The sequence below is a fragment of the Castanea sativa genome, chromosome 11, assembly GCF_040712315.1.
Source record: "Castanea sativa cultivar Marrone di Chiusa Pesio chromosome 11, ASM4071231v1".
NCBI lineage: Eukaryota > Viridiplantae > Streptophyta > Magnoliopsida > Fagales > Fagaceae > Castanea > Castanea sativa.
In genome coordinates, this window is record NC_134023.1 from 3,993,212 (window position 1) to 4,137,390 (window position 144,179).

At 35.5% G+C, this 144,179-nt stretch overlaps 7 protein-coding genes across 9 annotated transcripts; 5 read left to right on the plus strand and 2 right to left on the minus strand.

Annotated features, from left to right (window-relative positions):
* Positions 1 to 14,637: 14,637 nt before the first annotated feature.
* Positions 14,638 to 15,599, plus strand: LOC142615918 (uncharacterized). The gene is made up of 2 exons (XM_075788828.1): positions 14,638 to 15,080; positions 15,209 to 15,599. Exons 1-2 carry the CDS (start codon positions 14,638 to 14,640, stop codon positions 15,597 to 15,599), a joined length of 834 nt encoding a protein of 277 aa, XP_075644943.1.
* Positions 15,600 to 45,692: 30,093 nt separating this feature from the next.
* LOC142615920 (uncharacterized) lies at positions 45,693 to 46,184 on the plus strand. Its single transcript, XM_075788829.1, has one exon. It carries the CDS (start codon positions 45,693 to 45,695, stop codon positions 46,182 to 46,184), a length of 492 nt encoding a protein of 163 aa, XP_075644944.1.
* Positions 46,185 to 46,224: 40 nt separating this feature from the next.
* Positions 46,225 to 46,719, plus strand: LOC142615921 (uncharacterized). The gene is made up of 2 exons (XM_075788830.1): positions 46,225 to 46,290; positions 46,396 to 46,719. The coding sequence occupies exons 1-2, from the start codon at positions 46,225 to 46,227 to the stop codon at positions 46,717 to 46,719; spliced, it is 390 nt and encodes a 129-aa protein (XP_075644945.1).
* Positions 46,720 to 46,937: 218 nt separating this feature from the next.
* Positions 46,938 to 50,683, plus strand: LOC142617822 (uncharacterized). The gene is made up of 2 exons (XM_075790781.1): positions 46,938 to 49,442; positions 50,298 to 50,683. Exons 1-2 carry the CDS (start codon positions 46,958 to 46,960, stop codon positions 50,636 to 50,638), a joined length of 2,826 nt encoding a protein of 941 aa, XP_075646896.1. The 5' UTR covers positions 46,938 to 46,957; the 3' UTR covers positions 50,639 to 50,683.
* Positions 50,684 to 75,086: 24,403 nt separating this feature from the next.
* Positions 75,087 to 75,987, minus strand: LOC142615922 (uncharacterized). The gene is made up of 2 exons (XM_075788832.1): positions 75,475 to 75,987; positions 75,087 to 75,395 (listed from the first exon to the last, which is right to left on the minus strand). Exons 1-2 carry the CDS (start codon positions 75,985 to 75,987, stop codon positions 75,087 to 75,089), a joined length of 822 nt encoding a protein of 273 aa, XP_075644947.1.
* A 3,587-nt stretch (positions 75,988 to 79,574) lies between these two features.
* Positions 79,575 to 89,815, plus strand: LOC142615855 (signal recognition particle subunit SRP54 2-like). Of its 2 annotated transcripts, XR_012840868.1 has the most exons (10): positions 79,579 to 79,936; positions 81,187 to 81,286; positions 81,547 to 81,700; positions 84,880 to 85,030; positions 85,115 to 85,263; positions 88,179 to 88,279; positions 88,377 to 88,534; positions 88,835 to 88,949; positions 89,064 to 89,491; positions 89,591 to 89,815. XR_012840868.1 is itself a non-coding variant. In XM_075788765.1 (9 exons), the coding sequence occupies exons 1-9, from the start codon at positions 79,706 to 79,708 to the stop codon at positions 89,390 to 89,392; spliced, it is 1,488 nt and encodes a 495-aa protein (XP_075644880.1). In that variant the 5' UTR covers positions 79,575 to 79,705; the 3' UTR covers positions 89,393 to 89,815. The 2 variants fall into 2 exon arrangements, 1 of the variants encoding a protein (XP_075644880.1); XM_075788765.1 differs by having other exon boundaries at positions 79,575 to 79,936; positions 89,064 to 89,815.
* Positions 89,816 to 98,730: 8,915 nt separating this feature from the next.
* LOC142615860 (glyceraldehyde-3-phosphate dehydrogenase GAPCP1, chloroplastic-like) lies at positions 98,731 to 104,789 on the minus strand. Of its 2 annotated transcripts, none has more exons than XM_075788771.1 (14): positions 104,253 to 104,789; positions 103,634 to 103,728; positions 103,440 to 103,507; positions 103,292 to 103,330; positions 102,018 to 102,118; positions 100,912 to 101,024; positions 100,698 to 100,797; positions 100,423 to 100,569; positions 100,207 to 100,267; positions 100,030 to 100,127; positions 99,782 to 99,924; positions 99,560 to 99,643; positions 99,125 to 99,214; positions 98,731 to 99,003 (listed from the first exon to the last, which is right to left on the minus strand). In XM_075788771.1, exons 1-14 carry the CDS (start codon positions 104,346 to 104,348, stop codon positions 98,949 to 98,951), a joined length of 1,290 nt encoding a protein of 429 aa, XP_075644886.1. In that variant the 5' UTR covers positions 104,349 to 104,789; the 3' UTR covers positions 98,731 to 98,948. The 2 variants fall into 2 exon arrangements, with proteins under 2 accessions (XP_075644886.1, XP_075644885.1); XM_075788770.1 differs by having other exon boundaries at positions 103,428 to 103,507; positions 104,253 to 104,494.
* Positions 104,790 to 144,179: the final 39,390 nt, after the last annotated feature.

Below are 144,179 nucleotides of genomic sequence, written 5' to 3' on the forward strand. Positions count from 1 at the left end.
TATATGAAATTTTCTTTTTATTAGAATTGGTATAATTTCACATTTTCAAAGATGACCCTAGAAAAAAATTCTTAGAGCCACCACTACATATATGTGTATATATATATATATATATATATATATATATATATACACACACACATTGATAGCTTGTTCACTAGCATGTCATGGCCTTGACAATATGTCCATCGACATGCCATGACCTTGAATAAGATGATTTTGCATACACCTAGGGGCGGAGTTAAAAATTTTTGTTTGGGGGGCCGAGCTGTGACACTAATATATTAGTTAAGAGAAACCTCCACATATATATACACTTTTTTATTTGATAAGCTATATATATATATATACACACACACACACACACATTCAAAAAAAAAAAAAAAGAGTTAAGTATTTTTTTTATCAAAAATATGTTTGTATCAAATTTTATACCAAAGTGTGTAAAAAAATTTGAATTGAATTAATGAGATTTTAAAAAATTAGGAGGCACAAGTTGAAGAAAAAATTCTGGTTTTGTATCTCATACAAAACACATAGCGGAAGCAACAAACAAGTATCTATTTCATTCATGATTGATAACGTGCACTATGTAAATTTCAGAATTTAAGAACAAGATAGCATACCTTGGTGTGGAGAAATTCAAAACAAAGATTAGAAGCACTTGGGAACACTTTTAATCTTCACTCCAATTCCACTTTACGCCCAAGATGTGTAGTCTCTCAATCAGTTTTTCAAAGGGAGAATGAAAGTGTGTCTCACACTCTCTCACACACAGTTTCTTATTTTCTTTTTTCACTAATCAAAATTCTGTTTGTTTCTCCCTTTATAACTAACTGATTATCTAATTGAGTTGGCCTATTGGGCCTTTCCAATTGGGCTTTAGTGTGTGGCTTAGAGTGGGACCAAAAGGGATTAATAAGACACTAGCTCCAATGAGCCTTAGACTTTTCTATCAACTTTTGACAAGTCCAAAGTTACCATTAATTATATTTAATACCACTATATAAATATAATTGCACTCTAGGCCTTATTAATAATTATATCCCAAAACTTTATTATACATGCAACCCTTTCATAAAATATTCGTAGTAACACAAAGTCATAAATGTAGACTGCCACTTTGTAAATTACTACATCTTATCCTTGAGTATCTGGTTTAATCCTTTAAAGTTATTCATTATATATTTATGAAATCCAATTTCATAAATATATACTTTAGTAATTTCTTACTAAAGTGGTTAGGCCTAACTCTCTAGATAATTGAAACCATTAAACTTATCTCAAGGGAATATTTTATATCTCCATCAAGAGACTATGAATTCCATCTTGAGAATATATGTTCCATCAACACTAAATGTGGCTACCCAACATACTGAGGTTTTGACCGTCACTTCAGATCTCACTCATGATATATCAAAGCAACCTACACTTCATGATCAGGTCCATTATTCTCTCAAGATTAAGAGTTCATGCAAATAGAAGTCGTGAGATTTATTATTCAATTGACAGTCGTTAGGAGACTAATAAATCTCACAGCGGTCTTGTTCAATATGTCTTAACTCTTAAAATATATCAACATATCAACTAGAAGTCTCCACTTCCATGATCAAGACAAATCATCTTAGTTGATACGTTATAGTCTTCGCAGATGAAATGCCCAATTTCATCACCGACTACGAACTATAAATTCCGAGTTTACAAAGAACTTGTGATTTACATCTTCTATGACTTTTCACATAAATCACATACAATGCATCTCATGAACTATATGATAATGTCCCATATTCATGTTACCATTATTTTAGATACTAATAAAATAACTTTATCAATCACAATATTAAGTCATACATCATGTCATACATAATATCATACATAGCATCATACAATAGGATTTAAGGGCACTAATCCTAACACAAGTTTGACTCCAAACATGTATGGAGCTATTTGCTCTAACATATTATGTGGCAACTAAAGAACATTTAATGTATAGCTTTAGTCGCAATATTTTTTTGATGAGCCAATGACTTGTTTAGTCACCACATACAAAGTCACATTGTGTCTAGGGTGGTCCATGTTTTATATTATATAGATATAGATGTAAATAGATTATCTAATTTTAATAAGAATTAAAATTATGGTAAAAAAAATCCCATTCCTTCCTCTTTTTATAAGAAGGCTATTTGTCCACAAATTCAATCATTCTAGCCTAACCTTGTATTTACATCATTTTCTTATAAGCTCGATAACTCGAGTCCTTCATTTTATAATGGTTATATTTAGAAGGATTTTATTATTATTATTTGTGTTGAAATAGGCAAAGTTACAAAGATTATTTCATGGTTAGGATATATTTTTGACAATTTTAAAGATATACACCATGATAATGAATGGTAAATAATTTTATATATGTGGAAATATGCATTTTTGAAATTTTAAAAAATTAAAAATTTATTGAAAAATAACTCCTATTATTATTTTTTATCAAAACTTTTCAATTAATTTTAAAGCAATATAGGATTGATTGAATTCAATAAGGAGTCTAGTATATATTAATCCCAAACTCCCAATTAATGATTTTGTTCCATGTATTTTATTCCAAGCCGCGACTAAAAAATTTAGAAAATGATTAGGCGGCTAGGTTAGTAAAAAATTACATGATTGTGAATTTATGAAGTTTTCATTTATCTAATAATTAAGTTTTATCTTATAAGAACTTCATGTGGTAAAAGAAAAAGTTTCCCAATTTTACTATCATGATAATATGGAAAATTCTCTTCCAACTTTGTCAAATATTGCATATCAAAAGAAAGTTGACAAAAATGAGTTTTTAAAATTAGGCATACTATTAAATATCTCCTCCCCAAACTATTGAATTATTATTATTATTATTATTATTATTATTATTATTATTATTATTATTATTATTATTATTATTATTATTATTATTATTATTATTATTATTATTATTATTATTATTATTAAAAAATAACACTATGTAGAGTGGAAAGAACAATAAAAAAACAATAGAATAGAGAGAATTTAAAGAAATTAAAGTTACAAAACTAAATTGAATATTAGGCAAAATTAGAGTATGTAATTTTAATTTAGCCTATAAAAAATGGTAATGTATATGTATAAGAATCTGTACATGTTTATGTTTATATTTATATTTATGTTTAAATTATCTATAAGAGTAGAAGAAGGGTTATATTGTTCAATTCATTACTACACATAATCTTTGAATCATGTTGGCTAGTGATACTATTGCTTGAATCTGGATTGATAGAATTCTCTTGTCACTTTATCTTTTTCATAATGGAATTGAATAAAGCTAAAAAATTTAATATATTTATTATATATAATTGGTCAAATTGGTGTGTGTGTGTGTGTGTGTATGACAGTTAAAATGGGTAATTAAGAACATCAATTACTAATTTTTAGTAAGTATGGACCTTTTTTTGTTTTTGGTTCAAAGTTAATGGCCTTGGATTGATATCATTAACAAGAGAGTCAAGAATAAAAACAAAAAAAGATGCGTAAATATATCTATTATGTATATAGTTTTCCACTACTATTTTATATAGAAAGAGAAAAACAAAAAAAAAATTATTTCTTCTCTTCACTTGAATTTGATCATTTCTATATGGAAAAAAAAAAATTATTAAAGGTACAATGATGGTGGTATTGGCCATCCACAGTGGCATGGCCATTGCCCTGATGACTTTGAAATTAATAGACTCAAAAAAAAGTGTAAAAAATAAATTTGTGATTTTGAATGTCATTGGTTCGATCATGCAGTTGTTATAATCGAGATTTTAGGGATTTGGACCTGCATAAAATCTGCCGACATCCTATGGATAATATTTATTATTCAGGTTTCTCTAGTATTGACAATTGCGGTTGTCATCCTTAGTGGCATGGCCATTGCCCTGATGACTTTGAAACTGACACTCAAAAAAAAAAAAAAGATCTAAAAAATAAATTTGTGATTTTGAATGTCATTGGTTCAATAATTACAAGTCTTATAATCGAGATTTTAGGGATTTGGACTTGCATAATTACTGCCGACGTGCCATGGATCATGTCCATTATTGGGGACATTCTAGTAATGACAGTTATTTCTCATTTGATGTTAACACTGACTACTCCATTGTTTCTTTTTGAAGAACCACCTAAAATTAAAGGAGCACTCATTGTTATAATATTTAAAAGAATAATGCTAGAGATACAAACTTTTTTACAAAAAAATTTACAAACTGCTAATATGTTGAGTGGTTATTAGTAAATAAAAGGATGATGTTAATGGTGGGCATAGTTGAAAACCAATAAAAAGCTATCAACATCAACTGTTTATAAAAATGTTGTAAAATAATTTGTGACTGTAGCATTACTTTATTCTAAATCTCAATTGCATTTGGAGCGGTATTAACATCAAAGTTAGATGGTGTAATTTCAATTTAACATATAAAAAAATTTAATGTAGATGTATATGTATATGTTTATATTAATGTTTATGACGTTTTTATTTAAAAAAAAAAACAAACAATATGTGCTTTATATATATATATATATATATATATATATATATATATATATAGAGAGAGAGAGAGAGAGAGAGAGAGAGAGAGAGAGAGAGGGATTTGGGATTTTAAATTTGGTAAATGAAAACTAAAAATGATATTTTAACATCTTATGAAAAGTAAAATTTGGAAGAGTGTCATTCCATGAAACTGAAATAGTGATTTTTGTAATTTACCCCATTCGTTATCATATTTTGTCATCATTAATTAAGTAAGATAAGGATAGAGATATAATGAGGTAGTGGTATGCGTAAGTCAACTTGGGTTAGTTTGGAGTATTTTTCATTCTGGTCAATATGTATTGAGAAATTTCTAGTCCAACTCAACCATTAAGGTGTTGCGATTTTGTTAGGCCTTATAAAATCAAAAACAAAATGTTATTTATCAAAAAAATAAAAGCAAAAAAAAATGTTAAATTACACTTACTTTCACTGAGGAACCACTTCCAGTTTTCTATAATGACACTTTGCCCCCTAAAATTATTATTATTTTGATCATATAACAAATCTAGTTAGTAAGCATTAATGTATGAGAAGTGCAACATCCACAACATTTTCACAACGAATCGTGGGTGGTTAGGTGTTATTATTTCAAATTTGAACCTAATATTAAAGATTACTTTTTTGCTCCAACAATAATAACCAATAACAACTTGCCACTTAGGATTTATTATGAAAATGTTGTAGACATAGCATTTCTCTTAATGTTATTCCAAATGATAATTTAATTTGAAAAAATTATGGATGTTGACTGAATTGGAATTGATATAAATGGTTATAGAGGGTTATTTGCTATATGAATTAAAACCTTTAGGATGTCATATTGATTATAAAAATAAGATTGTGTTTTGACATTTCCCCAAATCTCGAAGTAGATTGTTTTAATTTGCCCTGAAAAAATAGGCTTTCATTTAATTATTTAAATCCATTGCTCTATAAATAACTAGCTTTTTTTTTTTTTTTGAGAACCCAGACCACGATGCCCAGGGGAGAAAACTTTATCAAGGAACATCAAACAAAAGGAGAGGAGAAATGTCCTCTGGTACATCCTCTAGCCAAACAACTAGTTCCGATAAGTCTTTAGCTTTAAAAGATATATTTAAAAGATGTACATTAAGATGCATAGTATAATTCATATATATATATATATAATTTAAATACTATTGATATATAGTCATTCTTAAATTTTGTTAATTCTTTCGAAAATCAAGTAAGAATATTATTAGGTAGAAAATGTAAATTGTCCATATTTTTTTTATAAAAAATATTTTATGAACTCTTAATTTTTGTTTTGTGAAGCACTTTTTTTACTTATTTTTTTACAATTCATTAATTCTAGACTCTTTGATATTGTACTCCATAACTAACTTGGATGAATATTTATGATGTGGTCTCACAATTGGCTCCAAAATTAAGAAAAAAACTCTCTTAAACACATAGCGCAAAAATACCAAAATAAACCAGACAATAAATATAAACTAAACCTCAAAATCCAAGTTTCTATCGTTAACAATATTAATTTAAAAAAAAAAAATCTAAAATCCAAGTTTCTATCATAACTGGTAAGTTGCATGTGTGTTGCACAGATAATGTTGTAATGTTTTATGTAAGATGACTTTGAAAAATATTGTACATATATTATATAGCATAATTGTTATAGTGTTTTGTTAGTCATGAGTTCATCACAAGAAGCAACAATTATAAATTACACACACATATCCATTATAATTAATGAAAAATAAGAAAACAACTTTTAAGGAATATTGTAGAATAAAAGTTGATAGAATGTGTATTTCTCTTTTTTCTTAATTCTAAAACAAAAATACACATCCCAAACACCTACAGTTAATCATAGTCTTTACATTCATAAGTCAATGATGTCTAACCTTAACATAATAGTTAATCTACGAAACTTGCTAGTAAAACTAAAGTCAAACTAAACCTTAGTCTCTAGCCATGTTTTTTATTCCAAAGTTAGGCCAAAATGACAAAATACCCATTTTTCATAAACTTTCTAGCAAAATATTCTATGTCTGAAATTATTTAGAGATATGCCCCTATTTTGAAACTCGATTTTCTAAAAATTGAGTTTCAAATGTAAAACTCGATTTTTGGACAATCGAGTTATAACGAAATGAAACTTAAAAAAAAAAAAATATTTGTGGAACTCGAGTTTCTAGTGTGGAACTCGAGTTTCTAGTGTGGAACTCGAGTTCGTGGAACTCGAGTTCCTTGAAAATATTCAAGTGGAACTTGAGTTTCACAATTTTTTTTTTTTTAGTTTCATTTTGCTATAACTCGATTATCCAAAAATCGAGTTTCAAAACAGAGACATATCCCTAAATAGTTTCAGACATGGGGTATTTTGCTGGAAAATTTGTGAGACATGGGTAAAACCCCATTTTAACCTGTGAAATACATAACCAAATGTGGGGGTGTTTTTGTGCAATTTGATGCACAAGATATTTTAGAATTTTAGGTGGGTTACAACCCTGGATGGGAATGCTCTAGCCCTTTTTGGCTATTATATATGCTAGTTTTATAACTCCCTTGACCTCCCCGCCCACAAATGTCAAGTAAGAAAAATCATGCATTAGTTATTGCAAGTCCCTTTTTTTTTTTTAATAGCTCACACATGCTATGATTCTTCCTTGAGGAATAAAAGTTTCTGTAAATATTTCAACTCTCAAGGGTGGGATTCATCAGCTCCATTGCTGTCATTGTTTGTACAACAACATCATTAGTTTTAGGCTTGGGTTTAAACCTACTAAAAGATTTTTGTCTTAGTCAAGAGCTTTGTAATTCAACTAGCACCTCCATATGTTTTCAACAAAAACATTCAAAGTCCAAATTTCTTAAGCCCCATTCTAACTATAGAAATATCAAAAAAGAAATTCTTTGTTCTACTTTTTTCTTTTTATTCTACTTTATAATTCATCAATTGAATTATGCGATGACTTTGAGTTTTTTTTTTTTACAAAGAAAAGAAATAAATATATATTTGACAAGTCATGATTCATGAGTATGGAGAACACCTGCAGTGCTTTTTATTTTTGCTTCTTTTGATAAGCTATGCACCCAGGTGCTTTTATATGCGTGTTTGTGGTGGTGCAACTTGATTATTGCAAGTGGATGCCAAAGTTAGGTGGCAAATATTCATTTATTAAATGTTAACCTGCCATAATACTAGAGATGCAGCAAATTTTATATCTTGTTGAGATGAAGTTTATGACTAAAACATTACTTTTATTATACATAGGTCACAATTTATCATCTTAACAGTTGTGATAAACCTATCCAAAAAAAAAACAAAAAACAGTTGTGTTACAAATTATGAAATTTATTTTGTGTTATTAAATTTATGGTAAGCCCAATCCAATTCTAACCTTTTTTTTCTTACTAAAAAAAATCATCCAAGCCCATAACTCACAATAAACACAAATTCGTGGCCCAGTATCTTAAATTATCACCCAAACACAAAATCAGTTTCAAATCATCCCAATTCCAGGTCTGCCCAAAACAAACAAAGCCGAACAATACCCACTCCATTTCAAGCCGAAGCCCAAAATAGCACCGACCCATAGCTCATATTTGGGCTCAATAGTAAATTCCATTCATCTCAACCAGATATGAAATTTGCAATTAACCTAACCCTACTTTAGCTAAAATTCTAATCATTTAAGATTTAATAAATTAAAAATTATACTTTAGCTAAAAATTCTATTTATATTATCTCTTATTAATTTGTTATTAAAATAGTTTAATTTATGTAAATTTTATTGTCTAAATTTCAAGTTCCAACTAAATTTCTCAGTTTATATATATATATATTGAACTAAGACGACAGAAACTTTATTCACCTGAGGAAACCAAATATGCAAGTAAAGTCAATCTAAGGAAACAAACCGGCCTGTACGTGTATTTGCTCACCTTAAACGACAGGTCTGCCCATTAACTTGAGCTGCCGTTAGTCATTGATACTCGTGCAAGAGTCCATTCGCTCAAAGTAAAATCTGTTCCTTGCGTTCCATATAGCCCAAGCCGTTGTTGCCCACCTCTCTAGCTCCAGTTGGTCCAGTTTCATCCTCATTTGCTCAAATAGCAGGAAGACATCTGTGGCGTCGTTTCTGCATTTTTGAGTTCTTCCCTTTGACAAGCTCCAAACATTCCTCGCAAAGGCACACTCCCGAAGCACGTGGCTAACCATTTCCGGTTGTTGTTGGTAGATTTCGCATTTGGCCTCCAACTTTACTCCTTTTTTTGCAGAGATTATCTCTTGTCGGTAAGCAGTTTGAGCAAGCCCTCCATAGAAAGGTTCGTACCTTTGGAGGCACGTTGAGCCGCCAAATCTTCCCCCAGGTTGTGCCATGCGTTGGGCCGAGGAGTGCTCTGCGTAGCAATAAGGTAGGCAGTTCGCACCGAGAATTTATTGACCTTGTTCTCCTTCCACACCAACACGTCATGGGAATTGAGATTATTCAACGGCATCCCCAATATCTTCTCGCATGTCCTCTATGTGAATCTAGCAAACAATTTACCTCTGTTTCAACGTCTAGTGTCCTCCTCAATCAGTTCACAGACCCGCATATTCAGTGATAGTTCATTCAAGAACATGAGGGCGTGAGGCAGCCAGTCGTGCTTCGCCACTTCAATTGTACGTCCATCTCCCATCTCCCATCTACCACCTTGATCCCTCCATTATAATGTCCCTTTCCGCCAATAGTGAGCGCCACAGGAATGAAGGGTTGGAACCAAGTTCTGCTGCCAGGAAGGAACATCGAGGGAAGTACTGTGCCTTATAGACCCTATGGAATAGAGATTGTGTATTATGGATTAGTCTCCAAGCCTGCTTTACTAGCATAGCCATGTTGAATGCATTTAGGTCCTGGAACCCCATCCCTCCTTTCCTTTTGTGGTTGCACAATTTATTCCAGTTTATCTAGTGTATTTTCCTCTTCTCATGATCCTGTCCCCAACAGTATTTGGCCGAAAGGGAGTTGATGTTATCACAAATAGACTTAGGCAGCCTAAACAAACTCATAGAGTATATGGGTATAGCTTGCACTATAGTCTTGATCAGGATTTTCTGCCCCACCTTGAAAATGAACTTTTCCTTCCGCCCCATAATACGCTTGTATATTTTTTCTTGGAGCTCCTTGAGGTATTTGCCGCATGCCATGGGCAAGCTGAGGTATTTTTCATAGTCAGTCATTACCCTTGCCCCTAGCATTTGTTGGATGGCGTTTCTCACTTCCTGTTTGGTGCCCTTGCTGATAAAAAGATATGTTTTTTATCTATTGATGGCTTGACCTGATGCAGCTTCATACTTCTCCAATAGTTTAAGTAAGTTTTCGCACTCCTCCACAGTTGCTCAGCAAAATAAAAGACTATCATTGGCGAACAAAAGCTGGAAGATGCACGCCCCTTGCTGGCTGGTCATAATGCCTTTGATATTGTGGTTTGCCATAACTTTCCTTAATAGGGTGGACAGCCCCTTCGCACAGAGTAAAAACAGGTATGGAGATAATGGCTCCTCCTGTTTTATTCCTCATGATGGCTTGATAAAAACTTTTGGCTCCCTGTTGATCTATACCAAATGCGAAGTTGTGGTAATTGTCACCATGGCCATGCGAACTCCATTCCATCCGGTCATATGCTTTATTAATATCCAGTTTAATAGTCATTTGTCCCTTCTTCCACTTCCTCTGTATTGTTCCATTTAAATGGATGTCCCCGAAATGATTACAAGAATTAGCTTAATTTGCTAGAACTACTAGGAGCTCTCGAATATGAAAAGCATTTGATCCTCCAAATGTGCAGCACTTGCTCCGAATAGATTGCTCCAAAAACTTGTGATGCTTTGAAATTATGTAACGAGGTTGATTTTTCCTTCTTTTTGTTGTCAATTTTAGTTTGATTCAATGACAGCTAGCAATCGAGATTTAACAATAAAAAAAAAAATATTGAAAAAAAAGTTTCCAATTAAAATTCTTTTACTAAAACTTTCAAGAAAATTAAAACGAAATCTAAGGTTTATGCTAATCATTTCAATCATGTCCCATAATTTTATATTTTAACTAGTATTTTTTTTTTTTTTTGATAGAGTCCCATTTGATATTGAGTTTAAACCCTATTAAATTAGAGTCCTATTTGATATTGAATTTAAATCCTATTGAAATTATAAATGATATATATATATTTTGCTAGAATCTCATCTATCTATCTATCTATATATATATATATATATATATATATATAGAGAGAGAGAGAGAGAGAGAGAGAGAGAGAGAGAGGTAAAACTTAAAGAAAATCCAATTAGATTCTACAATTGAAGTCCAAATTTGTGTCATGTGTTCTAAATTATTTATTTTTAGAGAGACTTTTATTTCTTAATTTGGGAGTCAAACGTGAAACCACATCATAATATCCATCCAACTAAGTTATTGCGTAAAAGAACCAAGAAGTCTAGAATTAATGAACACAAAAAATTAAAAAAAAATGGACAATTTACATTTTCTGTCTGATAATACTCTTACAAGACTTTTAAAGAGTTAAAAAAATTATAAAAATGACTATCAATAATAATTAAATTATATATGTAAGAATTATTCTATGCATCTTAACGTATATGTTTTTAGTATATCCATGTATATGCATGGGGTAACAAGCTAATTAATATAATAAATACATTCTCTTATCCTTCCTAAATATTATTTAGGATTGGGGAAATCAAGAGTTTGTACAAAACGTGTGTTCTAATTGTATAGAAGAACTAAAGTGATTTGAATGGATTGAATTGGAGCAAATGGAACAAAATAGACAAAATAGGGATAATAGGACCAAGTAGACCAAATAATTACGAATAGACCAAATGGGACCAAAGTGGATTGAATGGACCGAACGGGATCAAATTGGACTGAAGACCGAAGTAGACTGAATGGACTGAACAGGACCAAATTGGACTGTAGACTAAAGTGAACCGAATAGAAGCAATCTGGACTAAATATGATCGAATGGCTTGAATATTATTGAAGCGGATCAAAGTGGATAGAATGGACCGAATAGGACCATTATGGACCGATTAGGACAAAATAGAACCAAAGTAGATAATGGACCGAATAGGATCAAAGTAGACTGAATAGGACCAATGTTAATCAAATAGGGCCAATGTTGACTGAATGGACCAAATTAGACCAAATGGGCCAAATTGGACCGACATAGACCGAATGTTCCAAATGGATTGGATTTCAGTCCAAATGGACTGGATAGGATTGAATGGACCGAATTGGACTGAAGATGACAAAATGGACTGAATAGAACCAATTTGGACCAAATAAGACTTTTGAATATTTATCATTTTTATTGCATTTTTAGGGCTCATATTTATAATTTTAAATGTCTATTTTAGTATTTTTCTTTGTATTTTTTAATTCAAAACTAAGAGTGTAGCCTAAATATAATAAAATTTCATAATTTTCAATCCAATAATGAAGGGAAAAAACAATTTTAAGCCCAATTAGTCTAAAATTGACTGAAAGGAGACCGAAATTGACTAAATGGACCAAACTGGACCAAAGTAGACCTAATTGGACTGAGTAGAAATTTTTTGTTTTATGGAAAAAATTATCTTTAAAAAAATTTAGAGAAAAAATTATACATTATATTATGATATGTGTACGAGCTTCTCCCTCCTTCAAGCCCACTTAGAGGCCTAGGGAGGTAATAACACGTATGAGAGGCTTACACCGATCACGTTTAAAAACATTCACGGAATGATCGGCAGGTGTGAAGTCGCACCCCCTCTGACAAGTACGTCATCCGAGCAAGTTGAGCTCGGAATGCGTGACATCACTTAGGGTACACACCCTACCAAGCATAAAGCCAACTGGCGAAGCAGGTTCTGACGCCACTGTCACCTTCTCCCACCCATCACCAAATATCCACTTAAATGAGATGGTATTGGACCTCCACTCCATTTCCTAGGGAGTGTCCCTGCCAAGCATTAGGTTCAGCGGTGGAACTAGTTCCAATTCCACTGCCTCCCTCTCCCACTCATAATTAAGACTCCACTTAGGAGATACAATGTTGGACCTCTCCCTCCACCCACCAGGAGAATGATTGTGACCATTCCACTGACTTTGGCTATAAATAGGCAAGAAAGCTTCAGTAGCGGGGGTTGGAAAATATGAAGATGGGAGATTGGAGTAAGAGATCATCCTTGGAGAAAAGGGAGAGTGATTGGGATAACAAGGGAAAAGGGGGCACCGTGTTTGCCGAGCATAGCATCACTTATTGTAGGAAATCCAAAAGCCTACCATACAAATAGATTGTGAGCTCAAATACCTCTCAGGTCCAATAGTCGTATCTGGGTATGCACAATTGGCGCCTTCTGTGGGAAATCTACTACGTAGCTATGGTACTATCTAGGCATGCACGGGAGAATGTCTGGAAGTAGACAGGGGAGCCATGCAGAGAGCGAAACTAGAGGGTCTTTGCGAGGTTCTACTTGGCGAGAGAGGAGGCAAAAGAGGCAGGAGGACCGAAGACATAAGGAGGCAAAGGAATCTAGGCCTGGAGAAGGGTCGTACCAAACCCTTCAAACAATATTTGACACCTCGGGCCGCAACCGCCTCAATAGAAGAAACCAGGAGCTTGAGTAGAAGGACCAAGAGCTCGAGCGCCTGCGTAGGGCGATGAGGGATTTGGAATTGCAAGCGCGGGGAAGACGCAGGGGAATGGACCATGAATAGCGCAGGGAAAGGTCAGCAAGTGTGGGGAATCAACGTGCTAAAGGGTCCCATTGATCAGGATCTTGTCGACACCGCGACCGTTCGCGAGAGTACGCAGACCGTGAATCGACTTCTCCGGATGAGGGAAGTCCTTGAAATATGGCCATGGATGCCATGAGCCGGGCAGTGTGCCAAGCTGCCCGATCTGCATTCTTGAGAGACATTGAGAACACGCCTATGCCGAGCAGGTTCACACGGCCGCCGTTCAATTCTTACTCCGAAAAGACAGACCCGGTAGAACACATAAACCACTATATTCAAATGATTTCTTTACACGCTCATAATGACGCATTGATGTGCAAGATTTTCCCCTCAAGCCTCAACCCCACTACTTTGAGGTGGTTCAATGGGTTGACGAAAGGTTCGGTCCATAGTTTCTCGGAATTGATCTAGGAGTTTGGAGTGCGGTTCATGACGTGCAGTCAGGTTCCGCAGCCCGTGGAGGCACTACTATCAATGAAAATGGGGGCTGGGGAGACCCTTCGCAACTATGCTAATCGATACTGGGAGTTGTACAATGAGATCGGTGGGGGCAATGAAAAGATCGCGGTGAGCACCTTCCGGATGGGGTTACCCGAAAAGTCCGAGCTGAGGGAATCGTTGACCCTGAGGCCTCCCGAGGACATGAGGTAGTTGATGAGCTGGAACGAGGAGTACAAACGCTTAGAAGACGATCGGCTACAGACCAAGGGGAAGGCCCCGATCATCAATTACCCGCAGAATACTGGCTTCAACCCCAGACACAGGAAGGATTTGAGAATTCTAGAGCCCGGTACAGAGGTTGGAGGAGTCAATGTGGTGTTCAAGGACCCCGTGCACAGGATCGTTGAGAAGATAAAAAATGAGCCCTAATTTAAGCCGCCGAACAGGATGGCGGGCGACCCATCAAGAAGAAACCAGAATTTGTATTGCACCTACCACAGTGATAAAGGACACACCATCGAGCAGTGCAGAGTATTAAGGGATCACTTGGGGTAGTTGGTAAAGGCCGGACATTTGAAGGAATTTCGGACGGAGACTAGGCAAGAGGGTCGGCAGCCTCGAAACCCTCTCCCACCCCCTCTAGGAATAATAGAGGTCATCCATGCAGCACCGAGGGGCATTCGAACACCCATGACGAAGGGGTTATTAGCCGTGGTATCAGCAGAAGGTTGAGCAAGTGAGCAATCCCTAGGGAAGAAGCCGAAGTACACCAGACAAACCATAGCGTTTGACAACGACGACTTAGAAGGCACCACTCAACCGCACCACGATGCTTTAGTAGTCATGGCCCGCGTGATGAATTTCCTAGTGAAGAGAGTAATGATAGACCAGGGGAGTGGCGCAGATGTAATGTACCCGGACCTATACAGGGGGCTCGGCCTGAAAAATGAGGATTTGTCCAAATATGATACGCCATTGATGGGGTTCGATGGGCATCTAGTGACACCAGAGGGGCAGCTTTCACTACCGGTCAGCATGGGGGGTAAGGAGGTGATTGTGACATTCATAGTGGTCACTTCTTTCTCACCGTATACGGCAATCCTCGGAAGGTCGTGGATTCATGACATGGGAGCTGTACCGTCCACATTGCACGTCAAAGTCAAGTTTCGAACCGAAGATAGGATTGCAGTGATACGGGGTTATCAACAGGCAGTCAAACAATGCATGGTAGCCGCAGCCTACGACCAAACCAAGCAGGAGGAGTTAACCGAGAAGGCTCCCCTATAGCAATTACAGCAGCCCAAATCCTACCGGGAGGCAAAAGGAGTTTCCTAATAGGGGAAGGCCTTAACGATGGGGATAGGGTGGAGTTATTGCTTCTTCTTATATGAAACGTGGATGTGTTCACTTGGAGCCCATATGAGGTGCCTTGGGTTGACCCCGAGTTTATAGTTCATAAGCTGAATGTGGACCCTTTATGCCCTCCTAAGAAGCAGAGACTGAGGAGGTCCGCAAAGGAGCATGCGAAGGCCGTTAGGCAGGAGGTTGGGAAGCTCAGAGAGGCGGGGGCCATAAAGGAAATGTTCTTTCCAGAGTGGCTCGCAAATACAGTGGTCGTGAAGAAGAAGTCCGGCAAGTGGAGGGTTTGTGTCGATTTCACTAACCTAAACCGAGCTTGCCCAAAGGATCCGTTCTCGATGCCAAAGATTGATCAACTAGTGGACGCTACGTGTGGGCACCCAAGGATGAGCTTCCTCAATGCTTTCAAGGGTTACTACCAGATTGCCTTAGCCGCCGAGGACTAGAAGAAAACGACATTCATAACACCTGATGCTAACTATCACTACACCATAATGCCATTTGGATTGAAGAACGCGGGAGCCACTTCTCAACGAATGATGACGAGGATGTTTCGGGATAAGATTGGACATACGATTGAGGTATACATTGACGACATGGTGATAAAAACCAAGCATGAAGGGCAACACATTGACAACCTTAAAAAGGTGTTAGAGATACTCTGGAGACACCGGCTACGCCTCAACGCCGAGAAGTGCGCTTTCGGAGTAGGGTCCAGCAAGTTTTTGGGTTATTTGATCACTAAACGAGGGATCGAGGTTAACCCCGATTAGATCAAAGCCGTGATGCGTCTCAGACCACCGAGCAATCCGAAGGAGGTTCAGAAACTAACCGGCATGCTGGCTACTCCCAACCAATTTATCTCCAAGTTTTTTGATCGGTGCCAACCATTTTATCAACTTTTGAAGCGGTGGAAGGGGTTTCAATGGAATGAGGAGTGCGATAGAGCCTTCCAAGATCTTAAGGACTACTTTGGGCGGGCATCGACGTTGACAGCCTCTGAACCAGGAGAAGACCTATATATGTACCTTTCGGTGTTCAAACACGCAGCCAGCGCCGTACTATTGAGGGATAGTGGTGTACAACTCCCAGTTTATTACATCAGCAAGACGTTAGTTGACGTCGAGACTAGGTATTTACCACTAGAGAAACTAGTGCTGGCACTGGTGCACTCCACTCAAAAACTGCCCCATTACTTTCAGGCTCACATCGTGCATGTCTTGACCGAGTGTCCATTACAGTCATTATTGAAAAGATCCGACTTTACAAGGAGGATAGCTAAATGGGGGACTCAGCTAGGTTCTTTCGACATTAGATACAAGCCGAGGAACTCGATGAAGGGGCAAGTACTTGCAGATTTTATTACCGAGTTCTCGCTGAGGAGTACAGGTGTAGTCTACCTCGCGGAGGTTAGGCCATGGAAAGTATTTGTGGATGGCGCATCCAATACGGCGAAAGCAGGGGCTGGAATTATGATTATCACCCCGGAGGGGCTAAGGCTAGAACACTCATTCAGGTTAGGCTTCAGGGCTTCTAATAATGAGGCCGAATATGAGGCCCTGCTCGCCGGGCTGAGAGTTACCACAGATTTAAGGGCCAAAGAAGTGGAAGTTTACTCGGATTCTCTCCTAGTAGTTAACTAGGTGCTAGGGAGCTTCGAGGCCAAAGATGCCCGGATGATTGAATATTTGTGGTTGGTAAAGCAGACCATAGGTAAATTTTCAAACATCAAGATTGAGCGGATAGCCCAGGGAATGAATCGACACACCAATTCCTTAGCAACACTCACATCGTCGATAGTAGACATGGTACCCCGGTTGATCAGGGTGGAATTAGTGCTAGAACCAAGCATTACCGCCAGGATGTCAGTCACGCAGATCACCACAATCGAGAGCTGCTGGATGGACCCTATCATCGAGTTTTTTGAGAAGGGCTAAGCCCCGGGGGATGAGAAAGAAGCAGCCAGAATACGACGAGTCACTTCTTGGTACTAGTTGTCTGCCGATAGGAAGTTGTACCGGAGATCATTCGAAGGGCCGTACTTGCAGTGTCTTCATCCCGGTCGGACCGAAGAGCTTTTGACTGAGCTGGACGAGGGTGTATGCGGTAGCCACGTAGGGGGACGGTCATTGGCTCACCGAGCAATCACTCAAGGGTTTTGGTGGCCGCGGATGGGGAAAGATGTGATCGAGCATGCCCGGAGGTGCGAGTAGTGTCAGGTACACGCACCAATGATCTTCCAGCTAGCCGGAAACTTAAATTCAGTTAGTAGCCCGTGGCCATTCACCTGCTGGGGGCTAGACATAGCTGGGCCATTCCCCCAAGCACCAGGCAACCGGAGGTTTGTGCTAGTGGCCGTAGACTACTTCAAAAAGTGGGCAGAAGCAGAGGCGTTTGCGAACATCCGAGATGTTGATGTCAAGAGGTTCGTATGGAGGAACATTGTAACAAGATTTGGCATGCCAGAGACTATTGTCTTAGACAATGGTCTACATTTCGACAGTAGGGCGTTCTGGGAGTTCTACCACAACCTCGGTATCTAGAACTGATATTCCACCCTAGCATATCCACAGAGTAATAGCTAGGCAGAAGCAACCAATAAGGCCATCGTGAGCGGATTGAAGAAAAGGCTGGAGAGCGCCAAAGGAAGATGGGTCGAGGAGTTCCCAAGCGTCCTATGGGCATACCGAACAACGCCTAGGAGGTCCACAAGGGAAACACTATTTTTCCTGATCTATGGGGCAAAGGCTGTCATCTCCGTCGAAGTGAACCTATGCAGCGCCCGAGTCGCGGGATTCGCTCCAAACGAGAACGAGAAGCTAATGGCAAAGCAGTTGAACTTGCTAGAGGAACATCGAGAAGTGACCACCATTAGACTAGCAGAGTATCAACAAAAGCTTGCCCAGAGATACAACAGAAGTGTAAGGAAACGGGAGTTTGTAGCTGGGGATCTGGTACTTTGCAAGGTCGTAGGGAACACACGAGACATTAATGCGGGGAAACTAGCTCCATCCTGGGAAGGGCCCTACCGAGTAATCGCTATCGCCGGTGCGGAGGGGTACTACTTAGAAGACTTGGAGGAAAAACCCCTTCGCCGGCCATGGAATGTTCACAACTTGAAAAAGTTCTATCACTGACCGACTCTTTTCCAAATGTGTAAACTTGATACAGTTTTGTGCTATCACATATTTAATATGATGGAATTTACTCATGCAAGTGCATATGATCCCATCACTTTTAATTTGTTATTACAGGGCAATAGATATAGATAATCCCGAATGTGGAGATATCTCATAAACTTTAAGGATAGAAGCCTATCCTCGGTTCAATCCCTATCACCGAACAGGTGGAAACCTTAAATTACACTCTAAGGACAGAAACCTATCCTCGGTTCGATTACCATCGCCAAGCTCGTTGAAACCTTAAAATTACACTCTAAGGACAGAAGCCTATCCTCGGTTCGATTCCTATCACCGAACAGGTGGAAACCTTAAATTACACTCTAAGGACAGAAACCTATCCTCGGTTCGATTGCCATCATCGAGCTGGTCGAAACCTTAAAATTAAACTCTAAGGACAGAAACCTATCATCGGTTCGATTACCATTGCCGAGCTGGTTGAAACCTTAAAATTATACCCTAAGGACAAAAACCTACCCTCGGTACGATTCCTATCACCGAGTAAGTAGAAACCCTAAATGGTACTCCAAGGACAGAAGCCCATTCTCGGTTCGATCCCTATCACCGAACAGGCGGAAACTCTAGGACATCGTTTCTTACTAAAAACATACACTAATCCTTGGGCAAAACAGCTAATGTCCTAAGCTGGGGTACCTTAAGGGTAGAAAGGCCGCTTCCAGCCCCCGGTAGTAAGAAAGTAAGGTATGATGAGCAGGTTGACCCTAATCTCATAAAATCGAAAGTTGTCAAATAAGCAACAGTAAAAAGCGCAATTTTTATCTGAATAACATTAATTAAAAGCCAAAGGTAAAGAAATTTTCCGCCGCCACAGCCCAGCGATGTGGGCTCATCAAACCAACAAAAAAGAAAGAAATTGTTCCGCCGCCACAGCCCGGCGACGTGAGCTCGTCAAAAAAAAAAAAAAAAAAAAAAAAAGAAGAAAAACCAAACTGTTAAACGGCTGGGTCAGAAAGACGTTGCGAGGGGGGGGAGGTTACCCAAACCCGTCGTTTCCTGGCATAACTATTTGGGGGGTCTGACCTAGAGCTGTCTTGACCCCTGTACGGATGTCACTTGTGACCTTCGCGTCAGCAACTTCCACATAAGCATCAACTTCCTGCGCAAGATCCCTCATGCTCGAAGTATCTTCCTGGTCCGTAGCATCTGCTTGACTCTGAATGGACGGAGGGGCCAAATAGGGGATCTAAGTTGGATTCCACAGTAGGGAGTCCTCGGGCACCCCCATCGCCTTCAAGGCAGCAAACCACCCCTCCCCGAATCTGTGGCATCGAGCCTGGTGAACGATCGGTTCCACAGATTTTTCAACCTCTGAGAAGCCCACGTTATACCACTTGTCCTCGTAAGCCTCTAGAGATTCTTTCAGGTCTGCAATTTGTTCGGCGTTGGTAAGGTTCAGGCTGTCTGCCTTCGCTAGCCTGAGTTCTGTCTCAGCTACTTTCATCTCCAGGAAGGACAGCTTGCCTTCGGTATTTTGTCGGCCTTTCTCGGCGTCAATGGCTTTCCTCTCAAATGCCACAACTGCCTCTTTTTCTCTGCAGTAGTAGCCTCAGTAACGGCCTTTAGCATCTTCTCCTGCTCAATGGCCTCGGTCGCATCCTTCAACCTTCCATCCCTAACGTCGGTCAACTGTGCGGCCAGGAAACAGAACAGTAATGAAATAAGGAAAAAAAGGAGAGAAGCTAACTGTTACAACGTAGGTAATGAATGGGACAAGAGATTACAACAATGGTGTGCCATTGTAGCTGTCTAGCAAGTGTCTTGTCATTGCCCTCCGAGAAATAGTGGACATCCTCGGGCAGCAGGAGGCCTTGCACCAAGCTTTGGGCTATTCGCCCCATTTGCCCTTATCCCATAACCGAATGATGGCAGTAGCTGGCAAAGGCCTATCACCCAACTGAAAGGCGGGTTGTCAGCCAACCTCGGGCTGAGAGGAAGAAGCCACGACGGTGCCAACCTGAGTCGCCGGCGGGGTAACGACTAGTGTCTCCTAGATTCTGGATCCACCCCTTGCACGGGGCGGGGTCTTGGTTAGGGCGTCACCCAGGATGGGAGCATTCTTATTGACAGCCCGCTTCCTTTTTCTTGTTTCGCCAACAGGAAGAGCTGGGACAATCCCTTGGGGAGCTTGAGTTTGAGCCACGGAACTGGCACCAGGTATGAACCAAAAGAGCATCATCCCCCTCTGCTTCACCATCCTTTCCGCGTGGCTGGAGTCAACGCCCGAGGTATTGGTTGGATCAGCGTCTCCTTCCTCGACTGTTAAGGCAACGTTCTCGGGCTGTTTGATGGCTTCGTGTCTTCTTTGGCTTTGGGATACTCGCTCGGCAGACCCGTCCTTTACTGGAACAATGTCGTCTACGATGGTATAGCGGGGGCCGGGGTGTAGCACTTCGCCAGTATTAAGCATGGGCGAAAGGAATTCGTTGTATCAAACGTTTATGTACGATAGGAGCGGCCTGTCTACCAAAAGTGCCTGGCTGAAGTTTTGTAGGGTGGTGTACACAGGGTTAACTCCGAGGATCAGGTTAGATGCCCGAAGTTACCCGTCCTCGTGCATGAAAATCTTCGACTTGAGGACAAAATTGAGATCTCGCGCGTGTATCACTCAAGAATCCGGCAGGAACCTTTTTGATTCTGCAACAAATTCGAGGGTAAACTGGTCAGTTAGACTCACAAATAAAAAATGCAAAATCGGAAAGGGCAAGGCTCTTGGTACCGACCAACTGCATGCGATGAAAGCGGGCAAAGTAGCTCGCTGGCAAGCCAATTGCCACGTACCCGAACAAATTCTCCAACTGAGTTTCTGTTGGAGTCAGGTAGACAAGAGATAAGTCGGACTTGCGTATCTCTAGTCTTTAAATAGTAGTCGGTGGTAAAATTACCACACACTTTGTACATGAAATTGATGTCATGGTGGTTCAATTGCAGTCCAAACATCTGGTTTAGCCGGCTGACTTAGCTAACAACTCTATAAAAATTAGGGGGAAATTGGTCGGGGCAAAGCCCTTAGAATCCTAGGGTGCCTATGATGAGGGGGTCTACAGGAAATCTAACCCCACCCTCAAGGATGGACATCAATGGAAAGAAAGTGGTGCTTGGGTTGGCCGCCCTCTCAAGCTCGATGCTACCCTCATTGCAGTACGCAAGGTCGACATCCCTTAGGATACCAAAGGTCTCTCTAAAACTAGCCAAGGTAGCCCCAGGGGTGAGGAGGTGAGAAAATCTCATTCCTAAAGTATGAAATAGAAAAGAACTGAAAAGGATAAAGAAGCAGAGAAAACTTACGTTAGGCTCTAGGGAGTGAAGAACTGAGGAAGAGTTTTTTTGCACAGAAGAGGAATGCTCGGCAGAAGATAAATCAAGTGTTTGAGGAGTGTGAAAAATGAAACAAGTGCCCAGAATGGGCTATTTATAGGACTTTGGTGCATTTAATGAGGCGAGGAGCGGGAAACCCCCCCCCCCCCCAAATTCCTTTTGGGTAACCTCCCCACACGTGTGGGCATGATTTACTAATGTGACGATCTGATACGGCACCATTTTTGAGAAATCTACTCTGACGATTACCCTGGCCACATATAGGGAGAGTACATTCACGAGAAGCCATCATGACCTGACTGGGCTCCTTGATTCATGACCTGAAGTGGCACATGAATCAAGGGGGGGCTATTGTACGGGCGTCTCCCTCCTTCAAGCCCACTTAGAGGCCCAGGGAGGTAATAACACGTATGAGAGGCTTGCACCGATCACGTTTAAAAACATTTACAGAATGACTGGCAGGCGTGAAGTCACGCCCCCTCCGACAAATACGTCATCTGAGCAAGTTGAGCTCGTAATGCGCGACATCACTTAGGGTACGCACCCTGCCGAGCGTAAAGCCTACTGGCGAAGCAGGTTCTGACGCCACTGTCACCTTCTCCCACCCATCACCAAATATCCACTTAAATGAAATGGTATTGGACCTCCACTCTGTTGCCTGGGGAGTGCCCCTGCCAAGCATCAAGTTCAGCGATGGAACTAGTTCCAATGCCACTACCTCCCTCTCCTACTCATAATTAAGACTCCACATAGGAGATGGAATATTGGACCTCTCCCTCCACCCACCAGGAGAATGATCGTGACCATTCCACTGACTTTGGCTATAAATAGGCAGGGAAGCTTCAGTAGCGGGGGTTGGAAAATCTGTAGAGGGGAGATTGCAGTAAGAGATCATCTTGGGAGAAGAGGGAGAGTGATTGGGATAACAAGGGAAATGGGGGCACCGTGTTTGCCGAGCATAGCATCACTCATTGTAGTAAATCCAAAAGCCCACTATACAAATAGATTTGAGCCCAAATACCTCTCAGGTCCAATAGTCATATCTGGGTACGCACAATATGAAATAATTTTTTTTAGTAAAAAATAATTATTTATTTACATGCATCACGTGGATCTACGACTGGTGTGTTTAAAAGAAAAAGGATAGTCATGTCTTAATATGAAAAAATTGTAAGACTTAAATTTTAATTAAATAAAATTTCAAATCAAAATGCAGCATGCACAGATGAGCTAATTCATTAATACTATTTTTAAAAAAACTACTGGATTACACACTCTTATCTCTTATCTACGCATATAAAAATGTACACATAACTGTAAAGTAATTATGCATCTATGTCCCATCCATTATCAAAATGTAATTTGACATTATGGAAATGATCATGAGATTACAATCTAGTTATATTTGGAAACCAAATAAAGGAGTATCCAGACCCTCAAAAAAAAATTAATAATAAAGGAGTATCCATGCTGTTTCGGATACAAAGCGAACTAATTTAATCCTTCCAAGTTTGCAAATCTCCATTTAGTGAGTTACTAAATTTGCATTTGCGAGTGTGATACTTCATACACCAATCCCAAGGAATCTGTGCTTAAATACCCACTACAGATTAACCCTCTTCTCCAGTATCCACGACATTACCTAATCTATCTCAATGTTGCCTTGGCATATCACTCCCCTAATTTCCCCTTTCCTTTATAAGCCAATTTTCAGAACAATTCCTAAAAGAATTGTGTGGGATATTGAGATCGGATCAGTGATTTAACAGCCAATAATTCAACCATATGCAAATATAATAAAAAACTTAATGGCAAGTTTATTTTATATTTTTATTGTCACTCATCTCTCTCTCTCTCTCTCTCAAAGAATTTTTCATTTTTATTTTTTTGTATTTTTTAACTTGCTAGATATGGTCCAAATTTAATTTCAGATATTTTACCTGCTACTGCTTTTGCTCTTGCAAAATAATATTAGTGATGTATTTTTATACTTCATTCATGAACCATGCTCTTACAAAAGTTATGAAATTTGTTTGATAATCAAAGAAATCAAAGTATTCAAAAGTTCATAGGTAATCACAACTCAAAATAAAAAGATGTTATAGAAAAGATTGTTTGAAAAAGTTTTTTTTGATTTGGATTAGAAAGTAGTTTCTGCCTTAAGACCACTAGAGAAGGGTTTTGAAGAACCAAAAAACGTTCATAATGTTGTGAGTGCAGAAAGTTCAAAGTTAGAAATGAGTTTTGGAAGAGTTTAGGTGAAAAATCAACTCTCTCTGGCTAGGGTTTGAGTTTGGAGGCATAAGGTTGTATTTATATGTTAAAACTAGGGTTTTGGTGGCCTTTTAGATGTCTTTGGACGTTCCCAATGGTCTAGGGGTTGGCCCACATCAAAGAATAGTATTTTGGACCCCAAAACTGAGGTTCTGGAACCTAGAAAATTGGCTTGCATATGCATGGTCGGGGAATGCATACGCATGCATGATTCATGTGTATGCATGCTCCCTAAAAACCATAATTTCGACTACTTTGGTGGCCCAACTTCAAATGGTCATACCTTACTCAGTATAAGTCCAAATTAGGTAAAATTTGTATTCAAATTGGAGCCCAAGATATTAAATTTCCAATCAAATAAACCTCATTCAAAAATTTGTTGTGAATCAAAAGTTATGGTCAAAACTGTGAGTAATGGTCATTTTTAGCACTGTTTTCAAAGCGATTTGAGCACTTTTGAGTTGTAATTACTTTCAAACTATCAAAATAACGTCAATTACCTTTTGTAGACATGTAAAGCTTATCATTGGGACTGAGAAATAAAGTTTATTAACTAGGTACAAAATGAGGTGTCTACAATTAACACGTTTTTCATCATTGGTACCTTTTTATTTTCTCCTTTACCACCCTTATTTGGCTGCCATCTTGAAAGTTTACAAACTGGACATTGAGTCATTTTTGAATACTTCTTATTATAAATTGCACAATCTTTATTGCAGTGGGCACAAGCACCCTCGACCGTAGTTAGGTGAGTATGCCTTGGCCTAGGGTGGACCATGGCAGAGGATGTAAATGGAGTCGCCACCTAGTTTAGGTCTAAGAATCATAAATATAACACCCATTTGTGGAAGGACTGATCTTTACTAGAGCATGTGTCCCGAGTTTAGGTATGGGGATGGGAAGGTGTTAGACACCCAACCCCACCCAACCCTTGGGTTGGCCTCCACTTATTGTGTTTCAAATCTTAATTTCATTAAAGGAATATTTAACATGTTATTCTAATTCTCACACACTCTAACATCCATCTAAAGGAAAACATGGCATAATCATCCCTAAGCTTAGCATTTATCTATCATGGCATTAAGCATACATTACAAAGGGAAGAAACATCACAAGGTAGATCTAGATAAACACATCTAAACATCTGAGTCATCAAAACTCATGGTATTCAACCAAGCATATTAAACAACTTATATATTCAAAGCTAGAATGCATGTTCATGTGATCTATGCATGACTTGCCTCACTTTATCACTGCATTAATGCATGTTCATCTTCATATGCATTTTCATGGTATTTGAACAATTTAAAACCCTAATAAGCCTCAAAGAGATAAAACAAAACAAAACAAAGCTGAGATACAGATACTTAAGGATAGGAAAACTAGGTTAAACAGAAGCTATACATGTAAAAGAAAACAAGAAAAGAACAAATGGAATCGATTTAGGGCTTCTGGGCAGATGTGTAAATGCGCATCCCAATTGTGTGCATACACATGCATGAAGCATGCACACACATACACGCCCAAAACCCTAACCCAGAAACCCAAAACAAAAAAATAAAGAAAAAAAAAATCTAACAACCTAGCATGCTTCTAACATAAACACTATGTAAACCTAAACTAAACTTATATGTTAAAACATTAAAACATATATACAAACAACTAAAAACAAAAGAAAAGTGAAGAGCCAAGGTTAGAACTTTTACCTCAACACTAGAACTCATTAGAGCTTGATTTTGACTGTTCCCCTCAGTCAATTTGTTCACAACCAAATGAAAATACGTTAGCAAACTTTAGAACTGAAAGATCAAGACCAGAATAGTTCCCAATCAAGTAAGATTTGACTTGAGGGTGTTTTGTGAAAATCCCTTTTTGGTTCATTATTTTCCAGTGAATCTTGTGCATTTTGCCACCATTTTTTTTCCTCCTTTGAAAAAGTGCCTTTTATGGCTTTATATAATCAAAAAATGAGGGTGTAGGGCAGCTCCTAAACGATGTGAGATCCATTCCAAACCAAAATTAAGTACAAAAAGCTTTCATTACATAGCTTTTGGAACCTTAGTTGTGTGTGTATGCCATTAGCATGCGCACACATTAGGTTTCTAGCAGCCTTTCTGTTCAAAAAAATAGTTTTACTCTTCTAAAAATAAGTTATATTTTCCATAAATACTTTCCTCAAGTCAACTTTCATCTGATCGGCCCCTAAACTAACCTTGGGCTTTAAAGTACTATCATCATTAAGGAACGAGGGCCCGAGTCATAATGGGTACAAAATGCAGTGTCTACAATTGCATACATATATCTTCTCGTAATGGAGGCCTAGATCGTTGAAAATCTTTTTTTCCTCATAGTTCAAGCTAGGTAGTCTCTCACACATAAGAAATGCATCCTGCAATAGCTCCATCAACATACTAAAGAAGTTGTTGCTCCATGATGATATCACTTTATATGCAATAACTTGACTATGTTGGACAAGCTTGAATGTTTTTCACAATCTGGATACAAAGGTTGTTTAACCTCTTCTGACAATCTATAAAATTTCTTTGCATCTCCATTTGGCTCTTGCAATTCATTTCCACTTGATTCCTTGTCAATCACCGCGTGTGGATAAGCATCCTTGATCATATCAAACATATCACCATATTGCATACCATCCTCATCATCGCCTTCCACTTCACTATCACCTTCCCTATGAAGGTACCAAGTAGTATAATATATCCTTATACCCCTAAATAAAAGATGATACTAGACCTCATCCCAAGTCCTACGATACCTATTGCTACAATCAATACACAAACAATAGATTTTCTTATCTTCATCTATTGAATGTTTAAATGCATACTCAAGAAAATTTTCAACTCCATTGCTTGACCTAGTAGAAAGATGCATCCAAGATTTATTAACTGTTATTTTATCTACATCATTTAAAGCATTCTATTAATCATAACTAATATTGATGTTGCAAACAATAAATCTTCAAAAGATAGTTATAAACAAACATGAGCTAAGTTTCATACCATATTGTAACAAAAACCACAATCTACTTCTACAATAGAGCTTCTGTAAACAATATCAAGGCCTGCAAAGTGCAAAGAGAATCAATGCCTATATTTTAACCATCATGTAAGAAGCAACACCAAACCTTTTACATTAAAAAAAAAAAGTAAAAGTACAAGTTTGAAGATTGGAACACAGTACAAGTTTGAAGTTTCCTTTAATGAGGAAAAAAAATATGATCCCAAATTAATATGGATTTTTAAAAGAGTACTTGACTTTAGGCATGAAGGAATTGACAAAGGCAAAAGAATTCAAAGTAAATCGATTGATGAAACTTTCAAATATATTCGGCCAAGAAAGAGATTATATGATAATTTTAGTAATTACTAATTTACAATAATCTTGAAAGATGCATCTATTAAGTTGCAAAATTTGACTTGATGGAACTGGCTTTATTGTAATTAAAAAAACAATGAACACTTTAATAAGAAGATGAGGTTATAAAAAAGGTATCTCACAAATATCAAAATGGCTTTTAGCAAAGCATGTCTTGCAATTTAAAGATTTAATTTTTCCCATTAGCTATTGTTGCACACTCAGGTATACACTGTCATACACATAAAAACTAAACTTATACACTACCATACACATAACAGCTAAAATTGTGTTGAGTTATTATTGAAAAACATGATTTTATATTTTTAACTGAAATCGTATTTTTAAAACATGATTTTGGCTGTTCTGTTTGTGCTTACTATCACCACTTTTTTTCTTAACATATATTCTCTCCATGGGGGTAGAGACTATACTTAAAAAGAGGCTGATGTAACACTTCAACCAAGAGGGTATGTATGAACAATAGTTTGACAGGTTACAAAACCCCCGTTAAAAGAATAATAATTCCAAATATTAGCTCTCTAATTTGCATCACCATGTGCCAAATCATTCTTTGAAACTTGAAGATTCTCAAAGTCTACAATGTATTAAAACCAGGCCCCAAAAAAAAAAAAAAAAGATTGCATCAAACAAGTTCTTTGGCTCTCGTCAATTACACTGGGTTAAACATTTTGTAATTATAAGGTAGTCAAGATAATTACAACCAATATTTATTAGAGAAGGTTTGGAGGTGTCCTGTTATACTTGGAATTTGGAATTGACAGATGAACTAAATAGAAGGCAGGAAAGGGGAAGAAGGAGAGACTTGTGAGGTTCCAATTTCAAGGGTGGTGCTAATTTATTTTCTGCTTTTTCTGTTGCTTTATTGTGGCTGTGGCTATGCTTGTTGTACTATCGTTGCCTAGCCCTTCACACTCTCAGGTCTCAGATCTCACGTATAAAGTTAGGTTTTCTCAATGAATTTAGATAATCTAATTGTATTTCATTTATATATAAAAATTTGACATATTTAATGTTATGTTTATTGTTTTTGTTATTGATATTGATATAATAAAAATCAAAGTAATAATAATAATTTTAAAAACCACAACAACAATTATATTGAAGATGATCATATGCATAATAATAATGTCATACGTGATAGCTATTTTGGTCCAGAAACTTGATATCAACGACTTCACAACATGATCATAACAATGGTCATAAATGATTCCTTGGCTTTGCATTACAGAATTAACAGAAAACATAACAATATGTTTTGTTTATATTCAAAGCAATTGGGTAGGATGTTAAGTGGCAAGGGTCTGGTCAAGTTCTCAAATTGGAAAGGGATTTGGTCATGGATGCCAAATGTGATAGAAAATAATTCCCAAAAAAGCAAAAAGACCCAACGCTCCAAAAAATATTTAAAAAATACAAGCCCGACCCGGGTTTGGTTTCTTATCAAGTCTCATTATGGGTAACTCCATACCCAACTAGACCAATTCTTTGATGATGGTTGTTGTATAGGATGTTTGTTAATTATCTAACCACTATTGAAGGGGTTTCTCTTATTTGAACTGGATTTTTTGGTTGTTTAAAAATACCTCTACATCTTAAGTATAAGCTGAGACAAAACAAAAGGATAATCCGGTAAAAACACATCTCTAACTCTCACCTACAATATTGCCCACAAATTAGAACCATTTTCTTGTTGGTTTTCAAACTCAACTTGTAATGTATTTTGTCAACAATTTTAAATTTTGACAAAAATAATATCCAAACCATAGGCAAAGAAGCTGCATAAGGCAAGCATGAACTCATTAAGGGCGACGCACCTCTAGTCTTTGTGGAAATAGTTTCAAATAATAGAACGGAAGTCTCTGGAGGGTATCTTTTACTGCTCCCAAATTAGAACAGGAAATTGAAGTATTTAGAGAGCTCTCTTTACTATGAATTTTCGAAGTGAGATAAAATTTGAATAATTGACGCATCAAATGAACCTTTTTCTAACACCACAATAAGACCAGAAACCCCAAGTATCAAAGTCATGACAACACTTCCCTTTTGCTCTGCCCTATCCCCCATCATTAATAATAATTGTAATCTAAAAGTGACAATATGATTCTTCTACAAATTTTTTCAAGACTAGCCTTTAAGCACGAGCTCAAACATGTGCTTAGAGGCTAGTATGAATTGAAATGTTGTTGTAGGCATTTGAATCAACTGGACATTTTTAAGTGTTTCTTTTGTCTAGAATGTAAATGTTTTTTAATTACTGATATTGCCCACTAGGCAGTAAAAATTCTTATTATAGATGCAAAAAATGCACCAAGATTCTACTATAGAGAATAAGTTCCACATGCTCAATGTTTAGTAAAACATTGAGGTTGTATGAAAAGTAAGAAAAAAAAATCCATTGAGGTGGGATATCAATAATATTCACACAAAAAAACATTTTAATAAAAAAAAAAAGGTAAAATTATTACTAAACCAAAAATAATAATAATAATAATATGGAAAATTTGCATGATGAGTTTTTTTTTTTTTGTTGAAAAACAATTACATCAAATTTTTTAATGAGGATATGTAATCTAATTGTATTATATATATATATATATATATATATAATTTTATCTAGTTATTGTTATTGCTATTGTGATTGTTATTGTTATTGTTGTTGTTATTGTTATAATAACAATAACAATATTAACAAATACAGCGTAGATGGGCAACCTATATGGACCATAAATTATTAGGTCGTGGGACTTTTTATAACAGTTAATGAGTCTACTGAATGGGATTAACTTTACTTTCTTCGCATTATTTTAGGGGTAACAACACCATTATACACATCTCATCCTATTACACACAAGTTTACACACTCCCATAAAGTAATGCACTGAAATTGTGACTTCAAAAATCATGATTTCAGTATATTTTGTAGGCGGATTTAAAATGGTGTGCAACAGAATATGTATAATAAACACCACCCTTTATTAGGTCGTGAACTCAACATATATGTCGCTTGGTTGTGAACTAACCTAGCCCTGCACTCTGAGTCTATCTTGGCTGCGCTCAATATAGACTTGAGTAAAGCCTATGATCCTATTCAATTCTTGGGGCATATATGTGCTAATCAACTTGGGGTTTAGTCTGTTTTAGATTTTATAAATAATGCAATATGACTAAGATTGTATTCTTTAATTTACTTATTGATGCAACTTAGTCTTCAAAATATTTTTCCCAACAGCTCGTGCAGGTTTCGATACCTTGTCTCCATATTTAATCATTTCATGTGCAAACGTGCTACCTTTTGCCCACTTAAATTTGTAAGCAAAAAGCTCAATCATGGTATCGAGCTAAAAAGAGGATTACATTTGCAGACGATATCTTGTTTTTCTTCCACTAAGATCAAAGGGTTGCTTTGAAGTTTGATGCTTCAAGAAGACACTGGATTAACAATTTAACAAAAAAGAAAAGAGAGGAAGAGCAATGAATAACCCCGAAGACATACGAAACAAAGAAACTAAGGAGAATCAACTTCTGATGGATAAGTAGGAAAAAAACGTATGCGGAAGCTGTTTCAGGTGAACTTCTAGTTCTAGAGACTACAAATGATATGCTAGACCTAGAAAGCATAATGCGGAAGCAGAACATCAAGTTCAAGCACAGGATATCTCCCCTCCATCCAAACCAAAATCCATTGATAACATGCCAGCAGATCTAGGAGATAATGGAAGAAGCTCCATGGGAGATTCGTCTCTCTCCTGAACTAATAGACATTGGTTATTGTTTTTTTATTGTTTAATTTGGTGTGAGTTTGGATTACCATCATGCTTTAGAAGATGGTCCTTGGTTTGTGGGGATCAATATCTTATTTTTCTACTATTTATGGTTCTATGGTACTTTTTGGTATAATTTATGGGTTCTACTATATTATTTCAGTTAATCTTTACTTTTATTTATAGTATTTTCAGTAAAAAAAAAATTCAATTTCAACAAAATAAGCGAATCTTAAACATGTGTCAGCCTAGGAAATTGATTTTTATCCAGACATTGCCAAAATCATTATTCACATCCATAGCAGTTTGGGTGAGACTTGAGCATCTTTCCATAGATTTTTTTTTTTTTTTTTTTTTTGAGAATAAACGGCAGAAATCTGTCCATCGAATATTATTATCATGAATTCCTGAAAAAAATAAAAAATAAAAAGGTTGGGAACAAACTAGGAAAACTTCTTATAATTGATGCTATTACAAGAAATCTTCCCGTGGTAAATTTGCTCCTCTTTGTATCCAATTAAGCATCAACCATCCGAAAAATAGAAAATCCTTTTCCCAAACGTATCAAAATAGAAATTTTTTGGCAAGCTGTAGTTTATGAAATTATTCCCATATTTTGCTATAATTGTGGAAGATTGGGTCATCTAGAAAATCTATGTTCTGAATTATCTACTTCCAAATCAAATAATGATGATAATCCAGAAACTTCTCCATCTATGGAGAAAGAGCAAACTTCTACATTGACCCCTTGGAAAATTGTATATATCCACTAAAAGACCAAAGCCACGTGTCTTCTTGAAAGAATCTCAATCTCAATCTAAAACCGGGTCTCAAGAGATAACTACATTTTCACTATAAAAAAAATTGTACCACTTTATGTTTTGCCAATCACAACATATTATATATGAATTTTACTTTCTTTGTAAAATAACTAGAATTAAAACAGGAAAAAAAAAGCATATACATAATAAGATGTAATTGGTAAAATATAATATGATATAAAAGAAATAGTTTTTTTTTTTTTTAATTTAAAATATTTTAATACACAGAGAAGGGAGGGGAGAAAGCTTAATAAAATAAAAAAAAGGTTTGAATTGTTACACCTCTTGCTAATTTTTTTATAAAAGCTATGCATTTGTATCCTAATGGATTCCGAGCTCTTAAAGCGGTTAACACCGAAGCTCATGACACGTACAATTCTACTGAACCTAGGCAATTAACTAAACTTCAAACTAGACCCTATGAGGTGTATAAGCTAAAGACTTCGGAGAACTTACCACGTCAAAACAACCTACAGCCGGCATCCATGCAAAGTTAAGGAGATGTCAGCTCTACAAAATCTACTGTTACATGCACTGAGGGACATGGTTCTAATAAATTGAATTCAAACGACACCTTTCAAGCACGCCTCAACTTGGACTCTAATACCTCACCTAATCATGGCTCCCTCATCCGATCAGACTCCAACTCCCCACTGTCCCCTCCATCTGTCCCAAGATCATCAACACCCTCGCCTCCATACTCAAACACCTATCCTGCATGCGATGACCCAACTTCTGGCCCAGATGACCATCGAAAGGACACCCAATCAGAGGAACTTGGTCACCTATGTTTGGATTCCCGTTCATCCGAAGCTGACTCTATCATGGAATTCTCAGACGAGGACAACCAGTATTCCTCTGATGACAACCAACTCTCCGAGAACTCATCGGAATCAAAGGAGACCAATAGGAAATGCAAATTGTGGCTTGGAACTGTCAAGGTGCCGGCAGTGAAGAATTTTGTACAAATGCAATGGAATTATATCCTATGCATCGTTCTCATATTTTAATCCTTGTGGAACCTAGGTTTCAGGTGATACAGCCTACCAAGTGATCCAACAGTTGCCCTATGTTCATTCTCATAGAGTAGACCCGAACGGTTTTTGTAGTGGGATTTGGTTGCTTTGGAATGAAGTGTGTTTTTCTATAGAATTTTTGACTAACTATGACCAAAGTATTCACGCTCTTGTTAAGGTACAATCTACAACCACGTTTATTTTAACAGTCCTTTATGCCTCTCCTCAGTTTATTAAAAGAAAAATTTTGTGGCAACATTTAACGGACTTTTCTTCTAACCTGGAGTTATACCTTGGGTCTTAATAGGAGATTTTAATATGACATGCTTAATATTGTTGATGATAAACTAGAAGGTCTTACCATTAATCTCACTCGTATTCGAGCTTTTAGAGAATGTATAGATGTTTGTAAACTTATGGATCTTGGTTTTCAAGGACCTAAATTCACCTGGACGAACAAACACCCAAATTGGCAAAATAATATAAAGGAACGTCTTGGTAGAAGTTTAATCGCAATGCTGAAGGGAACTTTTACACTTCTCGCAAACCTTTTAAATTTGAACAAATGTGGATATCGGATCCTTCTTTCCCTTATCTTCTTAGTCAATCTTGGCATGAATCAGCTGCCAGGATAACGTCCAAAATTATTGACTGGAATCAACATCATTTTGGATAAAAATTTCTACGTAAAAAATACACATATGCTCGGCTTAAAGGTCTTCAATTTGCTTTGGCTTCTAGGCCTAATGCATTTCTTCTTCAACCCAAGGTAACTCTAGGTTAGAAGAAAAGTCCATTACATGTTGCCACAAAATTTTCCTTTTAATAAACTGAGAAGAAGCATAAATGGCTGTTAAAATAAAAGTGGACGTAGATTGTACCTTAACAAGAGCGTGAATATTTTGCTCATAGGTAGTTAAAATTTCTATAGAAAAAACGCGCTTCATACCAAAGCAACCAAATCCCACCAGAAAAACTGTTCGGGTCCATCCTATGAAAAAAAAATGAACATAGGGAAACTGTTGGATCACTTGGTAGGCTGAATCACCTGAAATTCTAGGTTCCACGAGGATTAGAATACGAGGACGATGCATACAGTACAATTCTATCGCATTTGTACAAAATTCTTCATTGTCGGCCTCTTGACAGTTCCAAGCCGCAATTTTCATTGAACTAGTATAAGGATTAAGGTAATCATTCGGAATCCTCGATGGATCCCATGGAGTCCTCTGCTCTTTCCTTTGGTTGCGAAGATGGGATGCAGTTATCAGGCTGAACCTGTACAAGGGCTCCCAATTTCCTCGCACTATCCAAAATGTAGCGACAGCGATGAATGGCAAGCTTAGGTGCGAGAACATTATAATATAAAGGCCTGCTACTTCCGCTTGATAAGTGAACTCAATTTCGCTGAGCTCGAGGAAACGGAAAATGGCTTCAGGCAGTTGGTTCATCTCCGACGATGTCTCGCTGTCGTTGGTTGGTTTGGAGATGGTTGTCGACACCTTCACGGATTGCGCAAATTGTGCGGAGAGTTGTGGGCTCGTACATGCATGTCGCATGGGTCTCCTTTGATTCCGATGAGTTCTCGGAGAGTTGGTTGTCATCAGAGGAATACTGGTTGTCCTCGTCTGAGGATTCCATGATAGAGTCCGCTTTGGATAAATGGGGATCCTAACATAGGTGACTGATTTTAGATTTAGATTGAGATTCTTTCATGAAGACACGTGGCTTTGGTCTTTTAGTGGATACGATTTTCATTTGGAAAGCCCATCATGACTATCTTTCTATTCGAAAATTTCTATCTCAACATCAGAATGGGATTAGCCCCATTTGCCCTTGATGTAATCAAGTTGAGTCCACAATTCACATACTATGAGACTGCCCTTGGGTTATTCAATATTGGAATTCATCTCCTGGGGTTAAGACCCTTAAAATTTTTCCAAGAACCCTTGCAAATTTGGCTTAAGAAAAATTCTACCCTTCACCTTCCTAGTTATGAAAATCAGCCCCCTTAGAAACTCTTGTTTGTTTTACCTGTTTGGCAATTATGGTGGTCGAGAAATGAGAGGGTTTTTAAAGCTTCTTCTAGCTCTATTCCATTACTAATTCACAAAATCACTCATTTAGCCATTGAATTCTTCTTCACTACCTATCCTTTGAAACATCAAAAAAAAATATTTTACAAAAAAAATCTTTTACAAAAAAAATCTTTTGGCCTTTTATCACTCTAAATACATATGGGAGTTCTTTTGGTAATCCAAGTAGAGTTGGTGGTGGGGGAGTCTTTCGAGATTTTAATGGATTTTGGTTAAAAGGCTTCTCTGTTCATCTAGGACAACTACCAATAACATAGAACAATTAGAAGTTGTTCATTATCGTTTAAATTTGACTTGGAATCAGTGGTTTGAATATATTAATTTACAAATAGATTCTATCATGGTTATGCAATGGCTAACACATGATGGTGCTTATGCACCACAAATTTGTGTTTTAATTAATGAATGCAGGTCCCTTATTACTCACGAGTGGATCATCCCTCCTACTCACATATACTGAGAAGCTAATGGAGTGGCTGATAGACTAGCTAAAAGGAGAAGCTTTCAAATGGATAGAATTTTTGTATATGAGTCTTGCCTAAGTTTTGTGTATGAAAAGTATCTTAGTGATGTTTGTCAAATGGACACTTTTAAAAAGTGTTCTTTAACAAACTATGTACTCTCCTAAACTGACTGATTGAATAAATAAAACTTCCCCTTTGTACCAAAAAAAAAAAACAATTTGACATATTTTTTCTTCCATTAAGATCAAAGGATTGCTTTGATGCTTCAAGAAGACACTAGATTAAGAGCATTAGCATCAGTATGTGTAAAATTTCTCTTCTATTTTAGCATAAGAACCTACTTTTTCTATTTTATATAGTCACTTTTACAAAACACCAACATTAGACTATCTATTATACATTCCTTTTTATTTAAATAATCATTTTTATTTATTTATTATTATTATTTTGACATTTATTTCTTCTCACACGTTATCTCTCATCTCTCAAATCTCTTCTCTTTTGACCACCACAAAACTTCCATGGTTGGACCTCCATGGTCATGGCCGAAGCTCACATGACCACCACAAAGGCGAAACTCCATGGCTAGATCTCCATTTTCTTCATTTGTTGTTGTTGTTGCTTCTTCTTTTGCTATTGTTGCCGCTACTTATTCTTTTGTTGTTGCTGTCATTTTTTTTTCTGCTATAGCTGCTACTTCTTCTTTGTCTTGGCCGCTTCTTCTTCTTCGTCTTTGATGATTCACATAGATTTGTGTATGGGTTTGATGATATAGTTTTGTAAATGGGTTTGATGAGTTTGAGATTTAGATTTAAGAAAACCAAATGGGTTTGATGAGTTAAGATCTAGATCTACGATTTGTTTTATGATTTTGATGATTTGTTTGGATTTGAAGATTTGTATGGAGGAGATAGAGATGGAAGAGAGTCAGGTGGAGAAGAAAGAGAATTGATGGAGAAGAGAGAAAGTGTGACTTGAGAAGTGAGAGAAAAAAATATTAAAAAATAAAATACAAAGCTATAGTAACCGTGCATATATGCACGGTTACTGTAGCAAGTTTGTATATTTACAAACCTTTACAAGCTCTAATGCATGTCAATTGCAGAAATTGTAATTTTGTCCACCCAATACATATTATCAAATAAACAATTAGTAGCAAAATCTAAGAATTAAAATTTCTATATATGCATTGTTATAAAATAATAATAATAATAATAATAATAATAATAATAATAATAATAATAATAATAATAATTGCAAAATTTAAATTTGTCACCCGTTTGATTATTTTCATTTGGCTACCTTTTGCTTTTCTTTAAATAAATGGCATTATAGAGTACTTCTAATACAACTATTAAGAGTACTTTGTCCACCACAAAGGATTAAAAAATAAACGAAAATTAGTAAAGTCTCATAGTTTAACATCTAAATTGAACACTATAAAAAATCATGCTATGTAATAGAATAAATACCAAATTACAATAAATACCAAATTATCCAAATCATGCTATTTAATATAATAATATTATATTTTTATATGCTATATTTAATTTTTTATAATGCAATAGGATAACATTTAATAATCAAAAAAAAAAACAACAACAACAACAATTTAAAAAACTAAACTAAATTGCATTAACCCAAAGTAGAGTTTTAAAGAATATAAAAAATTATCAACCTAAAGCAGAGATGCAAGAAAAAAAAAATCCAACAAAAAATTGAGAGAGAGAGAGAGAGAGAGGACCTTTTTATTGTGAGGAAAAATTATGCATAAAATGAAAGAGATAGTGACAAATTTATAGTAGAGGGTGTGAATAAGAAGAGACAAAAATAGAGGAAGATGAAAAGAAATAGGAAAAATGATATTAATGCAGAGGGTAGTGGGGAGATGAAAATGTAAGGGAGGGAGAAAGGTTGGAGAAGTAGTGGGAAGATGAAAAGGTAAGGAAAGAAGAAAGGTTAGAAAGGTATAAATATTAAAAAAATAATTGTTAAAAACAATTATAGAAAAATTAGAAAGAAAAAAAATAATGATGTGAACACTGATGTGGCTCAACTGAAGCGCAGTAATAATAAATGCTACGCTTCAGCTTTTAGATATACATATATATATATATATATATATATATATATATTGAAATGCTGACATGGCAGAATCTAAACCATTAAATCATTAAAGAGTGGTTAGGATTTAATGAACTCTACTTGGTAGAGTACCTAGGAACTCTAGAGGATCTGAATCCAATATATATATAAATGTGATTGTTCAACTAACACAAACGTTAGTTGAAGTTGAACCATAGAAGTGAAAATATTGAACGTGTATAAGAATAATATATGAAAATTAACAGATTTATAAGAAAATTGAAGAATTACAAAGAGAAGATTAATGTGTTAATACAGTTTTTATGTGTTGGGATTTCACTATTGGTTTCTGGCTTCATAGGGGTGGTATTCAATGACTCAGACCTTTGTTATTGATTTCTATTCCACAAAGTTTAAACCAACCAAACAAATAATCGATTGCGAGTCAAGAATTGAGTTGAAACCAGGCTGGCTGTGTGGTAATACAGCGTGCTATAACAAGAATAAGTTTTGAATGTCTCTATTTTAAGTTCAAGAATTAGGGACTGTTTGTTAGTGTTATTTAAACAACAGTTTTCGTTATTTAGATAACACAATACGTATTTTCATAACACTTTTTTACCTACACGTATTTTCATAACAAATGTAACATTGTTTGGAATTAGTGTGTTTTTTACTCAAAATCCCATTGTGGGTCTGAATTTATCAATCCCCATATATGTGTAATCGGCCTTTTAAAAAAACAATTTCATTTTTCTTGTAACTTCATTTAGTAAACCTTCAAGAAGTTCAAGTTTCTCTCACTATCCCAGCAAAACATTTAATTATAAAAACAAGGGAAGTTTAGGTTTTATCTAGAGATATAAACTTTATTTTTTCCTTTTAGAAGAAAGGATAAATGTTGATTTCATAGTTAGGAATTAGGAGTTGAAAATCCTTTAGTTTTTATTTTTATTAATGTTATATATATACTTCTTTTTAGAAGAAGGTTTTATATATATATATATATATATATATAGTCCGGCTCCGCACTCAATCTACGATCCACCGAGAATGATACAATGTTTCATATCTCCACTAGCTTTGTGCGGCTACTTAAATTAGTCAAGCACTGAAATTCCATGTATACTTCCACAATGTTACGTGCAAAGCACTGTGTGGGTCCAGCCGGAATGCCTTGTCAAAGCTCTTTTATGAGCTTGCCTCATAAAGTCTTCAAGTCAGTCATGTCTCTTAGGCTGCGTTTGTTTTAATGTAAAATATTTTCGGGTGTAAAATATATTTTTAGGAAAGGATAATAATTTCTAGCGTTTTGTGGCATTTTAGAAAATATTTTGAAAAATATTTTTTAATGTTTGGTTGTGTTCTTGAAAATACTATAGAAAACACATTTTCTGCTTGTTGCTCACATTTTCTCACATATTCTTAGCTTCCAAACATATATATAATTTCATTTCTCAATACAGAAACACAAAAGAAACAAAACCCAAAAAAAAAAAACCATCAAATCCGGTTAGAGAAGAACGAAGAGAGAGAGAGAGAAAGGCGACTGAGTTCGATCTAGAGGCGAGCTCACGCGGTGGAGGCAAAGGCGAGCACGATCAGACCGAGTTAATCGGAGATGGGTTTGAGCACAACAGAGGAGTTGAGGCGACGCGAATCAAATCGGCGATGGGTTTGAGCAGCTCGATTAGACCGGCGAGGCCGTGGGTCGGAGACTGGATCTGGGCTTTACCTACGATAGCTCTCTCCGGCAATAGCTCTTGGGCTTTGGGTGAGTGATGAGAGTGAGTGAGGAGAGAAATTTTTTGAGAGAATGGCAATGGTTTGAAGGTAAAATGAAAGTGGAAAATGATTTACAAGTGAGGGGGGCTATTTTACAGTCAACAAGGAAAAGGAAATTCGTTTGACCCAATTTTCTATAGGTACCAAACACACAAGCTGGTGTAAAATAATTTCTAGAAATCCTTTTTAGTAAAAAAAAAACGCAGCCTTAATAAGACTTGACTTAGGCATGTCAAAGCCCGAATGCCTTGTCAAAGCTCATTTATGAGCTTGCCTCAAAAAGTCTTCAAGTCAGCCATGTCTCTTAATGAGACTTGACTTAGGCATGTCTCACATGCTTGAAAAAAAAAAAAAAAGCTATTAGGGATGGCAATTTTTCCCATCATGTTTCTTTTCAATGAAAACAAACGCAGCCTTAATAAGACTTAACTTAGGCATGTTCAAAGCCCAAATGCCTTGTCAAAGCTCATTTATGAGCTTGCCTCAAAAAGTCTTCAAGTCAGCCATGTCTCTTAATGAGACTTGACTTAGGCATGTCTCACATGCTTGAAAAAAAAAAAAAGGCTATTAGGGATGGCAATTTTTCTCACCATGTTTCTTTTCAGTCAAAACAAATGCAGCCTTAATGAGACTTGACTTAGGCATGTCTCACATGCTTGAAAAAAAAAAAAAAAGGCTATTAGGGATGGCAATTTTTCTCACCATGTTTCTTTTCAGTCAAAACAAATGCAGCCTTAATGAGACTTGCCTTAGGCATGTCAAAGCCCGAATGCCTTGTCAAAGAGCTTGCCTCAAAAAGTCTTCAAGTCAGCCATGTCTCTTAATGAGACTTGACTTAGGCATGTCTCACATGCTTGAAAAAAAATAATAAAAAAAAAGGCTATTAAGGATGGCAATTTTTCCCACCCTGTTTGACTCATTCCTCCCCGCTTCGTCTTATACGAGTTTTTTTCGCCCCACAAAGGTGGTGGGGCGGGAATAAAGTGAGATTTTAGTCTCGTACCACGGGGCAAGGCGGGAATGAGTTTAAACTTTTAGATCTAACCTACCCCGCCTCATCTTTGCCCCGCTCAGTATTGATAAGGGTTAAATTATAAATTTTTCATACCCTAAAACTCTACTATTTAAACAAACATATCATTAACTTATTTTATTTTACCCAACAAAGTTTTCTGTCTTTTTTTTTCTCTAGCAAGGTTAAAAATAAGGTACCAATTTTAACATTTTCTTTTGTCTTATAAACAAATTTATATACTATTGAATCATTGATTTTGTATTATGAGATTTTTGTTTTTGTTGTGATATTGTGTTGTTAAACACTTTAATAATATTATTCAATTTTTGCTAAAAATTAGTTTGATTTAATGGGATAAATTTATTTGTCATTTCATGTATATTTTTATTAATGAAATAGATTTTATTATATGCAATTGTAATAGTTGTGGGCAAATTAAGGGCGTATTTAGATATCGCTTATTTTACTAAAATTAAAAAATTATTGCTGTAAGTACTATAAATAAAGGTAAAAGTTAGTTGAAATAGTACAGTAAGCCCATAAATAATGCCAAAAAGTGCAGTGGGGCCCATAAATAGTAGCAAAAATAAGCTGAATAGTTAAATAATTTTCATTTTTCATCTTAACCCAAATGCACACTAACAAAAAGTAGGGTTTTATAAGGTGGGGTGGAGCTTCACGGGGCCCTAAGGAGCAGGGACGGGGTAAGAAAGTTTTCTCTATCATGTGGGGCGGAGATGGGGTAAAACAAAACAATGCGGGGCGGGGGTGAAGACCTCATCCTTTGGACCCGCCCTGCCCCATTGCCATCCCTAAAGGCTATTCAACCTTGTGAGAAGAGTTGAAGCAGAGAGGCCATTTTCGGCCATTTGTGTGAGTTCTAGAGAAAGCAAGAAACACAGAGAAAGAGAGCTTCAGTAAAGGTGTTGTCCAAAGAGATAAAGAGATACACGGTGAGAGTGTGAGAGAGTGGGGGAAAAAAAAAAGACATTTTTTTTTGCTCAAGCTACACAAGAAGATAAATTAGTGCTCTCTTGGAGTTTTTGAGTGCTACAACCATGGAGAGTTGTGGTGAGATTGTATTTATTTGTTGTATATCTAATTTATTGTGGACTCAAGTTTGATATATACTTGAGAGTTGTAATCTCTATTTTACAGTAAATATTTTTTGAAGCTGCCCGTGGTTTTTCCCTTATTAAAGGGTGTTCTTATTTCCATAGTATTGTTATTGCCTGATAATTATATATTTTAATTCACACATAGACAAAAGATTTAGGATTGTTCCCCAAGACCATTTTTCTCTGTCATCACTTCCACAATTATTTCAGGAGTAGACTTTGAATCAACTGTATGGTTCAAAGGGCACTTACTAATTAGTTGCGTGTGTAGAAAAATGGAAAATCATTGAATTCCAAGTGAGATGGCCATCTATGTCTTGCGTGACCTTCGTCTACTTTGACTGGACTAGAATTTTGGGACATGCCGAGTCTAGTCAAAGTGGAGGTTGGCTCATTCCAATTTGAGACTTCTTATTTTCACACATATGGTCGAATATTTTCACACATATTTGTTGTATATCCAATTTATTGTGGACTCAAGTTTGGTATAAACTTGAGAGTTGTAATCTCTATTTCACAGTGGATATGTTTTTAAGCTGCCTGTGGTTTTCCCTTATTAAAGGGTGTTCTTATTTCCATAGTATTGTTATTGCCTGATAATTATATATTTTAATTCACACATAGACAAAAGATTTAGGATTGTTCCCCAAGACCATTTTTCTCTGTCATCACTTCCACAATTATTTCAGGAGTAGACTTTGAATCAACTGTATGGTTCAAAGGGCACTTACTAATTAGTTGCGTGTGTAGAAAAATGGAAAATCATTGAATTCCAAGTGATGGCCATCTATGTCTTGCGTGACCTTCGTCTACTTTGACTGGACTAGAATTTTGGGACATGCCGAGTTTAGTCAAAGTGGAGGTTGGCTCATTCCAATTTGAGACTTCTTATTTTCACACATATGGTCGAATATAAAAACACCACCCTCGTAGCAACAAGAATCATAACCTATAAATTACACTTGCTCTCTCTTGCACACTGTCAAGATGCTAATAGAAATGCCATCTATTCTACTGCTCCTTCTCTTGGGTTTTCTCTTAGTGCAGCCATGCATACCTCACTTGTCCCAATCTTCCAACAACTTTACCGATCAATCAGCCCTTATTGCCTTCAAATCTAAATTCACTTTTGCTCCAAACGATACTGTCTTCACTGCAGCTGGTAACTGGTCCACAACAACAAACTACTGTGAGTGGTTTGGGGTCTCTTGCAGTCGACGCAGACAAAGAGTTACGGCTTTGAACCTTTCCAACGTGGGTCTCCACGGCACCATTTCACCTCACATTGGCAACCTCTCCTTCCTAGTCTCACTTGATCTTTTTAACAACAGCTTCTATGGTTTTCTGCCCCATGAGATAAGTCGTCTACACCGCTTGAGGCAACTTCAGTTGAAAAACAACTTATTGGAAGGTAGTATCCAGTGACGGAGCTATTCTTGGACTTGGGGGGGCAGTGGCCCCCCCCAGATTTTCAAAAAAAAATTTTAGTATATATATAACATATTATTTTTAGCAATTTTCTTCAATAAAAATTATATTTTGCCCCCCTCTCATAATATTATTGATATTTTCAAATGCTTAAAAAAAAAATAGCCCAGTAACAAAAATTAAGCCCAAACAACTCCTCAAAACAAACGTAAGCAAAAAAAAAAATCAAAAATCAAAAATCAAAAATCAAAAATCAAAGCCGGTTCTAATTAGATATCTACCTAGGCTAGGAGTGGGAAACACCCCCACTTACCTCACACATATAATAAAAGGAAAAAAAGAGAAGGGGATTTCTAACTCTAAGCCATTTAAAAAAAAGAAAAAAAAAGAAAACCTAACTAACTTACGGCTGAACACAAAGGAGAGGAATTTGGCAGCCAGCAGCAGAAGCAAAAGTATCCTCTCATGTCTCATCTCATATTGAATCCTTGTTTGAGATGATTTACTTTTTGTAATGTGTTGATTGTTGACACTTGATATTGTTGTGGCTTGTAAGTTGTAAAGAAAACTTAAAAGAGAACACAAAGCAACTAAGCGCAGGGACTAGAGAGGGAAGTTAGTAGTCAGGAAAGCTGGCCTGGAGGCTGGAGCCTGGGAGTTGGGACGGAGACGGAAAAACTCTAAACAGAGAGTAAAGAGAGAGTTAAAAGAGAGGTAGAATTATTACTCACCTATCTTTCATATTTGTCTTTTGCCATACTTTATATTCTTTTATACATGAAAAGCTCTATCTGACCATTGACAAACACAATTACACAATCCCACACGCCACATCAACTCCCATCATTAATGTTTTGTAATTTTTTTTTTTAAGTTTTGTTTTTAGCAATAGCATGTGGCTGTGATGCTTTGTCATTTGTGATTTTTTTCTTCATCTGACAATTGACAAACACACTTAGGCAACCCCACACGCAACATCAACTCTCACCATTAATGTTTTGTAATTTTTTTTTTTTTTTAAAGTTTTGTTTTTAGCAATTGGATGTGGCTGTCATGTTTTGTTATTTGTAATTTTTTTTTTTAGTTTTGTCTTTAGTGTTTTTGTCTATTAGTTAGTGTCTTTTAAAACATTAAAGTTAAGTAAATAATTAAAAAGATTATTTGTAATTTTAAAATTTATTGGGCCATTGTTGAATGTTTGTGTGCATAGTATTTATCTATTGTGTGTAATGATTATAGATTATTGACCATATAATAACATAATAATTTCAAATTATATTTTATTTGTAGATTATGAAAAAGTCAACTACCATATTTGATTTTTTCAAAAGAAAAGCTTCAAATAGTTTAGAAGCTAATACTAGCGATGCAACATTGCCAACCACTAATGTTGAGGAAAATCCTGATGCCCCAATTGAGGAAAATCTCGACATCCCAATTGAGGAAAATCCTGATGAACCTGTTGAGGAAAATCTTGATGTCCCTTTTGAGGAAAATTCTCAAACAAAATTTCAAAAGGTTGATATGAGTTCGTTGCAATTAGAACGTGATCCTGGATTGCGTAGACAAATATATACTTATCATGTTGATCAACGAGATGAGATCCGGCGACGTTACATTACGTTGGGTCCATACCAAATTTCGTTTTAAAAAATTTTTAAAATCTAAGAAGGGTCGAAGCTTTCAAGGTTCTTGGTATGAAGATGATCGCTTTAAGCCATGGCTTGAATATTCTCCTAAAAAAGATGCCGCTTTTTGTCTACTCGCTTTCTCTTTCATAAGCCAATCTGGGCATGATGGACAAAATGCATTCACAGCTTAACGGATTTAAGAATTGGAAGAAAGTGAGAAATGGTGAAAGTCGTTCTTTTAGTCTTCATATGGGGAAAGATCTTAACTCCACTCATAGATTTGCCCATAAAGCGTGCCAGGATTTGATGAACCAAATGGCCTCAACACATAGACAGGTAGTGGGCAATTTCACTTCGTAACAAATTGTAAATAATCGAGTACGATTGAAGGCTTCAATTGATGTTGTTCGACATCTTGCCTTGCAAGCTATTGCTTTTAGAGGTCGAGATGAAAGCTCTACTTCAACCAATCGGGGAAACTTTCTTACGACATTGGATTTGATGGTGGGCTATAATAATAATGTTGTTGAAATAATGGCAAAAGCTCCAAAAAATGCCACCTACACATCACCTGAAATTCAAAAAGAAATTCTACATGTTATTTCAACCAGAGTGAAGAAGGCAATTAGGGAAGAAATTGGTGATGCAAAGTTTTGCATATTGGTTGATGAAGCTCGTGATGAGTCCATGAAAGAGCAAATGGCTGTGGTTTTAAGATATGTTGATACAGCTGGCTTTGTGCGAGAACGATTTTATGGGATTGTTCATGTTGTTGACACTGCAGCAGTGACCCTTAAAAAGGAGATATATTATTTGCTCTCTAATCAGTGCTTAGATATCCAAAACATTCGGGGGCAAGGATATGATGGTGCAAGCAACATGCGGGGTGAGTGGAATGGATTACAAGCTTTGATTTTGAATGATTGTCCATATGCTTACTACATTCATTGTTTTGCACATCGTTTACAATTGGCATTAGTAGGAGCATCGAAAGCACTTGTCCCTCTTAATAGATTTTTCAATAAATTGATTTTGGTTATCAATAATATTCGTGCTTCATGCAAACGTATTGAGCAATTAAAAATTGCTTGAGCTTCTGACATTGCATATTTGATTGGGAAAGGACTTAATCAGATGGTCACTTTACAGCGACTTGGAGATACTCGTTGGGGTTCGCATTATAAATCGGTTTCTAACTTGATAAAGTTGTTTAGTCCAACATGTGAAGTTCTACTGAAAATCATGGATGAAGGAAATTCTTCACAAAAAGTAGAAGCAGAGTCTGCTTATGAGGTATTAATTTCATTTGAATTTGTCTTCATCTTGCATTTTGTTAATGAAACTATGGGAATCACTGATAAACTTTGTCAAGCTTTGCAAAACCAATCACAAGACATTTTAAATGCTATGCATTTAGTTTCATCCACTAAAAAGCTTATTCAACAATTTAGAGATGAGAAATGGGATGACTTACTAGCTACTGTGATATCATTTTGTAAGAAACGTGGTATAGATATCCTCGATATGAATGCTCGTTATGTTGCAAGATTTGGTCGATCTCGTCATCAACAAGAGGACTTTAAAAATGAGCATTATTATAAAGTAGATATTTTTAATGCAGAATAGATTCTCAATTACAGTGAACTAAATCATCGGTTTAGCGAGCATGCCATGGAGTTACTTACGCTTAGCTCGCCCTCTAGACCCTCGAGAGGCATATGAATCTTTTCGAGTTAGTGATATTTGTTCATTGGTAGATAAATTTTATCCAATAGACTTCACGATGATGAAAAGAATGATTTGAAAAAGGAACTTGATCTTTATAAGTATGATGTAGTTCAAAGATTCGGGGTTCAAGAATTTGAAAAATATTTCTGAATTGTGCCAATGGATGGTGAGAACTAGAAAATCAGAAATCTATCCGCTTATTTGTAGAGTGGTCAAGCTTGTGCTTACTCTTCCCGTTTCTACTGCAACTACAGAGCGAGCATTTTCAGCTATGAATGTCATCAAAACTGACCTTCGCAACAAAATGGAAGATGAGTTTTTGTTAGACGCTATGATGTTATTCATTGAAAGGGACATTGCTGCGACAATTAGTACGGATTCAATCATAGATGATTTCGAAGATTTAAAAAGACGGCGAGTTCCATTTTCATAAATAATTGCATTGTAATATCTTTAAAAAAAAAAAATTCTGTATTTTTCTTTGTTGATGGTTTATTAAATGAATGTTTATTTGGAGTTTCATTTTTTTTTTTATACTTCTACCCCCCCTAACTCCAAGTCCTGGCTCCGTCCCTGGTAGTATCCCTCCAACTATACATAATTGCCAGAAACTTGAATATTTATCTCTTTCACGAAACAAGTTAAGTGGTGGCATACCTAAAGAGTTAGGCATGTTACCTATGCTTCGCAAATTATACCTCGGTTTTAACAGTCTTAAGGGCGCAATTCCAAGGTCCCTCGGCAATGTGTCGTCATTAGAGATATTGAATTTGGAACTCAATAACCTCACTGGTACATTCCCTGTTGTCATCTTTAACCTGTCTTTTATAACGAATATTGCTGTTACAGAAAATCACATCTCAGGAACTCTTCCGATGGATCTTTGCATGCATTGTCCTAATCTTCAAGGTCTGTATATTTCCAAGAACGAATTCACCGGTAATCTTCCCTCACATTTTAATCACTGTAGAGAGCTTTCACTCTTATCTTTGGCATCCAATAAGTTTCATGGAAGTATTCCAAAAGGTTTTGGGAGTTTAGAAAAGCTTGAAATTCTTAATCTTGCAGATAACAACTTAACTGAAAATATACCTCCTATCATCAGCAACCTGTCCATGTTACAAAAGTTTGCCATCAGCAACAACAACATTAGAGGTAGCATTCCAAGTGATTTATGGCATCTCCAAAATCTGAATATTTTGCAATTTTCCCTGAATTATCTCACCGGAACAATACCCCAAAATATTTTCAACATTACATCTCTAAAATTGCTCGACTTGGTGGGAAATTTTTTGTCTGGAGATCTTCCATTAGATACTAAGATCTCTTGCCCCAATCTTGAAATTCTGAATCTTGATTATAACAAATTCAGTGGTCATATCCCATCATATCTTTCAAATTGTTCCAACCTCATCCTAGTAGATTTTACTCAAAATTTACTCTCTGGGCCAATACCCAAAAGTCTTGGAAACTTGAAATTTCTCAAAATACTTCGTCTGGGTGATAATCAGCTAACTGGAGAGCCTGGAGATCAAGAGCATAGTTTCCTTACATCTTTAGCTAGTTGCAGATTTTTGGAGGAGATAACCACATCCTTCAATCCCTTGAATATTTCAATTCCGGATGCCATTGGAAACCTTTCAGTTTCACTTATATACATTTTTGCAGATCGATGCCAAATAAAGGGTCAAATTCCAATGGGAATGGGTTCCTTGAAAAACTTGAGCGTGCTTGAATTGACGGGTAATAGTTTGACAGGAAAAATACCATCATCATTTGGGGGATTGGAGAGCTTGCAAAGATTGCATCTTGGGGACAACAAGATTGAAGGATTCCTTCCAAAACAACTTTGTAAATTAAAGAATTTGGGAGAATTGGTTCTCTCAAATAATAGTCTCTTCGGATCCATCCCAAATTGCATTGGAAACCTCAGTCTCTTGCAAACATTAAACTTGAGTTATAATGGGTTAACATCATCAATCCCATCGATTTTGTGGAGTCTTAAAAATCTAATATTCTTAGATTTATCATCAAATTCCCTTGTCAAATCATTGTCTCAAAACATGACAAAATTGGTTGCTATTGTACACTTGGACTTATCTCGTAATTTAATTACTGGAAATATTCCAAGTATCATTGGTGCTTTTGAAAGCCTAAGTTATCTAAACTTGTCAAAGAACTCTTTCCAAGGAGACATTCCACAATCTTTTGGACAATTGAAAGGATTGGAAAAACTAGATCTCTCGTACAATAATCTCTCTGGTTCAATTCCCAAGTCTCTTACGGCACTTCCATTTCTCAATTATTTGAATTTGTCCTTCAATAACTTATCAGGAGAAATCCCATCCAGCGGATCTTTTGGAAACTTTACAAGGAAATCATTTTTAGGTAATGAAGCACTTTGTGGGAATCCAATTTTTGAAGTTCCATCTTGCACAAAACCGAGTTCTGGAGGATTAAAGGTGAAACAACTTTTGCTCAAATATATTGTACATGTCATTGCATCCTTTATAATCTTTGCATCACTGGTCATTATGCTGAGAAGACATCCAAGATGTAACATACATATTCTAGGTTTACCTATCACTTTGCCGTCTGTCGATTATAGAATGATATCATATCATGAGCTTTGTTGTGGGACAAACAACTTCTGCGAAAGCAACTTGCTTGGAACTGGAGGTTTTAGTTCTGTGTACAAAGGGACACTGTCTGATGGGACTATTGTTGCTGTCAAAGTTTTAAATCTGCAATTAGAGGGTGCTTTCAAAAGTTTTGATGTTGAATGCATGGTGTTAAGGGCAATCCGACATAGGAATCTAGTTAAAGTTATAAGTACATGCTCCAACCCGGAGTTTAGAGCTTTGGTACTACAGTACATGTCAAATGGTAGTCTTGAAAAGTGGTTATACTCTCACAACTATTGTTTGAATCTTGTTCAAAGAGTAAGCATTATGGTTGATGTTGCATTAGCATTGGATTATCTCCATAATGGTCAATCAGAACCTGTAGTTCATTGTGATTTGAAGCCAAATAATATCCTCCTAGATGAAGACATGGTTGCACATGTGGGTGACTTTGGCATTGCAAAGATTTTAGCCGAAAATAAAGACGTAACACAAACCAAAACCCTGGGTACTATTGGCTACATCGCACCAGGTATATTAATTCACCTCTACTTATTTAATTACTAGGCTAATTTCATGAATAACCTTAACAGTGGCTATTTGCAGGAAAAACAATGTGTTATGTGTGCCAGTTTTCATTAGCTCAAATTTGTAGTTGCTTTAAATTCATAGGATTATACACTATACTCAAAAGTATTTGTTTATGAGCCATGCTGACTAGTGAAATACGAATTAATTATATAGGATCAAGATAGTGTGAGTTTTAGTGTTGGACTAGTTAATAATACAATCATAATACTTGTTTGGCTTGCCTTATGCCCACTTATAACTCATTTTATAGCTGTTGACTATATACTAATGCACTTTTGGTATAGTTTATTTATTAAAAAAAAATCTTTCTTTACAAATCTGTTTATTTGAAAATGCTTTAAATAGAGAAAATGGAAGTTTTTAAAAAATAAAAAATATATATATTTTGAAAATGTGTGGTTTTAGACCACTTTACCAAAAAGACACTCAGTTGTCCTAAAATTGATTGAAAAAAACTTCCACTATGGTGACAAACCTCCAAGTTAATATAAATCATTCAAAGTCTAACTTAAACGGAGACACAAAGTAAGCCTAATAATTACTCCAAAATCCAAATAACAAAGATAAACCATTAGGACATAATAGGATCCCCAATAATAATAATGAACTATAAAACATAGGAATTAAATAAATAGAAGGAATCTAGTATATATGAATACGGTAAACACATTTCAAAAAAACAAACATGTATAAATGTGTGTAATATTGGTGTATTAAAAGGACATAATTGTAAAGTGCTTTTTTCAAGCATGTGGATCACTAACTTAAAACTTCTTGACAAATGTGAGCATGACAGAGTATGGTTTCGAAGGGAGAGTGTCCACCAAAAGTGACATTTATAGCTATGGGATAATATTATTGGAGATGATCACGAGAAAGAAACCCATCGATGATATGTTTGTTGGAGAACTTGCTATGAGGCAATGGATTTTATCACTACCTTACAAAATGGAAGTCGTGGACGAGGGTTTACTTAGGATAGAAGATGGAAGGGATGTAACTTTCATGCAAACTATTCTTTCATCTATCTTTGAATTAGGCTTAAGGTGCTCTGAAGAATTACCAGATCAAAGACTTGACATCAAAGAAGTGGTGACCAAGGTTAACAAAATCAAATTGGCACTTCTTGAAAACTGAAATAGGGGTATCTGATATCTAAGTTATTGCTTAAGTTCCTTGTGTGTGCTCACATAGATATGTTGTAAAGCAAGCTTTCATGTTTGTCTTCTTTATTTTTTATTTTTTTTTTTTTTGTCTTTTGCATAATTTTGATATGAACGAGGTTTATTCTCCATCCAACCCATCATTATGTGGTGATTAATAAATCCATCCAGTTGCATTAAATCATATGGCTCATTAAATTATTTAAACAAGTTACACAACTCATTAAATAGGTCATGTAAATAAATGTACACGTGGATGATCATTCGAATCTCCATGTAATGAGTTCAAGAAATTTTTCTATTTTTCTCCAAATTGTTTTGAAAATAAACACTATCCTTCGTTTGTTTCCTTTTTATCCACGTATTGATAGCCAACACGCATTTCATTCTTATAATCTAAACTAGTGGATAAGTAGTTTTAGTTTGTAAAGAGAAGAATCAAAACCCACATTGTGTGTCAAGCCACGTGTACACTTGGATGGTCATTCAAATAGCCATATAATGAGTTGGAGAAATTTTCCTATTGTTTTAGAAATAAACTCCATCCGACATGCAATTAATTCTTATAATCTAATCTAGTGAATAAGAGGCTGTTTGGTATTTTGAAAACAAACACTCATCACTCCTCACTCAATTTTCGTCATTCATCACTTATCACTCATCACTTAAAATACCTCAATTTCCTAAACCCACCCGTTTGGCACACTATTTTCAGCTTCTTATCACTCAATTTTTTCTACTTTTTGTGGGACCCATACCTGAGCACTATGTCATAAGTTCTATTAGCCTACCCACCTCACCCTCAATCTTTTCATTTCATTTTCTTCCCCTGCAGTCACCATTGCCCTATTACTCTCCCAACACAAACCCGAACCCAGCTAACATAGAAGACGGTGCCGATCTCCTCCAACGTGTAGCGGCGACGTCGATCTCCCACCTTCTCAACCCACCGTCACCAAGGCTTGATTTTTCATTGATCCCTTAAGTTTTATCGGTGAAATTTGTAAAGATTTTATATGGATATTGTTCTGTTTGAAAAGTTTGGTTCTTAATTTTTTTTTTTTTGGGTCCAAGACTGACATAGCAGTGCCGACGATGGAAATGGAGAAGAAAAACAGCAAATTCTTAATAACCCATGACTTTGTTTGGTGCCGATTTGTGGGTATATGGGTTTGGTGCTTGTAATCTTTGAATGGGTTTGGTGCCTGTAATCTGTGGGTATATGGGTTTCCTTTGAATGGGTTTGGTGCTTGTAATCTGTGGGTATATGGGTTTCCTTTGTATGGGGTTGGTGCTTGTAATTTCCTCTTTGGTTCATTGATTTTCCAATCCGGTGAAAAGAAAAAAGAAAAAAATTGCAACCAAACCCAAAAACCAACGTGAAAAGAAAAGAAAAGGAAAAAAAATTGCAACCAAACCCAGAAACCAATATGAAAAAAAAAACAAAAACAAAAAAAAAAAGAACCCAAGCCCAAAAACCCAGTGAAAAGGAATGGGGGAAAAAAAAGAAAAAAGAAAAAAATTGCGAGCAAACCCAAAAACCAACGTGAAAAAGAAAGAAAAGAAGAAAAAAAAAGAAGAAGAAGAGAATAGAGACAGGTGTGTCCTAGACCCAGCATGAAAGACAACCAAAAAAAAAAAAAAGATAACGTGTGTTGGAGAGAGCAAAAGGTTTGACCATGGGTCCCTCAATGAGTGTGTATTTACAAAAATGTCATCATAACTCTGTTTCCATAACTTGAAAATACCTAAAATATGTTTTCAATTTCCATAACTCATCACTCAAAAATAAGAGAATTGAGTGATGGAAACAAAAAACTGGAAACAATGCCAAACACACTTCTCAGCCGTGGGACCCACATATTTTGAGTTATGAGTGATGGAAACAGAGTTATGGATGATGGAAACATAAAAACCAAACGGAGCCTAAGTAGTTTTAGGTTGTAAAGAGATGAATCAAAACCCACATCTTGTATCAAGCCACATGGTACTACAAGATTTAGTCCGATACCATTTGTAATACTACAGGAAAGTGCTAACCACATCTGTGCTTACATTCCCAAAGGATAATGTCTTGTTAGAATTGGAAATTTGGCTCATCACTTCACATTAGGACTTTGACATGACTGTCAACTTGATCATTGGATTTTTTATTTGAACAATTCTGCAAATTAGATTTGTAAGAAATTAAATCTTATATTAGTATTGCCATTAAAAATCAACGAATTTAATTATATAATTTACATGGTAAAAAGGGCATTTCAAAAGTATTGATCATGCGATTAAATAGCTTTTAGGGAAAAATACTAGTAGAATATTCAATTCTTCACAAATCTAATATGTATAGAGTTAATTGTTCAAATAAAAAGTCTAATAATTAAATACACCCCTGAAGTTTGGGGTTGCTTAAATTTTACATCCTGATATTTGAGAAATTTGATTTTACATCCTGATGTTTGGTTCCGTTAGTAAAAACACTCCTTTAGTTAATTTTAACGGTTAAGTGACATGACATCGTGCTGACATGTTTTTATTTTTTGCCAAATCATCCCTTAAACAACACAGTTTTGCCCAAAAATCAAAACACAAAACTCAGATATTTACACGAAACCATTTCACCCAAATAACTATTCCCAAATACCTACCCCATGAACCCTAGCTTCTGATAGCAGACCCCGTGAACCCATCTAATCAAATATGGCGCTTGATAGTTCTTTGAAGTTTCAAAGGAAGGCCAGGGATCAGGTTCTCTACATAAAAACGTCTTCGTCTTTGTCAAATCTCTGATATATGAACTCAATTATAAGGCTTCTAATTGCTCAAGGGGCTTGTTTCTTGGAAAGCCACGATGTAATGTTTCCTTTTTGTCTTTTCCTTCATTTACTTGATTTCACAATTGTTTAGTACAATTTATTTTTCAAAATTTTGAAAATAGAGTGAAAATTTTAAAAGCTGGCTAGACTTTAAAAAATCCAATTTCAAACCCCTAAAACAAACAGACCTTCATCTCCTTGAGTGCCTTATTCTCTTCTTCATATTTTTCAAATGATTTTCAAGCTCTCTGCTGCATGTACATGAATTTGTCCCACTTCTATAAATAGTAAGTTCAATTCATGATATCTTACAATATATGAAGTGTCACTTAACAGCCAAAACTAACTGAGGGTGTGTTTTTGTTAACGGAACCAAACTTCAGGGTGTAAAATCAAATTTCTCAAACTTCTGGAAGTAAAATCCAAGCAACCCAAAATTTCAAGGGTGTACTTTGCATTTACCCTTAAATTTACATTCATGTTGAGGTTCAATAATAGTTTTAACTTTTATGCATTACTGCATTTTAACATGTAGCGCAAAACCGAATCAGGCTCATATGAAAGTTGTGTTAATTCTCAGTGGACAAATAAAAGTAGAAAAATTATAATTCTTTCAAAGAAAGAAGGAGCAGTATTTAGTTGACAAGGTTAATAAATAATAAGATTTTAAATTTGCGGTTATTTGTGTTTGTAAGTTTTTAGGCCCCTTAACACAAGTTGTTTAACCTAGTTAGTTAGCCAAGTAATTACTTAGATAAATTATTCAAATATAGGTTAACACAATAATATCATATCATGCAAATAATGCGGAAATATAAAGAATACCACGATATGATGACCTAGGAAAACCTAACCGGTAAAAAATTTGGGGAGGATTTAACTAAGCTATCCTCAAGGTAAAAACAGATCCATTATGAAAGAATTGAAGTTTTTACAATAAGACTTAGGGTTATATAACCAAGCTATCCTCAAGGTAAAAACAGATCCACTATGAAAAAATTGAAGTTTTTACAATAAGACTTAGACCACTAACATCCTATTGCTACCCCGAGTAAAAAACTTACTATCACGACCACGTGACAGCTCTGAATCCACAGTCTATTTCTTTCTTTGATCTACAGTAACCACAAGTTCTCCTACTTGTGACTTTGAGACTCAACTCAAAGGTTTCAGATCTTCTTTAAAGTTCTTTATGCAGCAACTGAAGAGATTATCAAGTTCTTGACGCGAATTTTGATCTTGACAACTCTATGTGTGTGTATGAAGGTAAACACCTCTCAAATCTCACAGAAAATTCAATACACAACTCTCCAAAGACTTCTTAAATGTAGCTAGGGTTTTCCTTTTATACTTGGAGTAAAACACTTAACCCTACACGTCATATAGGCTTGGGCTGAATTGGAATTTTTGTAGAAAATTAAATATGCACGACTTTCTCAATCAAGTCTAATTTTCGATCAGTCAAACCTTGCAGATTCTGTCCAATAAATCCTGCAATCACTCAATTCCAATTTTGCATTAAATCACACTTTGAGGAAGCCTAAACCTAGACTCTTTGTTTTGATCATGGTTTGCCAACATAATACATATTAAAATTCTAATACATAAGTTCCTAAAGTCTTAGAACCTAACAATCTCCCCCTTTGGCAATCCGTGACAAAACATATTACACAAAAAGTAAAATGCTCAAAGTAAAACAGCCCAATTAATTAAAAAACCCTAATTACAATTCAACCTAACTACTATCTATCAGTTGCCAAAGTAGGCAACAACCATGACTAAATTTTCCTGTAAATTCTTGAAACATTAAACAAAAACATAGACGCATGTGTTGAAAATACAAGTAAACCAAAGTAACTTCTTGATTTCACAAAGCATAAAATAAAAGACATATACTATGAATAACCTCATAATATAAATCAAAATCAATGTACCATATATGAAACAAGAAACATAAAAACAGTAAACACATAATGTCTCCCCCTAACATATACAACCTATAAGAAAAATAAATACATCAAAACCAAAAATACATATCATGTGTCTCCTAGATACAATCTAGCAAAAAAAAAAAAAAAAACTCTCCCCCTATCTCTATGTACTCCCCTTTTTTGTGACGTATTGCCAAAGGGCAATCATGCCTCATCAGAGGGTGAAGCTAGTGGAGTAGAACCTCTAGCATTCGCCAAATCTGCCCGTAAGGCCATAACCTCATTGAGAAAATCCAACAAAAACTATCTATGCACCGCCTGAACGGTCATAACTGTATCCAACATGGTACACATAGAAGAGGCACTAGATATAGACGGTGGAGGATCCACAGCAGCTGTGGGATGCACATAAGAGCCTCAGTAAAAGGATCACCTGAAGGAGGAGCTTGAGATGCATCACCTGTAGAAGACTCGACACGAAGGCATTCAGAGCTTGCTTTCAACTAAGCAGCCCTTTGCCTAAGGAAGGTGGCACCTATGGGAGCTATGATATGTACCGACTCGGACGCGGGGAAGTCATCTAAACCTAAATCTAATAAAATCCTATGAATAAAAACAGGGAAAAACAAGTCATGGGATTTGGCACTACTCCTATGAACCTCAACAAGCAAACAAATGAAAAGGGTGGGAAAACTCATAGAAGCATCAGTGATGAGAGCGTACAAGAATGCACATCTCTAAATAGGAATAGTATGGACATGTGAAATTGGCCAAAGACTATGACAGGATATCCTAAAAAACAAATAATTGAGCTTAGTAAGCTTATGGGAGGTAACCCTAGGATCAGTACCCCAACTAATGGAAGTACCAGTGATGAGTGATATAATATCATCAAGATGAGAAGACTCTATGTAAGGATACACAAGCTGCTGTACCAAAGGTACACCAAGAACGAATGACACTACCTCAAGGGTAATGACATACTCTTCACCCCTTATCCAACTCTTCACAAACTGAATGTTAGGATCATCGAAGTGGATAGAGAGGTTCGAATAGAACTCTCTAATCAAAGTAGCCGGAGGGGGATGCTCAACATCTAAGAGAGGTAACCAATGTCTACGCTCAAAGTTCCTACAAATCTCGGGATCTACCTCATCTAGGATAACCCTACGCTCAACCCACATAGGTCTAAACACATTAAGCTTCTCATAAGTTTCTTGGTTTTTTCTAAACCTAAACCTATTGCTCTGGAAATCAGAAGAGGATGGGGTAGAGGTTTTTTTAGCTCTAGTATTCCTAACCATGATTCTAAGAATATAGAATAAGAGGAAAACAAAAACAAAACAAAAAACCAAGGGCAGACTGCATTAGAAAGGGTTAGAGCATAAAATTTATCAGCAAACAACAATCTATATAATGCATGTAATGAATTCACATATGATGCATGCTCTAATGCATAAAAATTTGTTCAACTTCTCAACATTTGCTAACAATTGACTTGAACAAAGAGTTTTAGTCCAAAACCCCCAAATTTTGAAAAACTCAATTTCAAAACCAATTCAAATTGATCAATTAATCATTACACTAGTTAGAAAACATCATATAATGATATAATTTATCAATTACACAAGTCAATTTCATCAAATTAAACCCAATTGAACAAAATCCCCAATTTTCACAAAATACCAAACCCTAGAATTTCCAATTGTTCCCAAAACACCAAATTGATTAAATTAATGCATGGGAATCCTATTTATAACATCTAAGAACAAAAACCCAATGAACAAATATGATTAAAAACAACTGAAAAATAAAAAATCCTAAATTCTCCATGTTCGAAAATTTTAAAGAAAAATGCTTGAAAATGCATGAAAAATGTAAATAAATTGAAAAGAAAAGGGTATAAAGGTCTTACCAATGCTTGAGGACAAAAATCCTTGGAAAATTTGAGGAAGAAAACGAAAAAGGGCCTTATATTGGATCGGTCGAGGAAGAGAAAGAAGAAAAAGATAAGAAAAGCTTTTGAAAAGTGAGGTTTGAGCTTCTTTTTTTTTTCTTTTCAAAATTTGATCGATCAAGCACCGATCAGGTACCAATCGAGCCAGGCAAAAGCTATTCCTCAGAAATTTTAAAAATTTAGATCGGTCAAAAATTGGGTTCGATCAATTGAAAAACGGATTCGATTGATCGAGCACCGATCGAGCACCAATCGAGCATCAATCGAACCAGGCAGAACCAAGCTTAAAAATTTTAGGCATTTTCGATCGGTCAAAGAACACACTCAATTGATCAAAAAACTGGAAAAATTAAATTTTTGAAAAACAGCAGGAGTTTTATGTAGAAAACACTCAAACCAACTTATTTCATGAAAGAAATGCATGAGTATAAGTTTAAAAGTTTTTTAAAAACACTTGATTTCAACCCAAATCTTCTAAAACAAGATTATGACACATTTTGTCCCCACAATTCAATCAATGAACATATTCTGTATCAAGATCAAAGAACATATAATCTTGGATAGCCAACCCAAAATCACACACAATTTCATGTACTAAGTTTAGCAAAGAATAACTTGTGTAGTGTGTGCAACTAGTAACAGCATGAAATACATGTGAGGTGATATGTAGATAGTAATCAATCATAATTTCTACATTAGTCATCACATAAGTTTGAAAGTGACTATCATCTAAAGAGTTATATCATATAACTCCCATATCTCCTAAAAAACAAGCTTGCAATTATGTAATTTTTTTTTATTTTAGCCTTATAATGTACAAGCCATGTTTATTTCTTTACCACTTTTTTTTTTTTTTATTCCAAGGCTACATCTTATTTTCTTTTTGTGCATGTGCTACACTTTCTCGAGCACAAAATCTTACGATTTGCACTAAGGTGTTCAAGATTGGCTAATAAACAGTGGTGAGATGGTTATTTATGCCTTTCTCTTAAGATTTTTTAGTCCTTACAATCAAATGCATGTGACTTCAAAATCAAAATCATGTGATCAAAAACTATAAACAACTCCCACACAACATGCACTACATAGCTAAAACTTAGCAAAGTGCAGAAAAATAAGCTCATCCAAGCTAAACAAAGTACACAAGCATGTTATGTAAATATAATATTGTCAACCTTAACTATAAATCCAAGATATGTAATACAAAACACATCCTTCCACAACCTTTTTTTCCTTTTTTTTTTTGTTTTTTTTTTTAAGAAACAAACAAAAAACAACCTAATATGAAATGCATAAATGTAATGCAATGCAAATCCTAAAAGCAAAAAAAAAAACAAAACTTCAAGAAAAGAAAGGTCACAAAGGATTTTGAGATAAAGCATAAGGACCATGTCAAAAAGACTCAATTAGATTAAGCCTTTTGTATCCAAAACTTCTTAAATGCAACTCTAGTTTTGGAGTTATTATTCATATTAGAATGATGAGCAACTCCAGGATTGGTATAAATGTTTAAAGCCTTTACCAATTCACCAATAAGTACCATGGGATCTTTTGCTTAAGGCACAGGTACTTTTGGCTTATTTGCTCGCTTTGCAGCTTGCATCTTAAAGCAGTTTAGGCAAGTATACCCAGCCTTTCCACAAAAATGACAAACCCACAAAGGTCTATCATGTTTTTTGTCCTTAGGGAGGTTAGGATTCTTGGGCTTAGACTCTTTAAGATCAACTCTAATCTTCCTAGGAGCAGGGTGTAACTTCTATTGGTTTGACAATCTCAATCTTGGGTGGCTCAAAAAAAGGAACAAAATTTTGAAATAAGTTTCAGAAACAGAGTTGCTATCAACAAAAACTAAACCCATTTTGTCTAAGGGAGACTTCTGAACACTCAGCATATGATCAAGTTTAGAACTAGCAGACCTATTTGTTTGTTCTCTAGCAACAGATAATTATAGTTCTAGGTTCTTAATCTTATCAAGCAACATCATGTTTTCAGTCTTCACCTTATTAACCAATTCATTAGCTTCAAGCAAATTCAACAAGAAGTTTTTCTTTTCAAGTTCAAGAGTAGCAATCTTCTTTAGACCTAAGTCTACACTCATTGCATCCTTTGCAGCAACCTTGAACAGCTTATTAAAAGCTTCTTGCAAATCAGCACACTCAAAGAGTTCCCCATCAGAAGGGTTCTCTTTAACCAAAACACTTTCATCAACTACAGCAGTAATTGTGAAAGTAAAGAAGTTTCCATCTTCATCACTACCAGACTCATGATTAGAAACTTCATCATCACTACCATAGCTTTACCCTTTGACCTCAAGAATGTAGGACATTCAGATTTTACATGACCATACCCTTGACAACCAAAACATTGTTGACCTAGTGAATTACTAGAAGTTTGACCACCTTTTTCTTTTGATTTATCAGCATTATTAACTTTAGTTGGTTCATTTTTCTTAAAATTTCTAGGTTCAACATTATTTTTACCTCTTGCCCTTCTACCGTTATTCCTAAGAAAGTTTCTAAAGTTTTTGACAAGATATGCAATCTCTGTAGAAGAGAGTTCATCAACAAATCCATTACCATCAACATCATCAGCTGACTTAAGAGTCATTAATTTGGATTTCTTTGTTTTGGGTAGGTATAGCTCATAAGACTGGACAGATTCCACAAGCTCATCAACAAGGATGGAGTCCACATCCTTGCTTTCAGTAATAGCAGTCACTTTGAGTCTAAAGTCCTCAGTTAAGGATCTAAGAATCTTCCTTACTATATTAGATTGATCATAAATTTCACCCAAATTATAAGCAGAATTAACAATATCATTAAGCTTAGCATAGAATTCATCAAAACATTCATCATCATACATTCTAATGCTTTCAAATCTAGTTGTTAACTGCTACAACTTATTAATTTTAACCGCCTTTGTGCCTTCATGCAAAGTTTGGAGAATATTTCATGCAGTATGAGCAGCCTCAACATTTGAGATTCTCTTGAATTCCTCCATAGAAACAGCATTAAAAATAGCATTCATGGCTTTGCTATTAAAAGCGGCTGCCTCTTTTTGAGATGTTGACCACTCACTAATAGGAGTAGTCGGTTTCTCCCATCCGTATTCAATGGAATTCCACACTTTCTCACCAATAGATTTCAAGAAGGCTTTCATCCTAACTTTCCAATAGGCATAGTTATTCCCATCAAAGTAAGGAGGGATCATAAGAGAGTGATCGTATTTCATGACAACAGGGGTCAAGGATCAACTCTTAGATCAAAAGATTTAAACACAAGAGCTAACCTACTCTGACACCATTTGTAAGTTTTTAGACCCCTTAACACAACTTGTTTAACCTAGCTATTTAGCCAAGTGATTACTTAGATAAATTATTCAAATCTAGGTTAACACAATAATATCATATCATGCAAATAATGTGAAAATATAAAGAATACCACGATATGATGACCCAGGAAAACCTAACCAGTAAAAAATCTGAGGAGGATTTAACTTAGTTATCCTTAAGGTAAAAAGATATCCACAATGAAAGAATTGAAATCTTTACAATAAAACTTAGAGCACTAACATCCTATTGCTACCTCGAGTAGAAAACTTACTACCACAACCACGTGACAGCTCCGAGTCCACAGACTACTTCTTTCTTTGATCTGCAGCATCCACAAGTTCTCCTACTTGTGACTTTAAGACTTCACTCAAAGGTTTCAGATCTTCTTTAAAGTTCTTTATGCAACAACTGAAGAGATCATCAAGTTCTTGACACGAATCTTGATCTTGACAACTCTATGTGTGTGTGTGTGTGTGTGTATGAAGGTAAACACCTCTCAGATCTCACAGAAGGTTCAACACACAACTCTCCAAAGACTTCTTAAACGTAGTTGGGGTTTTTCTTTTTATACTTGGAGTAAAACACTTAACCCTACACGTCATATAGGCTTGTGCTGAATTTGAATTTTTGTAGAAAATTAAATCTGCATGACTTTCGATCGATCGAGTCTAATTTTCAATCGATCGAGCCTTGCAGATTTCATCCAATAAATCCTGCAATCACTCGATTCCAATTTTGCATTAAATCACACTTTAAGCAAGCCTAAACCTAAACTCTATGTTTGATCATGGTTTGCCAACATAATACATATTCAAGTTCTAAAACATTAGTTCCTAAAATCTTATAACCTAATAGTGTTAGTAGTCTTATAAATCTACTATTATAATACTCAGTTTATAAATAAAAATAAAAATCTATCCAGCACAAAATTCCAACGAAATCCACATGGGTTGGGTTGGGTTTTTCTTGACATGATCCATACACACTCCTACTTGTCCATTTTATTTAATGAGCAAGGTTAACAGATGCCCAAAGAAAAGTGGTTTAAAAAATATTTTTATAAACTTTTTATTGGAAAAATAAAATGAAAAATTAGTTCTTTTGACAGATTTTTATATTTGGTGTCAAAATTTTCCTAAAATAGTTTATTAACAATTATCCTAATGACACCCATTAACATGACTCTTATTTAATCACCCTTTATAGTTTTTAATAATCTAATGCACAGCACTTAGTAGTTCTAGATATGAGAAAGAAAAAATGAGTGATAGCAATGAAAGTGTTGAAGATAAAAATAAATGTTTAAGGGATGATAATAGAATATCTATAAAATTAAATTGTAAGTATGATATTACAAAAAAATATTAAATCATATATATATATATATATATATATATATATATAATTTAAATATTACAAACACACTCGGGAAGAAAGCATGCAAGATGGATTGGACTAGAGTGGGGCATTTTGTCATTCTCAACTCCTTGCTACAAGCTAAAGAGATAGACTTTTGTTATTATCAAACTAGAAACAAACTAAAACTACAAATTAAGAACGAAGTATTGAAAGAGTCTTAGTCATTGTTACCTAAGCCTTTGTTTGGGAGTTCATAAAGAAATGAAATAAAATGAAATGATTGTAAATGAATGGAAAAGAATGAGATGTAATTTAAAGTATGCAAGTAAGAGAAATGAATGGAAAATAAATTAATGAAATAGAATTAAGTAATCTTATTTGGATATTTAAAATAAATGAACAGAAATAAATGGAATGTAAGTAACTTTGGTTAGGAGTAACATAGAGGAAAATGAATGAAATCATTTTATAATCATATTAAAATTAGACCCCTATTTTAGAATAAATGCCTGGATATATAAGATATTTTGGAAGTTTCAGCAAAAAAATTCATTAAATTTAATTTAATTCCCTCCAATTCCTCCCAATTTTTAGGGGAATCAAAATTTGAGATTTTAAGGAAATAGAGAAAAATGAGTGTTCTCTCTTGCCAATTCAATTCCCTCTTACTTAAACTCTCAAATAAAGGAATGGATTTTTCATTCACTCCATTAAACTCCCAAACATGGGAATGAAAGAAATATTCTAAATTTTTTTTTTTTTTTTTCATTCATTTCCATTCCATTATTTTGCCTCTTCCCAAATGAGCTACAAAGAATTAAAGATATAGTTGGAAACCTAGGTCATCACTTTACATTTAGCCCTCGTTTGAGAGGAGAAAATGGAATAGAATGAAAAGAATAATTTTAGAATATACTTTCCTTCCCTTATTTGGAAGTTTTAATTGAGAGAATGGAAAATTCATTCCTTTGTTTGGAAGTTTAAGTAGGAATGAATAGAATGGGTAGGAGGAAACACTCATTTCTCTCTATTTCCTTAAAATCTCAAATTTTCATTTCCCTCAAAGTTGGGAGGAATGGAAAGGAATGAAATTAGATTTAATGAATTTTTTACTAGAACTCCCAAAATACCCATATATATATTCAGTCCTTTATTTTAAAATAAGGGTCTAATAGTAATATTGTCATAAATTGATTTCACTACTTTTCCTCTATGTTACTCCTAAATAAAATTATTTACGTTCCATTCATTTTAGATTATCAAACATGTTAAGTTTTAAATCTGTTGCCATTCACTTCTGTTGTAAAATATGATATCGCCACTTGTAGGTTGATGTCTACTCCTTTGGAATAGTCATGTGGGAACTCTTGACTAGGGAGGAACCCTTTGAGAAACTACATTCGGAGGAATTAATAGGTAAAGTTTAATTTGAAAATCTTGATGGAAAGTGAGAGCCCCTTAGAAATACTTCCTACACTAAATGCATTTAGCAATTGTAAGAGGTTCACATGGCTGGGAACTGCTTCATCGGACTGCCCCTTATCATCTTTAGCAACCATGACATTGAGCTTCTCATGCTTAGGGCAGTCTCTTACTCGATGAGGGTCATTGCAGATGAAGCTGTTTGCATTCAATTTAGGTTGTTCTTTGCTTTGTTGAGAGGTAGAACTTTCCCCTTTACTCTTGTTACCCCAATTCTTCTTCTACTTATCCTTGTTCTTCTTGCCATCTTTCTTCTGCTTGTCTTTGCCTTTGTCCTTGTACTTACATTTCTCATCTTCACCACTTGGCTTAGTGTATTTGTAGTCCACTAGGCCATCTACAGCAGACATAGCAGTAGGCAAGTCACAAGGCTGCAACCCAAACAAATAATTGAACAACTTGTCCTCCTTAGACATGTTCTTGATATCCAACATTAAAGAACTGAATGTCTTAACATACTCTCGCGCCATACTAGTGTGTTTCAATTTCTTCAAGAAGTCTCTTGCAACCTAGGCAATGTTGATAGGCAAGAACTAGTCCTTCAATTTTTTCTTTAATGCATCTCACGAGTCAATCTTCCCTCTACTAGCATCTGTATCATCTTCCACACAGGTTCTCCACCATAAGTTGGCATCCCTTGAAAGATACATGCTAGTAATTATGACTTTCTCTTGATCAAGCACCCTAGCAGCCTTGAAGTATTGCTCCATGTCCCAAAGGAATTTCTAAACCTTTGGCACTCTTAGCACCATTAAATGGTTTTGGTTCAGGCACCTTCGCTTTTGTGACCACTTCCCCCTCCCTAGGAAGTCCACTGACTGCCCTTTTCAACAAGGCAATCTCAGTCTCAAGTTGGCTTGTTGTCTCTCTTATTGCACTATTTTGGGCATCCCATGCAGCAGCCAACTCTTCAACTTGAATTAATGCAACATCCCTCTATTTAGTAAGTTCCTTCCTTATCACAGAATTTTTCATAGAAAGCGCTTCCAATCTGGAGAAATACACAAAATTCTCTCTAAGGAAAAATACACTCTTTTGTTGATACTCTTAACGGCCTTAGGGTCATATACACAGAAATAATTGTTATGGCAGTTACTGCCTAGTAACTGCCTGGGTCTTGGACATTCTGCCACTTATGGTCTGACTTAGGGCATCTCGAACTGATGTTGTATTGATCTGCTCTCCACATTTCTAGCCCCTACATAGTAGGTCTGTTCATCAAGAAAACTAAGCACTGCTTGATGATTGCTTGTAACTGCCGCTACACATGCTGTACATGCACAACTCATGTCTCAGCAGATCATAGCGCCTCTACCTATCCTCCAGCAACCCACACAACATGTTTCCTCACATTTTGGGAGGCTTGATCTATGCTCAAGCCATCCTCCATCAATAACACAGCTCACATAGCATGCCCATATGCAACACTCATCAAGTAAATGTCATCAACCCACTAGCATCTATCCATGCATTTAACTAGCACCCACCAGCCCTACCTTTCACACAAGCCACCAAGCCTTCACACAAGCCACCAAGCCTACACACAAGCAACCAACCAACATCATGCACCACCACACAGGATCGACACCACCTACTACCGCCCATGATCAAAACCAACTCTGCCCACCATGGCCCCTCTTTGCCATGGCTTTGAGGCATCACGTGGAGTAAGGTGCCTCAACATGCTGCCCCCTAACACTACTCATCGATCCAACTCAAGGAGGGAGACTAGGCATGTCCCCCTCAAAGAACCCTTAAGAGGATTACTAATCTGGCATAAGGAGCCATTAGTGTGTTAAGAAAGCATGCAGCCAAGTGACTAGCCTAATGCTACCCAAGCACCCCTATTCCTTATACCATCATCAGCAACAAGTAAAGCTCCTAACAACATGTGTGGTTATGGTTGAAGCACATAAAATGAAGAAGCTAAATGACAAAAAGAAACTAAAGAGGCAAATTGAAAAAGAAACATAAGAAATACTGTGAAATAAGGGGCACTAGGTGAACGAAGAAAGAAGAAAAAGTAGAGGAACAGATGCACGAAATGGGATGAAGAAAAAGAAGAAGAAAGGGCATTTGGTATAGGAAACATGGCAAAAATGTTCTGACGATAGAGGCAATGACACGACCACAATAAGCTAGTAAGTCACTAATAGTTTCAGATCTAAAACTTGATTTATTTTTTTTTTCTATTTTGGTTCGATAATAATATTTAGGCTGGAATTTGATATATACTCCGGTATGGCCAAAATGACCAGGTACAGGCCAGCATTTTAACCAAAACAAAACAAACCATTTTCTGTACTGACTTAGTCACCGTTACAAAAAATTTCAACCGTACCGGTCGATACAGAATTAATTCCTTGAGTTAAGGGCTTGTGCATTGCACAGTTTTATTATAAATTTATAAAAAATATATTTTATAAGATAAACAATAACAAAATAAATAATCTATAATAATAATAATAATAATAATAATAATAATAGGTGAAGCTGAGAGAAACTCAAATTATAATTCCAAATTAGAGTTCCAATTTTACGCCATGTGTCCTAAATTATTTATTCTTAAAAAATTTTATTTCTTAATTTTAGAATCAAATGTGGGACCACATTATAAATATTCATCTAAGTGAGTTATTAAGTACAAAAACCAAAAAATCTAGAATTAATGAATCGTAAAAAATAAAAAAGTGTTTCACATTAATTAAAAAAAATGGGCAATTTACATTTTATACCTAATAATATCCTTACAAAATTTTTTAAAGAGTTAACAAAATATAAAAATGACTATCAATAGTATTTAAATTATATATATAAATTATATTATGCATCTTATTATATATATATATATATATATATATATATATATTTAAGTGTATTATGGGGTTACAAGCTAGTTATTATAATAACAAAAGACATAAATTGTATTGGTATAATAACTATCAATTATAAAATGATAACACCTATATAAAAAAAAAATTATGTAACATACCAATTGTACTCTAATGAGAATTTTGTATCTTTGGGAGATTGTTGAATACTTTAGTGTATCATTGTTCTTGTTTATCATTATTCTTTATTGGAAAATTTAATGATTGATAAAAATCATATCAAACCATATTTAATGATTGATAATACATACATACATACATATATATATATATATATATATATATATATATATAACATTAAATGGACAAACTGCCTTCTTTTATAGGTCAAGTGTACAACTCTAATAGTTAGCCAAGTCTATTTCAATTATATATAAAAATCAAATTGTTATGAATAATTTATCATTAAATTTATATCAACAACAAATCTTAGGAAATAGTATGGTTAACACTTAGAATTAACCAAATCTTACTCTCTTTTTCCCATAGACAATGCCAACTGATAGTGTTGATAAATTAGTGGGTTAAATATGCCGGGCTTCAATAGCAATTTTGTGACCTGAAAAGAAAAAAATTATTAAAGGAAATCGGGATGAATCGGGCAAGGACCCTCCAATGGTTAAGTTGGTTCTCTTTTTTGGGAAATAAGTATGGAGAGTGTATAATTGGTTTAACATACCATAGTTTGTTGAGGGTGGATCCCTTTTATAGAGAACTTGGAGTGGGTCTACTTGTTTGGTTCCACTAATATCACGAGAGATGTGTGGATTTCATGGAGCATTGCATAAGAGACAAGTGCACTTAGTAGAATGTGGGAGAGAACTTTGAGGAGTTTATCCCACGTTTAGGAAACTGAAATCTGGTTACTCATATTGAACAATCAGGATGCTTAATATTTTTCTAAGTTTTTATACTCGAGTATATTCTGCTCTTGAACGACTGTCAAGCCCCTTTTAATCTCTTTTGCACTTGCTTCTTGTTATTTCTCTAAATTTTCCTTTAGGGTTCATCCTAGACATTGTTGAGTTTAGACAATCTTTATGGATGATCTAGACTTTGTATTTTACTGTCAGTTGCCCCCTTGTCCATAAGTTGTCTTAACTATCGCCCACCACGTTTTTATGTTGTTTTCTAATATGTTATTTTACAAGTGGCACCTAATGATTTGTTGACAACTTGTAGATGTGGCATCATAGATGGCATTGGATTTTTTAATGGAAATGATGAAACGTGGCGGAGTATCATTGGTTAAGAAGTCGAGATGCTTTGTTCTTCGAGCAATCATGACACGTGGCATTTTTTTTTATTAGCTTGTGTCGTTTCAGTGTCCCACCTGATCACCTATAAATAGTTCAATACCTCCGATACCCTCTTCACTTCTTCAAATTTTCTCTTCTTCAAATTTTCTCTTCTTACATTTTTATCTCAACTCGTCCTTCGCGCTTCGTTTAGTTCTCTCTCATCCTTAGTCATTTTCATCTAGCTCTAGGTATCTTTTCCTCCTCATTTTTAGGTTTTTCTTCTTCCCTTTAAAATCACTGAAATTGAAGTTTTATCTTCTAGTGATAGGAATGATAAGGAGATAGACGAGTATTATGATGAGAGCAATAATAGCAGTGATAATAGTATTGATAGTAGTAGTGATAGTAAAAAAAGTATTGAAGAAAAGTCGTCAGACGAGCAATATCATTCTGGGGTCCCTGGAATTTCTTTAGAGGTATTCCAGGAAGAGATGAGACAAAGGATGATGTCTAGCTCGTCTGCTGGCCCCTCTTTTGTTCCTTCTCCTATTTCTTTGTATGTTCCTCAATCCTCTCCATCTCTTCATCTTTTCGTTAACACCATCTCTTCTTGTGCTTTAAAAATCTCATCTACACTCAATTCTAAAAAAATTATGCAAAATTAGAGATAAATACCAAATTCCTGATGATGTACACACCCATCTTGTTGTTGAGGGGGAGTGGTGTTGTACCCCCAACTCCTCATGGGTTGGCTTCTATGAAGCCTATTTCCTAGGTAGCCTTATGCTGCCATTGAATGCTTTTACTAGGGAGCTTTTGTTTAGATTAGGTATTGCCCCTAACCAACTTAATCCCAATGGTTGGAGAATAATCGTGGCAGTGCAAGTTTTGTGGAGAGAGGTGTTTAAAGGAAATCATCCTCTTACTGTAGTCGAATTCCTTTATTGCTACAAATCCTTTAAAAATAATCAGTCCATAGGTTTTTATCAATTCTCTGCTAGGCACAATGACTGTAGAATGATTAGATCCCTTTCCTCGTCTGATAGAAAGTGGAAGAAGGAATTCTTTTTAGTTTTTGGTTTCTAGACTAGTGACCTCATTGAGGTTGGTAGGGATTGGTTTCCCCCTATAATTGGTGCTTTGGGTCATTTTCGTCCTGAGGGTAGGTAACTTTCTAATGTTTTGTCTTATCTTTCTTTTCCTCATCTAACCTATTGTTTCTTTTCAGCTCTCACTTGTCCAAGTTTAAGCAATCACCGTTCAGACTACGTTTGACGAGCTCATGCTTTCCCTGATAGGAGTTTTCATTCATTGGTCACCCTTGATCGTTTAGCTTGTTGGGGACGCAGTCCGGAACCGTCGAAGGAAGCTCGTTCTTACGTGATTAGAACTTATCAAGGTGAGATCTTTTCTCCCCTCTTCTTTCTTTTTACTTGGTATAAATTTTTCATAGCTTGTTATTCTTATTCATTCATCATTTTTTTTTTTTTAGGGATGGCAACGATGAACAAAAACAAGGAAAAGGAGATTGTTGGTGGGGAGGACATTACTCGTCTAGAAAAGGCTACCCCTGCTGAGACTTGTCTAGCTCGTGTGAGTCTAAAACCTTCAATTCCCAATTCTTTTGGAAAGAGAAAAGTTGCAACCAAGGCTATAGACAAGTCAAATCTCCCCAGCCGTCGTAATCCCAAAAAAAACAAAAAATAGATCCATCCAACACAAACAAGGCTCCACTCATCGAACTCGATCCTCTAAACCTTGAAGCTCCAACCGTCGACACTCCTCCTGTTAATTAGGACACTGGACCGTCTAGTTCTCCTACTGTTGAACCTACCATAAACAAGTTTATGACTCTTCTAAGGAGTGAGACCTTAGCTTGGCACAGATTCAAGCAAATAGTGAAGACTGAGGACGTGTCTATTTGCTATGACATGTCAATGAGGGAATTTGAGTGGTCAACGATTCATGACCTTTTTAAGGTACACAAATATACATTCTTATTTTTATTGAATATGTATATGTCGGTTCAAGCCCTAAATGTTTGTGTTTCAAGTTTTGTTTAAGTTTATGACTGCGTCCATGCAAGCTAAGGATTTGGAGAAAGAAAAGAAAAGGTTGGACGTTTGAGTTCGTGAACTGGAAGGAAATCTTAGGCGAAATTCCAAGGAAAACATGAAGCTTGAGCATACGTCTAAGAAGTTGTCGACGGAGGTAAAGGAGTTGAAAGAACTGGTGAAGGAGCTAAAGATTGACATCGTCGAGAAGGAGACTCATCTTGACCATCTTCAGAGAACAAATAATGATTTGTCCAAAACCAAGGAAGAAATTATAGTTGTGTTTAAAGCGTCCAATGCTTTTTCAAAGATTACGGATGAACACTATGCAACTAGTTTTGAGGATTTTCGCTAGGATGCTGAAGACCATTTTCTCAGGGTTGATTTTGGCCCAATTAAGCTTCGTGTAGCTAGTGAAGACTCTATTCTCATCAGTGGCTCAGACGATGTGGATGTGGAAGACGATGCAGCTACCATTGACGATGTTGTTCCCTAGTCAGAAACTCCAGTTGTCAACAATGATGAAGCCCAGTAGTTTTATTTCTCCTTTCTCTTTTTTTTTTTAATTTTATTTAATCATTCTTGCAAACAGTTTATAGGGTCTATGGTTTTGGACCATGTTAACTCCATTTAAGTACATTTACTTCATCCAACGTTTCTATACATTGGCCATTTTTAGCTTTAACTTATAAGGGTTTTTGGACAATGGTCATCTACCCTTTTTATTTATGAAGTTAATTTCATTTATCATGTACATGCTTGTTCATCCATAATTTGGACAATCATTCTATCCCTTTGTTTTTTACGTTTTATTCGTCCATTATTTGGACTCAAATAATTTAGGGATAATAGACGATTCTTGTTTATATCCATCGTCTAGTTATTGCATGCTTATATTCGTCTTTAACTATATTTTGACAAATATATAAGGGAGGTATTTGTTCCTTCCTTTTTACCTTAAGGTTTTATTTCTAATTTATGATATTTTGCCTTTCCTTCATCTAAAGGCGGCTTATGACGAGACACCCCCGCGTCCATAGATTTTATTCATCTATGGCTTTTTGCCTTTTGATTGTGGGTTGATTTCACAGAAGATTTATAAAACACTTAATAGAAATCCACACTACTTTATATACAAGTCAACAACTTTGTACATCACATCATCCACAATCATGGCACATGCAAACAACTAGTGCCTTTTAGGGAATTAAAATACTTAATACATAAACATGTCCATAACACATGCTAATAGCTAGTTCTTTTTAGGGAATTCAAGTACTTAGGAAATAAAATACTTAAAATAAACAACTTTTAAACACATACATTTCATAGAAAACAGGGTGATTCCATGATCCTCCTCATCTATGACCTTCTACTGGTAGTACTTCCTCAAGTGCTCCAATTCCACGGATGCTTAAGCCTTCATCCATCCAGGACTTCTAGATAGTAGGTCCCTCGTCTCCTTAGTGGAAAGAGAGACCCTTTTCAGAATGAGGTCTCCAATATTGAACTGCCTAGGCTTGACCATTACATCATGGTACTTGTTTATCAGATTCTTATATTGTGCTACCCTCTACTCTGCATCCATTCTTATCTCATCAATGAGGCCAAGATTTAAATGGAACTGCTTTTTATTCTCCTCGTCTTTATAGTTAGCAACCCTGTAGCTTGCCAAGCCTACCTTTTCAAGTATCATTGCATCACTCCCATATGCTAACTTGAAGGGTGTTTCTCCAGTAGGAATTCTCACCTCGTCCTATATGCCCAAAGGACACTAGGTAACTCGTCAGGCAATATCCCTTTCACCCCCTTAAGTCGAGTCTTGATCATTTTTAATAAGGATAAATTTGCAACTTCTACCTGCCCATTTGCCTGCATGTGAGATGATGAGGAGTAATGATTTCTGATTCCAAGTTATTCACAAATTTCTTGAAAGGAGTATTATCAAATTGTTGTCCATTATCAGAAACAAGCGCTCTAGTAATCCCAAAACGACAAATAATGTTCTTCTAGATGAATTTCCTTATGTTCAGCTTGGTAATCTTAGCCAAGGGTTCAGCTTCCACCCATTTAGTGAAATAATCAATGCCCACCACTACAAACTTCATTTGCCTAGTTCCTATTAAGAAATGACCAAGGATATCCAATCCCCATTAGGCAAAAGGCCAAGGAGCTATCATTGGTGTGAGGTACTCCGATGGTCTTTAGGCACTTTGCTAAAATGCTAGCATTTGTCACATGCCTAGACATAAGACTTAGCTTCTACTTGCCTTGATGACCAATAGTAGCCTACACGAATAGCTTTATGGACTAACGCCCTTGCTCCAAAATGACTTCCACATGCTCCTTCATGTATATCTCTTAGGACGTAGTTAGATTCGTCTGGAGTTAAACACCTTAGATAGGGTTAAGAGAGAACTCTTTTAATAACACTTCGTCCATAAGAATGAACTTTATGGCCCTAATTCTCAATTTCCAAGCTTCTTCTTTATCTTCTGGAAGTAGCCCATCTCTAAGATAAGACACAATTGCTGTCATCTAATTGGCCTCTCCATCTACCAGTTGTACTTCAGGAATATCTATGCTCAGAAAATATTGAATCTCAACTTATTCATCCATAACACCAATTGCAAAGGCTGCTTTAACGAGACTATTAGCTTCTATGTTTTCTTCCCTCAGGACTTGAATGAACTCTACCTTTGTAAAGGCAGTTATACAATGCTTGACTTTGCTCAGGTACTTCTTCATGTGCTCTTCTTTAACTTCACACATTCTGTTCTCTTGTCCTACAACTAGCTGCAAATCACTCTGGACAACTATTGACTCAACTCTTAGTGTTTTGGACAAATTCAATCCCATTATGAGAGCTTCATATTTGGCTTCATTATTAGTTGTCTGAAACTGTAGACGAGCTGAATACTCCAATCAATCTCCTTCTAGTGATTGCAAGACTACTCCAACTCCTCCTGCATGTTGAGTAGACAATCCATCTACATGGACAATCCATCATTATGGCCCCTTGTCATTATCCTGCTAGTTATAGGTTGGAGTGAACTATGTGAAAGTTTAATGAGATAAATTGTTTCAAATTCGCACTATGCTATAAAGCTGCCAACATTGGAGCCTTTATTACCTCTCATGGCTGATACTTTACGTTAAATTCACTTAGCCCAATTGCCCACTAAATTTATCGTCCTGCTGCCTCTAGCTTATTCATAGCTTTTTTGAGTGAATGATCTGTCATGACATTGATGACATGAGCTTGAAAGTATCGCCTAAGCTTTTTTGCTGTTGTCACCAAAGAGAAAGCCAATTTCTCTATCGGGGGATATTGTCCTTCTGCTCCTCTTAACGCTTTGCTGGTATAGAAGAGAGGTCTCTATGCTTTCCCTTCCTCTCTAGCTAAAGTTGAACTCACTGCATAAGGAGAAACAACTAAGTATAAATATAATTCCTCACCTAGCTTAGACAAACTCTGCAAGGGAGTCAAGGTGCAGTACGTCTTAAGATCTTCAAACGCTTGTTGGCATTCATCTGTCCACTTAAATGCTTTCTTTAACACCTTAAAGAATGGATAACATTTATCAGTTGCTTTTGAAATGAACCTGTTGAGGGCTGCTACTCATCCAATGATACTTTGTATTTCTTTGACATTTTTAGGGGACTCCATGTTCAGTATTGCTTGGATCTTGTCAGGGTTTGCTTCAATTCCTCTCTGTGAGACCATAAATCCAAGAACTTTCCCGACAAGACTCCAAAGGCACACTTACTCAGATTTAGCTTCATATTATATCGTCGAAATGTCTCAAATGTCTCTTGGAGGTCATCCAAATGCATTACTTCCTTTGTGCTTTTGACCAATATATCGTCCACGTATACTTCGACATTCCATCTTGTCTGTGGACGAAACATTTGATTAACCAACCTCTGATAAGTACCTCCTGCATTTTTCAAGCTAAAAGACATCACCTTATAGCAAAACAAGCCTTGACTTGTGACAAAAGATGTTTTCTCTTAATCTGACTCGTCCATTCTGATTTGACTATATCCTAAGAATGCGTCCATAAAGCTAAGTAACTAATGCCTAGTTGTTGAGTCCACTAGTTGATCAATCCGTGGGAGGGTATAACTATCCTTAGGACAGGCTTTGTTCAACTCTGTGAAATCCACAAACATCGTCCACTTTCCATTAGCTTTCTTCACCATTATCGCATTGGCTAGCCAATCAAGGTAGTAAACTTCCTGAATGAACTTGGCTACTTCTAACTTCTGGACTTCCTCTTTTATGGCATTGTCTCGTTCTAGGGCAAACACTCTTTTCTTCTGACGAACAGGCTTATAGGACAAGGTCACATTCAGACGATGAGTAATCACACTTGGATTAATCCCCGACATATCTTCATGGCTCCAAGCAAACACATCTGTACTCTTCTTAAGAAATTGGATGAGTTTTTACTTTGTCTTCTCCTCCAAGCTACTCCTAATTTTAGCGAACTTCCCTAGATTGGATTCGTTCAAAGGAATATCTTCCAATACCTCAATCGGCTCTACAACTGTCCTTTTTCTTCAATATTCATCGTCGATATTTGCTCATCCATGTGCAGCATGGCCAAGTAGCATTCTAGGGCTGCATACTGATCCCTTTGTACTTCTGCCACACCATATTCTGTTGGGAACTTAACAGATAAGTGGCAAGTGGATATGGCAACTCTCCAACTATTCAGGGTTGGTCGTCTTATGATAGTATTTTATGAGGATGAGTAGTCAATGACTAGAAAATTCACTTTTTTAATAATCTGCTAGGGATAGGCATCAACCACAACCGACAAAGAAATGGTGCCTACTGGTAAAACCTTCATTCCTCCAAAACCAATTGAAGGAACAATAGCTGGTAGAACCAAATCTTTATCAATTTTCATCTGCTAAAAGGCTAAGTAGTAAAGCATGTCTGTTAAGCTTCCATTATCTACTAGCACCCTTCTTATCGTATAGTTTGCAATCGTCAAAGTAATAACAATCACATCATTATAGGGAAGGTGTAATCTCCTTGCATCTTCATCTATGAAAGTGATTATTGGTTTGTCCATCCTAGAAATTCTAGGTCGATGACCAGTAAGTTGGACTTTCGGCACTACCTGAAGGTAGGTCTTCTTGGATCTTGATGAGTTAGCTACAAAAGTACCTCCCACAATGACCTTTACCTCTCCCAAAGGTGGACGAGTAGGTTCTTCCATTTTGCCCTTCATTGTCAATCTCTAGTCCTTATGGTCTCGTCCAACAAAGTCCCTCAGCTTCCCCTGCTTAATGAGAACTTCAATTTGCTGCTTTAAATTATAACACTCGTCTATGTCATGACCATGGTTTCAATGAAAATGAGAGTATTTGCTCCTATTCCACTTGTTGGGATCTCCCTTCATCTTATTTGGCCACTTTAAGGATGAGTTGTCCTTAACTTGCACTAACACCTGATCAAGTGAAGTGTTTAAAGGCATATAATTAGAATATCTCCTTGAGGATGAACCCGCCATTTTACCATCTCGGTCTCTTTTATCTCCCGTCTTAGCCTTCTTTGGACGAGGGCCTTGTTCTGGGTGATGTACATACCCAGTTTCTACCCATTCAATCTTCTTCTTCTTTTTTGCAATGATCATGTCCTCCGCAGTCATGAAACTCTGCGCTAAATGTATAAGTTCAGTCATCATTTGTGGCTCTTGCTCATACAGTCTATGAATGAAAAAAATCCAAGGTAACCCCATTATAGAAGGCTGCCAAAAGGATATTGTCATCCATCTCGTCTACCAGCAGAGCCTCCTTGTTAAAATTACTGATGAAAGTCTGTAGGCTTTCATTATCTGCTTGCTCTATGTTCAATAGGCTAGATGAGGATTGTATGTATTGTTGACCTCCGATGAAGTTGTTGATGAATAATTTGCTCAACTCTTGAAATGAAGCTATAGTATTTGGTGGCAATTTGTCAAACCAAACCCTGGCTGACCCCTTCAAAGTGGTAGAGAAGACCCTACACACGATCTCATCTGGGATACCTTGAAAGTGAATGGTTGTCTTAAATGTAGCAATGTGATCACAAGGATCTCTCGTCCCATCATAAGAATAAAGAGTTGGCATCTTGAATTTTGAGGGAAAAAGGTGACTGGTAATAAATGCTGTAAAAGGAGAATCTATCCTATGGATGAGATCATCCATATGATGAGTTCTTTTCATGGAATCTTTCATCTCTTCCATGGCCTTTTCCATTTGGTCCATTTCTTTTTACAAGTGAGGCACCCTTCTAGTGACAGTGCCCCTTAATGGATCTCCTCCTTCAGCGCTATTTTCTGCCTTTACTTTTTTTGAGTTTTATCCTCTATCGATGTTGCCTCCTCCTATTGACCTCCCTCGTCAACTCTTGGTTCTGCTATGTTAAGTTTGCCATGGCAACCACCATGGATTACAAGTACTGTTCGAGGTTTGCTGGTGGTGCATGGTTTGGATGACTGGAAGCATTTCCATCCTCCTAGTGCGCTGGACTTGTAGCCATTGACCTATTCCATACCATTCAGCCCTTTTTTCTTAGAAAACAATATGGTTAACAGTTAGAATTAACCAAATCTTACTCTCTTTTTCCCACAGAAAATGCCAATTAATAGTGTTGAAAAATCAGTGGACAGCAATTTCGTGACTTGTAAAGAAAAGAACTATCAAAGCAGACCGAGATGAACTGGCCAAGGACCTTCTAATGGTTAAGTTAGCTCTCTCTTTTGGGAAATAAGTATGGAGAGTGTATAATTGGTTGAAAATACCTTAGTTTGTTGAGGGTGAATCCCTTTTATAAAAAACTTGGAGTGGGTCTACTTGTTTGGTTCCACTAACATCATGGGAGATGTGTGGATTTCATGGAGCATTGCATGAGAAACAAGTGGACTTAATAGAATGTGGGAGAGAACTTTGAGGATTTTATCCCACGTTTAGGAAACTGAAATCTGGTTACTCATATTGAACTTTGAGGATGCTTCATATTTTTCTAAGTGTTTGTACTTGTCTACACCTCAGGGTGGTATGGATGAGTATATTCTACTCTTGAACGACTGTTGAGCCCCTTTTAATCTCTTTGTGCACTTGCTCCTTGTTATTTCTCTAATTTTTCCTTTAGGGTTAATCCTAGACGTTGGGCTTGGACGATATTTATGGACGAACTAGACTTTGCATTTTACTATCAATATATATTGGTAAAGTCTCATTTTATTTTTATGTTAGGGTCTTATTTGATATAATTATAGAGTTTAAATCCTATAGAAATTATAATTTCTAATCAACATTAACATAAAATTTTTTTTTAAAAAAAAAAACGAAAAGAAAAAGGAAAACATGATGGATGGCTATAAGGAAATAGGAATATTTTTTAAAATGTAATCATCAACATAGAAATTTAAAAATAAAATAAAATATAAAACACACAGAGAAGAAGTTGTTATCAACATGAAGTGATAAAGTAATACAATAAAAGTTGATAATAACAAATAAGATTTTATTTTATTCAAAAAATTTGCTATAATTTTTTTTTGTTAGAAAAAATTACTGCAATTTGATACTGTTACTTAGTACCTTTTATTATATAGAATAATAATACATGATTTGGTACAACTACTTGGCACAACTATGACCCTTAAGCCAAACTTTGATTATGTAGTATATGATAACACTTGGCACAACTATGGCTCCATAAAATGTGTATTTTGGGTTTCATCATTTTGCGTACTAAAATACCCTCATGCAAACTTTTAAACTCTCTAAAATGCTCCTATCTTTTAGTTAAATAATTTTAAATTTAAAATCACAAACATGTTAAAAGAGTAATTTAATTTTTTTTTTTTAATTCCTAAGTTTTAAACTTTTTCCTTTCTCTTCTCCAATTTAAATTTTCAAACTTTTATCGACTCTCATGTAGACGAAGATCCTAATAATTAGGACATCATCTTTATCTCACTTTTAAATATTATAACACTAAACCCAAAATAAAAATTTAAAAAAAAACGCCTCATAGTATGCGCAAAGCATGTGTGATGAGCTAGTTATTTAATAACTTTTTTGATTTTTTTTCTTACATAAAATTTATTTTTTTGTTTTTTTTGAAAACTAAAATTTTTAAGTTTAAAAAGTGTTAGTTTACCAAAAAAATTATTTTTTTAAACTTAAAAAAAAATCTTATATATATATATAACCGAAGCTTTTGAAACTCTTACAATTTTTCACATTAGTACAATATTTAAATAAAATTATCATTTTATTTAAACAAAATTATTTTTGTTTAGTTCTAACTTAACAAGAAGTGAAACTCTATATCTTTAACAAGTCCAACTTCAACTCAAACTCATCATTTTTTTTAACAAAATTATTTTTGTTTAAAAATAATTTTGTTTAAAAAGTGATTTTCATCTCCATACATCTATTACCCATTCCCATACCCTAGTTATGCACCACATTACCATTTGAGATAAGTAGAAATATATATGTTTCAGCAATATATAAGCCAAATCTGACGTTTATCCTCCAAAAAAAAAAAAAAAGAAGAAGCAATATAGAAGCCGATATGCATCAGGTTGCTTACTTTCATGGAGAGTAGTACTTTTTTTTTTTATATACAAAATAGAATTTCTACTCTAGCCTAATCTAAGTGTATATGTGTGAAACTCCCTTCTGGAGACTTGAACCACGATCCTTGCCCCCCATACCTCACAAGCATTTATACTTGTAGAGTAACTACCGCACCAAGGGGGAGTGGTGGTATGGAGAGTAGTACTTAAAAATAAGTAGGTTTTGAGTCAAATATATCATATGCATGGTTTGAGAATTGTTTGTGATGCCTCAAGCTTCGCAATGTTGTAATATGCACTCAATAATTAACCTACAACTTTTTTTTCTTTTCTTTTCTAATAATGAAACCTTAAAACTATATATCTTTTTATTTTATTTTATGAAAACTATATATCTTGATGTAACGTAATGTATGCAAAATAAATGAGCGACTGAAATATATCTTTGACGTTTTAATTTGAATGATATCTGTGCATGTATATGATTTTTTTTTTCATTGTTTAAAGTTTAGACCTATTAAAATTTAAAAATTATTGTTTTATGAGATAATGTATTTTTTTTCTTAAAGTTTAGACCTCTTTTAAATCGTCATATATTTTTTAAAACTATTTCAATAACTTATTCTTTAATTATATATCTTTTTTGGCATTTTGGAATGTTAGTTTTTGCAATATTTGAAATATCTAAATTATTTATTTATTTTATTGTTGATTCACCACCAATCGCCTCTTTCACAGGGGCGTACCTTCTTTTCTCTTTCTTTCTCTCTTTGGAACGAGGTGGTATAAAGTGTTTCGAATGCATGCATTCTCCCACTCACATGAGTGTGGGCCCCACAAGTGTAGGATCCACCCTTATATGTAGTGGGAGGATGCATGCATCTGAAACACCTTGTATTTTCTCCTTTGGAACATTGGTCATTCAAGATTTTATTTCTCACTCTTTGGGTTTTTAGTTTTGGTAGATATATTAGATTCCAATTGCTTCTTAATTTTTCCGCTCTTACTTAGAGTTCTGATTTTAAGTTCTTGAATTTCTTGAAACCATCTGAAATTGTCTAATAAATTTTTTGTAAGCTATTACACGTTCAAGCAATAACTTCTACATTAAATTGTAACACAAATTAAAGTCATATAAAAACAAATCATACAATATTGTAATTTTTTAATAAATTTAAAATTTTATAAAATTAATTTTAGCTTCCTAGTTCCGTACCATCTACGAGTTATAAAAAAACATTATTATATCTTGTTAACGTATATATAAAAATTCGTTTCCTACCTCTCTATACCTTCGTCTTCTTCTTCGATCCCCCAAAACCAAAACCCTAACCCTAACCTCCCCATTTTGCTCCGATCATTCTTCGCCGGAATTCTCAGAGGCAGCGAAGATGGTGTTAGCAGAGTTAGGTACGAGCATATCGCGTGCTCTTCAGCAGATGAGCAATGCGACCATAATCGACGAGAAGGTCCTCAACGAATGCCTCAACGAGATCACTCGCGCTCTCTTGCAATCCGATGTGCAATTCAAGCTCGTCCGTGACATGCAGACCAATATCAAGAAGATTGTCAATCTTGACGACCTCGCCGCCGGCCACAACAAGCGCAAAATCATCCAACAAGTACAAATTTCTCTCTTTTTCTGATTGATTCTATCTTCTATTTCTGTGAATCTTTTCTTTCTTTCTTTTTTTGTTTAAATTTTGATGTTTGTGATTATTTTGATGAAATGATTGGCTTTTGCTACCATGAGTTTAGAGTTTAGGGTTTGCTTTGAAAAGCTAGCTAAGCTATCAAAATTCGCACTTGTTAATTGGATTTGTGTGTTATAAACCTGTTTATAGAGGAAAAAAAAATTAGCTGGTGATACCATGAGTTTAGATTTTAGAGTTTGAAGTTTAGGTTTTACTTTGGAAAAATTAGTTAAGCTATCAGATTTGCATGTGAAAATTGGATAATTTTTAGTGTCATTGTTGTAGAAAAGTGAAAACCTGTTTATAGGGGGGGGGGGGGAAATATAAGAGTACCCAATATGAAAGAGTTGAGAGAGCTTGGTTCTATTGTTGTACTAGTGTCTAGCTTTTATAGTTTAGTGGATTTAGGCTTTTGATCAATAATAATACCGAAGCCTGGAGGCCCTAGACTTGGGCTGTTTGGATTTGGTTTTTGGAATTCTGGAACAATTTTGACAAATTTTGAGTGCTAATAAAGGGCCAGTTTAGGTACAATTCCTTAGGTGCTTTGAATTAGGTTCCCCAATTGAAATTAGCATCATGGTTGTATTAACCAATGCAACAATGATAGTGATATCTTTTCTAAGGAAAATTAAATTTTACCATGTGATTTATTGGGCAATGCAACCATATGGATGAATTTAATAGGGGGAACCTAAGCTTTAGCACCTGAGGAGTTGTACTTCAGTTTTCCTTGCTAAAAAAAAAAATTGATGTGTATATATATATATATATATATATATATATATATATATATATATATATATATATATATATATATTTTTTTTTTTTTTTTTTTTTTTCTGTTTATAGTTACTTGTATGATGGTATATCTATGCTATGTCAAATAATTCTATCCTTGTGTGACCATGTTGCATTTATTGGTAGCAACTAAATTCTGCAAAAAGTTACTTCTTTGTGTTGGGGGCTATTTTGTTAAGCCTTAAAAAAAACCCATTGACATGCTCTTTCTAGTAACGTTATGTGTCTAGTGCATTTTCTGCTATGATATGCAACTGCAATCTTCAAAATAAATACAAAAAGAAAAAAAAAAAAAAAGAAGGGAAAATCATTTTTGTATATAATGTCTTGGTATCTGCTGTGCTCTTAATCTTATTAAAGGGTCCTTTTCATTGTAGGCTATATTTAACGAACTCTGCAAAATGCTGGATCCTGGGAAGCCTTCTTTTACTCCAAAGAAAGCGAAACCAAGTGTTGTTATGTTTGTAGGTTTACAAGGTATGTTTTTTATCAGATCACTTTCATGCTTATTGGATCATTCAGAAATTGTCATATACAATCACTTCTATACAGATTGGGATTTTTTTTGTGAAGTTTCGATGTGAACTAGCTATCTGGGAGTTGTATGCTATGATTGACACATGGGTCCAAAAATATTTTTGCACTATTTTCATTTTGGAGTGTACTGTTTCCTTTTATCTATGTGCATCTTATTATGTGTGTGTGCATCTTATTATCTGTGTGTACAACAAATTCAGGATCAGGAAAAACCACAACATGTACAAAATATGCATATTATCATCAGAAAAAGGGCTGGAGGCCTTCTCTCGTGTGTGCAGATACATTCAGAGCTGGTGCTTTTGATCAGCTGAAGCAAAATGCCACTAAAGCTAAGATTCCATTTTATGGAAGGTACTTCTTTCACATTCTACTGATTTTCTGTGTGTGCAAATTGTGATTTAGAGTGTGATATTGAATTGTGGAGATAAGATTTGTGAAGATTTCTGTTAAAAAGAAACGAGGAAGCAAGGAAATGTCAACAGCCACACAAGCTATATTGTTTAAAAATAAAAAATTGTAGAGAAAACAATAATGAGGTGCATAAGGAAGCCATAATTTTTCTTCTACTACACTCTTAGAATGCTAAATGGGTATGCATAGATAAGCATAATGAGCTTTGAAATATATTTTCATTCTTGAAATGAAGCTTTGTATTCTGAGCATGTTCTAAATATTTGCTTGTGCTAGAATGAAATGGATTTATTTAAGGGGGCTTTGATTAACGCTATTATGATATTAATCAGCTGTATCTAACTTGCAATATCTCATTACCCTTTGTGGGGGAAATTCCCTTCCTCTTTCTCTCTCTCTCTCTCTCTCTCTCTGGGGGCCTTGCAAATCATATGAATGGCTTTTAACTGTGTTTGATCTCATTGTAATTTACTCATCCTTGGGATGTCTTGATGTGCTCATGTACCATCTCCTGGTCCTAAACCCTTTCAGTGCAATTGTTTGTTGTTTAGCTCCTTTTTCCATATTCCCTTTATGGCCTGTACAGCCCTTTTTCTTGTGTTTTTTTTCTTTTTTATGTGCTCATGTCCCATCTCCTGGTCCTAAACCCTTTCAGTGCAATTCTTTGTTGTTTAGCTCCTTTAGACCCTCTTCTGTTTTCCCTTTATGGTCTGTCCAGCCCTTTTTCTTGTGTTTTTTCTTTTTTATTTGTTTCTCTTGCCCCCCCCCCCCTTCTCCTTTTTCTCCTTTCCTCTGAATCCAAAAGAAAATGAAAAGCAAAAAAAAAAAGGAAAAAAGAAGATGAAAGCATGATGACACAAGTAACTAGTTCATCTCTCTCTCTCTCTCTATGAAATAGGGAGGGTTGCGGGTCGGAGTGGGATCAAGTGGGGGGCATCATTCAGTAATGAAAAATTGAACCCCAATCTCTTCTTCATGTAAGAGGTGGTGTTATTTCAGTATTTCTTATGAATGGGATGTAATAGAGTTTTTTTTTTTTTTATCGGTAAATAAAAACTTTATTGAAAAAATTATTAAAAAAAAAACAAGAAAATTAGCAAATTCCTTGGTACACAGGAAGTGTACAAGGAAAGCAAAAGACTACCCCAAATTACATAAACCTACAAATCTAAAAGAGAGGGAAGTAATAGATGTAGTTTAGTGACTGCTTATATTATGAACGAGATTTTGTCAACTATGACACGGTACTCTAGTTGTGCCTCTAGAGCATATACATACATACACACACACACACACACACATATATATATATATATATATATATAAGATCACAGCCCGGTTACTATTCAAATTCAGCACCAGCCACTGATATGAACAGTACCCGCATCATGAACAGTACCAGAGCCCAGCAGATTCCCCCGACAGGTTACTATTTCAACAGTGACCAAATTCGGAAAAGCAAGGGGACAAGTTACTGTTCACCGACACAATCATTCAAAGTTACTGTTGCTTTCGGTGGAAAAGGTTTTCACCTCAGTAAAAGCAATTCACTCTCCGTGATTTCAGCAGTTTTCAGCCAGCATCCAAGGCTCCTTCCAGTCTATTTAAAGCAGCCTTATCTCCATTCCAATTTTAGGAGCAACTTCAGCATCTCCAAAATTACCTCCTCTTCTAGCCAAGAGTTTATTTCTCAGCTTTGCCTCCTCTTTACAACCATAGCATTGTAATTAGATGGCACTATCCAATTTTCATATTTGTAATATCATGGCCTCAGCCGACCGTTTTACACCTAAGGTTACTCAGCTGCTCATAAATCCTAGTTGTGATATTGCTGGGTTTTCCTATGAAGTGTTTCATGATTGTATAAATCAGGGTATTGACTCCATCAGGAATTCCTTGTTCAATTTCATTGATAATGGGGTTTCCTTCTTCATATTGACTCCATCAGGAATTCCTTGTTCAATTTCATTGATAATGGGGTTTCCTTCTTCATCCTTCTGAATGGCGTACTTGATGTCTTCTTTGGACACTTCAGTAAGACAATTGTTCCACCATTTTCAGGATTCCCAAGATCCTTACAGTGGGTATAATCTGGATAGCAATTAAAAAAGAAATCCTGACTCAGCAACTCAGGATAAGATCACAGTCCGGTTACTATTCAAATTCAGCACCAGCCACTGATATGAACAGTACCCGCATCATAAACAGCACCAGAGCCCAGCAGATTCCCCCGACAGGTTACTATTTCAACAGTGACCAAATTCGGAAAAGCAAGGGAACAGTAAAAGTTACTGTTCACCGACACAATCATTCAAAGTTACTGTTGCTTTCGGTGGAAAAGGTTTTTCACCTCAGTAAAAGCAATTCACTCTCCGTGATTTCAGCAGTCTTCAGCCAGCATCCAAGGCTCCTTCCAGTCTATTTAAAGCAGCCTCATCTCCATTCATCAGCAGGTCCAATTTTAGGAGCAACTTCAGCATCTCCAAAATTACCTCCTGGCTGAAGACTGCTGAAATCACGGAGAGTGAATTGCTTTTACTGAGGTGAAAACCTTTTCCATCGAAAGCAACAGTAACTTTGAATGATTGTGTCAGTGAACAGTAACTTTTACTGTTCTGTGAACAGTGACTTGTCCCCTTGCTTTTCCGAATTTGGTCACTGTTGAAATAGTAACCTGTCGGGGGAATCTGCTGGGCTCTGGTACTGTTCATGATGCGGGTACTGTTCATATCAGTGGCTGGTGCTGAATTTGAATAGTAACCGAGCTGTGATCTTATCCTGAGTTGCTGAGTCAGGATGCTTTAGTCAGTATCAGGAGCATCTGATGGATATCCATCATAGGGATCCCATGGGGAATCATCATCACAATTGTGCTCGTGATATCTGGCATATGTATGTTCCTTTTCCAGAAAGAAGAAACAATACTTTTAGTTCCATTTTTTGAATCTCTCTCTTTTGTGATCTCCCTAAATATTCTGTTTGTTTTGTCATTGTTTACTTTGTTTATTATTGTTATCATTATCACTCTCATTAATAAGGTGCGGTCGCCAATTACATTTCATTAAATAATGCATTCTTTTTTATTTAAGTAATAATTGAGGTGGTTTTCAATGATACAGCTATACAGAATCAGATCCTGTTAAAATTGCAGTGGAAGGTGTAGAAAGATTCAAAAAAGAAAACTGTGATCTGATCATTGTTGACACCAGTGGGCGTCACAAACAAGAAGCTGCTCTTTTTGAAGAAATGCGTCAAGTTGCTGAAGCAACGGTAATTTTCTGGTATTGCTTTGTTCCTACTTCCTAGTAATTTGTAGTTGATTGACTGTGTTAAGATATTTTCTTTGCTTTCCAGAAACCAGATCTTGTCATATTTGTTATGGATAGCAGTATTGGTCAGGCTGCATTTGATCAAGCTCAAGCTTTCAAGCAAAGTGTTTCAGTTGGAGCTGTAATTGTTACGAAAATGGACGGGCATGCAAAGGGAGGTGGTGCCCTTAGTGCGTAAGTTCTATTGCAACAACAATTCAGGCTTATTTTCATGTTTCTAGTTGGTTTTTAAATCTAATATTAAAGCTTCAATGCGTGCATTTTGCTGAACCTGTGCAGTTGCTACTCAAAACTGGTGTTTTATACTTTATTTAAAATAGACCCAATATTTCTTTAGTGGTGGACTCATTGTGTGGCAAAGGAAAAAAAGGATGGTGCGACACTCATTATGGGAGGGACAGAGTATCATCTTCGTTAATTTTAGTAAAGAATACCATTGAGTAGTATGTACTTTGATAGGCCATTAAGTTATTCATTTGTCACATGCTATTGTATTGTATTTTCATGCATAACTACATGCATGATGATTTGAGGTTTGAGTTAGCAATAAGTTGGCTGCAGCTTTATAGTTTGTTATAAAGAAAGATAAATCTTCTAGGGTTGCTTATTGTTGTTCACATTTTGATTGCTTAATCTAGCACCGTGTACTTGTTAGATTGAATGGTACCTCCCCAAGCCTTACACTTTGTTTGGGAATTCATAAAGGAATTGAATGGAATGGAATGGAAGGAGTAAATCATAAAGGAATAGGAAAAAATAGAATGGAATGGATTGTATTTAAGGAATGAAAAAAAAAAATGGAATGGAATGAAGTAATCTTGTTCGGATGTTTTAAAATAAAGAAATGGAAAGGTACGTAACCTTATTGGGAGTAGCATAGAGAGAAAGCATTAGAACCGTTTTATGACAATATTACTATTAGACCCATATTTTAAAATAAGAAGCTAAATATATAGGAGTGTTTTGAGAGTTTTAGTAAAAATTTCATTAAATTAAATTTCATTCCCTCCAATTCCTCCTAGTTTTGGGGGAAATGAAAATTTAAAGTTTTGAGAGAATAAAGAAAAATGAGTGTTTCTTTCTATCCATTCCATTCCATTCAAACAAGAGAATAATTTTTCTATTCCCTCCATTAAAACTCTCAAACAAGGGAATGGAAGGAATATTCCAAAATAAATCATTTCATTCCATTCATTTCCCTCCTCCCAAATGCAAATGGAGCGTTAGAGCTTTGGGGTTCTAGGGAGAGTTGGGGGAATGGGTTCGAGTATTAGTGTAGGATTTCTAACCATTATTAAAAAAAAAGAAGACATAATGCCTCAGTTTTCCTCTTTAAAGTATATAGCCCCATTTCATAGAGGTTTGCAACTGTGGATTTTGTTACCTGGTAGCATTTGGATTTTAGTTTATTGTAATTTTTCCAGCACCCTTGGCCTTCAGTTCCTGGCTATAACTAAATCTAAGGCATCTCTTTTCTTCTCCACATTCCTGGGATTTGGTATTATTCTTGAAATCATATCACCCCAATTTCTAGACTACTAATGAAATATAAAAGAGTACTTGTGAAAGAAATCGTATACTGTGTGCTTCTAGGATTTCTAAACATGTTTGGTGGTGGTCATGGTTGGGTATGTGATTTTGGTACAATGTTTAGTATGCGGAGATTTGAAATTTACATTTCCTGATCCTTTTTTTTCTGTGTTTGTGTATAATATAACCTCCTCACCCTTCACCATGCTCATTTGAAGGGGAGGATATGCCATTTGAGCTTGAGCTCATTGGCATGATCTTTCTAGTTAATGGAGAATCAGGATATCTCAGTTGTGGTCTTGAGTGAGACTAGTGGAAATCTTGTTGTCATAGGTTTGTTGTACATGCAATGCAAGACTGGGTTGGGAGTTGAACCGTTGATTTCACTTTTTGATTTACTGAATTGTGTGAAATGTATGGAAGGTTTGGCAACATGATGGAGATTAACAATGAGTTGTTTGTTTGATACTTTGTCTACTATTTTGCACCTCAACATGCTCTTGGCTGCTTTTCCTTGTCGGGGTGTCTGGTGAGCTATGGTGTTTTTTTAACTTTTCATGCAAAAAAGAGCTATATGCTGCCTGCAAAGTCTTTTTTGTTCACAATATAGCTTGGGAGTTCTCATAAACCTTAATCATAATTTCTCTTTTCTGCACGTGTTAAGAGTGGCGAGACAGAAAATTACCATTAAATATGATGTTGCTAGAGAGCTATTGCGTAATTTTTCTTTGTTGCACATGTTATGAGTGATGAGACAGAAAATTACCATTAAATATGATGTTGCTAGAGAGCTATGGTAGTTTGTTTTGTGTTTGGAAGTCAGTATGTGTCTTGGCAATGTTTAGAACTCTTTTCCATTGTTGGAATTCTGCTGTTTTTCTACGCAATGGAGGATATCTATTCTAAGCACAATTCAGCTATGGCTAATGTGTCATGCATTTGGTACGTGTCTCTATTAGCTGGACGTTTGAAAGGTGTTGAGCTTCCATAGTTCCATGGAAAAGACAAGATGGTACTTCTGAGATCACTCTTTGAGTAGAAGTCTATGTTCGGCTGCTGTTCATTCTTTTTTCTATTTTTTGGATTTTGAAGAAAAAAAAAAAAAGATATTAGAAGTTTGATTACTTATAAAAAAAAAAGATATTAAAAGTTTGATTCTTCTCTTTTGATGTTCTCATGTATTTCCCATGCCCATTTGCACTATTTGATAAAATAATAATACAAAGAAAAGATAAAATTAAATGCAATGACATGCCTATTTTACTTGTTTGAATATTCAACACAAAGGTTGGGTCATTCATATGGTGTGATCTGTAAATAGCATAAATTAATTAACTTTAGGTGGACCTAAGAATATAAAAAACAGTCATTGATACTGTACATCTTCTCTAAATTGCAGTTTCCATAAATTATGGAATTATAAGCTACCTTCAATTTTAGTTCAATTTCTTATGAAATGGAAACTTCTTGCTAATTTTAATAGAAGCAACTTAAAGTTTAAACCGCGTCTCCTATTTTTTTCTTTGTATACTTAATTTTGTCGCTCTTTATATGTGCAGTGTTGCAGCAACAAAGAGTCCTGTTATATTTATTGGAACTGGGGAGCATATGGATGAGTTTGAAGTTTTTGATGTTAAACCATTTGTCAGCCGTCTTTTAGGTGAGCACCTCTTTTACTGCTCTGATTCTTGAAATTTGTTAATTCAATTTCTTTGGAATGTTGTTAATATTTGCATGTCAATTATATTTCCATCTAGGCATGGGTGACTGGTCTGGATTTATGGACAAAATTCAAGAAGTTGTTCCTATGGATCAGCAGCCTGAACTTCTGCAAAAGCTTTCAGAAGGGAACTTTACATTAAGGATTATGTATGAGCAATTTCAGAATATAATGAAAATGGGTCCAATTAGCCAGGTTAGTCCCTGACTTATACCATCTCATTGAAGCTAAATCAACAATAATGTGCCTTTCACTTTTATTATATAGTCTTAGTTGTGTAGGGTATGCAACAAATTATAGGTGACTGCTATTTTCTTTAGCTAGATTAATATGTGACCACTGGGTTGCTCTGGAGGTTAATTCCGGATGGGGTTGGGGGTGTTGAGTCTCAGCAGTCATTTTGGAATTTTTTACTGAAATGTGCTAAATGTTGAGCTTCTGATTTGGATCTGGAGAGGCTGTTCCTTAATGCTGATGACTGACTTGGCTGTGTAGGTTTTCTCAATGCTTCCAGGATTTAGTGCTGAGTTAATGCCAAAAGGTCGTGAAAAGGAAAGTTCAGCAAAGATCAAGCGGTACATGACCATGATGGACTCCATGACAAATGAAGGTGAATCGAGACTCAATGCCATTTTTTTGGTTTTGCTCTGCTTGTGCTGCATGGTTGACTTTATACTGATTCAACTCATTATTCTGATTCTAATAGTTGACTAAAATGTTGCAGAGTTGGATAATACAAATCCAAAGCTCATGAATGAATCTCGTATGATGCGGATAGCCCGAGGTTGTGGTCGTCAACTTACAGAAGTAATGGAGATGATGGAAGAGTACAAGCGCCTTGCCAAGATATGGAGCAAAATGAAAGGGCTTAAGATTCCTAAGAAGGGTGACATGAGTGCCCTATCACGTAACATGAATGCACAGAACATGAGCAAAGTCCTCCCCCCACAAATGCTGAAGCAGATTGGTGGCATGGGTGGCTTACAAAACTTGATGAAGCAAATGGGATCTACAAAAGACATGATGGGGATGTTCGGAGGTGGAGACAAGTAGATTTTGCCCACAAATCTATCGATGACTTTGAGCTCACTTCCAACTATGGCTGTAACCATATTGCCTTGTTGGACAGAAAGGCACACAGGTCCTATGCAGGTTGATACTACTGACCGTTCTGCTTTGCCAAATCAATATAAATCTAGTGACACAAAAAACTTTCACATCTGCTAATTTGCCCTGTTATGATTGGTACAGAATAAACTGACATCAATGGTTGGCTCATGCGAAAACGATATTACTCCAATCATAACTTGCCACCTTAAGAAGTAATGAAAAATGTTTGTGAAATATTTTGTAGTTTTAACATTACTCTTGCCAGATATATTTATTCTTTAGAGGGCCACATTTGGTTTAATCTCAAGCATAGTGGCATTTTGTTGTAATATTTTATATGAAAAGTGAGCATGGAAATTCTCCTTATTGTATGTATTTACTTTAGAAGGTTTTTTTTTTCTTTGCTAAATATTTACTTTAGAAGGTTAGTCATGAAATAAAAAGAACTGAAATGCTTTTGAGGGTATGAGGTAGATAATCTTTTCGTTAGTATGAACAAAGAAAATTGTATCATTGCAGTTTTCCACCTTATTTATACACAATGCGGCTCTTAATTCTCTAGGTAATACTTAATTTGATCGTCCGAAGTCTTCACTCAAAAGATTGGAAACTACACATGTTCAAAAAAGATTGCCCTGAATCTTCTTGATTTAAGGGTGGAAAAAAGGATTATTCTAATTTTTTTTTTATAATAGATATATTTTAAAATAATAAACAGTAACATCAACCTAATTGATTCTAAATACAACTAGTTTGATTCTAAAAAAAAAAAATACAACTAGTTTTTTTTTTTTTAATGCCAACAGTATTTAGAATAATATAGGAACACTTTCTTGGGTTAACTGGCATCTCTAAGTTGAACGTACTTGCAACACATATCGCTTCCAGCCACCTACAAGACAGTTATTGTGGATTAGGTAAGGGAATTCAACAACATAAAAAGTCAACAAAAGTAGTCTGATATTTTTACTACTCTATGTACTCAACATTTATTTCAACTTGGTTTTGTACCTGATACTTGTATAGAACCCCTGTTAGGGGAACCTCTCTTGAAGATCTATCAAGAACAGTGATCCCTTATTTTGAGTGCCAATGCAAAAATCTTTACGTCTAATAATCATTTTGAGCAATGGAAACCCTATCATAAAGATGAATTTCACAAAAGATATGTACTCCATCTTTCCTTCTTTCTTTTTCTCTCTCAAGAGATGATTTTTTCTATGGTCGAAATGACTGTGAACCTTTTCTATGGTGAGATCACTTTTTCTATGGTCGAAATGACTGTGAACCTCAACTTTATATAGGCATGCAGAAATTAAATGCTTTCAATGCAGCATGTAGATAATATAAAACATATTATAAGCTGTTATGTGCTTATGAGTACCAATACTCGTCCATATGCTTAGAATTTCAAAAGCAATGGTGGTGTTCCTTCTTGAGAAAACCCAACTATGGAAAAACTTTAATGTTCTCATCCCCCCAAGTTCAACAAAATCGGTTTTGCTAAAATTCCTTGATAAAATTATACATCTAGGATTAAAGTTAACATTTAATGTATCATGTTCCTTCCTGTCTTTCCTTTTAAAAGCAAAATGCCAGGGACAAGTAATGTAATTGTGGCAAGTTAAGACCATAAGAGGGAAGTAGTCATGACTGTAAAATTTGGCAGCATAATTGAGTAAGGATGTTTTTACTCGTACATTCGCTGGTTCACCTTGCACCAAAAGAGAGAACGAAAGAGGGATAGAGAAAGAAAGAAATTTACGGTTCATTAATTAAAGAACTTATTTTTTATAAACAATTTCAAATCACAAAAACTTGAAATTTTAACATTTGATTGATGACATAGTAAGTAATCTTTAATTTTCTTAAAATTTTGCAAGTATTAAGGATATAATAAGAACATGCAATTTTTGTAGAGTTTCTCTCCAAACTAGTTTTGGAAAGAAACTTTGTTCTTACTTATAAAGCTCAACTACTATTCTCATTTTTCACTAATATATATGATGTCAAATTTTTCCACGCATTGCACAGGTTTGCAACTAGTTATAAGTAATAATCTCAAATTCATCTCAAAATAATGTGATTACATTGTAATATATAATATATATTCTGTAAGTATAAAAATCTATATCTTGATTTTTTGTAAGAAATTTTTTTTTGTTTTTTTTTTTTGTTGCTATATAAACATATTTCATTTTACTTTTGATTATTATATGGCAAGATATTTGTAATACCTTATAATATAGTGAGATACGCAACACTTAAAAATTAGAGAAAGTATAATTTTGATTAGAACATGAAAACGAATCTTGATTATTTCATATGAAATTTAACATTATTTTGCATTGTTGGAAAATTTTTTTAGAAATTTATAAAAACTTTGTTTCAATTTTATCACATAAGAACTGTGGGGAGTAAAAGGACTCAAGTGGGCATATGGGCCTTTGGACTGTAGCATGGAGGGCCGACCTGCTCCAGAATTAAAATCTACGAGCTGGCCCATACGCCGAGGGTCCGAGGATACAGCTGAGGGAGAGTTTCACCTCGGACAGATCCAAGAGAGCTCAAAACTTCATTATGAAGGTCGAGGCACAACCCTGGAAAGACTGATGGTTAAAGGGGGACATCCTGAATCTTCTAGATGCACCAGTATTAAAGAAAATATCTAGAGCAAAGGCTGCCACCTCCGCATTAAAGGCTCTGCACCTACCACCCTGGCCGCATTAATAAGGAGGTGAGCCCTGAACAGTGAGGTGGAAACTTCTAGTCACTGTTCAAAAAGTATCAGGGAAGGAAGTATAAAAAGGGGGTAAAGGCCAAAAAGAGGTGGATCGGTAACTAAGAAAGAAATTAAGAAATTGTAATCTTTAAGGAAGAAAGAGAAATAATAAAGAAGTAGTCCTCGGCTCGAGTCCGAGGAGATCCATTTGCAATCATCGTTCGTTATTTACCTGTATTTGTTTATAAAAGCCTGTTATCAAGCTCCCAGTACTTCTAACCGAGGTTTCAAGCCCACACTCTACAAATTTTATTGTTTAAGGCTCATTGGGCCTAAGCCCGTGATTGTCTTTGGGTCCAGGTGCAATTGTGCACTTACAAGAACAATATTAAACAAATCTATTACAATTTATATTTAATAATCATGAAACTCTTATATGAGAATCAACTATTATTGAATTTTTTTTCTCTCCAAAACATATGCTGGCTTATTTTATTTTTTTTCTTTCCACATAATTTAAAATTTTGAAAATTTGAGGAAGCTAAATGTGTAGTAGATCTTAGTCAATCAATAAATAGCATAAAAGGGGGGTGGGGGAAAGAAAATGTATTCATGATAGAATTGTTTATGCATGTCCATATATAAATATATATATATATATATATATATATATATATATATATATATATATATGTGAGGATACTTCCCCAATTAATCGGAATTATCCGCTTTGGGGAGCCAGTCCCTCACGGTTTATTTCTCAAGCGACGAGGGAGCGTACGGATCTTCACCCTCTGGGGGCTTTACACCGCAGTTCCACATCGGCAAGAGTTCCCTCCCACTCATGGTTTATAAGCTTCTGGAGCGAGTGTTGTAGTGGTACACTCATGGTCGCTCCAGAAGCTTATAAACCATGAGTGGGAGGGAACTCTTGCCGATGTGGGACTGCGGTATAAAGCCCCCAGAGGGTAAAGATCCGTACGCTCCCTCGTCGCTTGAGAAATAAACCGTGAGGGACTGGCTCCCCAAAGCGGATAATTCCGATTAATTGGGGAAGTATCCTCACAATATATATTTATTTATTTATTTAATACCATGGAATCACTTTATTATGTTGAGCTATTGAGAAATTTATACATTTTAGTAATTACATAAACATTAAGTGATTTTAAGAGAGTAGTAATGGTTCTTCCAAATCAACGTTAATACTCTTGTTCTCCAAGGATTAGGGGTGTCAACTGGTCGGTCCGGGTTGGGTTTGTGCCCAACCCGCGACCAACCCGACCAAGTCAGGTTCCAGATTTTCAGACCCGCCGCCGACCAGTCAGAAAATTGGATCGGATCGGACGGTTCTTGCCAGAAAGTGGTCGGGTCTCAGTCGGGGTTGATTATTTGCAAACGGTAAGAATCCGGTCAAGAAAATATGAAAAACGCAGAATCCGGCGAGAAAAATTTTGAAAAACATAGAATCCGGCAAAAATTTTTTTGAAAAACATTAGAAATCCGGCCAGATCTCGCCAGATCCAACAAGATCTTGGCCATTTTCGGCAAGATCTTGGCTAGATCTAGCGAAATCTCGCCGGATCTAACTTAAATCTTACCAAAAAAATCTCAAAACTTGCCGGATCTACCCAAAAAAATCTCAAAAACTCGCTGGGAAAATGATGGGTTAGTCGAATCGGGTTTCACGGATTTGAGAGGAGGAGATCCGATCTCCGACCTGTTGATCTTAGATTTTGGAGAATCAAAGCCTTCACCGACTGCCGGAGCAGTCGGTTCGGTCGACGGCAGGTCGGGTTCAGTCGGTGGCATTGGGTTCGGTCGGCGACATCGGGTGGGTTGGTTCCTGCGGGTCTTTGGACAGCCCTACCAAGGATTCATGTAATATAGCTCTAGAACTGTATCTTGCTTGATCTCTTCCAGATCTTCAACTTTAGCCCTAATCATAGCATATAAACCAATGATCATGAAAAAAGAACCTAGCAAGATGAAGTCAAACACAATTTCTAAAATTTTAACAAATTGGCTTAGAAAATAGTAGAAGTAAACCCAAAAAAAAAAAAAAAAAAACACTTGGAAGAAGAGCGGATTAGTTTGAAATGCACTTAAGCCTAAACCAAAAATGTTTAACTGTAGGTCCAATTTATATTGTGGTGTACAATATGATAATAGCTATTATATACATCCTAGTAAGAAGGAAGAGAGGAAACCTGAATTAAAAAATATCATGTGTCAACAATAAATGCAATAAATTATAAATTATACGGCAAGAGTAATGTATTGTTGATTGTAGAATTGCCAAGGAAAGCATCCAAGTGTGGATGTATGTCTATATATATATATATCAAGAACACTTGCTAAAAAGTGTGAACTATGTGAAAGTAAATAGAATTTTAGTGATATAAAGTGAAATAATGTAAGAGAATTTGATTTGTAATATTAGCATCATCTCCCAAAATGACCAGAAATAATTACTTACATAGAAAGATAGACAACCCAACATTTATTTATTAATGTTTAATAATTTTGGTCCTCTAAGCAATACTATCAAAATTGCTTTACGTTACAAAACATTGTTGCTACTATCTTGACAATACTTCTCAATCTTCATATATTAACTTTCTCCATTCTAATCAATTTAAGAACTTCTAGAACTTGTAAAAAGTTTTATGTAGATAAATATAAGAAAAAGTACAAAAGAAATATGCATTATCACTGAGCAGTTCAATCATTTTACATTGTTTTAATTTATTTGTTATGTTATTTTTATCATATTTTTGTATATTTAAGGAGTATCATGGATTGAAGAGCAACATATAGTCAAATTGACCAACAAAACCTAAGTGGACTGAAGAGAACCAAACTAGATTGAATGGACCTAAGTGGACTGAGATGGACCAACATAAACCAAAATGACTAAAATGATTCTAATCATTTTAGACTCTAATTAAATTATAATTGAATTTTCTCTCTATTTCAGATTTAAAATTATATATATGATCATCTTTTGAGCAACAACTACTAAAATGTTACTTTAGAAACAATAAATCATGACTTCAATTGAGTTGTAAATTATGAAATTAGGGTTAAGAGAAAAGAGGAAAAGGAGGAATAATATATATATATATATATATATATATATATATATATAAAGAGAGAGAGAGAGAGAGAGAGAGTTAGTTTAGGTCTTTATCAGTCATGCCCCTACCTTAGCATATATTTATAACAAGGCTTATTTACAAAAATACCCTTATTAATTTGCTAATATAAAAAAACAACTAGAGTATAGAAATCAAACGAGTCCAGCTTAAGAGACAATTACAGAAGGGAGGCAATAGCTAAAGGTTTTGTGAAAATATTATCATCCAAACAAACAAAGGGATTGATAATTTGCTACCAAGTTGAGTTGTAAACTATGACAATGAGAGAGAGACAAATCGGGATTTTATCAATTAAGCTCCCACCTTTAACATAGATTTATATTCAGGTCATAGCATGATTAGAAATAACTTGAATGACTTCCATATAAACAAAATAAATCATGAGAAAAAAAGTAAAATAAAAAAATTAATCTAGCAAAGGAAATTTTGTGAGAAACTACATACAAAATTATTTCTAAATATACTATAGTAAAAACACCTCAATTGAAAAAAAAAAAAAATATATATATATATATATATGACAAATCCATTAACTTGTCATTGAGGGGAAAGTATTTTATAGCCCACACCCTCACCAGGTCAGCATACTGATTTGGTGGGAGAAACTAATGGACGGATGACCTAAAAATTGAATTTTGTGAAACAAGTACTTACCGTATTGGAGGGGTTGGTTTCAGCGTCTCAACTCTCAATGCTTGACATCCTTGGATTTGTCATTTGTGGTAGGAGTAATTACTCATCATGAAATCTCTAGTTGAGCTGTGAGGCTTGTACTCTTAAGGAATTATTGCCATTATTATAATGCCTTTATGAGAGCTAGCTACTCTCCATATATTTATCAACAAAATCAATGCCCAAATAATAGCCTCTCTCTGTTGTAGATATGAAGAACAGTAGATTAGATGTATAAGTGCTTGTGGGGTGTAAAGAGCAAAGGTCATGGTTCAAGTCTCTAGAAGGAAATTTCATACACATATACACTTAGATTAGGTTAAAATAAACTTTCTATCTTATATATAAATAAAAATAAAAATAAAATTGGTAGATAGTTCTTTTACTTCTAATAGAATCATGTTGTAAATTCAGCTTAGTATGTTTGCACTACCATTATCATCATGCCTCAAGCTTTAGACATTAAAATCATAAATAGAATTATTTAGACAGAGATCTCATGTGAGAGAGCATAAGGCTCTGCCAAGTGGCACATTTATTGATCTTCTCTTATTTAGGCTTTCACCTCATCAAAGTTTTCATTTATGTAAAACTTTTAATTCATTGCATGTGTCAATGAAGTGAATACACATTAATTATCTATAAGTATGCACTAATATTATATATATATATATATATATATATATATATAAAAGAAAGAAAAAACATCACGTGAGAGACCATGCGATTCTATCATGCGGCGCTTTGTAAGAGTAATTTTTTATTTAGCTTTACAACTCAAGTTCTTTACATATTTGGATTATAACAAAATTCATTAATAGGATGTCACTATTTTCACTAAGGGTTTAACTTACCACTATCATACTTCAATAACATAAATGTGACATCATAAATTTTAGATAATATTTCCATAAGCCAACTATACATTTACATTTTTCTCAAAAAAAAAAAAAAATAAACATTTACATGAATTTACAAATTCCAACTCCAAGCCAATGTAGAAACAATAATTATTATTAAAAATTTCAGCAAAAAAAAAAATGATTATACAAACAATCAACTTATAACACCATTTTTTTTTTAGAAGATATTACACCACATAATAACTAATTTCTAATTTCTGTAACATTTTCTCTATAGTTTTAAGCTCTTCAACCCCTTAATTTCGTATTACATCATTAATTTAACAAAAATCTCTTCATGTTATTGCAACATTACTTCATATTATTTTTTTAAAATATTTTGATATTCTATATAAGATTTTCACATAACAGCTTAAAGTATTATCCGCGCATCGCGCGGGACCATGGCTAGTTCAAATTAAAAGTAGAACAATTTCAACTTAATAAACTATGTTGCTTGTTTATGGCATCGTGAATTGTGCCTTACCTTGCTCTAGTGTCCTTGATACTGTAGTGCAAATAATTTCATAGGATGCTCTGTTTGTGAGTTAATCTTTGAAGTATTAATCATCAACAATAAAAATAGCAGATACAAATAATCCCCATATTCGAATGATTGTTAAGATATCCAAATAATTCTGAGGATGGATCTTGTTTCTTTAATTTTTCTGAACTCAATAGATTGGATTTTCTAGGGTCATGACTCATGATCATATGTTTATGTTTCTTTTAGCTTTTTATTTTGCTAGGGATCACTTTTCCTAGAGAAGGTAGAGGTGCCTTTTTAATGTGGTATTTTCTCTTAAAGTTCTCTTTTTGTTACTATAGATCTTAATTTCTTGCATGAGGGTAATATATCAAAGGACATGTGCTTTTTGCATTTCAGAAGAGGAGGAAGCAAGTAATGATTAGAGGATTGGAGGTGATAATGTTAATGTTGAGTCAAAATATGTGTTGATGTTGATGATAGGACTTTTTCTGAAATTGGCACATCCAGGTATTTATTCCTCAACCTCAAGAAACCCAAGCTTTTGACCTGTGGAAAACTGCTGTTAGTCGCGATCACCATTTTCTCTTTCAATTAAAATTTTGGATCGAAGGGTCAAAGGGTTCAGTTCAGTCTGTCAAAATCAAATTTGATCATTCTCTTCTTGACTTCTTCCACTAGGTATTAACAAATATAACAATGGTTTTTCTTTTGGGTTTTGTACAAAAATGGTAAGGATTTTACTAATGTGTGTCTTAAGGGCACATAATAATTATTCATTTTTAAAAAAAAAAATCTCAAAAATTGAAAAAATATTAACAACTTTTTTAATTTCTGAAAAAATTTTATTATAAATAGATGGCTTAATATGTGCCTGAAAAAATTTTATTATAAATAGATGGCTTAATATGTGCCTAAGGCACATTAACCGGACCCAAATTGTAATTGTCAAAAGGAAAATACGTATGAGAGTAAAAGTAAATCTTTGCCTACGCTTACGCATATTTCAACTAAACTCTCGTGATTATGCAAAACTCTCGTGATACATAATCATTCTAGAGCCTTCTTTTTGGTTTTTTCTTTTTTTCCCTTTTTTTTTGGAGCATTCTTGAAATCTAATTAACACCAAAACCGTTACGCTAAAAGACATGGGGTCCCAGCTTTTCAAATAATACTAAAAGGCCCTCAAAAGTCAAAAATAGCCTACCAAATGGGCCAAAAGATACACCCATCAACGTAACTTAGAAATTCAACCGAAACGAGAAGGCGTTACTTGGACACGGTATCAAGCTCTCAAGTAAAAATATGGGAAAATTGGAGATATTGGTTGTAGTATAGATGGCAAATTCCAAACGTTATGCATTACTGGAATGAGCTCCTCATACATTTTTTTTGAATATTTCATTATTTTGAAGTCACATGATTATGAAGTCCACTCAAACAATAAAACCGAAAACTATCAAACTTATATCCTAACTCTTTTGATCAAACTTCATATAGCAAGTGCTAAAAATTGCAGTTCCATCCAACAGCAGAAAACGTCTGATGGTATTTCTTAATTGAGTGATGCTACCAATGCCATGTGCTCTATAAGGTCCAATACTCGGTTACTGTAAGAAAAAAAACAACAGATATGATCAATCATACACAATTGCATGAAAATTGTTAGTAAAGGAGTTGCATTTGTCAATATCTTTGTGCGTTGGTGGCTGAGGAAGAGAGAAGCTGTACCTGTATCCCCACTCATTGTCGTACCATGAAACAAGCTTCATGAACGAGTTATTGAGCCCAATCCCTGCCTTTGCATCGAATATACTTGACCTGAAATGAAACAAAATCCAATGAAACCAAATGGAGATTGCAAATCTCAGTGTTTTTTCAACAATAGTCTGTAAAAGCAAGCAAGGATGAGATTGACAAAGGTGCAGATCCTGGAAACTTGTGAAGTGCAGTGCAATTGCTAGGCACAAAGGTCAAAATATCAAGGAATAGAAGATGATGCATTCTCTATTACTTTCTTTAAGAACATTATCACAGGAACCAGAAAGCCAATCCAGCACAAAACAAAGGAGGCCTCAAAGAGCTTGAAATTGCCATTTGCCAATAGTTTTCACAACATAGAGAAGTAAAAGACCACAAAACAATCAAAGCACAAGAGAGAGATACCTTGAGTCACCAACAAAATCATTGGAGACAACATCCTCATCTGTGTATCCAAGAATGCCTTTCAGTGGCCCCTCTGAGGCATACCTGTATTTGAAAATTCCAAGGTGAATTCAGTCAATCATCAAGTAAAAACATCACATCATGAAAGACCCCTAATAACTGCCAAAAGAAGAGAATACACAAGATCACATAAAACAAAAAAAACAAAAAATAGAAACATACTTAATAGCTGCCTTGACATCTTCATAGGAAGCACTCTTCTCAAGTCGACAAGTTAAGTCTACGACAGAAACATTAGGTGTTGGGACACGGAAGGCCATTCCAGTAAGCTTTCCATTAAGCTGTGGAAGAACTTTCCCAACTGCCTGCAATACCAAAAACATTAAGTTACCACAACACTCACCACCAATATAAAGGGTTGTATCTAATGCAATTGTCCTAAATTATATTTCTTGGAAAAATCACCACACCTTAGCAGCACCAGTTGAACTAGGAATGATGTTTTGTGAAGCTCCACGGCCCCCTCTCCAATCCTTCATTGAAGGACCATCGACAGTTTTTTGAGTTGCTGAAAATAGAAAACCATAAATTTGTTACAAAACACGCAACATGTTTTAACAGAGAGAAAGAGAGATAGAGACAGAGACCTGTAGTTGCATGCACTGTTGTCATTAGACCTTCAATGATACCGAATTCTTCATCAACCACCTGCAAAACAGGAGCACAAAAAATTAGATAAATATCAAGAGAACAGGTAGACATTTCATATTCATCTCCTACCAGGTTACTATTAAACATAAAAAGCAAAAGAATTATAAAAAAGATGAATAGAACTTAATAAGCTTTAAGATGCGCAACCAGACCTTTGCTAGAGGAGCAAGACAATTGGTAGTGCAGCTTGCATTGGAAACAATATCCATGTTTGGATTGTATGTCTTCTCATTTACTCCTACCACAAACATAGGTGCATCAGCTGATGGAGCTGATATTACAACTTTCTTGGCACCACCCTGCAGAGGCAAATCGAAAAAAGCTCAACTTAAAAATTGTAAATATGGAGTAAGCGATTCATAATAAAGGAAATATATGGAGAGAGAGAGAGAGAGAGAGAGAGAGTGTAATTGATTATCACACCAACCTTCTTGTGTGCTGAAGCCTTCTCGATTGTTGTGAAAACCCCAGAGGATTCGACAACATAGTCTGCCCCAAAATCACCCCAAGGAATCTCTGCTGGGTCCCTGAGAGAATAAGTAGTCATGGAAGTTACTCCTTAGTAGATATAACTTTAGATGTTCCTGCAATTAATACAAAATGCAGACACAAAGATAAGGATGAGATGTTAAGGCCAATACCTTTTACTTACAACTTTAATCTGTTTCCCATTAATTTCCAAAGTGGAGTTATCCAGGACCTGGATTGTTCCCTTGAAAACTCCATGAGTAGAGTCGTACTTTAACATGTATGCCTACAAAAGATGAACAGTAAGTTACTACCAAACTATCATATCTAGAGAACTCAAACAACTAATTAGATCACTATCCTAATGTAAAAGAGAAGTTAATAGTCCAACTCTCCCACCTCGTGAGTAATAGAAAAGGGGAAAAAAGAAAATCCAGGGATGCAACCAAATGTAAACTCATAGAGTAAACCACATGTTTCAAAACACCATATAATGTGTAGGCACCATAGCGAGCCATGAGCTATATGGGGTCCCTAATATAAGGACAATAGCACTAGCAGTCTGAGATGCCAGTGTTTCTATCAGATCCTCTACAACTACAAGTGCAAAGACAGCTTTCCAAGGTCCCGCATTAAGGGATAAGTACCCGGCTGCTTGTCGGAGGACCTCTTTATAGGGTTTCATACTACCGCTTCAATTTATAGTAGCACCTCAAGAGAGTACAGGGCCTTATGTATTTATATTTTCTGTTTTGTAGATCAAGATCCCATTTCTCCCACTCCACTTGTTCTATTTAATTTCATTTCTAAATGGGTTTAGATCAAGATGCAAATAAAATTATGTTACAAAATTGTTTTATTTTATTTTATTAATTTTAGGATTTTAAAAGAATTTTTTAATTTTTGTTTCTAGGCTATTTAGTTGATGTGGCATATGTAAATGACATGGTATGTTTTCATTGGACCAACTATCATATGTGACATTCTTAGGTAGCATTTAACAGCCATCTAGGCACAGGCATGGACAGAATGGCTCCTAATCAAAACAAACCCTAATGTTAGGGGAGCGGATCACATTTTTAAAACTTTAGGGGGGAAAAATCAAAACTACCCCAAACTTTAGGAGTGTAATTTGCGATTTAGACTTTAACTAAAACAGAAGGACTAACTAGTAGAAAAACCAAAATTTTTAAATTGGACTTCAATAATAATCGCCAAATGTTCGTCATCCAGTATCTTCAAATCTGTGATTTACAAGAAAGAGACTGAATGTACATACCATGTACTTAGCATCAATAAAAGGATCATTGACTGATACAATGTCAATATCATCCCTGGAGATTGCAACTCGAAGTACCAACCTTCCAATCCGACCAAAACCTGTGTAAGATGAGGATCATGGATATATCATCATTTGTAGGCAGAATGAAATAACTTCTGAATGATATGAGGCAATAAGAATTTTACTATTTTTAGTATGTAAGCAAAGAAGTCACCTATCTCAAGCAATTGACATTTTAAGCGGTACATCATTTCAGCCAGAAAAGACAAAGAATGACACAAGCAACCACTGAGCCAAACTTAGTAGAACTGATAATCTAGAAACTTGAAGCCAAAATCAAGTTGACCGATAAGACTAAATAAATTTTGTCTTTATATGAGAAACCAAGTTATACATTGTCTAGATAACAGACTATGCAAACAATCCATACGAGGTCCTACATATATCAAACCAAAGTGCCACCATAAAGCAGGCCAAAATAAATGACAAATGAATTCCCTAGTCCAATACTCGTAAGTTACATTAAATAACTTGAACCAAATTTTAAGAGATCCTTCTAGAAAGGGTTGAAATCAACAAGCACAAGGTAATGCATTTTATCTTGAAATCATCAAACCAAAGCATCACAAATTCTCTAATTACATTATTTTTATGGCCACAAAGCACAGTAGCTCCCACCCAACCCTAAACTGTGACCCACTAAATACCCCTTTTGTTGGCAGGGCAGCACTCCGACCTACATCAGAAGAAACGCCTAAAGATAATCATAGGAGTGGTTACCATATTCAGAGAACATAACAGAGGATTGGACCCTATCCAAGTAATTTATCACATTGGGTTGGTATGCATAACAAACAGAGTTTATATTACATAACCAAGATAGATGAGACAGCTGCTATCATGTACTGAACTCTCTAAACTACTTATCAATAGACCCATAACCAAACAATGAAACAACTACAGAATTTTAGTAAAACCGTGAAATATCTCAACACTTAAACAATGTGCAAACCCATAAACCCCTTTATAAGTAATTTCCTCTTTGGCATCCCAAGCCTTACTTTTCACCCGCTACTAACTAACATCAATAGTAGAAACCATAAAAGCAAAAACAATACACATAAATCACCATAATCTACAGCTATAAATCCTCACATTAACAAACAAAAACGGTTTTAAATATGCTTTAACATACATTATCAACCTGCAAACCACTGTATTTCAAAAAACCAAAACAGAACACAAACAACAGTACTCATAGGAAAACATACCATTGATTCCAATCCTCGCCTTCCCACCAGTCCTTGATCCTAAACAAAAAAAAAACATAAAAGTGAACACCACCAAACAAGCACAAAATCACCAATACATCACAGAGAAATTTAAAATACAAATAATTTGCGTAATTTGCATTCATACTTGGAACTGTAGGAGGTATTTCAGTAGCAGTGGCCTTAACGAGCTGGACGCTCCTCACACTACATGTCCTGACAATTGATTCAATAATTCCAATTTCAATCACTTGAAGAGAACACGAAATTCATAATATATACACAAACAGAGATACATACGTACATAATGTATAAAAAATTAAAATTGTTGGATTACTCAACTGTAAGGAAGATGATCCACTGGGAACAGAGGTGCCAAAAAGGCTAGATTGGCGCTTCAACGAGTTGAGATTGCGACTGAAACTGATGCTTGAAACCTGAGAATTTAGAGAAGATTAGCAAAAAAATCATATAACTAATAAAAATTATAATATTTTGATGTGTGTGATTTTTTGTGTAAATACAGAGTAAAGAAATTAAGCTCCAATTGATATAGACATACAAGCTAACTTGGCCAAAATTACAGTGATTTTGATTTTTTTATAGTAATAAAGTTTGTTCTTAATAATGATTTCCTTCATTTTGCAACATTTTCTCACCAACCAAACGCCTCAGCAAAAAAAAAAAAAAAAGTTAAAAGAAGAGTAATGAAATCAAGCTCTGATCAATATATAGAAATATATGATCTAAAAATCTAATAAAACTCATATTAGAGTGATGAAGTTGTGGTGCTTGAGTGATGAAGTTTCTAATAAATAAAGAAATGATTTCTTTCATTTCGGAAAATTTTCTCGGCAACCAAACGCCTTAACAAAATTACATTTCCGTTTAGAAAAACAACAAAACAGAACCAAAAAAAAACAAAAAACGGTGATGCAGTGAAGTAATAACGTATAAAAACCTTGGAAAACCGATCGGACGGTGAAGAAGAGGCCTCGATGAAAGAAGCCGTAGCCGTAGCTGTAGCCGCAGATCTGAGCATAGTAGAAGCCGCCATTTTTTTCTCACAAAACAGAGATCAAATTTTTCAACACACAAATTACAAACCTTTCTCTCTCAGAGAGTCTTCTCACAAACAAAATAATATCTCTGTGAGAGAGAAAAACCCTAAAAAACGAAGCAAAGAGAGAGAAGGCTTTTTATCAAGCGTGCGGCTTATGCCACTATATATATACACACACAAAAAAAAAAAAATTCAATGTGTTTATGATTTGTTTTTTGATATTTTTATTTTTTTTTTATATTTAAAAATGTGAATAATCGAGCGGAGATTCTTAGGCAAATAGAGAAATGGAACTGATTTTTTTTTTTTTTTTTTTTGTCTGTCTGACTTGCTTTGTATTTTGTCTGTGATTCGCTCTTTTTTTTTTTTCTCTCTCTCTGTTCTCTTTCTTTCTGTACTGCTAGCTTGCTTACTGTGTTTTAAAAAAAAAAAGCGCAGGTTGGTGGTGTATTCGAGGTCGTATCGTCTGGATTTATGTGTAAACCTGCAAGAATGGTCTGCCGTTAGTTTTTGTTGGCCTAGGAATGGACGGTTGTGATATGTTGCTTTTCCAAACGTTGCTATGGTGGCCTGCAAGGGTTCTTGTTTTGGAAAGAAAACAGAGTTTTTTAAAAAAATAATAAAACTGTCATAAAATTTTGGATGTTTTGTCTTAGTAGGAAAATGAAAATTAAAAAAATTTGTTATTGATAGGGTAATAAAGTAATTTTAATAGTAAGTTTAAATTAGAGTCAATTAATCGATAATATCTAATTATTCATGATTTATTGTGACAATATTATAAATATAGCACTTCTCTGACAATTTAGGTCTATTATTTTATGTTCTAGTGTTCTAAACTGATGCGTGGACAAAAGAAATATGTTATATGTCTTTTTTGTATCGTGTCTAATGCATTAAAACACTTAGCATCTTGGAAGTTGAAACTAAGATAGAATTCACCCAATAAACTATCAGTTTATATCAAAATTTTGTCGTTCAATAGTCTCCCACGCCCACCTCCTCATTGCATCTAGGCATATCATACCATACTCCTCAACCCTTCACTTCAAAAATTGTAATCTATTTTTGATGGTATATTTTTCATAAATATAAATTTCAAAAATTAAAAGAAAATATTTATTTTACTATTGTACTTTTTTTTATTTGTTTCAATAATAATTCATTCAATCAAAAAATGAATTAAACTTATTGCACACAAACAATTTTACACACACTCTCAAGAGTTTTTGTGTGTAATAAACACTACTCGCAATAAAAAAATATTGTAACAAATTTGTAAGCTATTTGTTATAAAAAAAAAAAACTATAAAAAAATATAAAAGACTTTTTATGATATTTCTTTTCTAAATAGATATTAAGAATAAAATATCATTAAGGTGTTTTCTAACAACAAATTATTTTTTTAAGATGTTTTCTATAAAAAAAATAATAAAAGCCAAACAACCTTAAACCCTCTCTTTTTTAATCTGAGCCAACAACTCAGGCTGATCTTCACCGTTGATCTAAGTGAGTCTTAATAGAAAAGGACGGTCTAGATGCATGGTAGTATAAAAATACAATGAGATTGGAAGTAGAGGAAAGGGGTTGGTATGAATTGCGTAGGTGAGTTTGTCGTGACTCAACACGCCCTCCTCGAAGGCCACGTCAGACCCAGTCTGGGCCTCCTTTGGGCTTTCCCTATTTTTTAGATTTTAAGTCGGTCCTACTGGTCGGCTGGGTACAGTTTTGGCTTTCGGTACGGTCAACCCTGTTAAAGGTTAGGTTAGTGAGAATTTGAGCTAACCGATGAGTTGGATTTTGAGCAAAACAACTTAGAAGCTATACCTGGTTTTATTATTAATTAGAATTAGGTTGACTTGCACAATTTGGGATAATTTTAATTAAATCTCCTAACAAAAATGTTTCAAGATTTGCATCCATAATCCCAACTTTAAGTATTGTTTAGATTTAAGTCATTACATTAATTTGTCTCGATAATGTGTTTGTTAAGTGCTTACTAATCTAAAAAATTCTTCTTCTCTTTTTTTTTTTTTTTCCTTTTTTTCGTTCAAAATTTTGTTGTTTTTGAATCTTATTAAAGTCATGTTAGATATTATTTTGACTAAAATTACAATTTACAACATTAAAGTTTGGGATTTGAATTTACCTCCTAGATTTTCAAATTTTGGATTTATAAAATTTCATCTTTTTGAGTTAAGATGACATTTAAGGAACATCTCATCATGGCACATGAATGAAATGGCTTAAATCCAAATAATAAGTAACGTTAGGGATATGGATCTAAATTTTAAAACTTTAAAGGAAAAAATCAAAATCACCTTAAACTTTAAGGGTATAAATTGCAATTTAGTCTTTGAAAATATATTCATGAATCATGAGGGACATTATTTTTTGGAAAGTTCTTTAAACCCATTACAATGACAATCATATAATAATCATATTAATAGTGTTTTTGAAGTGTTTTAAACTCCATCATAATAATCATTTGTGTTCCCCTCAAAAAAAAAAAAAAAATCATTTGTGATTATGTGATGATAATCATATATTCATTTTAATAATGTATTTTCAGGTGTTTTAGTTTATATAATTTCTTCATAAATATAAATAAAAAATTAAGATTAAAACATTTGAAATGAACGGTTCTTACTGTAGTGGGTATCATATTCCATGTGTAACATAGAAGAACCCACTATTTATTGGTCAAATAATGGAGTGAGAATAATTAATGTAATTGGACTGGAGGAAAACTATGTTCATGTATAGAATATTTTGTCTCAAACAACCTAACTTCAGTTTGGTTTAAGCTTTTTGAAGTGATGAGTCAAAGCTTATTTTAATACTTAACTCTTTTTTTTTATGTGATTTTGATTTTACTTATTTTCATTTTAAACCATTTTAATCTTCTCTTATTGTACGATTAACTAAAGATGGTCTTGAGAATAAAAGAATCGGTTATTTTTATGCTCCCTATTAAGTTACAGTCCAAATTACCCCTTAAATAAGTGTAGGCAAATAATATGAGAAACCTAATTTAAATAGAAGATATAAAATAGATAGATTCAATCATCTCAAAAAAAAAAAAAGTTTAGGATCATTAAAATAAAATATCATGGTAAATTACTAGTGATTCAAAATGCCTCAACTAATAAAATTTATAAATTTAATTCTTTAATGATGATTATTGCAAATATGATATAATTTGATATTGTTTGTCAAAAAAATCTGATGAGACTAGCTTGATATGCTAAGAAATCTAACACTATTAGCTAGCTATATTTGAAAACGGCATTTATTATATAAATGATGTTTATTAATTTGTCATTGATAAGAAAGTTCATTGTTTCTGTAGTGGCTAATAAAAGTATGCTAGTTTTTCATTATCACTACTAATTATGAAAGATCGGCATATTCATTGTTATGTGACATCTTATGAGGTGGTAGGGTTTCACTTTGAGAAACAAGGACACCAACCTTTTCATGCCAACTATGCAAAAGAAGAAACATTGAAACCAAATGGCATTTAAATAAGAAAAAGAAAGTCAAAGAAGAACAATAACCTAAAAATATTATAATTTCTAGTTGAAGAAGAGAGTGGATCACCTCTTCGAAGCAACAAAAGGTCCAGTTTGTATTTAAACTCAAACTTACTCTAATGCCTTTAATTTTTAAACAATGATAGATGAACCAAATCATCTTTGGCTGCACCAAAACATTATAAACAATTTAAAACAATTGAAGCCATAAAAAAATTGTGAGGTAGCTTTCAATAAATGAGTTTAACAATGACTAAACAAGCTTTAGTAGAAGTTGGGTACGGTTCAAATATTAACTTATTAAGTAGTGATCATACTTTTAGAACTCAAAATATATAATTGAGTATAAAATATATTTTCCTCTTGAATAACAATTGTAAACTATAAAGAATTAATAAAATAAATCAACAACGTATATCACAATTTAAAATTCTAGACTTAAATAAGATTATACTTTTTTTTTTTAAAGTTTTAGGCCACTTTTTTGATGCATGGAGAGATGCAACTAAAATTTCAAACTCACTCAATCGTGAGTAAAAATAACTATGTATGTTATAAGAAATTTTTGCTGCATCCAAGTAGTGACAATGATTGTAACATTATAATTATAATTTTTTTTTGAGAGAGTTATAATTTTAACTGTAATGTTACAATTGTAATGTCATCTTATAATCGATTATATATTTTTTCTGTTATATGACTTATATCTCTCTTTATTCTTTAATCTACCCGTATTAAAGTATATAAATATTTTACTATTTTGTATTTATTATGTTTGAATCATTTTCCCATATAAATGTTCATATAAAGGGTATACTTTAGATCCAATATTGTATAATCAAGTGCAGACAATGTCTCTTCGCTTTCTCAAAAAAAAAAAAAAAAAAAGACAATGTCTCTTCGACTTTGAGATGGGGCAACAAAGGCTCGTTGCTGACTTGCTATCAATCTAAAGATTTGAAAATTTGTCCAACTCTCGTATAGTAATGGAGCTTATTTTGAATGATCTACTTATTTAATTAGCTATTAGGGAAAAACCTGCAATTTTTTAGCAAATATATATATTATAGGTGAAGCAGAGAGATACTCAAATTAAAATTTTAAATTAGAATCCTAATTTTGTGCCATGTGTCAAGATTCATGTGGCTCCATGTTGTACTTCCGGTGTGCTTTTTTTTCTTTTTTTTACACATATGTATTTCCAAGTTCACCTCCCCTTCTACAATAATCAAAACCCAAAATTCTTCCTCTCCTACTCACCTAACAATGCATGTACCCAATTACCACATCGATTCAGGCACCTTCATATACATCTCTCCTCTTATTCAATGAATGCTATGGCATTTGAAAAGAATCTTTCGGTATCAATGATGTATGTATTTGGATATTTCTGTATCTTATATAAAAAGAGGTTCTTTATATATTCCGATTGTACTCACAATGTTAATGGTCCTGGTTTATGCTTCCTAGGGTTTGATTACTTCTTTATTTCATCTGTCTGTACTTTCGTTCGTTTTTGTGAATAATTTTTATTGTTTAATTATAATTTTTTTTTTTCCTATTATTGATGTTATTGTGGTGATGGTACAAAGATGAAACAACTTTTGATCATCACTTTTTTTTTTGGACCTATATTACAGGTATCCACTTTTGGTTCAGCATGTGAAGAGAGACACCAAAGAGGTAGTGGTCTGGAATGCCTATAAAAATATTTGTTTGTCCCAAGCCACCATCTATGCTTTTCATAGTTTTACACTTTTACTCCTACATCCTAACATTTTCTTTTATTATACAAACTAACCCCAATTCACAAGGAAATGCTTGAAATCATTATTACCCTTTTTGTTGTCTAGGCTATCAGATAACTCTTTGTTTGTTTGTTTGTTGTTTTTGTTTTTATTTTTTTAAAGTTGAAATGGATATCTACTATGTTACCAATTTTTTAATGTTGCAGCTAAGAATTTGACTTGGTTTGCAATTTATCAAAGTTAATGCTGTAGCTCTAGAGCAATTTCCATTGTTATATTTCAAATAAATATATTATTGTAATGGGTTGACAAATTTTTTTCAATATATTGCTGAAAAAGTGGTAGAACTCTTTGTATATTTAAAGGATGCGTTTATTCACACTTTCTATTGCATTAACATTTTTATTTGAGACTCCAAAGACAATCCAAAAAGGAGGAGTACAAGAAGTAATTGTTACTAATATTTTTGAAGTGAAGATTGAAGAAGTCTAATCTTCTTGGAGTGAAGAAGTCTATGGAATAAGATCCATCGGCTTTGATTTTTTTTTTTTTTGTGTTTATTTTATTTTGGAATAAATAGATCCGTATAGCAGCAAATTTATGTTTATTTTATTTTTGTATATAGATCTGTATAGTAGTAGAAGATTGATGAAATATAAGTTAGGTATCACATTTGTTATTCAAATATTAACAACAACAACAATATTATTATTAATCACTAATTTTTCAAAAATATAATAATAATAATAATAATAATAATAATTATTATTATTATTATTATTATTATTATTATTATTATTATTATTATTTGTGCCAAAGGAATATTATATATATATTTATAAAATCAAAAACTGAGAGAAAATATAATTTAAATTCTAAATTGGATAGTTAATTTTGCATAATGTATCTTATCTAAAATTTTAAATTTTTGTGCATGCATTAACACCTAACACGGAAATTAGAAAACCACAATAATCAAGTTCATTCACCTAAGCAAAAACATTTAACTTGCACACTATAAAAATCCCTATCATCACATTTATTGTTCATATAAGCATAAACATACAACCTTCCAAAAACATTCAGCCACATTTTCCACACAAAAAAAAAATCCCTACACCTCCACCACTTAAAAGTTAAAACTAACACAAACTTTTACTCTTGCATAAATCTTCACATTTAACTTTCATCTTTCTCTCAAATGCACAATCTTTGCTCTGAGTTTTTAAAGGCATTGAAGGTAGTTTTTCTCTATCTCCCTTACTTTCATATTCTTATTTTTTCCCCACTTTGGGCTGCAATTTGTGCAATCGTTTTTTTTTTTTTAGTGGTATGATGAAGATCAAAAAAGTAAAGTCTCCATTAACAAAACAAAGCACATACTCCTAAGAAAAAGTGAGTAAATGTTTTCCTTTCTTTATGTGAAAATTTTGTTTTTGAATTATATATTTATATATTAGTTTTTCTATGATTAATGTTGCATGTATAGCTGGTCATATTCATAGGGTTTGAGCTTTGGACAATTCGCTTAGAAAATTTGTGTTAACTGATCCGTTTGATTATTACTATCAGTAAATTTGTCTGGCACCACAAATTAATCCCCCACCCCCTCTTTTTCCAGTTTCTTTATGTTAATGTTTATTGGCCATATGATTTCCTTCTTTTCTTCCAACCAAGCCCACATGAAGAAACCGAGTTTAAATGGGACATATATACCTTTTGAACTTTCCCTGCCAATCTTGTTTTGAATGTAACTATTATATCATTATCATATAAAATATAAGTGGGTTGGGGGATTAATTTGTGATGCTTCTTCCTTTTTGATTGCTTACTAAAAGTCTTTAAGTTTATACTACTAGCATGTTTGAGTTTGGAAAACATTTGTTATGTGTTTTCGGGTTAAGCGTTATTTGCACTATTTGAATTTTTTGTTAGTTTTGTGTGCTATGCAAGTTAATTTATTCCTTTGTTTGACTTGGTCCTATGTGTTAGAATTCAAAACCACCAAATTAACCAATATTATTGTCAAAGTTATATTCAACTGAAATTTGTTTGTTATGTTTTATTATTTCATAGCTCTAACATCTACAATTCTCTTTCCCCCCCTCTCAAGACGAATTGGTTTTCCGAGATCATAGGGGGAATTTTGTGGTGGCTACTTCTTTTGTTTTGCCAACTACTAGACTAATATATGGCTCATATCCAGTATTTATTGTAGAAAATTACATTGCAATCCCAGTTGTGTTCATTGCTTTAAATTTCCTACTATGTAATATTTATCTGTACAGTGTTTTACAAGGTTTATCTTCATTTTTAACGGGGAAAAAAGTGTCATTCAAAATTTGAATGCTTTTTTTTATAGATTTTTTTTCTTCAGAATTTCTTATTAACATTATGAAGTTTATGTAAAATTAAAAGCAAACAATTATTAATTAGAAAACAAGCAAGCAAATATGTTTAAATTGCACAAAAGATATTTATAATAATATTATTCTAACTTGTATATTCGTTTTAAATATTGATTTCAATTTTTTTTAATCCAAATTAATAAAAAAATTTCGCTACATCATATGAAGTTTTCCTATAAATAAATAATAATTAAAAAAAATTATGAAGCAGGCAATTATCACTTAGAAAATAAGCCAGCAAAAAAAGATAAAAAATAAAAAGTGCTTCACAATATCAAAAATTAAGAATTAATAAAATGTTTTAAAAAACAATTTGGACAATTTACATTACCTAATAATATTCTTACAAGATTTTTTAAAGAGTTAACAAAATATAAGAATGACTATATATCAATAGTATTTAAATTATATATATATATATAGGAATTATACTATGCATCTTAATATGTATTTTTTAAGTAAATCTATGCATATGCATGGGGTTATAGGCTAGAACCATAAAATTTGAATCATTTGCATTTTCTAATAAAGTTTGCTAAATTATAAATTAGAACCATCATTTGTAACTTAAAATCTCCGAATTTATACGTCTAATCTACCAAACAATACCTACTAAATAATAAAGCACAATCTTTCTTGTCCAAAGCATATTTTATGTCACTGTGATGACACTGAACCATACTGATGTGGAACCACACAATAATAATAATAAAATAAAAGTAAACCATCCACTGAACACACATCACATACCTCCTAGAAATCAATGATACAAATTTTATCAAACTATACTCATCTATGCTAGAAGATAGACAATACAAACATCATTTCCTATACGCCCAACGTACAATCCACCTATACACCCAAACCACTCTTATGCCAATTATTTATAAGCAATTACAAGTAAAGCCCCAGTTGATAAGCCATATCATATAAGATTTGCTGGTCTGCTCGACCGAAATTGTAAAAAAATTACATAATGCTAAGTTTTGTTAATGAAATTTTCTGGTTAATAATATGAATTTAGACTTAACTAAGCCTTTTAAACATGAATAAACTCATGATTAATAAAAAAATAAAAAAAAACCAATAGTAACACTTAACTAATAAAATGCAATTTTTTTTCCATTGTCTTATTTAATTATATTCATTCCTGTGCGGTAGCACGGGTTACATACTAGTATATTGAAAATCTACAAACCAAGACATCAATCGTTTTTTGGTGTAGATGAGGATTGAACCCTAGATCTCTTATTCAACCATTAGAGACTTTACCCATTAAGCTAACTAGAATCCACATATTTTATACCTAATAATATTCTTACAAGACTTTTTAAAGAGTTAACAAAATATAAAAATGATTATCAATAATATTTAAATTATATATATAGGAATTATACTTTGCATCTTAGTATATCCATGCATATGTTTAGGGTTACAATCTCTCTCTCTCTCTCTCTCTCTCTCTCTCTCTCTATATATATATATATATATAGGTAAAGCTAAGAAAAAATATAATTAGGTTTTAAATTGAATTTCAATTGTTGTCTAATTTTGCGCCACATGTCCTATTTAAGTTTTTTTAATTTTTATTCTAGGTGAGTTGATGAGGTGCAAAAGACGAAGGGTTTAATATAAATAAATCATCAAAAACTCAATAAACAAAAAAGGAAAGAAAAAAATAGAGTAAACTCAGGTGTATATCGAAAACAAATTTAAAAAAAAAATTAAAGAGAGAGAGAGTATAATTTGAATCCATATATGTGTGTAATTGTAATTTTTTTTAATTGTATTGGACATATGCACGAGTTATAAACTAATATATATTAATAAGCAAAACTTAGACAAAATTCAATTAGAATTTGAAATTAGAATCCAATTTTCCATTATGTGTCTAAATTTATGTGGAAACCACACCATAATTATTCACTTAAATTTGTACCATATGTACATGTCCACTTAAATTTTTTAATTTTTGTGCCAAGTGAGTTAATGGGTGTAAAATACTAAAAATCTACTATTAATGAACTATTCAAATAAAAAAAAAATATTAATGAACTATATAAAACTAAAAAAAAAAAACATCAATTACATTGTAAGTACACAATTGCACCTAGACCCAAAGAAGATTATGGGCTCAGGCCCAATGAGCCTTAAACAATGAAAATTTGTAGAGCATGGGTTTGAAATCTAGATTAAAGGTACTGAGAACTTGATAACAGGCTTTTATATGCAAACACTTGTAAATAATGAATGATAATTGCAAATGGGTCTCTTCAAACTTGAGCCAAGGATTATTTCTTTACTATTTCTCTTTCTTCCTTAAAGATTACAATTCTTAATTTCTTTATTCATTATAGCCCCCTCCACTCTTTGGCCTTCACCCCCCTTAAATACTTCCTTCCCTGATACTTTTTGGATAGTGACTAGAAGTTTCAGCCCTACTGTTCAGGGGTCACTTCCCCATTAATGCGGCCAGAGAGGTAGGTGCAGAGTCTTTAATGCGGAGGTGGCAGCCTTTACTCTTGATATTTTCTTTAACACTAGTGCATCTAGAAGGTTCAAGGTCTCCCCCTTTTAACCAACAGTCTTTCCAGAATTCTGCCTTGACCTTTGTAATGAATCTCCGAGTTCTCTTGGAACAGTCCGAGGAGGAACTCACCCTTGGCTGTATCCTCGGACCCTCGGCATATGGGCCGATTCACAGTACTAACAAATTCCTAGCTTATGAACAGATCGGCTCTCCTTGCTAGAGCCCAAAGGCCCACATGCCCACTTGGGTCCTTTTACTCCCCACACACATATACTCAATAAAAATCATCATACGTTCTATCTCATTAAAAATTAGAAAAACAAATGATCATAAGTAGTATTAAATTTAGGTAAGAATTTTAATATGTGACTAATTACATTTACTTTTTAAAAAAATAATTTGACTGATTATTTATATTTATATGATAAAAATTGTGTTTAATTTTTATCTATATATATATATATATATACAAAACTTAGAGAAAATTCAATTAGAATCCAATTTTGCGGCATGTGTCTAAATTTATGTGGAAACCACATCATAATTATCTACTGAAATTTGTGTCATGTGTGTGTCCACTTAAGTTTTTTTAATCTTTGTGTCAAGTGAATTAATGAATGCGAAATACTAAGAGCATGTTTGGTAGACTGTAATGATGATTACATAGGAATAGGAATAGATACTACAAGGAATACAAGATGTTGTAATATAATACTTATTACTATTCATTTGTTTGAAGACAACATAAGAATAAAACACTGAAGATAATGGAATGTTAAATCAAGTTGTATAAATTGTAACATTATAATAAAACTGAAAATATATTTTAGGAAATATCTTACTCATATAATTATATTTTTTTTAAAAATATTTTTTAAAATTTGAAAGAAAGATTAGTAATTTTTAATGAATTTTTATTTTCATAATTGTTATGTGTATATGAATAGTTTGCTTATTTAGAAATTAATATACCTGCTAAGGAATATCTATTGCAACCCTTTTAGAGAGAAATAATTATTCCCCATTTTAAAGAATAGCTATTTGTAAGTGCACAATTGCACCTGGACCCAAGAACAGTTATGGGCTCAGGCCCAATGAGCCTTAAACAATATGAATTTGTAGAGTGTGGGCTTGAAACCCAGGTTAGAAGTGTATAAGGATGAAATGACAAACTAAAGATTACAAGTACTTGAAAGCAAAAACGAGTAATGTAAATAGGCCTCCTCGGACGTAAGCCGAGAGCTGTTCTTGTATTATATTTATCTCTTTATCTTTTGTCTTTTTAGGTTACAAAAAGTTCCATCCCGTTTCTGTTCTAGGTCTTTCCTTAAATACTCCTCTTTTTAATACTTTATACACGTGTTGCCCCAATTCCTCCCTTAGCCTAGATATTTCTTTTCTTAGTGCCTTTGAACAGTAACTAGAAGTTTCCCTTTCACTGTTCAAGTGTCACCTCCCCATTAATGCGGCCAAGGTGGTAGGTGCAGGGTCTTTAATGTGGAGGTAGCGCCTTACTTTTGCCACTTTCCCAACATCTAGTGCTTCTAGGACATTCAAGGGTTCATCCCCTTTAACCATTGGTCTTGACCGTGTCATTCCCTAACCTGGTACTATGAAGTCCCGGTTCTTGGTGTCGCTCCGAGGGGGAAAAATATCCTCGGCTTGGATCCTCGGATCCCTCGGCGTATGGGCCGACCCTCGAAGTACCAACAAGCCATAAACCCAAGAGCAGGTCGGCCTTCCTTAGCAAGGCCCGACGGCCCATATCCCTATTGAGATCTTTTTACTCCCCACAATAGCCCCTCAAAACTCTAATTTTCGACATCCGAGGAGAAAAATAGGGTTTTGATCAGATGAAGATCCACTCCACACACTTCATAAGTGATGGCACGTGTGGAAACCGTTTCGCGTCTCAGAACATGACACTTGGCGGTTTTATTTTCAAAAACGCGCGCATTTATTACTGTAACTTACTCTTTGTCTCCCACGTTCAACGGTGAGATGGACATCCAACGGTTCTCATTACTCCACGAAATTTTAGGCGGGACAGACATAATTTCGAGGTCGCCTTTTCGCACATCGTGACGCTTCGGGAACCCGCGCCTTCATTTAAGTCATCAGGGATCAATCCCATCAAAACAACAACAATCATTCTTCACCAGCAGAAAACCGTGGAAACCCGTACCTTCAACTTTGTAAGTTCTTACTCTCTCTATTCTTGACCTTTTCTCCTCGGATACAGTCCTCGGCTGTCTTCGTAAACACCCTTCCCCCTAGAGTTTAACCTTTCGTTCTTTTCTAATGGGTAAGTTTAAGTGTCTAGTTGATACCGCCGCTGGGATAGAAGGCTTTAGAGCTAAATACCATATTCCCAGCGACGTAGGGCTAGAATACTGCCCGGCAACAGCCGTGGCGGGTTCTAGGAAAGAGGAAGAGGTTATCATCCCTATGATAGCCTTCATAGAGGGTGGGATGACCCTTCCAATGAAACCCGTAATGAGGGAGTATCTTCGCAACCACCGGTTGTGCCCCGACCAATGCCTTCCAAACGTTTTTAGAGTTCTAGGTAGTGTAGATGCTCTAAACGAACAGATGGGTTTAAACCTCACATGGCACGATGTCGTGTTCCTATATGAGTCCCACAAACTTTCTAAGGTAGGTTATTATAGGAACTCTCGGTCCAGCTCCGTTAGGTAAATCTCCTCCCTGCCCAAATCAAACAAAGCAATGAACGACGACTACTTGAACGTGTCTGGGAACTGGCACGACGGCCTCCACCGCCAGGTACCGATGGGGGGATCCAGGTGCGACGCCGTAGGATTAATCTCCCCACAACACAACTTCTCCTAACACTCACACAGAAATGCGTATTTGTATTTACTTATATTTGTTAAATATTTGTGTGAATCTCGAATGTGTTTGTTTGTTTTGACGTCTCTTCTGAGGATGAGGCACGTGCGTCCTCGTCTGAGTCACTGTAACGTTGCCGATCTAAACCGAGTACTTCGCTCCAAGGTGTTCGTTAGCGAAGACTTACAACTCCGGGCGGCTCACCTCATTCTCGGATACATTCCCCTTTCCAAAGACTTCCAGGAGATAGAGGACGCCATTATTGCAGGCGACCGAAGAAGAAAGAGGATAAACGTAGCTCGGCCCCACTTTTTGGAAGACCGTGACCTCCCGGACGCTCCTAACACCGTTCTGTACAACCGGGTGATAGCAGCAGTCCCCCTTGCCGTGCACGCACAAACAACTGTCGTTCCAGAAGAACAGGTGTCTTCTTCACACACACTTGACGACGAGATAGACCAATTCCATCTCGAAGACACCGAAAGACCTCGCGGAAACCAGTTTGTGGTACTTTCCGATGAGGAGGAAGAAGGTACCGAGGCCTCCGGAATTGCAGGGTTTGTAGTTGCCCTTCCCGAGGACGCATCTATAGAAGACATGGGATGAATGGAGGGTCTTCTCACTAACAGGGCTGCCAAAGTTGCAGAGAAGAAGAAAACGGGGACGTCCCAAGTTCCCCCAGCCTTACCTCCTCCTCCTCCTCTAGCTGAGCCAAAACTGCCAGCCGAGGATCCCAAGAAGAAGAGGAAGGGGGATAATGACGGGGCGATCACTAAAGACCCCAAGAAACCACGCCAACAACTCCCACCGGCCAAGGCAGCGAAGCCGGACAAGTGCAAGGGTAGTAGCACGTTCGGGCTGAACTCGGGAAATCAGGGATGAGGCTGGAGTGCACCGAGCACCGCCACCCTGGTCCCCCGATCTAAGGCCGGACGGCGCTCCTATCTCCCGAGTCCAATAAGGGCAGTCAACAAGGCCACACCCATCACCTGGCCGAGGTCCTGAGAACGCCCTCTTCGCCGCCCAAGGACATGGAGACCTTGGAAAAGATGGGCCAACCACAACTATTCCTCTCTCTAAAAAGAGACTTAGCGCTGGTAAGTGCTTCTCCTTTTAACAATATTTATAAGTAAATTAGTTTTTGTTATTCCTAACTCCATCATGCTTTTTTACAGGCTATTCAGGAGGTCTTTGTAGCTGAAAAGTTTATTGAAGACGCTCGGAAAGTAGCCAGGGCTGAGCTCGAAACTAGGGTGGAGACTGAGAAGACCTTAGGTACAGCCCTTGCCGAGAACGAGAAGCTGACCTTGGAGGTAGCAGAGCTGAGGAGAGAGAAGAATGGGGTCGAGTCAAACTTGAAGACCATGAAGACCCAGATAGAAGGACAGCGCAAACTCCTTAAGGAAAGAAATGAAGAGCTCTCCCAAGCTCAAAGGGAGTGCTCGGATCTGAAGAAACAATCCGGCTCGATGAAGGAAGAAGCCGCTCCTTCCAACTCTCTCTTCAAGCCGCCAAGCAGAGTTTCGACGAAGGGGTAGCGACCACCGAGGAACAGACAGAGGAATTCGCGGCTTTATGCCGCGAATACCGTCAAAAAGTACGGGGGAAGCTTTAAACGTAGCAGGAGTTTCCCAACCTTCGGATTTGAGGAAGTCCGAGAACGTTTGGCTTCCCCTAGAAATACAGGAGATTGAAGAGGCTCCTGCCGCCGCTCCTACCCCCGAGACAACTCTTCCTGTCCTACCTCCGATGGTCCCACAAATTTCGATCCTACGAGAACCTTGGTTCCAATAAAGAAAAGGAAGGAGGAGTGGATGCAGAGAAGGACTTGAACCAGATAGTGGAACCCAACGTCCTTCCAACAAAGACAGCGGATAAAGGAAAGCAGGTTATGACTCCTTTTGAGCTGGAGTTGAGAAAGACCGAGGGTACTAGTACCTCTCAGCAAGATCCTCCTCCAACAGCTTAGGACTTAGCTTAAGGCTTCTCTTTTTCCATTTTTTTTGTTTTTGAATTACATATTGTAATGTATATTCAACTTGATTAATGAAGAACACTTTCGTTTGCTTTTCACTTGGATTGTGTCTGCTTTTTCTTTATTCTTTATGTACTTATTACAAAAGTTTTCCCATTAAGTCATATCAGAAGTTTCTCAGAGCATCAAAATCTAACTCCAAGGATTGCATAGTCATAACTTTCACATAATCATGCGTATATTATTAAAGATTTAATACAAGGTGACATGGTTAATTCATTTGAATAATACCTCGATTAAAAAAGGAAAGAGGACTTCATATAATGATTAAGCCTTCACAATGCATAACACTGTTTCTGTAGGATGTAAGATTCGAGGACCATTCCTTACACAAAATTGCTCAACACTTGGAGATATGAAACTTAAGATCCGAGTTTAATAAACAGTAACGTATTAATGTCCAGACACAAGCAAAAGTTAAGTTTAAACAAAGTCATAGTCCGAAGATAAATCTTAAGCAATCTTTAGTTTGATTCTTCAAAATTGTAACTGTAAATGGTAAGACATCAATTTCCACAAGGTTTGTGGTCCGAGGATCGCACTTAACCAAGTTTCTGTTTGATTCCTAAAAATTCTAACTTCACATGATAATTTTCCCAAAGTAGCAGGTCCGAAGACCCGGCATAACTAAGGTTTCGTTTAACAAATGACAAGACATCAATTTCCACAAGGCTTGTGGTCCGAGGACTGCACTTAACCAAGTTTCTGTTTGATTCTTAAAAATTGTAACTTCAAATGTTAATTTTCCCAAAGTAGGAGGTCCGAAGACCCGGCATAACTAAGGTTCTGTTTAACAAATGACAAGACATCAATTTCCACAAGGCTTGTGGTCCGAGGACTGCACTTAACCAAGTTTCTGTTTGATTCTTAAAAATTGTAACTTCAAATGTTAATTTTCCCAAAGTAGGAGGTCCGAAAACCCGGCATAACTAAGGTTCTGTTTAACAAATGACAAGACATCAATTTCCACAAGGCTTGTGGTCCGAGGACTGCACTTAACCAAGTTTCTGTTTGATTCTTAAAAATTGTAACTTCAAATGTTAATTTTCCCAAAGTAGGAGGTCCGAAGACCCGGCATAACTAAGGTTCTGTTTAACAAATGACAAGACATCAATTTCCACAAGGCTTGTGGTCCGAGGACTGCACTTAACCAAGTTTCTGTTTGATTCTTAAAAATTGTAACTTCAAATGTTAATTTTCCCAAAGTAGGAGGTCCGAAGACCCAGCATAACTAAGGTTCTGTTTAACAAATGACAAGATATCAATTTCCACAAGGCTTGTGGTCCGAGGACTGCACTTAACCAAGTTTCTGTTTGATTCTTAAAAATTGTAACTTCAAATGTTAATTTTCCCAAAGTAGGAGGTCCGAAGACCCGGCATAACTAAGGTTCTGTTTAACAAATGACAAGACATCAATTTCCACAAGGCTTGTGGTCCGAGGACTGCACTTAACCAAGTTTCTGTTTGATTCTTAAAAATTGTAACTTCAAATACGAGAGCTAGCCATAACTTTGAAATATTAATTGACAAAAGCTTATTTGATTAATAATAATACCTTCTAAGATTATTTACATTCCATGGACGTGGTACAACTCGTTCATCCAGGCCGCCTAGCCTATACGACCCTATGCCTGCTATTGAAACAATGCGATGAGGGGCCTTCCTGCTTAGGTCCTAGCTTACCCCATGCCGGGTTCTTAGAAGTGCCTACAACTTTCCTTAATACAAGATCACCAGTGCAAGTGGCCTTAGCTTCACGTGGGCATCATACCTCTCGTTTTAGCTTCGCCGATAATAAGCCAATTGGACCATAGCTGCCTCACGCCGTTCCTCAAGTAGATCAAGATCTTTCTCTAGAAGTCCCTCGTTTTTCTCTGGACTAAAAGAACTTGTCTTTAGAGTAGGAAAACCGGATTCTAGTGGTATCACCGCCTCGGCTCCATAAGTCATAGAGAATGGAGTTTCTCCAGTGGACCTACGCGGTGTGGTCCGATACGTCCATAGGACATGAGGGAGCTCTTCTACCCATCTGCCTTTCGCATCGTCCAACCTCTTCTTGAGCCCGTTGACTATGACCTTGTTAACGGCCTCGGCCTGCCCATTTCCTCGAGGATAAGCTGGAGTAGAGTATCTATTCATAATACCCATCTCACCACGATATTGCCTAAAGGCTTTGCTATCAAATTGAACGCCATTGTCCGAGACGAGTGTATGTGGTATACCGAATCTAGTAACAATATTTTTCCAGATGAATTTCTTGGAATCAACATCTCGGATATTGGCCAAAGGCTCGGCCTCGACCCACTTAGTAAAGTAGTCTGTTCCCACGAGCAACCATCTTTTGTTTCCATGCAGCTTCTGAAAGGGCCCTACAATGTCCAAGCCCCATTGCGCGAAAGGCCAAGGGCTGGAGAGAGGGTTAAGAACCCTCCGTTGGTGGATATTAGGGGCGAACCTCCGACACCGATCACATTTTCTGGCATAGTCCCGAGCCTCCCTCCGCATATTGGGCCACCAATAACCCCGAGTCGTGGCTCTATGGGCTAGGGACCTTCCTCCAAAGGTGGCTTCCACAAATTCCCTCATGCAATTCCTCCGAATGATTCCCGTTGATTCAGTGTACACACAACAAATACGGTCCCGAAAAGGATCGTTTGTATAGCTTCTGGTCCTCGGACAACCAGAAACGCGGCGCCTTTCGACGTACCTTTTCTGCTTCAACTTTGTCCTCGGGAAGGATGTCATTTTTGAGAAAAGATATGATCGAATCCATCCAACTAGGACCAGGCCTTATTAGATGGATGCGAGGTGCATTAGCAGCTATAAGAGAAGGTTCTACCAGATCCTCAACGAGAATCACCCTTGGTAGACCTTGAGCCGAGGATGTGGCCAATGTAGCCAAAGAATCTGCATGAGTGTTTCCACTCCTAGAGACATGAGCTAAGACAAATGAGTCGAATTCAGCTCGCTGACGTTTAACCTGGGCCAAATATTCTTGCATTCTGGGGTCTCTAGCCTCCATGGTCCCCATGACTTGGCCGACCACTAATTGAGAGTCCGAGAACATATGGATTTCCTTGCCACCCATCTTATGTACCATTTGCATGCCTACCAAGACTGCTTCATACTCGGCCTCATTATTAGTAGCCGAGAAAGCCAATCTCAAAGATTTTTCAAAGACAATTCCTTCAGGGGACATTAGAACAAGTCCAACGCCGGACCCTTTATGATTAGCAAGCCCCATCCACATAAACTTTCCAAGCCGAGGGCGATACGGCCGTGATCACACCAACTGATTTTTCACCCATGTGTGCTCCCTTTGAAGTTTCTTCTAACAATGGTTCAGCAAACTCTGCCACCAAATCGCCGAGGACTCCGACCTTTCACCGAGGGTGCGAGGCTTGTACTTAACATCAAAGGCTCCCAAAATGGTTCCCCATTTTGCCACTCGTAATAATCGCACTACGCAACACAGCCTTGAGCGGCCGGGTCAAAACAACCACGAGCGAGATTGGAAATAATGAGGAAGTTTGCGCGTGGCGTGGACTACAGCCTGGAAGTGCTTTTCCAAGGGTAAATAGCGCACCTCGGCTTCATTCAAGGACTTACTAACATAGTAGATCGGCCTTTGCACTCCATCTTCATTCCTTATAAGGACTAGACTCACCGCATGAATAGCCACGGCCAGATAAGCGAATAAAACCTCGTCCACCTCAGGGCGAGATAAAATGGGTGGCCGAGATAGATATTGCTTAAGCCGTTGGAAAGCCTGACTCACAATCCTCGGTCCACCGAAACCCCGTCCACTTGTTCAACAACCGAAAGAAAGGACGGCACCTGAGTCGGACCGAGAAATAAATCTGCTCAACGCAACAATCATTCCGTCAATTTCGAATCTCCTTTGGGTTCCGAGGCGGCTGCAAATTCCCGAATAGCCTTAACCCGCACCGGGTTCACCTCTATGCCCCTATGAGTGATCATATATCCTAAGAACTTTCCGATCCCACGCCAAAAGAACACTTGGAGGCGTTAAGGCGCAACTTATACTTCCTCAAGATTCCGGAAGGTGTCGGCCAAATCCGTCACGTGCGAAGGTACCGTCTTATTCTTTACCACCATATCATCCACGTATACTTTTATGTTTTTCCCCGAGCTTGCCGTTCAAACATTCGGGTCATCATTCTTTGATAAGTAGCCCCGCATTTTTTAACCCAAATGGCATGACCTTATAATGATAGTTCCCCGTTGGAGTAATGAAAGCAAGCCTTCTCCCCGATCCTCTAACGCTAAGGGAATTTGGTGGTAACCCTGAAAGGCGTCCAAGAAACTCATCCGAGGATGTCCGACAGTAGCATCTACCAGTTGATCAATCCGTGGCATTGGGAAAGAATCTTTAGGACAGGCCTTGTTCAGATCAGTAAAATCCACACATACTCTCCACTTGCCGTTTTTCTTCTTAACGACAACAGTATGAGCCAACCATTCAGGGTAGAAAACCTCTTTGATAGCCCCCGCCCTTTTGAGTTTAAGAACCTCTTCCTTCACAAACCTCGAATGCTCTCGGGAAGATCGCCGAGGTGGCTGCCTCCTCGGAACAATGGCCGGATTGACGTTTAAATGATGGCAAATAAAGTTCGGATCTACACCTGGAGCCTCATAGGGGTCCCATGCAAAGACATCTAAATTATCCTTCAGAAATTTTAACAAATCCATCTTCTCTTGGTGTGGCAATCGTATGCCAACTTGGAAAAACCTCTCTGGATCATCGGTTATTACAAACTTCTCTAACTCCTCACAAACAGCCTCATCTTCTATTATCGCTCCAGGTGCCTCCGGAGCTGTTAATTGCTATGACTCCTGGATGGGCAAGGCTGATGACTCAATTTCTGACTGACGAAGCACCGCAACCGATATGCATTGCCTAGCAACTACCTGGCTGCCGAGGATTTCCTCAACATGCTCCCCCGAGGGGAATTTTACTTTAACATGTAAGGTAGAAGAGACAGCTCCCAAAGCGTGCAGCCATGGCCTGGCGAGGATGGCGGTATATGGAGAGTACGCGTCAACCACAATGAAATCTACCTCAACCGTTTCTGTGCCGGATTGCACGGTAAACGGATCTGTCCTTTGGTACAACGGCTCTCCCTTCGAAGCTAATAAGAGGTGAGTCATAAGGAGTTAAATCTTCCAACTCCAACCTTAACCCCTTAAATAGATCGAGGTACATGATATCCGCACCGCCGCCCCGATCTATCATCACCCTCTTCACGTCATAATTCCCTATTCCGAGGGTAACCACAAGAGCATCGTCACGGGGCTGGATAGTCCCTATTTTATCCTCCTCGGAGAAACCCAAGACAGGTAAAGTGCTCTTTAATCTCTTCGGCCTACCACCCACATCCTCGGCCTGCGGATGGGAAACCGCCATGACCCGAGTGGGACCTGAGCCGGTCCTGCCAGGTGCGGCGAAGATAACGTTAATTGTTCCCAATGCTGACCGAGATGAACTGTTCCTCTGGTTGTTCGAACCAACTTGACTGACCTGCCCAGTGGGCTGACACAAATGCTGCTTCAACTTTCCCTCACCGACGAGCTGCTCTAGATGGTTCCACAGGGTCCGACAGTTCTCAGTAGTGTGGCCCACATCTTGATGGTACTGACAGAAAAGGTTTTGATTTCTTCTCGCAGGGTCCCCTGCCATCTTGCCGGGCCATCTGAAGAAGGGCTCCTTGCGAACTTTTTCTAATAACTGATGCACTGGTTCTCGGAACACAGTATTTACAGCCTGGGGTGCTGCCAAGCCGGATTGTCCGAAGTAATCCCTCCTCAGCTTGTTGTTGTGATATCTGTCCGACCTGAAATCCCTTCTCTCCTGCGGGATAACCTTCTCCTTTCCTTTTCCCTGCTGTTGGTCTTCCTCTACCCTTTTATATTCATCAATACGATCCATAAGACGGCGTACGCTGCGGACGGGCTTTTTCGTCAAAGACTTTCGTAGGTCGTGATCAGTAGGGAGGCCCACCTTAAAGGTATTAAGCGCCACCTCATCAAAGTCGCCGTCTATTTCATTAAACATCTCCCAATATCTGTCGGAGTATGCTTTCAGTGTCTCCCCTTCCTTCATGACCATGGATAGCAACGAGTCCAATGGCCGAGGGACTCTGCTACACGTAATGAACCGCGAAGCAAATGCCCTAGTTAGTTCCCCAAACGAGCCTACAGACCCCGATTTGAGACCGTTAAACCATCTCATAGCCACAGGTCCCAAGCTGGAGGGGAAGACTTTACACATCAGAGTCTCGTTGTGAGAGTGCACTGCCATCCTCTGGTTGAAGTGACTCACATGCTCCACCGGATCAGTCCGGCCATTATAGATGGTAAACGTGGGCTGGGTGAACCTCCTGGGAAGCCTCCCCCTCTCAATCCTACGTGAAAACGGAGATTTAGAGAGTTGGTGCAACGCCCTACTCATGGTATCATTGCCTAAGCCCCTAGGACGAAGCTTCTTACGTCTGCGGATTGGCTGGTCGTTCTCCTCACCAGAGGATGTTGCACCGGGGGGAATATGACCTTGAACCGTAGCCATGTCCCCTATCCTTCTCTCGAGGAAGAACTAGATTTGAGGACGGGGAAACCTTACGTTTAGCACGGCGTAACTTCCTCTTCAAACGATTGATTTCCTTCGCATGGATTTAGAGCCCTCATCGTGGGTAGTGCTACCCCTCCACGAGTATGGCTAGCCCTCGGATATTCGTATGGACGCTTCCCTCACGATCCCTACGATGTTCAAGACGTTCGAAATGATCTTCCGGTTGTGATCCTTGTGACTCTCGCATGGTGAGAGCCTAATCCCGCCATAATATCCCTACTACTTCTAGACTAGATTCCCACAGACGCGCCAATTGTAAGTGCACAATTGCACCCGGACCCAAGAACAATTATGGGCTCGTGCCCATGAGCCTTAAACAATATGAATTTGTAGAGTGTGGGCTTGAAACCCGTGTTAGAAGTGTATAAGGATGAAATGACAAACTAAAGATTACAAGTACTTGAAAGCAAAAACGAGTAATGTAAATAGGCCTCCTCGGACGTAAGCCGAGAGCTGTTCTTGTATTATATTTATCTCTTTATCTTTTGTCTTTTTAGGTTACAAAAAGTTCCATCCCGTTTCTGTTCTAGGTCTTTCCTTAAATACTCCTCTTTTTAATACTTTATACACGTGTTGCCCCAATTCCTCCCTTAGCCTAGATATTTCTTTTCTTAGTGCCTTTGAACAGTAACTAGAAGTTTCCCTTTCACCTGCTCAGTGTCACCTCCCCATTAATGCGGCCAAGGTGGTAGGTGCAGGGTCTTTAATGTGGAGGTAGCAGCCTTTACTTTTGCCACTTTCCCAACATCGGTGCTTCTAGGACATTCAAGGGTTCATCCCCTTTAACCATTGGTCTTGACCGTGTCATTCCCTAACCTGTACTATGAAGTCCCGGGTTCTCTGGTGTCAGTCCGAGGGGAAAAATATCCTCGGCTGGATCCTTGGATCCTCGGTGTATGGGCCGACCTGAAGTACCAACAAGCCATAAACCCAAGAGCAGGTCGGCCTTCCTTAGCAAGGCCCGACGGCCCATATCCCTATTGAGATCTTTTTACTCCCCACACTATTCATAAGGAATGATTATTAATTATAATAAAAACATAACCAAACTACTGAATAGCTAAATCATAGGAATAACTATTACATTATAGTACTTATTACAGTTTATTAAACATACCCTAAGAATCTAATATTAATGAACTAAAAAAAAACCAATTACATATACTCAATAAAAATCACCACATAACAAAATTCACCACACGTTCCATCTTATTAAAAATTAGAAGAAAAAAAATGATTATAAGTAGTATTAAATTTCGGTAAGAATTTTAATATGTGACTAATTACGTTTACTTTTTATTAAAAATAATTTGACTAATTATTTATATTTTTATGATAAAAATTGTGTTTAATTTTAAATTTATCTATATGTATGCATTAATGCATGTTACAAGCTATTTTTTCTTAATAATTTGACTAATTATTTATATTTTTATAATAAAAATTGTGTTTAATTTTGAATGCACTCATGCGTTTGCATGGGTTACATGCTAGTAATTTATAATCTCCAAAGCCATCCTACTAACCTTTTTTCAAAAAATATATATACTAGATTTTTTTATTATATATAATTCGATAGTTACGAGAATAAAGATTAATACCATAGATGCCTTCATTAGCAATTAATTGAGTTAAAAAGCTCTTGGCTACTAGAAATTGAAACTACAGCATCTACTCCACATAACATATACACATGATAGGAGTTGAAATAATGTGATAATTTTTTTACCATTAGGTTCAAACATAAAGGTTTCTTTTAGTGCAAATGGAATTCGATCTCAAATTCCTTATGGACAATAAAAGAGTTTATAAATTCAGTGAGCTATAAGGCTATAACCCAGAAAATATGCTCCTAACTTGATTATATACATTTCAAAAGCTATAAAAAATTTACTCTCTTTATTTTTTTTACCTCAATATAAAAATTACTTGATGGCATTGGAAATAAAAAGGCCTAGAGACACAAAAATTTGATATTTGTTGATGCGACAGATTGTTAATGGTAAGTAAAAAAAATGATGTTATTGATGGGTCTAAATGAAAATCAGTGAAAACTTACCAACTTAATAAAAGTAAAAAAAAAAAAAAATTGTCAAAATATTTTGTTTATGTAACATTACTCATTCGAAATTTGAAAAACCTTGTAACCAAAAGTGAATTGAGTTTTGAGAAATGTTATATCCACAATATTTTCACAACAAATTTTAAGTAACATGATATTATTAGTGGAAAAAAAAGTATTAAAAATGTTATTTTCACAATACTTTCACGATAAATTATAAGTGGCATGTTATTACCGGTTGCTATTAATGAACAAAAATGTAATTTTAGTTATAGGTTTAAATTAGAATCAATAATATCTTACCACCTATAATTTGTTGTTAAAATATTTTAGATATAAAACTTTTCAAGAAATAATTCTAACGACAAGTTCAAATTAGAATTAAAAAAACTTACTGCTTCGAATTTTTTGGAAAAAATTGTGGACATACCAATCTTAATGAGTTTTTGGTCGATTGGCCCCAAGTGGGGACGGTGAGTTCTAAGAACAAGGTATAAATCACGCGTAGAAACAACGAAGGTCCCCCAAAACAACGTAAAGCCAACGCAAATAAGGTTAGGCTTTGGGGGGCGTCCTTTTCCATGTGGATTTTGATGGGACTTGTTGATGAGAAACGTGACATACTTTGTTTGTGTTTTGGGGTAGCTGGGAAGCTGCACGTGGTGCTTAATGCCTAATGGGAAGGAGACCTAAAAAAAGTAAAAGATCTCTCTACACCTTTTAGTTTCGTGTGTGTTGGGTGTGTATCATGCGAAAGCATGGCAGGTTTATGCAAAGGCATATGCTTTTCTCCATGAGTTTGGTGGCTGACTCTGGCCTTCCTCTCAATAATTGAGAAACTGACATCAACCTATATTTCCAATACTTTTGGAAATGTTGAAATGAAAGGAGAAATGGAAAATAGTAATGGGAATTGAAGAGAAGGAGAAGCATAAAAGAGCAATGATATAAAGGAATTATGTGGTTTGACTTGACTATTTATGTAAGCATAACAGAGCATTTAGCATATTTTTTTATGTGAATCATGCATGTTAATGGGTGTTTTTAGGTTAATTATTAATTATATTAAAAAAGTTTTAATAGCACTTTTATAAGAAATATAAAAAATAAATTATTTTATCAATTTTTTTTTCATAAAACGTTTCTAAAAATAGTTTATAAACCAACACCCTTAGAACTTTTGCTTACTTTTCCCTTAATATATATATATATATATATATATATATATATATATATTTATATATTAGTATTGTGTTGTACAGTGAACCTCCTAATATGGTATAAAATTGATATAAATTTTATATCTCTTTAAAGGTGTTGTGAAAACTTTGTTAGGTTACTAGATTTTCTCTCTCTTTTTTTATTTTTTATTTTTATAGTTAACATGGTTGATTGTGATTAGTGCATAATAAAATTGTAGTAATAGTTAGATCGTGTGACAATAATATTACTCAAATCACAGTTTTTTATATATCAACAAGTTGTATCTCTAATATTGTTATTTTAGAAATACAAAATTAGCATCGATTTATCATAAAATAGGCTTTTTTTAAAGAATAATTCTACTTTAATAAAATAAACTCATTCAATGACCAAACAACAACAACAACAATAGTCTTAAGGACTTTGGTTTTATCTATATATCCATATATGCACAGTACAGCAGCACAAGACATAAATTATATGTGGGTTTTAGTTAACTCAACTGGTAAAATCTCTGATGGTTGAATAAGAGATCTGTGGTTCAATCCTCGTCTACACCAAAAACTGATAGGTGTCTTGGTCTGATGACAAAGAGCGCTCATCAGGCATCATTAGACTAGGCTATTTTTGGTATAGCTATGTCACTCCCATTGTCTGTCCCTCTACTCTCTCACATAGTAGTATATGCCAGGTTGAAACTCTCTTAAAAAAAAAAAAAAAAAAAAAAAAGAAAAGAAAGAAGAAGACATAAATTAGATGTCACCACAAGTGCATAATTAAATTCTATATGGCAACTCCAGTTTTACTCTTGCAGATAGGACATGAAACATTATTCTTTGCTCGTCAATAATGAGATTTGAGAAAGGTCGCAGGTTAATTAGTAACTTCATACGTACTATGAACTTTAGCTCAATTAATAAATAAAGGGAAATATCAAAAAAGAAAAGAAAAGAAAAGAAAATTCATGTAGAAATGTGTTGAGGTAAAATTTTTGTCACATGCCACGTGTCCTAATTTCATTTGTCCACTTATTAAAAATACCCATACAAACACCACAAATTATTTTCAAAATTGGGCCCACACAAATACTTCTCATATTATTACCAAAATTTGGCCCATATTTCTCATATCATTACCAAAATTGGACTGCAAAATTATACCATCTCTATGAAAGCTCATACCCATTTATCTTGTCGGCAAAACCCAAAAGGCCCAACCAATTTATTATAAAGCTCATTGCTACACAGCACCCATTACAAAGCACGCTATTACACAACACCTATTACAAAGCCTAGGAGAAATACCTAGCAATATTTGTAAAAGCCCAAGTCCACACTTGACAATATTTTACAAAATCCCAAATATTATTGAAAGCCCAAGTACTACTTTTGGCAATATCTTATCAAAAACCCAAATATTATTTTGGCAACATTTTACAAAAAGCCCATTACTACTTTGACAACATTTATCAAAAACCAAACACTATTAATTTTTGGGCAAACAATTATTCCATGAAAGCCCAAATATTATTTGACAAAAATATTTGAAAGCTCAATAGTAAAACTATTATAGCTTGTCTAGACCCCCAATTTTAAAATTACGGCTTAATTGTTTTTAATCTACTCAACTAAGTGCAAAATAAGAGAGACAAAGCGCAATTAACTGGGACTACTACCTAGTGCATGGGCATACAAAATTAACAATTAAATGTAAAGCACAAGGAGTATGAGAAGAGAGATGCAAATACAAGATAACATGACAATGTGTTATCAATGAGGAAAATTGAAGAACTCGTTGTAAAAACCTCTCCACGGCCCTCCAAGCTGAATCAATCCATTAGTGAATAAATTGGAGTATAAGGATTACAATATAGACCCTCCAAGCCTGGACTATCCTCTGTACTTAGACTCTCCATGTCCTAGCTACCAACTGGCTTCATCGAGCCTTGCCTTCATTAGCTTTCTGGATCCTGTAATTAGCTTCAATTGCATCCACCAGAGAATGGCTTCATCTAATGCTTCCCATGAACACCAAGACAACACACAAACTCAAAATGGGTGAGATATGTGTTTGGGTTAAGAACCTCTCATAAGATATGTAATTAGAGAGATAGAAGTAGGGGAAAACTAAGAGAAGTATGTAGAGGATTGTGGGTGTGCAATCTCTAACTCTTAAATAGATTTCTAAGATTTTCGCTCTGAAATTCTCCTTACTATTTCATGGGTAATGTGGGTTTATACAGTGTGGATAAAAAATAAAAAAAAAAAGAGGAAAAACAAACAAACATGTTGGCAGTGCATCTCGCACTAACCCATTACATTGAATCCCATAAACATACAGGGAAATGATTGATAAAATACAATCAAATTTGACACGGAATTAAAGCCAACAATAACAAAATTGAAAATCAAAACTTTACAATATTTTATTATGCTTAAAGCCCAAAGTTAATGACCTTTGGCAACAATATATTTTGACATACTAAATTCCCTAGAAAATATGCTAACTCATGGGAAACTTAAATTATTTATGACATATTACTCATCTCATAAAACTATTTATTGTACAAAATTTATGGGAATTATACTTATTTTACCCATAAGAAATTACAATTACATTATGTCATGCTCCAAACCCAAAATGGTCCAAAGCTTGAGAAAAACATCTCAAATGTACCTGTAGATTTTTTTTCCTTTTTGACAATTAAATCCAAATAAATCATATCAAGTATCAATATTAAGAATTATCATAATAATTCCATTAAATATACTCCCAAAGTAAGTCAGAGCTCTATGCAATAAATACAATGACCATTGACCACAAAAGAACGGAGTTCTGAATAAATAATTATATATCATCAACTTGTCTCATTAGTGGAAATAAAGTCATAACCACTATTAGATACAAAAGAATTGAGTTAAGCCTACTTTAAGTTATACATCATTAATTATCTCTATCACAAAAGTTAGCCTCCATCAGCAGTTAGTCTAACTACTGCTAGCCACCAAAAAGCTGTCCCAAAAAGCTGTATCAAAACGATAGTTGCCTACTCTGAAAAAGTTTGTAAAGTAATGGAATGAGACAAAACTTAGAAAGTAGCATAATTGATGGGGGTGGGGCAAATGTAAGTTTCATAACGATGAACAGTTTACAAAGCATGTTACAATTTGGGAATTTCCAGGTTAATTCTATGAAACCATTTCCAAAAATGATATGACAAGAATGAATAAATTGACACAACACAAAGCTTCTCAAGATATTCTCATGAAATTACATACTATATATTCCTCAAAATATCTCAATATAAAACTACGTACTATACATTGTGAGCAATAACAACACCATTCCAAACCAAAAAATTTAACCCAAGGCCACATGACAACCGACACAAAGCCGGAACTCATCACCGACACAAAGTTGGAACTCATAACCATCACAAAGACGGGTGCTAAGATACCAATATCATAGAAATTATAGTATCTAGTTAGGTAATCACCAAGTAATCACATGTCACAGCTCAAGAGTAAAAACATAAAGAGCTCACAGTTTACATGAAATCAAAACACAGTTCAATTTCAAGTAGTTTCACAAAAACCTTTGAAATATACACAATATTCACAAAGTTCTCAAAGCCTTCAAACTCATTTCTTGTCAAGAAGATTTTGTATCAATTTTCCCAAATATCAAAGCATCTTTAATTTTGCAAATAATGCAATAAGAAATAAAATCCATTCTCAAGAATTTAATCAAAGATGCTAATCTTTTCCATGCTGACAAATCATGAATTTCCCCATATGCATTGCCAAATACGATGCCATTTTCACAAATAATCACATATATTAAAGTTATAACATAAAACTTTCTAGGAAAATATAGTTTCCATAAACCATTTCCCAAAATGTGTTTAACCTAAAAATAATGCTTTATGCAACATAGTTATTTTCCAAAAATATCCCATTAAAAAGCTACTTACCTTGCAACCCGTAAAAGCCTAATTTTCCAAGCTCCAAATAAGATTAGCTAGAACCTAAACAATATCAAGCAAACTTATCACAATAGGCATAAAGCTTGACATTGCATCTAGCTATAAATTAGAAATTGCTAACTAAGAAATTAATTAGGCAAGCCTAGTATTTAACCTCACAAATAATGTATTCCACTTCCAAAGTTTCTCAACAATTTCATTACAAGGTATAGACTCCAACTTATCATCATGTCATTCTAAGCTTCATCTATACCATAAGAGACCCTAACACTTTATGAATTTCTTCCTCAATATACATGTCCTTTTCAAGAGACCCATAAAACAACAACATATATAACAATGCCCACCATTACAAACCCCAAATGTAAATCCTCCACTAGCTCCAAATACACAATAAAATATAGATTCATCAACTATTTCACATTAGAAAGTCAAAACTCCCAAATCTTCACCACTTAGCTAACCACCATTGCAAAAATCATAAACCCACTCATCAAATACATCCACCAAGACCAAAACCCATACATAAAAACACATAAATATCACTTTTAATTCTCATAAATCACATGGGTATTATTATTAAATTTTAGATAAACATAACCTCAAGCAAAAGCATATAAACCCACAAAAAGATTAGAAATTTTTACTTCAAGTAGTAGAGGTGAGTGAGCCTTACCTTTTTCTTATGGAGTTTTCTAGTGATCTTGCCGGAAAAATGGTGGTGGAAGAGGTGAGGAGTGCTACCTGCAGGAGAATAAGGGGGTGTGAGTGTTTGTGAGGAAAATGAAAAGAAAAGAAAGATGTGAAGGACCCTTGGTTGACTGGCCAAATAAGGGGAGATATTTGTGAATGTGTGGTGTGTGGTGGGGAAATAAGGGGTAGGTGAGTCACGTGTGGCTCCTTAAAAATCCGACCCTCTTCTTCTTCTTCTTTTTTCTTTTTTTTCTTTTAAAGTGGGTTGGGGCGTTACACATTACATCAATAAAAGCCCATGTACATTACAAACCCATGGCAAAACTACTTATATCGTAAGGACATGCAAGCCCAAGAGCTCAATGACAAGGCTTAACCAAAATAGTCCAACCCATGTGCCAAATCTCAACAATTGATACTCGTGTGATTGACTAAAATGGTTAGGTCAGTTACAATTCAATTTCAGCACAACTAGACTGACAGTTGGGACCCACTACAATCACTTTTAGCTTATCAAATCAAGTCAGAGGGGGACACTTGTTAAGCTAAGATTAAACCCTTCCTTGGCAAGCTGATTTCTAATTATTTTGATAAGACATAAAGGCTGGGCTGATGTGTGAAGGCTGAAGTCAGCCACCATCTGTCTCTCTTCTCCAACAAATTTGGTTAAGAAGCTAAGGGAAGCCATAACCAAACCTTAAAAGCTTCTGGAATTTCTACTAAATAGCTCATTACTTTACTAAAAATATGTATTATTTGGTTCATGAACTAAACACAATTATTTTAGAGGGCACCAAGGAAATGAGCTATTTAGGGGAATGTGGTTTAAAGGGCACCAAGGAAATCTCTAGTAGAGTTTCTAGCAAGGAGCACCAAGATTGACACCTGACTTAGGATGACACAATCTACCCTAGGAACTCTGATACTTGCAAGAGAAAACCAATATCACTAGCCCTAATACATGCTCTAATCTTATTGGCCGAGGACAATTTAACATTTAATGCTAAGTCAGAACCTCTAGATGATATTACTTAAAACAACAAATACTTCTTAAAGCTAAACATACCATTATTGGCCAAATCTTAGGATGAATCTTTTGAAAATTTATTGGTAATTATGACAGATTTTAGTTTAGATTCTTTGTTATATACTCCCTTAAACTCAGCTATAAAGGCGTTCATCAACACACCAAGACACATCACAAGAGAATGACTAATCTCTCATAACTTCTCTACTTACTCTTTTGCTCTAATTATCTTTTTAGCTCTTTAATGAAGTTCTAAGGTTCTGAGTTCTTAGTTCTTAAGTTAGTAATTGAGCTCTTTAGTTCTTCGCTCGAAAATACCCCTCACACTACTACTCATAAATACTTATCCATCCTCCAGTAGAAAATCCCAGCAACATAGTTAAATACTCTCTCACTCCTCATTCATACTACCAAAATGACTTCTACTACTTACTACACATGCAACTATTATGAGCATACCTTGACATAAAAGTGATCTTTCTGCACTAGTAGGAATCTTTTTCTCCCTTCATCTCATACTAAGCTTTCTCCATCATTTATCATAATGGATTTCATAGTATTTGTCTATTGTTTTACAATTGAAGACTATAAGGTATTTGTGACTGTAAAATTTTCCCCTCATGTTATTATATGGAAGAATCTCTCTCAATGGGCCCTTCCAATAATAATTTAGGAGATGTAGACACTCTGCTCAATTTATGAAATCACTAACAACTGGAGGTTTATACAGTTATGTTTTATTTTATTGCTGGAATATTTTACTGCTAGAAGCACGGACCAAAGGCTAACTGTATGAGGAGTTACTCTTTCTCAAGCCCATTGATTATAAAAGCCCGTCATAATGGCGCCACGTGTAATACCTTGCACTCGTTGAGCCCACAAACTCAACCCAGGCAAGCTTTGACGCCCATCAAAAGCCTGAAACCACGAGACAAAGACACTTGTGACATGAATGGCAAAGGTGAGATCCTACATGGTTGGGGAATGCAATCTCTTGGGAAGATGAGTCCCGGAATGCTCGGCATCACCTAGGGAGTATCACTGCGGAATAGTCCCTCTAACGGTGGAACTAGTTCCAATGCCACTCTCACAACTTCCCACTCCCAACTAGACACCCATTTAAGAGTAATAGCATTGGACTTCTCTTCCTACTCACCATGAAAACAATCATGACCCTTCCACTAGCCTTGGGCTATAAATAAGAGATTGGAATTTGAGAGTAGGGGTTAGTTTTTTTTTGGGGGAGGGGGAGGGGGGGGGGAGAATAAAAACTGAGAAAAGAGGGTGACCATTCTGGGAGAGAAAGGGAGAGCAAATCTGGGAGTACAGAAAACAAGGGTTCTTGGGTTGCCGGGCGTGGAATCACCCATGGTAAGAAATCCAAAGCCTACAATATAAATAGATTGTGAGCGCAGATAGAAGTTGGGCCCAACAGCTACTTTTGGGTACGCACACTAACGATGAAACTTTTGAGAGATTCCATTTTTTATACTTTTCGTCTAAGTTAGTCCTGGCAAGGATTATGGAAAGGCCCGAAATATTTCCTACAACAAACAAATCAGCACAAATCTAAATGCCCACTACAATGAAGAAACATCCCAGTAGTAGAATATTCGAACAATAAAATTTTCTAGGAGTTAAAAAAAATAAAACTAAATAAACTTTCAGCCGTTAATGATTTCATCAATTAAGCAAAATGTCTACATCTCCAAAGTCATTATCTAAGGGTCCCATTGAGAGAGAGCTCTCCATTATAATAACATGAGGGAAAAATTCTATAGTCACAAATATGTTATAGCTTTCAATTGTAAAGCAATAGACAAATACTATGGAATCCATTATAACAAATGATGGAGAAAGCTTTGTGTGTGTGTGAGAGAGAGAGAGAGAGAGAGAGAGAGAGAGAGAGAGATTCCAATTAGCATAGCAAAGATCACTTTTATGCTAGGGCATGCTCATAATTATTGCATATGTAGTGAGTAGTGAGGTTATTTTGGTAGTATGAATGAGTAGTGAGAGAGTATTTAGCTATGCTGCTAAGATTTTCTGCTTGAGAATAGATAAGTATTTATGAGTAGCAGTGTGAGGGGTATTTATGAGCCAAGTGTTGAAGAGCTTAATTACTAACTTGAGACCAAAGAACTTATAAGCTCAGAACCTTATTAGGAGTTAAGAAGATAATTAGAGCAAAAGAGTAAGTAGAGAAGTTATGACAGATTAGTCATGCTCTTTTGGTGTGTCTTGGTGTGTTGATGAGGGACTCTATTTATAGCTGAGTTTAACAGAGTATTTAACAAAAAATCTCAGCTAAAATTTTCAGAAAATCCATCCTAGGATTTGGCCAAGAATGGTATGTCTAGCTTTAAGAAGTATTTGTTGTTTCAGGTAATATCAATTGAAGATTCTGACTTAGCATTAAATGTTGGATTGTCCTCAACCAATGGGGCTAGAGCATGTATTAGGGCTAGTGATCTTGGTCATCTATTGCTAGTATCAAAGTTCCTAGGGAAAATTGTGTCAACCCAAGCCAAGTGTCAATCTTGGAGCCCCTTGCTAGAAATTCTGCTAGAGATCTCCTTGGTGCCCTCCAAACCACATTTTCCTAAGTTTCCCCATTAGGGTTCTTGTGCTTGGTTCATGAACCAAATAATACATATTTTTAGTAAGGCAATGAGCTGTTTAGTGGTAGTTCTAGAAGCTTCTAATGTCTAGTTATGGCTTCCTTTAGCCTCTTGACTGAATTTGTTGGAGAAGAGAGATGGTGGCTGACTTTAGCCTTCATGCATTAGCACAACCTTTCTGTCTTGTCAAAATGATTAGAAATTGACTTGCCAAGGAACGGTTTGATCTCAGCTTGATAAGTGTCCCCCTCTGATCTAAGTTGACAAGTTGAAAGTAATTGTAATTGGTTCTAGCTATCGGTCTAGTTATGCTGAAATTGAATTGTAACTAGCCTAACCATTTTAGTCACCCACATGAGTTTCAATTGCTAAGATTTTGCACATGGGCTGGATTATTTTGGTTGGGCCTTGTTATTGAGCTCTTAGGCTTGCATGTCCTTACAAAATAAGTAGTCTTGCCATGGGTTTGTAATATACATGGGCTTTAATTGATGTAATGCAATTGCAATTTCTTATGGGTAAAATAAGTATAGTTCCCATAAATTTTGTAGAATAAATATGTCGTAAATAATTTATGTTTCCCATGAGTGTGCATATTTGTTAGGGAATTTAATATGTCAAAATATGTTGTGCCAAAGATTATAAACTTTGGGCTTTGAGCAAAATATAATATTTTTGCCAAATAATATTTGAGCTTTGATAGAATAATTGTTTGCCCCAAAATTAATAGTTTTGGTTTTTTGATGAAATGTTGCCAAAGTAGTATTGCATTTTTTGTAAAATGTTGCCAAAATAATCTTTGGGGCTTTTGATAATATTTTGGGATTTTATAAAATATTGCCAAGTGCGGACTTGGGCTTCGATAAATATTGCTAGGTGTTTCTTTTGGGCTTTGTAAGGTGTTGTGTACCAATAGGTTTTGTAAAGGTTGTTGTGTAGTAACGGGCTTTGTAAAGGATGCCGTGTTGCAATGGGGCTTTGTAATGGATGCCGTATAGCAATGAGTTTTGTAAAAGGTGTTGTGTAGCAACAGGCTTTGTAATGGGTGTTGTGTAGTAACAAATTTTGTAATAGGTGCTATGTAGCAATGAGTTTTGTAATGTGTGTCATGTAAAGGATGTCGTGTTGCAATGGGGTTTTGTAATGGGTGCTGTGTAGCAACGGACTTTGTAAAGGGTGCTGTGTAGCAATAGGCTTTGTAATGGGTGTCGTGTAGTAACAAATTTTGTAATAGGTGTCGTGCAATAACAAATTTTGTAATGGGTGTCATGTAGCAACGAGCTTTGCTTGTTGTAATAAATTTGTTGGGCTTTTTGGGTTTGCCCATAAGATAAATGAGTATGGTCTTTTATAGAGATGGTATAATTTGGTGGCCCAATCTTGGTAATGATATGAAAAATATTTGTATGGGCCCAATTTTGGTAATAATATGGGAAGTATTTGTTTGGGCCCAATTTTGGTAATACTATGGGAAATATTTGTGGGGATTTAAAATATTTATTGGGGCTTATATGAGTATTTTTTAGTGAGTGGACTAATGAAATTGAGACACGTGGCATGTGAGAAAAATTGTACCTCAACAGGCCCACCCAATTACCACACATTTGTGAGAATATCTAATATAAAATTGCAATAATAACATTAATTTAGAGTAAAAAATTCCCAATTTACTTTTCCATTCATCAATTTCACTTAATAATAATGTATTCGAAGTCACCCTCCCCTCCCTCTTCTCATTTCATTCCCCTCCTACTCTACCATATTCTTTGTTTGCCATGGATTTTACGTGGATCGTTTAGTTTAATTATTTGAACAGAAAATTATCTTTGTCCATTAGACCACGATATCCTATAAACAACACAGAGATACAACGATTCATAGTTTTTTTTCTCTCATATAGGTGGTTTTTTTTTTTTATACATTGATAATTAGAGGGTGGGGCAATTCAAATCTAAGGTGTCTTAGAAATATTAGGAGATTCCAACTGGTAGAGTTATAACTTATAAGGCTCTTGGCCATATAGGTAGATTTGGTGAGATGAAAGGTCTACATAGTACATCCATGCATTTCATAAATTTTAATTCATAATAACGAAAGATTTTGCATTTCAATTTTTTTTTTTTTTTTTTTTTTTTGTGGTGAGATTGAAGCTAACATTTCCATTAAAAAGAAGGCATATCAGCTTGAATTCAATTACAGCATTGAGTTGTGGTGGAAAATCTTCTATCCACATTGAAAAACTTCTGATATTTTTAGCATATCTAACCTAATAAACCTAAAGGATTCTACAACCCAATATATATATATAGTCCCACTCATATGCAACCCAATCACGCCTTGAAATCATACAATCTCCTTGACATGTTTTAGTAATTCATATAAAATTGCAAAAAACATTACAATGAAAATCAAATATTTAAAAAACTGTAGAAATTCAACTTGTTATATTTGTGCAATCCAAGATAAATATGTTATGCTGAAAATGCCACTTACAATTTAAAGTGATTGACCTTTTATTTAGTACCCAAAGGTAATTAATCTTTGTTGTTCCACTTCCTTCTTGGCCTGATTGTATTAATATATATACACATGTATGAATCTAAGTCCAAAATTTTGAAAGAAAAGTGTAAGAAATAATATTTATTTTTTTAAGATTTAGGAAAAAAATTGATTACAGTCTAATTGTACCAATCACTCTTCTACTGGTATAGAAATTCGAAGTGGGGCAATAAAAATGGATTCAAATCCATTACAATAACTAGAATTATCACACCATGCAATGGTAAAATAATGACTGAGATTGAAGGTTAAAAAACCACTTTTAATCTTAACCCGTTAATTAGAAAATATTTTTAACTTTTCAATTTTTTAATTTTTTTTTTCACCTTTCTATGTCTTATGTGGGGGGTTGGGCCTAAGCAACCTATGTTAGCCCACCTAATCAAAACCCAATATAAAACCCAAGGCCCATTAGTCGAGTTAAACTTGGTACATAAGGAGGGAGTTAACCCTGGGCCCTATTACAATGGGCCTAACCCTGAGGTCAGGATGATGGGCCGAGGAGATGACTACTTGAGGAAGTCTTAATTGGTTGGCTAAACACTAACCAGTGACGAAGGAAGTCGGGGTGAAACATGAACCTAGCTAGATCGATAGCCAAGGACTGATAGTGTTATTGGGGAAATCGCCACCGAACACTATTTGGCGTCTGGAACAAGTACTAAGGGAATCCCCTAAAGTTGTAAGGATCCCTTAGGATTCTGATGAACATAAGAATACGTGTGAAGTGGAAAAATAATGATGATCACCCCACTAACAAGAGACTACAAAAGGGGGAAGAGGGTAAAGGCCTGGGGGTTGGAAAACTGGGGAGTGAGAGACAAAGAGAAAAACACAAGGGATTTAAGGGGAACCAGGTGAAGTATGGGGCCTAATCTATAGGATTAAGACTTAACCCACGTATACATAAATTGTGTCCCACATACTATCGTTGAATTAGTCTTGGGTGACAACATCTTACATTTAAATAATTGCATGGGATCTAAATCCAATAAAAATGATATATAATTATATATATATATATATATATATATATATATATATATATATGTGCTGATAATTATAATAAGGAGGATGAAAGCTCGGATTTGTGCAAAAACCCAAGAGCTTGTTCAGACCCCCAAATAAAATTACGGCTCGATTGCTTTTACTCTAACTTAAACAAAGTGTGGAACAAGAGTAAATGTGCACAATGAACCGATAATACTACCCTAAGCCATATTCATCCATCATCAACAATAAAATGAAAGCTTAAAGAGTAGGGAAGAGAGATGCAAATACAAGATAACACCAAAACGTGTTATTGGAAAGGAAACTGAAGAACTCGGCGTAAAATCTCTCCGCGACCCTCCAAGTCGAAATTGATCCACTAGAGAATAAAGTTGGAGTATACGAATAACAAAAGATCCTCCAAGTCTAGTCTACCCCATGTACTTGAGCCCTTCAAGCTCCTACTATCAACGGACTTCTCAGAGTCTTATTTTCTCTAGCTTTCTGAATCCCTCAATTTAGCCCGATTGCATCCACCAACGAATGACTCCTTCCAATACTTTCCAATAGCACCAAAATCTCACTTAACACTCAGAATGGGTGTGGTAAGTGTTTAGGCTAACAATCTCTCAAGGATCTAGAGATGGAAAGGTAGGAATTGAGGAGGAAAACTACAAGGAAATATGTAGATGATTGTGGATATAATAATCTCTAACTCTCAAGTGTATTTGCTAGGGTTTTTTCTCTGAAGAGCACTCCTTACAATTTGTGGGTAATAAGGGTATTTATAGTATGGGTAAAGATTTTGGTAAAACAACTTTTTACTTTTTGCCAAACAGAATGTTTCGCGAGTACTTCACAGGATGACCCTTCTCGCGAAACACTCGCGAACTTAGGGTTTTTTTATCTAAAAAGCACTCATTACAATTCGTGGGTAATGAGGGTATTTATAGTGTGGGTAAAGAATTTGGTAAAACAACTTTAATTTTTGCCAAACAGAATGTTTTGCGGGCACTTCATGGGATGGCCTTTCTCGTGAAACACTCACGAACTTGACAGCCTAACGTGACTCTTCAATTTCTAGTCATGTGTTTCACACGTAGCCTTTTCTCAGGTTGCTTCTTGCAAGATACTAGCGAGTTAGTCGAGAACTGCACTGATTTAACTTTTGAAACTTGATTCTTCATTGATCTCTCATACTCACCCCTTACAAATAAACCCACATACATACATGGAAAATGATTGAAGAAATTACAGTCAAATTTGATATGGAATTAAAGTCAATACAAGCTAGTTGGAAATCACAACTTTACATAGAAGAAATTTGAATCTTGGATGTTTTGAAATGACCAGAGAGTACCAACTAGTTGAAATAAAAGACTTTTAATATAGTTTAAATCTCTTTGCCAGCATGAATATGTTCAAATAAGATTTGACATTGGATAGTGAGTAAAACAAATTCAATGATTCTCATAAAAAAATAAATTATAAAATAAATTTCCATTATTGAGACATTAAATTATGAACATAATGATGTGTGTGTACACACACGAATGTGTAATATAAAATTAGAGACAACGTAATAGATCAAAAGAATCCATTTGACTTTAAGGAATACAATTGTAAAATTAACAAAAGTTAAAATTGCTCATATAGGTGCCATATAGAAGAGAAAATGATTGATTTCCCATCAAAGTGAAAAAAGGGAAGAAAAACAATAATTAAACTGCTAAATCAAATAAGAGCCACACACATGCAGCGAACTGACTATTTGAACATGGAAAATCAGGATTTATAGGCTTTGTGAGGCATTCAAAAACCATGAAGCAACTCATTTTTATGTGTAAAAAGCCTTTGAAATGCTTTACTCCAAGAAAATTCAAAACAAGAAATATTAATTCGAACTGTGGATGAGTAGATACCACCCTAATTAAGGATTTAAACAGCTTGCAATTGAGGAAGAACTTCCTAATCAGTAAGAGATTATTATTAGTATTAGTATTATTGTTGTTGTCGTCTATTGTTATTAGTATTTTTGTAAATATTTTCATCTTCTTCTTACCAATCTTTTTTTTTTCCTGAGATTACTGAAATCTTTGAATTGAATAGTTTATATATCCTTAAAGTTGGAAACCATATAGTAAAATAATTAAGTTCATGTCTTATAATTTTTTTTTTTTATCTTTTTCATACATTTAAAAAAAAAAAAGTTTCAACTTACGTCGTTCACTCCTAGTGATAGTTCTTTATCATTAAACAAAGACACTAATCTCATCCCCCTTTCCCTATATATATGTGTGTGTGTTTCTAAAAAAAAAAAAAAAAAAAAGACACTAATCGGTTTTTAGTGTAGGCGGGGATTGAACATCAGATCATCCTTCAACTATTAGAGATTTTATTAGTTGAACTAACTAGAACCTATAATATATTTCATACTAAGATACCTATAATATATTTCATACTAAGATAGAAGAACTTGCCTTTGATGAATAAATGCTCTTATTAGATATACCCCCCCCCCCCCCCCCCACACACACACACACACACACACACACACACACACAAACAAAATCAAGTAATAAAAAATCAAGGGGTTAAGTATATGTATAACAAAAATAAACTTAGAACAAAGAGGGAAAGAAGGTTATATACTTGTTTTCTTTATAATTTGAATGACAGTGAAAATAAAATAAATTTGGTTTGGAGTTTGTAATTTTGAGTTAGGAATTATGTTTCAATAAAAAAAAATAAAGAGTAAGGCTTTATGTTGACTTGTTCCCTTTTGTAAGGATGAAATATGAAATGGTAAATGTTTCTAATTGGTAGCTAATACTATAACATTTGAGAAGTTCCCTATTAACTTCTTTGAGACTAGATTCTCAAAGAAAAAAAAAAAAAAAAATTCTTTGAGATTACATAGTCTATTTTT

Bases quoted from the DNA above. Each gene is read 5' to 3' on its own strand.
- LOC142615918 (XM_075788828.1), top strand. From the start codon at position 14,638: ATGGCCCGCGTGATGAATTTCCTAGTGAAGAGAGTAATGATAGACCAG. The intron at 15,081-15,208 runs GCAATTACAGCA...GTTCACTTGGAG, and splicing joins ACCGAGAAGGCTCCCCTATA to CCCATATGAGGTGCCTTGGG.
- LOC142615920 (XM_075788829.1), top strand. From the start codon at position 45,693: ATGGTCACTTTACAGCGACTTGGAGATACTCGTTGGGGTTCGCATTAT.
- LOC142615921 (XM_075788830.1), top strand. From the start codon at position 46,225: ATGCCATGGAGTTACTTACGCTTAGCTCGCCCTCTAGACCCTCGAGAG. The intron at 46,291-46,395 runs GTTAGTGATATT...AGTATGATGTAG, and splicing joins AGGCATATGAATCTTTTCGA to TTCAAAGATTCGGGGTTCAA.
- LOC142617822 (XM_075790781.1), top strand. From the start codon at position 46,958: ATGTTACCTATGCTTCGCAAATTATACCTCGGTTTTAACAGTCTTAAG. The intron at 49,443-50,297 runs GTATATTAATTC...TGAGCATGACAG, and splicing joins TATTGGCTACATCGCACCAG to AGTATGGTTTCGAAGGGAGA.
- LOC142615922 (XM_075788832.1), bottom strand. From the start codon at position 75,987: ATGGACCAAATGGAAAAGGCCATGGAAGAGATGAAAGATTCCATGAAA. The intron at 75,396-75,474 runs GTTACCTTGGAT...CATTTAGCGCAG, and splicing joins TGGCAGCCTTCTATAATGGG to AGTTTCATGACTGCGGAGGA.
- LOC142615855 (XM_075788765.1), top strand. From the start codon at position 79,706: ATGGTGTTAGCAGAGTTAGGTACGAGCATATCGCGTGCTCTTCAGCAG. The intron at 79,937-81,186 runs GTACAAATTTCT...TTTTCATTGTAG, and splicing joins AGCGCAAAATCATCCAACAA to GCTATATTTAACGAACTCTG. The intron at 85,264-88,178 runs GTAAGTTCTATT...TTATATGTGCAG, and splicing joins GGAGGTGGTGCCCTTAGTGC to TGTTGCAGCAACAAAGAGTC.
- LOC142615860 (XM_075788770.1), bottom strand. From the start codon at position 104,348: ATGGCGGCTTCTACTATGCTCAGATCTGCGGCTACAGCTACGGCTACG. The intron at 100,268-100,422 runs GTCTGGTTGCGC...CCTGTTTTGCAG, and splicing joins GTCTTGCTCCTCTAGCAAAG to GTGGTTGATGAAGAATTCGG. The intron at 99,215-99,559 runs GTATCTCTCTCT...GTTTCATTTCAG, and splicing joins GATTTTGTTGGTGACTCAAG to GTCAAGTATATTCGATGCAA.